Here is a 144,179-nt window from a genome sequence, read left to right on the forward strand (position 1 = left end):
AATTGAGGTGTAATGTGTCTTTATCTCTGTTATTGTAACTTGTGTCTTTAACTTTGTTACCGTAAGTCACCTGCACTTGTGACTTAAAACAAACAAAATGGGAGGACAAATTTGATAAACACTGTGTACATTAAAAAATAAAGCTAGATGTGAATTGCAAAGAGTATGTTAAAAAAAAAAATCCCCAAAACATAAAGTTACTAGTGGGAAAATGACTGTATGAGTATTTCTAAATAATAACTCAAAAATAATTTATATTTATTTTGGTAGCCTTTAAACAATTTTTTAACTTTTAGCAAACCAACTATCAAAGTTATCTTTAATTGTTAAAAATATTTAATCTGTTTTGCAAATTTACTTTGAATTCCTAATATCAAAGTAAATAGTATTTCAGAGAAAATTATGATGAAATAAAGGTGAATATACAGTATACTTATTAATATACACTGGATTCATATTAGAATCTGTTTCAGAGACTTGAGTTACTAATAGGAAAAGAACACACAATAGTCAGTCATTTCATAATAAACTTTTTATTAAAACTGAGTCTTTACAATATATTTAAAATGACATGTTCCACAGACAAATATTTAAGAAAAAAACTATTTTATGTATAATTATTGGCATACAAATTTAAGAACATAGTTAAAACTAAGCTAAATATTTATATGTATGTATATGTGTGTGTGTGTGTATATATATGTATATCCAAATTTATATCAATGATCTGGCACACCTGAGCTTTAAGTTGTTGGTTTTCCAGATAGTGTGAAATACCTTTCATCCACTTTAGAAAGGATCCAGCCCATTGAGAAAGAATAACTTTGGTTAACAGACATTATCTTCCAAAGATCACATAGAGGTCTTCAATGAGATTACAATTTATCTTCAGAGGCTTCTTCCAAGTGGAGATCTGTCTGTGATGTAAGGAAGGATTCCCATGTAGCAAGGCACTAAATAATGGAAACACACCATCAGGAGATCAACAGTAGTTCACTTTCACTGTTAGAAAAAGTAGTAAATCCTTATATAACTGTTCTGATAGCAACGTGTCCAACTCCTTTCTCCCATCGGCTTGCCAGGATCCCTGTCACTTTTTACATATTTTAACTCTTAATGAGGGAAATTATTGCTAAATAAGATGAAAAGATAAAGGTTAAAAAATTAGCATGGATTAGTTTGTTGAAAAAATCTACTATTTCCCCACTGTCAGGGCAGAAAACAGATCTAAATCACAGAGGAAAAGATGGACCATTTGGATATAAGGCAGCATTAAGCATCTAGACAGAGGAGTAGTGATACAAGCATGGTTAATCAGATCTGAATCCTACTATATCACATATGTTTCTGCAAGTTGATTAATCTGTTATAGTTTCTTCAGTTATAAATTAGGTTAATGATAATACCACAAAACCAATCGTGAAAATTAAATTTACATAGTCTGTATAAATTTTTATGCAGAATGCCTGGCTCAAAGTAAATATTCAAAAATCAGCAATTATTATATTATAATGGTCTACCAAGACTAAGTAGTGAATGAAAGTGAAGTGAAGTCACTCAGTTGTGTCTGACTCTTTGTGACCCAATGGGCTATAGCCTACCAGGTTCCATCGTCCATGGGATTTTCCAGGCAAGAATACTGGAGTGGGTTGCCATTTCCTTCTCCAGGAGATCTTCCTGACCCAGGGATTGAACCCGGGTCTCCTGCATTGTAGGCAGATGCTTTACCATCTGAGCCACCATTAACGTGCCCAGGAAATGAATCAAGGTGATCTAATTGAGAACTATAGAACAAAAGAGAATACATATTTTTTTTCTATGTGCACATAAAACATATACCAAAACTCACCATATTCCAGGATATACAATAAGTCTCAATACACTTAAAAAGAGTAAATCATATGAGGTTTGTTCTCTGTGCATAGTGAAATTAACTTGGGAATCAGCAATTGAAAAGTATCTGAAAAATCCCCAAATATTTGAAATCTAAAGAAGAAAAAACCAGGTAATCTAGAAAGTATTTTATTTTAAACTGAATGAAAATGAAAACATAATATATTATAAAATTTTGGGATGCCACTAAAGTAGTACATAAAGAGAAATTTATAGCACTAAACACCTATTTAAGAAAAGAAAAAGGTCTTAAATGACTTCAATTTCCATCTTAAAAACTAAAAAAGAACAAATTATACCAAAAGTAAGCAGTAGAAGGAAAAAAACAAAAAAGATAGCAGTGTGAATCAATGAAAGAAGAATCACTGGATCTTTGAGAAGATTAACAAAATTGATAAAACTTTTAGCTAGACTGTTCATAATAGAAGAGATGACATAAACTACCAACTGTTAGGATTAAGACAGGTGACACTAGTCTAAAAATTATTGAAGGAAAAGTAAATATTATTGAAAACTTTATACCTATACATTTGAGAACTTGAATAAAACCAGTGAAAAGATACACACTACCAAAATTACCAAAACTCACTCTAGAAAAAATAATCCAAATAAATCTGAATGTTTTGTTAAATATCTTCCCATAAAGAATACTCCAGGTATAAATGGCTTCCCAAGCGAACTGTATCAAAAATTTAATGAACAATCATATTAATTCTACACAAACTTTCAGAGAACTGAAGAGAAAGGGAAGGTGTCCATCATAACAAAGATATTACAAGGGAAGAAAACTATAGATTGCTACCCCTCATAAATACAGATGTAAAAATTCTAAACAAAATTTTAGCAAATCATATAGAAATCTATATACATACATACATATATACATACATATACATATATATATACATACATACAGAAATCTATAGAAAGAATTATACATCATGATCAAATGGAGTTTATCCCAAGAATGTAAGATTGGATTAATGTTCAAATCTATCAGTGTAACTAACTGTATTCAATGTAATATCATCTCAATTGACATGGAAAGACATTTGTCAAATTACAAACGTCCATCTCTTAGTTTAAAAAAAGTTCTCAGCAACCTAGAAACATATGGACAAATGTATTAACTATTAGCTATTATTAGTATTTTCTTTTGAATGCCAAGAAAAAAATTTAATTCAGCTTTATACTTAAAAATCTCTACCAAATTTTAAACATAAAAAAGGAAATAAGAAATACCTAAATATATATAATGTTTAAAAATCTTTATCCACAATGTATACAAAACTATGGAACTGAAGGGCTAATAGATAGCAGAATCATAGATCACCTTTGTAAAAAGTTCTGTTTCCTATGTGAAACTCATTTCTGGCCTCTTCTGCAAATTCATACATAATCTACTATCTGGTAACCCTGCAGGGTAGCCCAAAGCAATTACTGCGCTCAGGAGATATCATATCTTTTTGATAAGTCTGCCAAACTATTATTTAAATAAACTTCTGAACATTCTCAAGGCAAAATTCAATGAAAATGTGAGCAGTCTACTCTATTTAAAATTCCTGTCAAATAGATCCGAACTGCACCTAAAATGGTATTAATCCTAATGTGGAGAAGCTTCTATCATTGTCATATTCTTCAACTATCCTAGTTTAATAAATGTCTAAGGGAGATCAGCCCTCCATGCTGATTACTGCTGTGAATTAATGTTTCCATTTCTAAAGAAAATCCTCAGAAGGACAGTGAAATGTGGTAAAAGAAACAAACTAACTCCAACATATGAAAGGCAGAAAAACAATTTATGTATTTTGAAATATAGATTATAGAACAGTAGCATAGAAAAACAAGTGAAGTATCATGACAGCTGCTGAATATCTATATGAATACTCGAAGAGGCATCATTATGGTTGTTTATCACATATCGGGGCTTTCCTTGTGGCTCAGCTAGTAAAGAATCCACCTGCCATTCAGGAGACGTAGATTCAATCCCTGGGTTGGGAAGATCCCCTGGAGAAAGGAAAGGTTACCCATTCCAGTATTCTGGCCTGGAGAATTCCACGGACTGTATAGTCCATGGGGTCGCAAAGAGTCGGACACGACTGAGCAACTTTCACATTTGACTATCACATATTACCTTCTTTAAACTTCACAGTGATGATTATGAACCTTATTTTACAGATGAGAAAGCTAAGTATCAATGGTTAAATATGCGATATTACAAATCTAATAAGAGGTACAGCCATTTAATAGCAAATGGAAAATAATTAATATCTTGAATGATCACCAGCGTACATTTAATAAGTCACTGGGCCATCAAGATGAGATACCTTTCTTTTACACAATGTAAGAAGAACCATTTTGGAGGAGAAGAGGGTAAAAAAAATGCCTGATTGCAGGTGGATCAACTTTTACGAAAGAGTATAAATGCAGGTTGCGTGTAGAAACTGATTCTTTACATGTCTCTTGGAAGTTTTTCCAGGTGTATGTACACTCTTTGAAGATGACTGAGTTAATAACATGCCAGGCAGGAAGTAAGTGTTCAGTAAATGCCGAGAGCTTAGGGAAGGAATGTACTCAACTGCTGATGCAAATACACGGGTCATCAGAAACACTGCATTTTTCAATCTGAATATTAATCAACTGACATCCTGGCTTCTATTGATTACTAAATGTGTTAATGTTAAGTTTTGCCATAAAAACCTGATCCCCAGTCAGGGTGCTGACCAATCAGTTTTCTGGGTCTACAAAGCTGAGACATGCCCCTGAACTATAACTCCTGATGCTACCATTCATCTTTTGGAATTTTGATAGCAGATATTTTTACTAACTAAATATGCTAATTGCCCCCTCCTGCCAATGTTTAATATCAACCTGTTAATATTGATATGTTGCATATTTATCCAGTTAATGTATATAAGTCTAATTTTTAAATAATCAAAGATAATCTCTAATGTTCTTTAAATCTATCTTTTTTTTTTAGCATGAAAAATGAAGTGAAAACTCAAGAAATGGATTTTTTATACCATAAGCAATTGGGATAATTGAATGATACAAAGAATCATCAAAACAACAACAACAATCTCAAAACCCAGTGTGACACTTGCTCATAATTGTAAATTATATATATATTTTAAAGTATTTCTATTATTTGGCTTCTCACTGTTTTCTATCAAGGAACTGATATATTCCCATTTTTAAATCATTATATTTAGTAAAGCAAGCTAATATCTATTAAAATTAAAGTAACAACAAAAAATACCCAGTGTCACAGTTGACTTGACCTTTAATTGTACCCCTTAGCTCATCAATGGCAACCCACTCCAGTACTCTCGCCTGGAAAATCCCATGGACGGAGGAGCCTGGTAGGCTGCAGTCCACGGGGTCACTAGGAGTAGGACATGACTGAGCGACTTCACTTTCACTTTTCACTTTCATGCACTGGAGAAGGAAGTGGCAACTCACTCCGGTATTCTTGCCTGGAGAATCCCAGGGACAGGGGAGCCTGGTGGGCTGCCATCTATGGGGTCGCACAGAGTCAGACACAACTGAAGTGACTTGGCGGCAGCAGCAGCTTAGCTCATTCTAGTTTGATTATCATACTGTCATAGAGAATCAATAACAATTCCACATTTAGTTGAATAATGTGCATATTTTTTGTACATATTATTTTATTTGATACAACAATACTCTGACAAACTAGTAATTGCATCTTATAGATAAGAGAACTGATCTATTGAGTCCAGTATTCTTTTCTAATGCCCTATGCTTCTCACTGCAGTAAAAGAAAGCCCATAAACATGTTGACCATGCTTTTAGGCAAGATGTGGGGTGACTGGAAAGCAAGTTTATCACAGACCCTCATTAATTGAGAAGCCAGTGCACATTTTTTTTTTTTCCCCTAGGTGGCTCCAGTTTGTAGCCAAAGACCAAAAACTGTAGCTTCTCTTTGAAGGCATGACTGGGAAAGACTGTACAGTTAGCAAAGTGAGCCAGAACTAGGGCAAACAGACCCAAAAGGTAAATAAAAGCCCTTTGTTCTGAAACATGCTTAAAGACTTCTCAAATAAACAGAATATGTAGAAAGTAAGTTTTAATTACAAAACTAGTCTTGAAAGTAAATCTCTTGCTACCTCAGTAAAAGCAGTGATGACATTTTGCCCTAAGAAAAGGTAAATGTCTCTTTAGCTCTCAAAAGTGACAGTGATCCTCAAGTAGATGTGATTAAATTTTCTAAAGAATGAATGATAACAAAAATGGGGTTTCTGTTGGTATAACATAGCTTCCAATGAAAGCTTCCACATTTAAGAGTCACTATTTTCTCAAAATGGTAGGATATAAAGAGGTTCTGTCCCACAGTCTGAAAACATTCAAGCAAATGTTTTCACTTTTCTGGGCCGATTTACCCATTCACAGAAGAGGGGGCTTAAACCATGTGCATGCATCAACTTTCATCTGAGAACCTAAAATGGCCAACACAAAAATAAACAAATGCAACCTAGTTATTAACTTAAAAGCTTTTGCACAGCAGAGGAAACCATAAACAAAATGAAACGACAACTTACAGAATGGGAGAAAATATTTGCAAATGACGTGATCAACAAGCAACTACTCTCCAAAATACACAAACAGCTCATACAGCCTAAATATAAAGGAAAAAATCAAAAAATGAGCAGACGTTCTAAATAGACATTTGCCCAAAGAAGACATACAGATGGCTACATGAAAAGATACTCAACATTGCTAATTATCAGAGAAATGTAAATCGAAATTACAGTGAGGCGTGACTGAGCGCACACACATCACCTCACACAGGTCAGAATGGCCATCATCAAAAAATCTAAAGCAATAAATGCTGGGAAGGGTGTGGAGAAATGGGAACCCTCCTACACTGTACAGCCACCATGGAGAACAGTATGGAAGTTCCTTAAAAAACTAAAAATAGAAGTACCATGTGATCCTACAATCCCACTCCTGGGCATAGATCCAGAGAAAATCACAATTCAAAAAGATACATGCACTCCAATGTTCATTGCTGTACTACTTGGAAGAACCAAGGCATGGGAGCAACTGAAACGATCACTGATGAAAGAATAAATAAGAGGTGGGATATACACACAATGGAATATTACTCAGCCACTATTCAGCCAAAAATGAATGAAATAATGCCATATGCAGCAACATGGATGGACCTAGAGATTATCATACAAAGTGAAGTAATTCAGACAAAGACAAGTATCCTATGATATTGCTTACATGTGGAATCTAAAAAAAAAAAAAAAAATACAAGTAAACTTATATACAAAACAGAAAGAGACCCAAAGACATGGAATACCAATTTACGGTTACTGAAGGGGAAAGCAGTGGGAAGGGAGGGTAAATTAGGAGTTTGGGAATAACATATATACATTCTATATCATTACTATATATTTAACAGATAACCAGGAAGGACCTACTGTATAACCCAGGGAACTATACTCAATATTCTGTGATAACCTATAAGGAAAAAGAATCTGGAAAAAATAGATATATATGTAGGTACAAGTGAATCACATTGCTATACACCTGAAACTAACACAACACCGTAAATCAACTGTACATAAATCACATTTTTTTAAATTGGCAAATGAGATCACATATAATTGATAAATATGCCTTGCTCTATTTGGCTTAAGAGTGTGGAAAGGCATCAAATATAAAATTTCACCTCTTCCCTCAGTATTTGATATTTATAAGTTAATTGTCACTATAAATAATTTTTGAAGATTCAGAAATACATGAGAAATATTTTCAATTACTACTATTGCTATTAATAGTCTACATTTTTTGAAACCTTATTATGTGCTAGATTATTGTACTGAATTAAGAACTTAACATATATTTTACTTACTTATTTACTTATCCATCTATCTAGCAGCTTTGAAACATTTTCTAAACTGGCAATTTCAGGCTCAAGTGAAATAAGTAGTGGCTTAAGGGATAAGCTAGTTGAGACTCCTGAAAAGGTAATGAGTATGAAAGCTTCAAAATAATTTATTTTTAGTGACTTACTAGGAATATTAAATTTTGCCTCTAAGACTTTTCCTTCATCTTTATTTTATTATGTACATACATGTAAATATATATTTTAATATCAAATAAAATTTATGATGTGTATACTATTATTTTCAGCACTTTACAGAAGAAGATACTGAGACTCACTGAAATAATGAAAGTGTCTGAACTTAAAGTCACAAGTTACGCCTATCCAAGGCATGTTCTTAGTCACCAGGTGACAGAGCCAACATAAAGTCTGACATCTCCATAGGTAATGCTATGACCCTGTTCATGGAACAGCTGGTGGAAAACCTAGTCTCATGCAAATTACCATAAGAATCAAATTAATAAAATATTATCTATATATCTCTGCTAATGAAGTAAAATAACCATAAATTTGCCTAAAACAATAACAATGATATGTACTAATATAAAATATGATAAAAGCCAAACCTTACCATGTACTTTTTTTTAAACCAGAAATTTCCACATTAAGTCTAAAGTTGTGCTTCTAGTTTTCCTATTAACCCCAATGAAATAATAACTGTATCTCTCTTAAATTAGAGCTGAGAAATATGACTGAGCATCCTTTACTTATTTTAATGCTATCTCAACTATCTTGGGCACAGATGACATCATCTACATGTGAGGAAACACTGAAGCTCAAATATGTAAACATCTCCATACTAGGCCAATATCAATGCAAAATAAATTACATTGGGAAAATTTGTAGGCCAAACCTAAAATGAGGGCAATGGGGTGTGCAACATTTTAGTAACTGCTTTTTTAATCACCTAGACCTAAGAGCCAAATAGTAATGAAAACTTTTAGGAGCTGCATATTTAAACATTTTCCTGAAATATAACCAATGTAGAAAAAAATTAGAGATGATGTTATAAAAGGAAATCAACTTCTATTATTTTGCAATGGCTCAAAATTATTCAATAAATTTCATTTTTGGAAAAGTCTAAATTCAGAATGAACTGCTAATTTATAATTTGAGAAATATCAGTAACTTCAAAATGACAAGATTTGCATTTTTTTCTAAAATTAGTTTTACATATCAAGACTATAAGTAATAAGTCTGCATTTGTAAATACTGCAAATACTTAAATGATTGCAACAGTTAACACAAAAAAACTCATTAGCTACAAACGCCATCTTGTGGTCCTTTTAAAAATTATTTTGTAGTTTGTAGATCTCTAAATCAAGATCTTCTAAAGATAGAAAGAGCCTTAGATACAACCAATTCCATTTCTCTCATTTTTACATGTGGAAAAGTTGGGGCTCCAAAGATCTAATACACTGGAAATCTTTATAGAGAGAATACAAGAGCCAAAATTTTCACATTTTCAACTCATACTTTTATATACGGTATCATCATTCTTTTTTTTTTTTTTTAACTAGTACCAAGCCAATTACATGAAGTTTGTCTGGTTTAGTACCAGAAACTTCAAACACTGAGCTGATCTTGTTCATCATACATGAAAATACAATAAGCTAAAAGAAGAGCACATTTACTTTTGGATTACTGCAAAATTATCAAGGCACAGCTATGATAAAGCACATTATTTTAAAGCATTTCACACACTTTCTAATTTTATTCTTCTAAAAACCTGTGAGGGATGTGTGTGGATAGTGGGCAGGGGCAGATGAAGACCACTGGTTTTCACCTTTTGACAGATTAGAAAGCTAGGCATAGAGAAGATATGACCAAGATTTTACATTTAGTGGCAGGCATCCTGATATCCAAGTTTAACTTGTGTCATTAGGCAATCCACCTTCTTTCTTCAAAGTGTTACAACATGCAGTGTGTGCATGTGTGTTTTAAGTCATTTCTTCCTTTTCTTTACAGGAACTATTATATCGGCCCATAGTACAGCAACTTACACAGTAAGTTGTAAGTTCTTGATTCAGAATCTAGATAATTTTAGAAATGATTTCATTATAAAATGTAATCACCTATTTAAATGTTTGACTAACTTAACTACAGAAAAACTACAGAAAAAACTCACCTCATTCAAAAGTTGGGAAAAGACAGACTGTCGATACTATGGTATAACTATCACTTATACGCCTAAATTCAACTTCACTTGTATAAATAATTGAGAAATAACTATATCTCAGAATATAAGAGATTAATGAAAATGTTTTTAATGTAAGTTTTTAAGAAAGAAGAAAACTACAAAACAACAAAAGCTTTAAAACTTACATGAACTATAATAAAAAATGTTCATAGTTGTTTGGAAACATGAACTATAGCTTTGAACCATGCAATTCAGCATAGAACTCATCACTTAATAAATAAAACAACACAGTTACATGATACTTTTGAATTCTAAAAATGATAAATATTTCATTTTTAAGGTTTCCTTAGAAGTATATAAGAGTCAGACCTTGTTGCCTTTAAACTGAATTCTATAATTAATCTTGCTTTATATACATTATAATACTTGAATATTAGCCAGATTATACATTTTAAATGAGAAAAAAACACTACCTATGTTAATTTGAAGAGATAAACAAACTTCTAGAAAACAGAAGGAACTTTAGAGCAGTGTTTCTCAAACTATCTGTGGTGAAGAAAACATCTTTTGTCGGCTAAGAACCATTAGTGATCCTACTGAGCTGACTAGTTCGCACTTCATGCCACAAAAGTCATCACAAAAGCTGGACAATACCCCAACTGGCCTATACTTGATTCAACAAAAGAAGTCTAATAATCACCTGGACATCATGACAATATCTAATTGCCCTAGAATATTTCAATTGGTTATATTCTATTTCTGAACTTATCATGTTGTAAATCTGTAATAAACAATTTATGAATTAGGCATTAGTCCACACCTTAAGTAACATAACTTTAGAGATCGATATAATTACCCAAGCTTTCCTAAATTGTGTTCCACGACAGGCTAATGCTATAAGAAGAAATGCTAACCTAGTCAAAGTTATGTCTTAGATTCATAAACCATTTAAGAACCTGTGCTAAATCACTTTAGTCGTGTCTGACTCTTTGTGACCCCACAGACTGAAGCCCTCCAGGTGTCTCTTTCCATGGAATTCTCCAAGCAAGAATACTGGAGTGGGTTGCTGTGCCTTCCTCCAGGGGATCTTCCCAACACAGGGACTGAACCCCAGTCTCTTACGTCTTCTGCATTGGCAACTGGGTTCTTTACCACTATCGCTACCCGGGAAGCCCATATAAGCACATAAAAGGTTCTAAGAACTTCTTTAGTAAATATGCCTATTTAATTCAAACTTATTTGACTACAGAATCTATCTTTTCGATCAAGATAAACACCCATTAACATTACAAAAACAAATTTCCTATAAAATGCATAGAGAAATTCTAGTTTAAACAGAACTTGCTGATGTACATTATTCAACAACTGCTTTAAAATTCCCAGTGGCAGAGAACTAATTTCTTTGCAATGCAATTTAATATAATTTAGAGAATTATAATACATAGGATATAATTCTCTTTTTGTGATTTCAAATTATTTAACTTCCAAAAGTTAGTTCTAGATATGCTTTCTTTTTTAAAAAAAATTTCATTGGAGTATAGTTGCTCAGAACTATGTAGTTTTTCCAGTAGTCATGTACAGATGTGAGAGTTGAACCATAAAGAAGGCTGAGTGCCAAAGAATTGATGTTTTTGAACTGTGATATTGAAGATGACTTTTCAGAGTCCCTTGGACTGCAAAGTCAAACCAATAAATCCTAAAGGAAATAAACCCTGAATACTCATTGGAAGGACTGATGCTGAAGATGAAGCTCCAATACTTTGGCCACCTGATGCAAAGAGCCAACTCACTGGAAAAGACCCTGATGCTATGAAAGACTGAGGACAAGCAGAGAAGGGAGTGACAGAGGATGAGATGGTTGGATGCCATCACCAATTCAATGGACATGAGTCTGAGCAAACTCTGGGAGATGGTGAAGGATAGGGAAGCCTGGCGAGTTGCAGTCCATGGGGTTGAAAAGAATTGGACACGACTGAGTAACTGAAAAAAAAAACATAGTTGCTCAGCAGGTAAAGAATATGCCTGCGATGCAGGAGATGCAGGAGACAGGAGATGCGGTTTCAATTCCTGCGTCAGGAAGACCCCTTGGAGAATGTCATGGCGACCTGGTCTAGCATTCTTGCTTGGAAAATCCCATGAACAGAGGAACCTGGCAGGCTACAGTCCAAAGGGTCACAAAGAGTAGGACACGCCTGAGTGACTAAGCACTAAAATCGCTCTACAATGTTGTGTTAGTCTCTAATGTACAGCAAGATGAATCAGCCATACATGCACATTTAGCCCCTCTATTTTTCTTTTGGATTTCCTCTCCATTTAGGTCACCACAGAGCACTGAGTCGAGTTCCCTGTGCTATGCAGTAAGTTTTCATTAGTAATCTATTTTATGCACAATATTAATAGTGTATAGATACCAATCCCAATCACCCAATTCATCCCACCTAGATAAGGTCTCTGAAGCAACAACAAAACATGAACTCCCTCCATGACTGCCCTCCAAATACCTTTCTTCTTTTCCAATTCCTTCAATAAACATGCATCTCAAAGACCACTATCATCATTACCACCTTATTCTGAATACATCACAGTTTGTCAGTATTACTCCCAAATGCATCATCTGGACTGAATTCAGTATTCAGAAAAGCTACTGAAGAATGGAGATCATTACTGTGTTATAATTTTTTTTTTAAAGTGTCTTCTAACATAACAAGACCTCATGAATCTTATAAAACTTCAATTTTGAAAGAAGCAAATTTCAATGTGGTGACCAAGACAAAGACCTAGTAAGTTAAATGACTTAAACTTGACAAAGTACACTATCATTCTACATGCTGAAAATAATCTTTTTGCAAAGTATTTCTGGCTTGAGTATAAAGATTCCTTGGTACTAGGGTGCGGGGTGGGGGAAACCAGTTAGAAGTAGATTTACAACTTGGAATATGAAAGGACTTTGTCATCAATATAGAGGATAACATTTACCTTATTTGCTATGAGAGAGAAGAATTCCTTTGAATCACTGAAAACCTGTATCAAATTATTGAGGTGAAACTTTAAAAGGTAGTTGGCTAAAACTGAGCAGTTTTTTTTTTTTTTTAAGACAAGTGGAACTGAAATTTACTCTGTCAAGAGTTCATAGCTACTAAACATCTTTAGATGGTTTTACAACAAAGGCTTTAATGAACATTAGAAGTCTTACATTTTAATCAGTTTCTTAAGTATTTTCTAGACAACAATTCCATAGATATTTCAGATATGATCCCATAAATGACTTCTGTGAACAAATAAATCTGAGATCTTAAACAAAGATGAACATAGTTTTTTTCCTAAGGAGTTTCTTAGGAATTTAATGTGCTAAGATGCATTGCAACCTTCTTCAATAAAATGAAACAGCATAACTTAGGAAGGCACTTGGCTATGAAGTTGTCACACCCAATAACAGCGAAAGTAAAATAAATGGGAGCAAATGATTGTGTGATCAAATATATCCTCAAATAAACAATTAGAGACTCAAAAACTATGCCCAGGGACTTCCTCCAGCATTTGTACTAGTTGATTTTAAAAACTTACAAAATGTCTTTAATGTAGCATTCCCTCAGCTCAGTTTATAATTTCACCTCTTCACTCATCCAAGATTCCTGGTACAATCTGAGAAGGCAGCTTCCCAGCCTCTGTGGTTGGTATTCTCCATGGATGCCTCTCCCATAACCAATCAACTAATAACAGAGGACCATAACAGCATCCCATGAACAGCCCAAGCAAGAGTTTATTGAAGATTTTGTTTCTATAAGCAGTGGTGAAGCCTCTCATCTGAGAGTAAGAATAAAAAGTTTTAAAGTCTTAGGATGCACAAAGTTATTTCTTCTCTGCTTCCCTTGTTTTAAGCATTATTATTATGTACCTTTAGATTCTATTTCAAATAGGAATTAATTGCTTATCAAAAAAAATAAAAGATTTCGATAGCATAAATGATAAAAAGGACAAGATTAATCATTAAATAATCAATAGTGTCGGTCTTTTTTATAAAAATACAAAGGGAAAAGCTCCTAGGCATTCAATGGAGCATTATGGCATTAAGAAGATGAAAACTTGGTGTTTTGATGAAGATGAATGTCCCTAAATGAACTGGATGGTCCCTAAACATGTGGTGTACTATAGCTTGAATTTGTTAATCTTGACATCAGGCTTCTGAGTACCTTTCAGTGAGTAAAAAAGTCAATAACGTGGACAAAAGAATGTAATGAATTGGAAATTCTAACTGGCACAAAAATGGTCAGGTTGAGTAAATATCTAAGCATCTTAACCTCTCAAGATGGTAGCAAGTTTACTTTTCAGGAAATCTATCCTACCCATTAATGGAAATCTACTGAATTCACTAGGGTGTATAATGTAGTTCTGAAACATTCTTCCAACAGTTCCAAATAGAGACTTGTATTTTCTGAAGGGTTGTTTTACCACCATCAGGAGATCTGTCTTCCTGAGTTCTAGAGATTAGGTAAGTTACCAGTTTAAGTAAATGTTATGAGGCATGATTGTAAAAAGAAAAGTACCCTGATATGGATTCCAAAATCCCTGTCCTAGATAACACTGAATTATTCTAGCTCTTTGTTCTTATGATTTTCACAGGGAGTTGAGACACACATTAACCTTAAAGAAAGTATCTATTTACTCCATTTTATCTTAAGAAACTGTCAATATAAAAATATAATTTAAATTGCTCGACATAGAGCAACTATTATGCCTCTCTCCCAACATTTAAAAGGAAAACTAAGAAACAACAGGTCCTTCTTTGTGACCAAAATGATACTAAAAACTATAGTTGAGTAAACCTTCAATCACTTCCATCCTTCTCTCTACAAGAGATACATAATACTGATGCTGAAATTAAACTTTTTTGTAAATTTTCAAATCACTTTATTAAATTCTAGGGAATATGGCTAGATAGCCAGGGTTTCCTTCCTTTCCTTTTCTTTGACTCCCAGAATTTCAAAATAGTACTTTGTCATCAAGTTTCTGTCTTGTTACATAACAGCTCCTCTTTGTTGGATGGAGTTAGATCTTGGGAAAGTTAGTCTCCCTCACTGCTCCTTTCATTTAATGTAGATGAACAGCAAGTCCATAATTTATCTGAGACCCAATTTTTAAGAAAATGATGAAATTTCAGACAGATACATAAATTCCACTCATCAGAATCTTCTTAGCTGGCAGTTTTATTACCATTATCAACATAGATTAACCTCTTAAAGTCACAATGTTTGGGAGATACTTTTACTTGGATCACGGTGTTTTCTTCACGAAAATTTTAAAAAATGTTCCAATGTATGTAGCACACCAATGAATGGAAAACAAAAAAAAATCCTTCGCCACAATTTATTTTACTCTTCCCCAATATAACAAGGAATATATTTCTAAATAAAAACAACTATACCTGAAAACTTCTAGGAGATTCAATGCTTATCTGTTACTTTGTAAAAGAACTTCTATGATGTGTATTTTTAAAATTTTCTCTGCTTTTTGAATGGTTTATATATAGCTGGACTTGGATTTCAGAGAAGCACTAGTTGTGTTATTGATTTGGCTAGATTGTGAACTCTTAAAATGATTTTTCTTTTCTTCTTTTATCTCAGAGAAAACATCCTATACTAGATGCTTTTCTGCTTCCTAGATACCCACATAGATATAAATATTTTTATTATTCAATCATGAGAGAACCCTTCTACTAAGTCAGTTTATTACGATTCAACTAAAAAAACTAATTCTAATACTCTTCCATTAAAAAAGTAATATATTATAAAGCTGTATCAATCAAATGAAAAATACGTATACTTATTATTCTTCCCTAAGGGGAAGATTTAAGTTTGAATTTGAATGCTGCTTAGCATAGGGGTTTGATGTTAATAGAATCTAAAAGAATGATTTACATGAGGCAACTAACATTCTTAAATAAGACTGATAGCATTTGAAATGAAGTGACCTCTATCTTGGCTATTTCTTGAATATCTTATCAAGAAACATCTTAAGTCTAATGTTCATAATTATTTTAAATAGTATTGTTTATGAGAGCAAAAAATTTACATAAATGTTCAATTATTAGTAGTTATCTTCACTAATAAAGATATATGAACATTATGTACTATATAAAGATCAAGTTATACAGAAAAATGTTTAAACAAATGAAAAATATAGAACTCAAAATAATACATATCCACTGTAGTCATCATAACACAAATAAGTAATCATGTTTTTATGTTGACATATTTGGAAATGCAGAAATTTTTAAATATTTTGATCTGCATAGAGCAAATTATTTTTCTATAAATGCATTTCAATATACCCCTCTCTAGGAGATAAGGTTATGGGTATTCTTTATTTCCTCTTTACACATTTGTGTACTTAACTTTTGTCATTTTTTGTTTGTTTTTCCTGTACATGTATTAATTCTAAAACCAGAAAATGAGGCCAAAAGACTTCCATATATTAACTCTAAAATAAATTATGCAAAGAAATAAGTTTTACTACTTCAAGTATTACATTCAGTTAACTACCAAATGATTTTATTTGGCATTAATATTATGTGATCTTTTCATGATTATAACATTAAAACTAAACTTTAAAGAGCATATTACTTCAGTTTCTGATATTTACCAAGGAGTCCCTCCTTTTAAATTTCTTCACCATCATCATACTTATCAGCGTCAGCATCATCAACAATAAAAACACTATTTTGTACCTTGTGTTGCTGTTTATTCACTAAGTTATGCCTGACCCTTGCAACCCCATGGACTGTAGCCTGCCAGGATTCTCTGTCCATGGGATTTCCCAGGCAAGAATACTGGAGTGGATTGCCATTTCCTTCTCCACGGGATCTTCCCAACCCAGGAATTGAACCTGCATTTCCTGTACTGCAGGCGGATTTTTACCACTGAGCCACCTGGGCAGTCTTATTTTGTACCCACTAGAGAACAATTAGAAAATGTCTGTGCACTTTATCCAACATGTCATAGTTTACAGTTTTAGCATCCCTTCATGTTTTAGCAAGAAATAACTTTCTTTGGTTATCTGGATACTAATATACTTTGAAATTATTCACTTTGAAATTTTTCACCGACGTTTAATGGGATTTTTGGTTTTATTGCTTTGTTCTTCTTATTTTTTCAAAAAAGATTCAAGTTTATTCTTAGCTACTGGTCATATAGAACACAATTGGGAATAGCTTCATTTTACCTAATCAGAGTTTATTTCAGATCCTTGTTTAATATTTGAGGTCAACTGTCTCTAAGTAAATTCACACATCTAAGTACAATATTTCAGTTAGACAATAATTGGCCTTTGATACAGACATATCTCATATCTACAAACTGCTTTTCCTCTGTCATTTTAATAGTTAAATTTTAAGTTATAAACAAGTTGTGACCATTTCACTTCATCAAAGTCCAAAGACAAATGTTTATACCCTATTTTTTCTATCATACTAGAAGCAAACCCCTTTGGGGGTTTATTATTTTTTTTTACAAATGTTGATGAAAAAAGAAGTATTTCCATAATAATGTTATTAAATTAAAAAGGAAATGGAAAGATTCTGAAACATCTTACTTCCTTATATATTTGACATATTCTGAAGTTAACAGATAACAGCAGACTGTTGCTGTTTCAGGCCATACAGTCTATGTGTTAATTAGGAAGCCTTGATTATATAAGGGCTTCAACTTCCAATTATGTCTGGAATGATGTGCCAAATCAGTTAAAAGTTATTCACTCAGGAAAAAACTCAATCAATAACTTGAGCTGTAGAGACCTTATGAAGCTATTATAAAGAAAACCAATGATTCCTCCAAACATCTCCATCTAAAATGCCATACACTTGATATAATTTTAGTAAGATTTAGAAATACAATTCACCTGGAGGAAAGAGTTAAAAACATAGATATAAACTGCTATGAGGGACAAAATTTGCAATAGGGCAATATGGCACAGTGATGCTAATTTAACTATTTCTAAGAAGATAGTATTTTGTATAAACTGAGCGCAATCTATGAAAATAAAAAAAAAATGTGCATTTATGTGAGAGGTATAGTCAAAATCTGAACATTTCAGTTGAACTTCAATGGAACTACTATGAACATTTTCTCTTAAAAAAATTAAAAATCCAAACTTAGAACTAAGTTTTACAGACATTATCATTGGGAGGACAACATAGTATGAGTGTTTGTCACATGATTTTTATAACCTAATATGTTTTATAATTGCAATCACATAGTATAATGTATATTCTAATTTTCTTAAAAATTATTTCAATTATTAATTGTCATAGCACTCCTATAATGTCAGTGTGGCCATGTTCTATCATAAAAGAGAAATGAAGTTATTTCTGTGGGTTTAAAACAGAGTTGTAAAAAAAAAAAAAAGCATATAGTGACATACGTGCTTTAACAGAAATATTTTAAATCATTTCAAAATCTGAGACTTATGGGGAGTTCCTTTTAGATATTTTAATTTACTTAAGGTTGTTAATATAGAATAAAAAGGGAATGTAGAAAACATCCTTTCCAACCCCACTTGCTAAAAAGAAAATCATTTAAATCTGTCCTCCAATCTCTAGCCTGCTGCCATGAAACCTCTATGTCAGTTCGCCTCTCTGTCTTTGTTGCCACACTTTCTAACCAGGCTCAATATGTTTCGTTTTGCTCCACTATGACCCATATACAGCCTGGTGACCATTCTAAAAGGCAAGTCCAAATTGTCTCTTCCCTGCTGAAAACTCTTTAATGGCATTTCCCATTTCCCTTAGAATGAGAAATAAAAGACAAAGCTTATTAAGGCCCTCTTCAGCCTAATTGGGTTCAGGACATACTAACACAAAATATGACACGCTGGCATATTAAGATGAATGAGTTTGAGAAATAGAAACGGAAAGGTCACTCTGACCTTCTTCCAACCCTTATCTCCTGAGGCAAGTCATAAAATCCTCAAGTAAGAGGTGGGATCCTCACCCCCAGAGGAAAGGTGCATCTTTGCCTCTGAAGCCAAAGGACATGAGAAGACTCCTAACAAAAAGGCCTTGCTAAGTCTCCCTCAGTTTACTGTGCTTACGTTATACTCCTTAACCTACCCCTCTCTACCTAACAACCTAATCTTCATCAAACCTGGCATAAAAATACTCAGATCTGTTTCTTCTGATCTTGACTTGTTGATGAAGGCTCCTGTGCCACAAAGAACTTACATTCATTCAACTTGTGTGCTTTTCCTCCTGTGAATTTATCTTTGTCAGTTTCACTTTCAGACCCAGCCAGGGATCCTATGAGGGTCGAGGGACACATTTCCCTCCTCTACAAGCCTCATTTTTCAATTCAACGCTATCTCCACTCCACCATTCTCCCAAAGGAACCTCGGTAATTTGAACATGTTCTCTCACCTCTCTGCTTTTGTGCATGTCTTCTCTGCCTGGAACTCCTCACATCTAAACCTCGCTACCTCTCATTCATTACTCAGGACTCAGCTTAAATATATCCTCTGAGGAATCTTCCTCTTTCCTTCTAGATTAGGTTAGATGCCCCTGCAAAGTCTTCCTGTCCTGGATCTCATTATACTTTTTACTATAATGTTTTGTGTTAATTGTAACATGAGGAAGAGATTGTGTTTGTCTTGCATACTGTGGTCTCTCCAGGACCCAGCACAGAGGCTGGAGGTTGTAGGGGCTCAGGTATTTCTTGCTGAATGAAAATATCAGTATCAGTTAGATAATCTTGCAAAATATAAAGTATTTTACAGTACCTTTAACCTGGCAAGCACTACGGAGTACAAAATATAGTTTTCTTAATGTATCAATTTCAAATAGTCATATATTCAGACAGAAATAAGGTTAAAGATGTATTTTAATATATACCTTCTAAGAAAAGTATGTTCAGAATATGCTAGGTAAAGCAAGCAATAGCATAAAATTCACTGAAAATAAATACTACTGTGTTCAAAAAAGACAATCATTTGAAAAGCAAAATGTTGATTAGGCACTTTTCCTAAGGTAAACAAAGAAAGAAAGAAACAAAACCAACAGAGCTAAACTAAAGTGAACTAATGCTCTTTTTTGACCTTTTGAATAGCTACAGAGGAAAGGTGCGGATGGAAGGGACATAAGGTATAAGCTCTGAACTAATTTCCTGCTCATTCAAACTTCTCTTTCTTTCCTGACTTTGCAAACAATACAAGAAAAGGAGCATGCATGCTCAGTGGCTAAGTCATATCCAACTCTTTGAGACCCCATGGACTGTAACCAGTCAGGCTCCTCTGTCCATGGAATTTTCTAGGCAAGAATACTGGAGTGGGTTGCCATTTCCTTCTCCACGGAATCTTCCTGACCCAGGGATAGAACCCGTGTTTCCAGTGTCTCCTGAATTGGCAGGAGGGTTCTTTACCACTGAACCACCTGGGAAGCCCGGGTAAGAAAAGAAGAGGAAATGAAATTTTAATCAGATAGGAGAATCGTTAGGAAGCCTGATCAAATGATTTTTGAAGATGTCAGATCCTGCCAAAGCAAGAAACTGAAGGGAAGACAAACAAAACAAAATGGTAGCACTTAATTTTTTTTTTCATATATCAGATTCTGTTCAGTTTATTTGTATTGTTTAAAATTAGGGAAATAATAGACAAGAAACTGAAGGGAAGACAAACAAAACAAAACGGTAGCATTTAATTTTTTTTTCTTATATAAGAGTCTGTTCAGTTTATTGGTATTGTTTAAAATTAGGGAAATAATAGGAAAATAAGAAAATAAAAAAATCAGTGTTTAAATAAGCTCAGTTGTAACATTTAAAATATTTGTAGCTTTTTATGTAATATATTATGAAACCATTTCAACTTGGCACTGGTTGAAACAACTTCAGTATAACTGCTAAAAGTCATGAATACAACTCATGGTGGTTTTTATATTTCTTGTCTGCTTCATTAATAAATATTACATTTGGGTTTTTCTTATGGCTACTTCTTAAACTTAAATCGCTTCCTTTCATCCTGAGTCTTAATCTTGAAAGTGAAAGAAAGTGAAGTCGCTCAGTCGTGTTCAACTCTTTGCGACCCCATGGACTGTAGCCTACTAGGCTTCTCCATTCATGGGATTCTCCAGGCAAGAATACTGGAGTGGGTTACCATTTCCTTCTCCAGGAGATCTTCCCAACCCAGGGATTGAACCCAGGTCTCCCGCATTGTAAGCGGATGCTTTACTGTCTGAGCCACCAGTGCAAAATGGCATTTACTTCTTTTCCTTTCTCCTATATTCTGAGTTTTACATAAAGATAGCAAAATTCTCTCTCACATCAAGCTCAGCTCAAATTAGGCACATGGGCATGCTGTGGAGGAAGGAAAGCTCATCACCTTCTTACAGGTAAACACAGTAGTGTTGGTGCGTGGGTTTAGTGATGCTCTATTAACTGGCAGCTCCACTGGCACTGAGCCACCAAAGAGGATTTTGAACGTGACACTTGGTTCCTGAACAGACTCTTTCAATACAAGACAAACAGAAAGTGAGAGAGAGGATAACTTTTTAAAAAGAAAGCAATACCGCATATCACTAATTACCTGTTCATAATAGAGGATGTTTTCCTCAGCCATATTTGTAAATGCTGACTTGATATCATTTTGCATGTTTTGTCTCCATCTTTCCCAATCTGCTTTCAGGGCATTATTAGCACACTCCACTTTATCTTCCAGTTTTCCAATCTCTTCCGTAAGCTGTGTTAGATCACAAAGAGAGATCAGCTGATCTATGCATTCCTGCCACTAAGTGAATTCTTTGAATCTAAGATGAATATTATATTTTTTTAAAAAAGCACAAGAATATTTTTTTTGAAGAGTCGCCAGTATAGTCAGAGATATCATGTAGAGGTCTAAGGTCTGCAACCAAAGCACTTGACTTTGGATAAATCTCTCAAACCTTGGGCCTCAGTTTCACTATTTATAAATCAAAGGAAAATGAACTACAAGTAATCTCAAAATTCTTTTGCAATAACTCTCTCTTTACCACTGTTTGTGGTGATAATATTTATGTTAAAAGATACAGTTTCACATCTTCAGCTTTTCTTTCCTGCTTCTCACTTTTCAACTGTTTTGAGCAGAATGCTCAATTAACTGACATGTTATAACATCCATATAGATTATTCAGTCCAGCCTGGAGGCCCAGGGGATTAACTGGCTACATTCCATTCAGCTGGTAACAGAGGCAGGTTTATATCTCAAGACACGTGACACCTAGTCCACACTCCATTAGACAAGCTGTATGTGACAGTCACACCTCCTCCCAAGTCACCCACCAACATTTGAGCATGGAACCCATCAATGTATTGCTTTAAATTTAACACATTATCTTTATACAAATTTTAATATATTTATCCATATTTTATTTATTTTTATATTCAGCATACATGTATTTACTAAGTGACTTCTCTGTATCAGGCATTCTTCAAGGGCCTGGAGATTCAATAATGAAGACAACAGACAAAAATTCCTGCTTTTACCAGAACTTATATTCTATTGGGAAAGACAAACCATAAGCAAGACAAATGAAATATCTATCATTTGATAATAAGTGCCAAAAAGAAAAATGAAGTAGAAAGGTAGATAAGGAGTATAAGAATAATGCAATTTTAGATAAGATGGCTGGGGAAAATCTAAGTAAGAAAGTGTCATATATAAAGTTGATGTTAGAGTGAATCATGCAGTTCTTAGCAGGAAAAGCATTCCTGGCAGAGGAAAAAAACAGGGCAATGGTCTAGAGGCAGAAGCATGTTTGGATGGTCCGAGAAGAGCAAGGAGACCAGTATGACTGTAGCAGATGGCAGAGTTAAAAAAGAGGGAAGATCCTAGGAGATGTAGTCAGAGGAGCAGCTGGGTGACCAGATCTTACTAAGCCATGCAGTCCATGGTAAAAGCCCTAGGTTTTGCTGAGTGAGACCAAAGGCAGGGACAATTAAGCAGAAATAACACCATTTCTCCCATGATTTATTAATAAAAGGGGCATTATACATTACCTTGACTCCAAGTATTCAAAACAGGCTGTCATTAAGAAGGTCCCCATTACAGACATGTTAAAAGCTAAAATGTATGTCTTAGAATAAAAAAAAAATGTTGTTTTACTTTCAATGCTTGCTTAAAATATCACTTTTTATTCATTCATTTTGCTATGAAATTTCACTCTGACTTTATTTCATTGCAGCCATATTTGCTTTTATTTCCCTCAGACTAGATGTTTGGTATTATATAAATCTTTTATTATCTGCAAAATGTAAAATGTTCATCGCTCAGTCGTGTCCAACTCTTTATTATCTATGGGAGATCTATTTCATATGTAGGGTTGGTTTTCATGGTTTGTGTGTGGTGGGAATGTGTAGTTTGTTTTTTTTTTTTCCCTTAACTTTCTTGTTTTGTTTGTAAACTATCTCAGGGAGGCCATTTATTACTTTTACGGGTACCTGTGACTCTATGGGGTAATTATTTTGCTAAATCATAGAGGATGTCTAAAAGGGTGTTGTGTTGGTATGCATGCTCAGTTGTTTAGTCATGTCTGACTCTTTACAACCTCATGGACTGTAGCCCACTAGGCTATTCTGTCTACAGAATTTTCCAGGTAAGAATACTGGAGCAGGTTGCCATTTCCTACTCCAGGGGATCTTCCCAACCCAGAGATCAAACCCATGTCTCTTACAGTTCCTGCATTGGCAGATGGATTCTTTACCACTGTGCCACCTGGGAAGCCCAATAGGGCATTAATGGGATTCTAATGGTAGATTTTGGGAATAAGCTAAGGTAAAATTACTGACAGGCCAAACTCAAACAGGATCCATAGAAAGCTCATGTGCTGGTTACAAAACCTCATTTCCATGGGTTGTTTGATCAAACCTTCCCATTTTCACAGCCAGATGGAAATGATTAGAAAAGTGTCTTTTTTATATCTAGGATCAAGAAGTAACTACACCAACAGTATCTACACTTTTTCCCCTCTGCTTAGGTTCTGCAGTCTAAAATGGCCCTGCACTGGAGCGGGATGACCTGCAAAATTCTTTATTGAAAGTAGCTTCAGGAAACAGTATCTAAATCATATGTTCTAAATCTTGCTTCCCCTCCTGATAGAGCTTAAAATGGTGTCACTGCCATGAAGGCTTTACAACAAAGTCATCTCTTTACCAACCTGCAACCCCCCATCTTGCTAGCCCTTGTTAGTGGTGATTAGGCTGGTTGGTGCTTCTGCTCTGGCCCAGGGCTACTGCACTCCTAAAGAAGTCCTGTCCTGTTCTCTGACATCACTCCAATCCACAGAAAGGTTTGTAGCCTCATCAGCATGGCACTGAGATTATGTGACTAATGATAGGTTGAACTGATCTCAGCCTCTGTATTGGTCTTTCACAAGCTGTATGACATTGGGTAGACTACTTTTTGAAGGCTTAGATTCTTCATCTACAAAATGAACATAAAAATAATGATACCTATCTCGTAGGAATTTTTATTTAAAATTGCCTGAGATAATGAACACATTAACTGATGTTCACAGTGTCTGACAATTTATCTACTAAATGTTATCTATCACAACCATTACCAGCTGGTGAAATGGGAGCTGACTGCCTCTCCTCTTCCATTATTTTAGTCTCTGGAAATATGCTATTCCTCTGCCAGGATCTAGGTATGAATTTCCAGTGCAATTTCTTGATTTATTCTTACCAATGTAGATGATAATATATCCAATTCTATATAATTCATGCTAAATATATATTACCAATGCTTATTTTTGCTGGCTATATATTGACCATTTTTATTGATGACTCCATCATGACTCTAGTTTGAAAAAAAGGAAAGTGATATTAGGTATTTCCTCATACTGAATCATCTTCCCATAATTTTAATTTTTAGGAAACTCAACTGATAATAAGCACAAAACACTTAATTTCTTTCCTACCAATTTATAAAGACATATTATTAGATCTCCCTTCTTTTAGTTGACTGCAATTTTAGCAAGTTCTTGCTAAACTATGGACAGTACAAGAAACCGTCCATAAAGATGGCACAGTCAAGGTTATGAACATAAACACTCAATATAATTTCACCAAAGTGGGAAAATAACATGTTAGGTGCCTGGCAGACCAAAGAAGCTCCTCTAACCACGTGGCAAACTTTCAATAACTCTAAAAGTAGGAAATTCAATTCATAATTTCTACTGCAAAACAACATAAAGACTGAGTTTAAAAGGATTCAAGTTTGAATCATTCATTTCACAAATACTGGAAACTTGGCCCTCTGTTGGTGGAAAAACTAAAGAAGTAAACAGTCCTTTTTGCCAGGAAAATGTTGAAATATCAGAATAAGCAATAAAAGAATGTAACATAGTAAAAATAATGGTTTTGATTTAACCACAGGCTAATGTGGTAATCTCTAGCTTCAGTTATATTCGGCTAAAAAGGAGTCACACGATTAAATGAAAACCATTAATACTAAGAGCTCAGGAAAACAAAACAATATCCTTCTTCAATACTTTAATACTAGGAACAGCAACAATAATAATGAGCATTTATTGTATTTCTGCCACAGGCCACCGTATTAAGCTATATGCTTTACATACATTATTTCATTTAATCTGCATTATAATGTTGCACATTTTGTAATATTGTCTAGCTTCTGGGAGACATATACAAAGGAAAAACTGGGAGAAATATACAAAGGAGATCACATAACTTTCTGTGGCATCACAGAGATTCAAACCAAGTCAAAACACCTGTTCTTTCCAGAGTGACTATATAGCCCCAAGTTACCTTGCCTGTAGCTACCTGTAGCTGAATAGCCCCAAGTCACTTTACCTGTATGCCAAAGCCTTTGACTGTGTGGATCACAACAAACTGAAAAATTCTCTAAAGAGATGGGAATACCAGACCACCTGACCTGCCTCCTAGGAAATCTGCATCCAGGTCAAGAAGCAATAGTTAGAACTGGACATGGAATAACAGACTGGTTCTAAATCAGGAAAGGAGTATGTCAAGGCTGCATATTGTCACCCCGCTTATTTAACTTATATGCAGAGTACATCATGAGAAACGCTGGGCTGGATGAAGCACAAGCTGGATGAATCAAGATTGCCGGGAGAAATAGCAATAACCTCAGATAGGCAGATGACACCACCCTTATGGCAGAAAGCAAAGAAGAACTAAAGAGCCTCTTGATGAAAGTGAAAGAGGAGAGTGAAAAAGTCGGCTTAAAATTCAACATTCAGAAAACTAAGATCATGGCATCTGGTCCCATCACTTCATGGCAAATAGATGGGAAAACAGTAACAGAAGTTATTTTTGGGGGCTCCAAAATCATTACAGATGGTGACTGCAGCCATGAAATTAAAAGATGCTTGCTCCTTGGAAGACAAGCTATGAACAACCTAGACAGCATATTAAAAAGCAGAGACATTATTTTAACCAAAAAATGTCCATCTAGTCAAAGCTATGGTTTTTCCAGTAGTTATGTATGGATGTGAAGGTTGGACCATAAAGAAAGCTGAGCACCAAAGAATTGATTCTTTTGAACTGTGGTGTTGGAGAAGACTCTTGAGAGTCCCTTGGGCTGCAAGGAGATCCAATCAGGCAATCCTAAAGGAAATCAGTCCTGAATATTCATTGGAAAGACTGATGCTGAAGCTGAAACTCCAATATTTTGGCCACCTGATGCACATCTCCTGCACTGGCAAGTGGATTCTCTACCACTGAGCCACCAGGGAAGCCAAATCTAACAGAAAATAGATATGCAAAAACAAAACAAAAACCAACGACAGTCATTCAAAGCAGAATGTGATATATATAATAATGGAGGAAAAAAATTAAATTAGAATATAGAAAGATACAGAATGGAGGATTAATTCTAACAGGGGTAGGGGACATTCCAAGTGTGAAACTGCTAGGCAATGAATGGGTGAGGGTGTGGCATGATTAAAACCACAGGGATGTTATGGTATAGAGCATGATAAAAGAATGGATAAGAGATAGGTTTGGAAGTAGTCAGGAAGAAACATGGGCTTCCCTGGTGGCACAGATGATAAAGAAGCTGCCTGCAATGTGGGAGACCCAGGTTTGATCCCTGGATTGGGAAGCTCCCCTGGAGAATGGAATGGCTACCCACTCCAGTATTCTTGCCTGGAGAATTCCATGGACAGAGATGCCTGGTGGGCTACAGACCATGGTGTCGCAAAGAGCTGGACATGACTGTGAGACTAATACACGCATAAGATGAAACATGGGAAGTACAGCTGGACAGGCCAACTGAAGACTGACGACTAGAGGGTATAAGTGATAATGAGCATAGAATGCATTCTGTAGGAAAAGGCAAGCCACTGAGAGATTTTGGCCAGTAGGAAAGGAAGGGACAGGAAGAAAGAAACCAATTAATCTGCACAGGAACTCTGGAAACAGCAAGCAAAATTATAAGGATTTGGCTCACTCCCTCTCACTCATCCAGCAGCACTCACTCAGCATCCATCCTTACTTCCTGTGTTAAGAACCAAGATGAAGGGTGAAAAAACTGACTCTGCCCCAAGAACTCATGCCTAAGGGGAAAAATAAAAACAACTAGATAAAATGTGATATACATCTCATGTAAAGCAAATAGGGTGTACAGTCCTAGAAGCAAGTTTACTTTGAAGTTTCTAAAAAATGCAAGTGGTTTGTCAAGGTTTGTACCTGGAGTGTGAGTGGGAGAAGAGCAAAAGAGGAAAAAAGAGATATTACTTTGCCTACACAGGTCCATATAGTCAAAGCTATAGTTTTTCCAGTAGCCATGTATGGATGTGAGAGTTGGACCATAAAGAAAGCTGAGCGCCAAAGAACTGATGCTTTTGAACTGTGGTGTTGGAGAAGACTCTTGAGAGTCCCTTGGATGGCAAGAGTCCCTTGGATGGCAAGGAGATACAACCAGTTCATCCTAAAGGAAATCAGTCCTGAATATTCATTGGAAGAACTGATGCTGAAGCTGAAACTCTAATACTTTGGCTACCTGATTCGAAGAACTGACTCATTTGCTGAGAAAGACTGAAGGCAGGAGGAGAGGGGGACAACAGAGGATGAGATGGTTGGATGGCATCGCTGACCCGATGGACATAAGTCTGAGCAAGCTCTGGGAGTTAATGATGGACAGGAAAGCCTAGAGTACTGCAATCCATGGGGTCACAAAGAGTCAGACACCACTGAGCATCTGAACTGAACTGAACTGAACTAAAAAGAGGAAAAAGACACATGCAACTGCCAGATACTAAAGGAATTTCCCGGGGGGGAGGGGGAATCTGGATTTTTAATTAAAAAAAAAAGAAAAAAACAAGTGGAATCACTGAAGAATTTTAGAGAAGAGGACCAGGAAGGGAGTGTAACAATCAGGTTCCAGATACAAGGGGATGCTGAGAGGAGGAGACCCTGAGAGACAGAATCAGTAGTGGGTTGACAAGTAATTAAGTGTGGGCATTGAAAGAAAAGATCATGTGATCTTTTAAACTGGATAACATTCACTGGAAGAACCGGTCAGGTAGGGTAAGAGGAAATGAAGGCCTAAAGACAACAGTAATAGTCATGCACAGTGAGGTCACTCCAAAACAACTTTTGGAGGTCAACCCTGTGACATATTTCGCTAAAAATTTACTCCAACTCTTACAAAGTGGAAAAAAAAATACTGATCCCTGAGAAGGGACAGGGTCACAGAGGAAAAAATAATGAAGTAACAATGGGAAAAAAAAGATCGTGCTAAAAATAATCCACCATTAATATCAAGGCTTCAACAAGGGCTTCCCAGGTGGTGCTAGTGGTAAAGAACCTGCCTGCCAGTGTAGGAGATGTTTAAGAGACACAGGTTCAATCCCTGAGCCTGAAAGATCCCCTGGAGGAGGAAACAGCAACCCACTCCAGTATTCATGCCTGGAGAATCCCATGGATGGAGGAGCCTGCCAGACTACAGTCCGTTGCAAAGAGGGGTTGCAAAGAGTCAGATACGACTGAAGCAACTTAGCACGCACACAGTATAAACATATTACATAATTACTATACTTCATTATTTCTCATCCAGAAAAGTACAATCTAAGAGGTGGGTGTCAAATCAAAGAATAAAAGATACATGAGGTTCATGTCATAGCCCATCAACTTGGAGGTATCCTAGATTCAGGTGAAGGGTGTTGCTTCTTGTTTTGTTTCTTTGATTCAGTTCAAAGATATCTAGAGAAAGACCTGATGGCTAAAGAGCCAAGAACAGATGTACTGGTTCCATTCACATCACTTATAGCTCTGAACCGTGGTTATATCACATTATGCATGTTTGTCACAGGTCAAGTGGGAAAGTGGCTAAAATGATTTGCACGAATCCACCCAAATCATTCATTATTGCTAGGAAATAAAAGCTACCTTCTAAGGGATAGCCCTGGGAACCATTAAACAGGTATAAACCATTCCACTATTTTTAATAGTTACTCAGTGTTTGAAGTACATGCCTGCTAAGGCATGCATCTGCTAAGGCAACCACAGGTGCAAAGTCCCTCAATCCCGATTAACCACCTTGGAGATTTTCCTCCTTATTCCCTCAAAGCTGACTTTAGAAAGTGAAACCAAGAAACCTTATAGAATTTTCATAATTTTTTTAAAAATAGGCCTTTTGTATATTTTATTGTTCTATTACATTCAAATTTGTAAGAACATACTTTCTTATAAGTACAATCATCAGAAATAGATCTAATTTTATAGAAAAGTTATATAAATCCATGCAAATATAGTTTATTACCTTTCTTCAACAAATGATTACAATTTTTCACAGAAATTTAGTATTTTATTAACTTAATAAAAAAGATACATGATAGAACATTTTAGAATCCCACAATAAAGATATTTAAATTTTTTTGTGACAAAATGTGGTCCTGAAAATTATATCAGAAATATCTATTTATAAATAAAATAATATAGATGAGAACTGTATGATCAGTTAGGCTAATGAATGAAATAGGATATAATCAAAGTTAGGGAAGTGAATAAAACAGGATTGCAAATAAAATATGAAAAAATATTTTAAAATATTGCTGAAAAGAACATATTCCACACAAATAAGTTGCCAAAAATATTTTATAATAAAGCTTGGACACAAATTTTATAAAATGGGATCACCCATGCAGTCATGAAATTAAAAGGCGCTTACTCCTTGGAAGGAAAGTTATGACCAACCTAGACAGCATATTAAAAAGCAGAGACATTACTTTGTCCACAAAGGTCCATCTAGTTAAGGATATGGTTTTTCCAGTGATCATGTATGGATGTGAGAGTTGGACTATAAAGAAAGCCAAGCGCAGAAGAATTGATGCTTTTGAACTGTGGTGTTGGAGAAGACTCTTGAGAGTCCCTTGGACTGCAAGGAGATCCAACCAGTCCATCCTAAAGGAGATCAGTCCTGGGTGTTCATTGGTAGGTCTGATGTTGAAGCTGAAACTCCAATACTTTGGCCACCTGATGCGAAGAGCTGAGTCATTTCAAAAGACCCTGATGCTGGGAAGGATTGAGGGCAGGAGGAGAAGGGGACGACAGAGGGTGAGATGGTTGGATGGCATCACCGACTCAATGGACATGGGTTTGGGTGGACTCCAGGAGTTGGTGATGGACAGGGAGGCCTGGCATGCTGCGGTTCATGGGGTTGCAAACAGAGAGACAGAGCTGAACTGAACTGAACTGATGTGCTCATAAGCTATATGAGAGGTATTTACAGTGTATCCAGTGAGTATGTGCTCAGTCGTTTCAGTCATGTCTGACTCTTCAAGATCCCATGGACTACAGCCCGTCAGGCTCCTCTGTCCATGGGATTTCCCAGGCAAGAAAACCGGCATGGGTTGCCATTTCCTCCTCCAGGAGATTTTCCTTACCCAGGTATCAAATTTGCATCTCCTGCCTGTGTCTCTTGCACTGGCTGGGGGATTCTTTACCACCTCAGCCACCTGGTAAGGCCCCATGTATCCAGAGTGTATATATTTGATCTAATACTAAACATTTGAAAATAATTAGGCTTTTCTTCTTAGAGATTAAAATGTGCTTAAAGATGATTAAGTGGGACTTTTGCTCTTAAGATTTAAGGTGATATTTTGATGCTATTTCTTTCAAAGTTTTTCCAACACAGAGGCAAGAACTTTTATATTTATCAATAGAGACAAGAATTATTTCACTGGATTTGCTTGGCTATACCATGGTCCAACATTTTGCCAATAAAGGTCCATCTAGTCAAAGCTATGGGTTTTCCAGTAGTCATGTATGGTTGTGAGAGTTGGACTATAAAGAAAACTGAGCGCGCTGAAGAATTGATGCTTCTGAACTGTGGTGTTGGAGAAGACTCTTGAGAGCCCCTTGGATTGCAAGGAGATCCAACCAGTCCATCCTAAAGGAAATCGGTCCTGAATATTCATTGGAAGGACTGATGCTGAAGCTGAAACTTCAATACTTTGGCCACCTGATGTGAAGAACCAACTCATTAGAAAAGACCCATATGCTGAGAAGATTGAAGGCAGGAGGGGAAAGGGATGACAAGAGGATGAGATGGTTGGATGACATCACCAGCTCAATGGATATGAGTTTGAATAAGCTCTGGGAGTTGGTGATGGACAGGGAGGCCTGGCGTGCTGCAGTCCATGGGGTTGCAAAGAGTTGGACACAACTGAGTGACTGAACTGAACTGAAACATGCAAATGGACTTTTTCCTCCTACATTTGAACCATTTCCTCCTACAAATGGACTCTGAGATCTCATTAGGACTTTCTGGTAGGGGAATGCAGGTGTTAAGGAATTACTTCTGGGCTTCCCTGGTGGCTCAGATGGTAAAGAATCTGCCTACAATTCAGAAGACCCAAGTTCAAACCTTGAATCTGGAAGACTGTCTGGAGAACGGAATGGCAACCCACCCCAATATGCTTGCTGGGAAAATCACATGGACAGAGAAGCCTGGCGGGCTACTGTCCCTGGGGTCGCAAAGAGTTGGACACCACTGAGCACCTTTCACTTCACTTAGAAAGGCTTTAGATTCCACAAGGACTATGAAAGAAAGCAATTAACTTTTGGAGGGATGGCACAAAATATGTGTGACCACCTAGCCAGTCAGATGAGTGAAGTCACTGTTGTTATTAAGGAGATGACAAACAGCCCTGATCTCCTTTATATTTTTGCTGGAAAACATTTGGTTATCTTAGTTTTCTTTGTCTCTAACACTATCAAGAATGGTCTGATCGCAAGAAAAGGAGGGATTTACAAGAAGTGGCTTGCAGCTATGGAGGGGAGAGAGTTCGGGAAAGGAACTGTGTTTGTGTGTTTATGTTGCACATTCGCAATACCTGCCTGCTCACTTAACAATGCTGAGTTCCTTCTGTGATCAAGTCTGAAGCTGCATGTCACATATAGCATCTCATTTAACTTTCTCTATAACTCTTAGAGGTAGGTTTCTTCCCCTCAGTCTAGCTGGTTCAAGTTTTCAATAATGTTAACAAACTCTGCAGACGATGAATCTGAAAAGCTTTAACATCCTTCGGCCAGTTCTCAGTTATGTATTTCTTCTTCTGAATTGTTTGGCAAACTCAATCCAAGTTTTTCTTTTCTTTTATTTTTTTAATGTTTCCTGGCCCCTTCCATTTTAATTTTATTTATTTGTACTCCTTAAACCTCTCTTCTCCTCCAATAGACAAATATAGTACAAAATATAAAATAAGAGTATAAAAATAAAATATAAAATACAAGTAGAATACAAATAAAATACAAATAGAGTATCAAAGTAAACATTTATTTAACAAATCTTTAAGTTCTTACTACGTGCCAGGCGCTGGCGTAGGCACATGAGCAAGGACATAGGGATGAATACGAGAGGGGAGGTTACTATAGCTGGGGGCTACAATCTAGGAAGGGTTTCAGATCCACACTGCATTGGGCATTCCCTCTGTGTCATCTGACCAACTGCCTTAGAATCTATCAGTGAGTCTGTGTTTTGCTCTGTTTCATAAAATAAGGAAGTACCTTCCAAACAAAATCTGAAGAAATCAAGGCCATCTAGACTCAAAGTTTTCCCTAAAAGAGGAAATCTAGCTTTATATCCAACAAATAACCTTATTTCATCTTTTTTAGTTGTCTTAGAGTATGGATAAGTTGTATTTGGCTCCTCTCCTTTTTTTCCTGAAATTTAATAAATTCATAATCACACACACTCTAAGCGATCTAGAGGTTGGGCTCTGAAGTCCATGGATGGGAATCCTGTGTCATCTTAGCTAAATTTAGTTCCTTGATAGGTTGCAGTTTCCTCGTCTATAAAATGAGGAGAAAGAAAGTACCCACTTCATAAGACTGTGTTGAATAACGTGTTAGCAAAGCGCCTGGGACTTAAGCACTGAATACATGTCAGGGTTAGAGTGGCACTCTGATGTGATTATGAAAGGATTATTGCAGGGTTCAGAAATGTCCTGACTGAATCTGCCAGTTTACTTCTACTAAGTTAGGGATTCCTTACTGAGGGCAGGCATGTAAAAAGAACAACTTTGGAGAAACAAAGAGATGGTAATAGGTCAGAAAGCTCCCCAAATGTCCCCAAGATGTCCAGGAGTGTTGGTGACTGAAACGGACAATGTAGTCAGGCATATATAGTCTATGTAAGGCCATTCCATCAGGCCCTTCTCCAAATCAGATGAGCAAGACCAAAAAGACCAGAAATTACCTCCATTTTGAGGAACTACGTTATCACATCACATCAATACATTATTCCACTCTAATACAAGATATATTAGTATCTTGCTAATTATGGAATGATAAATCCTAAGATAAAAAATGCAGGTGTGGACCTTAGTCTAACTGACCTTTAAAGTATACTACCTCGTAACTAAAAAAACCTGTCCAGCAACTTAAGAAGACCCCCTGTACTTCGAAACATTCTCTTAAGCTTTTAGTTTTTCTTATTTACCAGAGATTAGTTTTTAGAAACTATATTAGTTCATTCAAGAACTATTCGTTGAACATCAGCTGTGTGTCAAGAGTACCTGCTAGGCACAGTGCCCCTATGTGAATGATTTCTTTTTTCTCACTCAATTTTTGGCATACTGATGTCACAAGGGTAAATCTTCACTTAAAGTGGAAAATCCTCCCAATTCGGATAGTTTCATGATGAGACAAGTTACAGAATGCCTTGATGGGTGTTTCTTAAATTGGGATTTCTATATCCACATCAATACTCAGTGATAATCTAGAGGATCATCAATGTCATAAATAAACATGGCATAATCTTGATATAGATATTTTATGGAGATCAGAGAAAAATACTTAACACAAACATAAATATATTATGGAATAGTGATACTTATATGAAACTTCAATAAAACAGGAGATCGTAAAGAAATTTTAAGCTTGCATTGGTCATAGATGTGTCTCTAAGACTACTGGGGTATACATTCCAACTTCCCTGTACCAAAGAAAATAAACACTTTTGATAAGAATGTTTGAACTACACACTGCATTACAATGTGTTAGAAGTAAATCTGCTTGGTTGCTGAACTACATACTTACAAGGAATTAATACACGTTGGCATGGTAATTCTAGGTGAGTTAACTGCGAAGATTACCAAGTTTTATCAAAATATCATTAATAAAAATTACAGATTGAGAAAGAAGTTTCCTCACAGTCTATTTCTTCAGGAATAGTGGCCAGGATGATAGAAGAAAAGCCAAACTTTTTTCAACTACTTTGATCTATTACTGCTAAACAGCAATCTAGGGAAAATTCCACTTACCTCTCTAAGAAAAAACCAACTTCTCTATTTAGTCACTCACCCTTCATCACTTATCCCTGATATTACTAGGATAGCAAGTAAGCATCCCTTTTCCTCACCCTGTGACTGTCTCTATCCAATACTATGACTGAGCTCCTAATATCTGAACACTTAAAAGGCTCTGCTCCTAATGCATTATTGGAAGAGTTCTCTTCCTAATGAATAATCACAACGTCACACAAATTACTCTAGCATGTTGAAATTAAGGAGGATAGCATGACCTTGATACAAAAACTCACATTTCTAATAGAAACAATGGTAATTACAAATCATTCTTTCCCCTGTTCCCCAGCTTTATTATGGGGCGGAACCGGGGTACAACTGACCCCAGAAAATGTATAAGTTTGAAATACACAACATGATGACCAATCATTCTTATTCAGAAATGTAAACACAAAAGTCCTAAATTTTAAGTTGAGCTAGCCAAATTGAACAAGGGCCAATTTGAATTTATCTCAGTGATACAAGGATGGTTAAAATGAGAAAATGTCTTAGTGTAAATCACCAAATTAAGTGAATAATGGTGAAAATCATACTACACTAGCTGGTACAGGAAACCATTCAATAAATTTCAACACCCACTTATGAATCAACCTGTTATCACATAGGAGTAAATAAAAACTGCCTCAGCCCGATTAAAAATATGTAATTTTCAAAGTTTAGCAAGCATCATTACCAATGGAAAAAATCCCAAAAAAATTTACTTTAGCCTCAGTAAACCAGTCAATTCTAAAGGAAATCAACCCTGAATATTCATTAGAAGGACTGATGCTGAAACTGAAGCTTCAATATTTTGGCCACCTGATGTGAAGGGCCAACTCACTGGAAAAGACCCTGATGCTGGGAAAGATGGAAGCCAAAAGGAGAAAGGGGCAGAAGAGGATGAAATGGTTAGATAGCATCACTGACTCAATGGACATGAATATGTGCAGCTCCACGAGACAGTGAAGGACAGAAGGGCCTGGCATGCTGCAGTCCATGGAGGTCGCAAAGAGTCAGACATGACTTAGCAACCGAACAACAGAAACAACAACATAGATAATAAAAGGGTGTCCCATCACTAATAGCTTTATAATGCATCTTTTAGCCAGATCAATAAGAATGAAGAATAAATACAAGGTATAAAGATTGAATAAATAGGACAAAACTATTAATATACACCCATAAGATTTTCTACATAAAAAATTTCAAATATTATATAAAGAAATTATCAAAAATTATTATAAAAATAATTTAGATATTGCTGATAAAAGATAAATTGAAAAAGTAAATTATATTTCTATACTCTAGCACAACCAAAGTTAGAAAAATTTTAAATACGTAGTAATAATTTATGACAAATACAAACAAAATATAAAATACTCTGGAATAAACTTATGAAAACTGTAGAAGACCTTCTTGAAAAAACATTCTAAAACTTTATTGAGAGATATCAAAGAAGACAAAAAAAAGCATGTTTTATAAAAATTATTCTACCTTAAATCTTCTATTGAGTCCCTCCTTTAATTTCAGATTAAGTACCAGTTCCTCAGGTAGTTCTTATCAGAATAGCATTTATGTACAATGTAGGTATTTTTTCACTACTCTTTCCATCTCAGTCCACTGTTCCTCTCCTTAACATTGATTAGGACAATCATTTTATGTATGTTTATGCACTTTCCTGTTACAATATAAGTTGTAAATGAGCCATGTGTCTATCTTTTGACCATTCTATCCTTAGTACTCACTACTTAGAAATGTGATAAATATTTGTAGAATAAATTAATGATTTCAGAAAGGTGAAATATTAGTAACAAATCTAGTCTTGTTTCACCATTCCTTTCCAAGGACTGTTTCATTACACTGTGAAATACCTCAGAAACTTACAAGCTGCCTGTACCTTATCCTAAAGGTATGTATCACCAAAATTTCTGAGCAAAACAATACAACTTGAGGATAACAGCTATTCTTACTTAAGAGTATCTTCACTTTTTTCTTTTTAAGTAGCTTCTCTATTATTGCCTTTTATGGGGAAAAAACCATTCAATCTATTTATTCAAATGCTAAAAATTTCTCTTCATAATCAGAAAAGCTGAGGAATTATCATTTTGAAAGTACTTGAAAATAATATACCTAAATAAAAAGATTTAGATTGCCACTCCATCAGAAGACAATAGAAAATTCTAAAATTCAGTTCTAATCTGACAGCTACCTCTTCTTAACAAGTATTAATTAAATTGCAGGGGAGGGAGAAGAGGGCTCTTAACAATAAAATTACATTATTTTCTGATTTGTGAGAGAGGTAAGATGTGTCTGAAAAATTAGATGCTTGATTACACAATGCTGCTCAAGCATACATGTGATTACTACACGTGCGTACCTTTTTTATATACTTTATAATACACACTTTTCTTAAAAAGTAGAAACCTCTCTTCCTGAAATTCACTGCCACTTTTATTATCCAAATGTAACTTGTTCAGTAAAACACAATGCATTCTCTTAAAATGACAAATTAAGTCATAAAACACCCACTAACGCAGTTGACACATCACCTTTCAAGTCAGTACCTCCAGCACCATTAACATCCTTCAAATAAGGAATAATCATGACACTGGGGGCAACAGAAAGCCGATTATTTAAACAGCCCCATTTTAGGAAGTATAGTGATCTCTTCTGCACAACAGAAGCACAGTAAAAACATACAAGACAGAAGAGGACTAATCTTTTTTCCTACTGCTTCCCTGAGCCCTATTAATATAAATCTTTAAAAAAGAAATGATATGGCTCCTGAAAAAAAAATTTTTAATCAAGTCTTTTAATTCTTTAGGTATAATTTCCTATATTTGTTTCCAAAGAACATAATTGAAGCCTAGAAAGATGATATGCCATACTATCATTAGGTTTCAATAAAGTTAATAATTGTTTCAAAGCCAAATCTAAGCATGTATTTGATAGACCTTCACAGGTCATCCAATTTTCTGCCATTAAATATTTTTATTCACTACTTAACCAAACAATATCTCACATATTATCTCATTCAATTCTCACTATACATCCATAATATGAATATTATTTTCCCCATTTTACTAACAAGAAAAAGGAATGCTTATTGAAGTTTAAGTTACTTTTTTGTAACTTTCTCCCAGAGTTTCCAGGTTCCCTAATTTGTTATCCAACTCTACTATATTACAAAATTCCATAAGGGGTCCATAAATTTCAGGGCATATATCAGATAGCTCATAGGCTACATGAAGGAACTTCCATTTATATTTAACTCTTTTTTATTGGGGGCTTCCAGGTGGCTCAGTGGTAAAGAATCTGCCTGCCAATGCAGGAGACACAGGAGATGCAGGTTTGATCCCTGAGTCGGGAAGATCTCCTAAAGAAGGAAATGGGAATCCACTCCAGTATTCTTCATGGAAATCCCATGAACAGCGGAGCCAGTTGACAAAAAACATTACATTAGTTTCAAGTGTTCAACAAAATTATTTGATATATGTACATATTGAGAAATGACTACCACAATATGGATGTCTAGCTAACATCCATCACCACACATATTTACCATACTTCTTTCTTGTGATGAGATCTATTGAACTTTTAAGATTTACTCTCTTAGCAATTCAAATATACAATAGAGTATTATTAATTATAGTCACCACCCTACACATTACATCCCCATCACTTATTTGATAACTGGAAGTTTGTACCTTTTGACCACCTTCTATTTAACTCATGTAATGTTTTTAACTTACATGCATAGTTTATGATAAAGATAAAATATATAAGTATAGTAGTATAAGTAGAGATAATTAGTAAATTTAAAATATATACATGTGGGGAAATGTGCTCAAAAATATTTAGGTGATAGATCAAAAAGTCTAGTGACCGAAATGTTATCTTTGCTGATGTAGTGTGTACATTAGACTTTTAATCAAGTGAATTCTTGAGGTTTTTTCAGACATTAATTTCTTTTCCATCAGAATCCCTATCAAAGATAAGAAACAAAGTTGACAAGAAATTAGCCAACTTGTTCAAGACTGAACAATTAATAATGAACTATCAAAACTGAATAGTCTCTGGTTCAGCAATTTCATTTTTAGGTATTTATTCCACAGATCTACTGGCACATTCACAAATAATGCATGCACAAGGTATTCACTGAAGCGTTGCTTAGAGTAGCAAAAGGTTAAAAATAAATTTTCACCAGTAGGAATCAGATTAAATAAATTTTGGTACATGCATATATCAGAAGATCATGTAGCTATAAAAGACTAACAACTGGAATGATATAAGATGTGTTATATTAATAAAGCAAAGTACAGAAATCTTTATAGCATATTATTACATTCATTAAAAAGTAAAATCAGAATGCATATTCTATTTGTTGCACATCCATAAAGTAAACTGGAAGGCTACAAAAGTAACAGACGGCAGCATGCATACAAGTGGGGAGTGGGAATTGGGGAGATAGAATATAAGACAGGAAGGAGACTTCATTAAATGTGTGTTCTAAAATTTATGAATATTGAACCATGTGAATTTATTACAAGCTTTCCAGGTGGCTCAGTGGTAAAGAATCTGCCTGCCAAAGCAGGAGACGCAGATTCGATCCCTGGGTCAGGAAGATTCCCTGGAGTAGGAGATGGCAACCCACTCCAGTATTCTTGCCTGGAAAATTCCATGGACCGAGTTGCAGGGTAGGCTATAGTCCATGGGGACGCAAAGAGATGGACATGACTGAGCACACACACACACACACACACACACACACACACACACACTATATGATATGTTCAAATCAATCATTTTGGTGGGTTTTAAGCAACATGCTAATTGCTTATGTTAGAGATCAAGAAATACATTTTTGGGAACAATGAAATGTTGACATTCCTAATGTTCTACAAATGAGAACTGGTGGTTGGAGACAACATTTGAAGGACACATACAGGGACTAAAAATGAGACAGAGACACAGAGACTCAGCTCCTTCTTTCTGGTTGTTGAAATGTATAACCATATCACTTCTTCCACTGAAAAGAGAATGTTAGATGACTCAAAGGGGTGTTGAAGATGCATGTGGAAGTGCAAAAGGTGATATTTCTACATTAATAAGTCATTTAATGTGTAAACTGAATTACACATTCATATATGTATGTGATCTTAAATGTGTATAAGTAAGTTAATCTAAACATCACAGCTAAAAATTTGACATTGGATGAAAGTCTTGTCTACTGGTGTGGAATCATCTTTGGGAAATTTCTGCCAAGGTAACCTTACATGTGGACTTCCCTGGTGGCTCAGAGGGTAAAGCATCTGCCTTCAATGCAGGAGACCTGGGTTCGATCCCTGGGTGGGGAAGATCCCCTAGAGAAGGAAATGGCAACCCACACCAGTATTCCTGCCTGGAAAACCCCATGGATGGAAAAGCCTGGTGGGCTACAGTCCATGGAGTCACAAAGAATCAGACATGACTGAGTGACTTCATGTCACAACCTAACGCGTGCATTTCTACATGTGATAGTGATGACCCTATGTGGTATACATGCATGCCCTGTTATATCCTCATTAATGGAATATGAAGAATGTGTCCAGCATTTTCCTGATGCGAGGGACTGTGAAAGGTCTTTTAATGCATTAGAGATTTGTTCTGAATGTATTTTTTTGTCCTTTCTCTTACTCATTTTAGATTAAAAGCTTCTCTGTCAAAGGGTTTCAGTAGCAACAGAACCTGCCTCCAGGAAGGACAGAACCTCTGCAAGTTTGCAGTTTATTTTGAAACTGCACCTGGGGATCCAAAACTCTTACCCTCCTGCCCAGCCACGCTGCTACTAGAACCACTGACATACACTATGCCTCCTTAACTCATTTCATATTCTCTTCTTTTTTTTTTTTTACTGAGAGATAAGCAAGGCAGGTCAATTTACTCTAAATTTCATACCATTAAAACTGCCAGCTCACTATCACAGAACATTTCAAATCACCAATAATGTCCTGTAGCAGGCATGGCAACAAGACTTTACATTGAAAACTCTAAATGATCCATATTCGTCATCTGAAGCATGTGATAAGGATCTTTTCAGAGGTTACCTCAGAATATAGTTTTCAAGTTATTGGCACAATTTCTGGAGTCCTGCTTCAACAACCTCTACACATGCAATACTGAGCCAGTAACTTTTCTCTGTACCTCAGTTTTCACATTTGTAAAATGAGGAAAGTTATACTATCTATCTCATTGCATTGTGTGAGACTTAAATAAGGCATTTAGAGTACTTAGAACCCTGCCTAGCAGATGGTAAGTGCTTAAAGAATATTAGCTCTTATTATCATCATCATCACCCATTAGTTTTAGTGTAACTAAAACTACTGACTGGTTAAAATAAAATTCTATATAATAATTCCTTGAAAGAAGGGAAAAAAAGAATTTCAGCTTTCTGAAATCACAGCTCTACATGCTCCAAATGTGCTTCCAAGTTGCAATTTCTGATTTATTGTGATTCTAAATATATATATTTTTTGAAGGGATTAAAAAAAATCACTAGATTCTTAAAATTCCTTTTTTGTTTTGATCTTTGTAGAATATAATTATTATCTGCCTTCATAGTCTTACACCCTAATAGATTTCAAACCCATCTATTAGGGGGGTAAAGGTATTTATAAGAGACCAGGGAGAACAGTGCCAGGTTATAGTTCTTGTTCTATTAATTAACAAACTGTACAACTGTGGACAAATCACTTAACTTTTCTGATCAAAATCTCCCTACTATCACCTTGGTTTATGCCATCCTCATCTCCTTCCTATCGCACTGGACTCAATCGTTTTTTTGCTTCCCACGCGGAAAACAAAGTGAGCACCTGAAAGCAACCATCAGTTCTTCCTCTCCCCTTTCACTTCCCGAACAATTCAGTCCTAAAGCTTATTTGGTAATGCAGAGCAAAGATGGTGTCCATGCTGGGGGAGGAAGGGAGGCAAAGGCATGGTGGCCCAGAGCAGGATGTGAAGGTGTTGGCAAGATGGTAAGGTCGTCCCTGCAAAGAGTGGTCCGGAATGGGACGTAACAGCCCAGTCAGGGGGAGAAAGTGCATACTCCATGTGGGCAGCATGGGGGAGCCGAGGCCAGCGTGGAACAAGATCCTAGAGTAGAAAAGAGGATGCCCCTCTCCCTCGTGGTTGTGGTCCAGTGGGGTGAGGTGAGGAGTACCTCCACTTAGGAAAGAAGATGACATGAGTTATGCAGGATTGCTTACAAACAGAAAATCAATCAAATAAGTTGATATGCAAAGGATAATGAGAGTCTGTTTATCATAGTCAGAAAAGGAACTACAAATATGGAAAGAAAGAAAACTAGAATGAAGTCTCATGCTACCGGGTTTAAGTTGGAGGTGCTGGTATGAAATTGCTGTTTTTAATACATATAAATAGACAATATAATATAGATATAAAAATGTATGATTATACAGAAATGTTTTGTATCTATGTCCACTCAGATCTCAGAATAATGATATCTAAAAAGCAATGAACATATCTAATGGCAAGATATTAATACTATGTCCTAAACATAATTTTTTCCAAATATACTAACCAGGGCTTGTTAGAGAAATGGCTGATTCCAGTGCTCAGGCAAGAAAAGTGCAAGAAGAGCCTAGAATGTCTTGTTATACCAGAAACAAGCAAAGAATGATGGGAATGTGTCAAAAGGTAATAAAAATGTTTGAAGATGGTTCCATTTGCCAAACTGGTCCTACTAGTCAAACACGCAATTAATATATCAAAATACATAGGGATAGTAATGGACTAAAATCCACTGACTGAAATAGAAAACCAACACACATACACTCACACAAACATATCAATTTAAAGTTTAAAGTAAGGTAAGGAATGAAATAATTATACAGCCTCAAAGGTGCACCCCACAAAATGTTTACTACTTATAAAAGGAAAGGAGTGATTTTACAATGGAGAAGCTAGGCACACATCACCTTAACCAAGTGGAACCAAAGAGTATATTGTTCAGTCATGTCCGACTCTGCGACCCCATGGAAGGCCTCCCTGTCCATTACCAACTCCTGGAGTTTACCCAAATTCATGTCCATTGAGTCGGTGATGCCATCCAACCATCTCATCCTCTGTCGTCCCCTTCTCCTCCTGCCCTCAATCCTTCCCAGCATCAGGGTCTTTTCAAATGAGTCAGCTCTTCCCATCAGGTGGCCAAATACAGGAGTTTTAGCTTCAACATCAGTCCTTCCAATGAACACCCAGGACTGATCTCCTTTAGGATGGACTGGTTGGATCTCCTTGCAGTCCAAGGGGCTCACAAGAGTCTTCTCCAACATCACAATTCAAAAGAATCAATTCTTCGGTGCTCAGCTTTCTTTATAGTCCAACTCTCACATCTATACATGACCATTGGAAAAACCATATCCTTGACTAGATAGACCTTTGTTGGTAAAGTAGTATCTCTGCTTTTTAATATGCTGTCTAGGTTGGTCATAACATTCCTTCCAAGGAGTAAGCATCTTTTAATTTCACAGCTGCAATCCCCTTCTTGCAGTGGTTTTGGAGCCCAAAAAAATTAAGTCTGATACTGTTTCCACTGTTTCCCCATCTATTTGCCGTGACGTGATGGGACCGGATGTAATGATCTTAGTTTTCTGAATGTTGAGCTTTAAGCCAACTTTTGCACTCTCTTCTTTCACTTTCATCAAGAGGCTCTTTAGTTCTTCTTCACTTTCTGCCATAAGGGTGGTGTCGTCTGCATATCTGACGTTATTGATCTTTCTCCCGGCAGTCTTGATTCCAGCTTGTGCTTCATCCAGCCCAGTGTTCTTCATGATGTACTCTGCATGTAAGTTAAATGAGCAGGGTGACAATATACAGCCTTGATGGACTCCTTTTCCTATTTAGAACCAGTCTGTTGTTCTATGTCCAGTTCTATCTGTTGCTTCCTGACCTGCATACAGATTTCTCAAGAGGCAGGTCAGGTGGTCTGGTATTCCCATCTCTTTCAGAATTTTCCACAGTTTGCTGTGATCCACACAGTCAAAAGCTTTGGCATAGTCAATAAAGCGGAAATAGATGTTTTTCTAGAACTCTCTTGCTTTTTTGATGACCCAGCGGATGTTGGCAATTCAATCTCTGGTTGCTCTGCCTTTTCTAAAACCAGCTTGAACATCTGGAAGTTCACGGTTCACGTATTGCTGAAGCCTGGCTTGAAGAATTTTGAGCATTACTTTGCTAGCGTGTGAGATGAGTGCAATTGGGTGGTAGTTTGAGCATTCTTTGGCATTACCTTTCTTTGTTAATGGGACAAATAAATTTCATGTGCTACCAAACACATAGATCACAGCATCACTTGAATAATATTCCTGTCAAATATTGACAATTTAATACTAAGGAAGTATCAAACAAGTTACTATAACTGGCCTCAATCTTCAGCATAAAAGGTCACAAAAGCCAAGGGAGGGAATTCACAACTCTTGGCTGATTGACAATCTAGGCCTCTATTTTCTCATATATGAAAATGAGACTCAAGTATGAGACTCAAGACCTTATAGTATTATTCATTGTATGCATGTGTGCATGCTAATTTGCTTCAGTGTGTCTGACTCTTTGCAACCCTATGGACCAGGCTCCTCTGTCCATGGGATTCTCCAGGCAAGAATACTGGAGTTAGTTGTCATTTCCTATTCCAAGGGATAGTAAATGTAAACTACTGGCCAGTGCCTGTCATATAACAGGGACTGAACAAACGCTAAATATGCTTCAGAAAGGAAAGCAAGAGATAGAGTCTAGAACCTCTTTGAAAATTGAATGGAACTTTGATTGGGGCATTCCCCACTAAGTTCGCTTCCCTATTGACTAAGATTTAGTAAGAATAAAAAGTTTACTCTCCAAAACTGAGAAATATAATAAATCAAAATGCAGTTAATTTAGTCATATGGCACTGTACAGAAGAGGATTTCTAGTTCTTTGTAGAAATAGGCTTTTTTTAATTTTTAGAAGTATTATTTAGAAAAGATTCATACTTTATATAATGTTCTATGATATCATTAGATATTTTGTAATACATTAGTCTTTTATACTTTCTTCTTCTAACTTACCAAAATTTTTACTGACACAAGCTCTAGATTTATAAACATTAATTCATCTTCAAAAAAAGTTTCTTCAAAGTAAGCATTATTTCTGCATGTTCATGGGTAAAGAATACTAAACGTGTGATTAAAGTCACAAGTTAAGTAAAAGCAAATCAAAGCCCTCTGCAGGCTTCAGACTCCCAGTGTGTTCCTGCTCTAAGCATAATCAAATATTTATTGATGCCCAGGCAGGGCTGGGAGTGAAAGAGATATGTAAGATAGACCCTTAGGACACACTTCTTATTAACAAAAAGTCTAAATTAAAAGGAAATTGAATCTATTTTGAGTTTCTATATGGGACAGCTATTTAAACTATTATATCTATGGTAGGCAGAACTCCACAAACCAAACCACAATTCCACAAGGACACTATACATAGAATTTCTTAAATCCTGTGAAGAAATGACTGGAATTTTAAACTATTCCTTTTACTTATCCATCTGTTATTTTTCTGTTGCAGTCAAGACAGTGGAGAGGAAAAAAAAAATGTTCCTACAGAAAGACACAGAGCTTACAACCCTCCCTTAAAAGTCATTTACCATAATGTTCCACTGCCTCTCTTTCATTTTCTCCTCCACCAACTCCATCCACCCTCACCCACCACAAAGGTACACAGGCCTTATTCATCAAGACCATAAGTTTATATGTTCCATTTTCAAATCAGTAAACCTTAGTAATGCAATAACTTCCCTAAGCAAATGTTATGGGTAAAAATTTTGGAAGTAGTACAATTTTTTCACTTCACCATCAGACATCTCCTAATTTTCTGGGTTAATACTGTTAACACAAGTAGTTTGATGTTCAAGTTTGTGTTCACATCAGATATGCTGGGGTTGGAGGGTTCTTAAAAAAATAAGAACACATTTTGGAGGTGGGAGGTCATAAATATGTTTTTAAAAGTGTGATCTTTGAAATTATCTGGAACATTTTACTTCAGTCATTAAATTTATTATTTCTGCTCCATGTTAGATTTAAGATGCCCTCCACAACTAGATCCTACAACTAGTTTAAAGGAGTGGCGAGCTGCAGCTGAACAGCGCTGGAGCTGCTGGAGCAGCAGAGAGGAGATAACCCACGTCCAAGGTCGGGAGCAGCAGCCGAGAGGAGATAACCCACGTCTAAGGTCAGGAGCAGCAGCCATGAGGAGGTACCCCACGTCCAAGGTCGGGAGCAGCAGCCAAGAGGAGATACCCCACGTCCAAGGTTGGGAGCAGCAGCCATGAGGAGGTACCCCACGTCCAAAGTCAGGAGCAGCAGCCATGAGGAGGTACCCCACATCCAAAGTCAGGAGCAGCAGATGTGCTTTGATGGACTGGCTATGAAGAGATACTCCACATCCAAGGTCAGAGAAACCCCAGTAAGATGAGAGTAGGGGCAAATTTGCATTTAGCCTCAAACCCCATTCCCACCAGAGACACTGAGAGTACTCAAACAAACCTTGTGCTCACGAGGACCCAGGGACCCACAGAGACTGAGACAGAACTGTGTGTGAGCGTCTCCTATGGAGGTGCGGGTCAGCAGTGGACTGCCACAGGGACAGGGGCTCTGGGTGCAGCTGACTTGGGTATGGCATAAGCCCTCTTGAAGGATGCTGCCATTAACCCCACCACAGAGCTGCCAGAACTTACATAGGACTGGGAAATAGACTCTTGGAGGGCACAAACAGAACCTTGTGCACCAGGATCAGGAGAAAGGAGCAGTGACCCCACAACACACTGACCCAGACTTGCCTGTGAGTATCCAGGAGTCTCCAGTGGAGGCATGGGTTGGTGGTGTAACAGTACATGCATGAGATCTTTTGAAGGAGGTCACCATTATCTTAATTACCTCCACCATAGTTTGGCCCCAGGTAAATAGCAGGGAAGGAACACAGCTCCACCCAGTAACAGAAGTGAAGTGAAGTGAAGTGAAGTCACTCAGTCGTGGCTGACTCTTTGCAACCCCATGGACTATAGCCCACCAGGCTCCTCCGTCCATGGGATTCTCCAGGCAAGAATACTGGAGTGGACTGCCATTTCCTTCTCCAGGGGATCTTCTGGACCCAGGGATTGAACCCAGGTCTCCCGCATTGCAAGCAGGCACTTTAACCTCTGAGCCACCAGGGAAGCCCATCAACAGAAAATTGGAATAAAGATTTACTGAGCCCAGCCCTGCCCATCAGAACAAGACCCAGATTCCCCCTCAATCAGTCTCTCCCATCAGGAAGCTTCCATAAGCCTCTTATCCTTCTCAATCAGAGAGTAGACAGACTGAAAACTACAACCACAGAAAACTAACCAGTCTAATCACATGGACCACAGCCTTGTCTAACCCAATGAAACTATGAGACATGTCCTATAGGGCCACTTAAGACAGACAGGTCTTGGTGGAGAGTTCTGACAAAATGTGGTCCACTGGAGAAGGGAATGGCAAACCACTTCAGTATTCTTGCCTTGAGAACCCCATGAACAGTATGAAAAGACAAAAGGATAGGACACTGAAAGATGAACTCCCCAGGTCAGTAGGTGCCCAACATGCTACTGGAGATCAGTGGAGAAATAACTACAAAAAGAATGAAGAGATGGAGTCAAAGCAAAATCAACTGGATAGTTATGGATGTGACTGGTGATGGAAGCAAGGTCTGATGTTGTAAAGAGCAATATTCCACAGGAACCTGGAATGTTAGGTCCATGAATCAAGGCAAATTGGAAGTGGTCAAACAGGAGAATGCAAGAGTGAATGTCGACCTTTTAGGAATCAGCCAACTAAAATGGACTGGAATGGATGAATTTAATTCAGATGACCATTCTATCTACTACTGTGGGCAAGAATCCCTTAGAAGAAATGGAGTAGCCAGCACAGACACAAAAGAGTCTGAAATGCAGTAGTTTGATGCAATCTCAAAAACGACAGAATGATCTCTGTTCGTTTCTGAGGCAAACCATTCAATATCATAGAAATCCAAGTCTATGCCCTGACCAGTAATGCTGAAGAAGCTGAAGTTGAATGGTTCTATGAAGACCTACAAGATCTTTCAGAACTAACACCCAAAAAAGATGTCCTTCTCCTTATAGGGGACTGGGATGCAAAAGGAGGAAGTCAAGAAACACCTGGAGTAACAGGCAAATTTGGCCTTGGAGTACAGAATGGAGCAGGGCAAAGGTTAATAGAGTTTGGCCAAGAGAACGCACTGGTCATAGCAAATACCCTCTTCCAACAACACAAGAGAAGACTCTACACATGGACATCACAAGATGGCCAACACTGAAATCAGATTGATTATATTCTCTGTAGTCAAAGATGGATAAGCTCTATACAATCAGCAAAAACAAGACCAGGAGCTGACTGTGGCTCAGATCACGGAACTCCTTATTGCCAAATTCAGACTTAAATTGAAGAAAGCAGGGAAAACCACTAGACCATTCAGGTATGGACCTAAATCAAATCCCTTACAATTATACATTAGAAGTGAGAAATAGATTTAAGGGATTAAGATCTGATAGACAGAGTACCTGAAGAACTATGGACAGAGGTTCCTGACATTGTACATCCCCAAGAAAAAGAAATGCAAGAAAGCAAAATGGCTATCTGAGGAGGCCTTACAAATAGCTGTGAAAAGAAGAGAAGCCAAAAGCAAAGGAGAAAAGGAAAGATATACCCATTCGAATTCAGAGTTCCAAAGATAGCAAGGAGAGATAAGAAAGCCTTCCTCAGTAATCAGTGCAAAGCAATAAGAGGAAAACAATAGAATGGGAAAGACTAGAGATCTCTTCAAGAAAATTAGAGATAAGGGAACATTTCATGCAAATATGGGCACAATAAAGGACAGAAATGGCATGGACCTAACAGAAGTAGATGATATTAAGAGGTGGCAAGAATACACAGAAGAACTGTATGAAAAACATCTGCATGACTCAGATAATCAGGATGGTGTGATCACTCACCTAGAGCCAGACATCCTGGAATGTGAAGTCAAGTGGGTCTTAGGAAGCATCACTACGAACAAAGATAGTGGAGGTGATGGAATTCCAGTTGAGCTATTTCAAATCCTACAAGATGATGCTGTGAAAGTGCTGCACTCAATATGCCAGCAAATTTGGACAACTCACAGGACTGGAAAAGGTCAGTTTTCATTCCAATCCCAAAGAAAGGCAATGCCAAAGAATGCTCAAACCACCACACAATTGCACTCATCTCACACACTAGCAAAGTAATGCTTAAAATTCTCCAAGCCAGGCTTCAGCAATATGTGAACCGTGAACTTCCAGATGTTCAAGCTGGTTTTAGAAAAGGCAGAGCAACCAGAGATCAAATTGCCAACACCCGCTGGATCATCGAAAAAGCAAGAGAGTTCTAGAAAAACATCTATTTCTGCTTTATTGACTAAGCCAAAGCCATTGACTGTGTGGATAACAGCAAATCGTGGAAAATTCTGAAAGAAATGGGAATACAAGACCACCTGACCTGCCTCTTGAGAAGTATGCAGGTCAGGAAGCAACAGACAGAACTGGACATGGAACAATAGACTGGTTCTAAATAGGAAAAGGAGTCCATCAAGGCTGTATATTGTCACCCTGCTCATTTAACTTACATGCAGAGTACATCATGAGAAATGCTGGGCTGGAAGAAGCACAAGCTGGAATCAAGATTGCCGGGAGAAATAGCAATAACTTCAGATATGCAGATGACATCACCCTTATTGCAGAAAGTGAAGAAGAACTAAAGAGCCTCTTGATGAAAGTGAAAGAGGAGGGTGCAAAAGTTGGCTTAAAGCTCAACATTCAGAAAACTAAGATCATTACATCTGGTCCCATCACGTCACGGCAAATAGATGGGGAAACAATGGAAGCAGTGACAGAATTTATATTCTTGGGCTCCAAAATCACTGCAGATGGTGACTGCAGTCATGAAATTAAAACACACTTATTCCTTGGAAAAAAAACTATGACCAACCTAGAAGGCATATTAAAAAGTAGAGACATTACTTTGCCAACAAAGGTTCGTCTAGTCAAGACTATGGTTTTTCCAGTAATAATGTATGCATGGGAGAGTTGGACTATAAGGAAAGCTGAGCACTGAAGAATTGATGCTTTTGCACTGTGGTGTTGGAGAAGACTCTTGAGAGTCCCTTGGACTGCAAGGAGATCCAACCAGTCCATCCTAAAGGAGATCAGTCCTGAGTGTTCACTGGAAGGACTTATGTTGAAGCTGAAACTCCAGTATTTTGGCCACCTGATGTGAAGAGTTGACTCAGCTGAAAAGACCCTGATGCTGGGAAAGACTGAAGGTGGAAGAAGAAGGGGACGACAGAGGATGAGATGGTTGGATGGCATCACCAAGTCAAAGGACATGGGTTTGGATAAACTCCGGGAGTTGGTCATGGACAGGGAGGCCTGGCATGCTACAGTCCATGGGGTGGCAAAGAGGTGGACATGAGTGAGCAACCGAACTGAACTAAACAAAGTAGATAAAGACAATAGCACAAAGGGAAAACAAAAGTAGGGGAAAAACAAGGTAAATCCAGGAGTGAGTTAGAAACACAAAACACATTGGCCAGATAGAAGTAGATCAGAATTGGGGTTCTCAACATTCTAGAAACTAATGTAAAGAGTGGGATAAAGAATGGGCTAGGAATAGGTATAAAACCTAAGATGTGCACACACTGAAAACAAGTTAATGGCTCCAGAGAAATTAAATCCTATTGCTGGTGCTGATACATAAATGAATCTTTTCTCAGGGGTCCTCATAAAGGAAAACAATTAGAAAGTAGTCAGTGATGCTGATGCTTATAAGAAAGAGATTAATGGTTCTCTTTTTTAAAATGTCCTTTAATCAATGGTACAATGCTAAATGCTGTTTAGTAAAACAACTGTTTGGAGTAAAAATCACAAACTTTTTAAGGGTCAGTATATATTCATATACATTTTAAATTATATATTCAATTGCCTAGTGATCAGGTGGGGCAACGGGAGCAGTCACTATTTAACTCAAGATAATTACTACCTCATTTTTTTTTAAAGCAATGTAAAGATCTAACAAGCAGGATTACAGTTACCACTTTCCAAACTTTGAATGAGACATCCAATATATATTTCAAATACAAAATATTTACAATCTACCTAGCTAGATACTGCACTCATAGTATTCACAGGCTGACTTAACAATACTCTAAGGAAGGTATAACCCACAACTTTTATAGTTGAGGAAACTAAAGCAAGGAGAATGTAAGTAACTTGTCCTAAACTACAAAGGCACACAATGCTATGGCTAAAATCACATGCAATTCTACAACTGGGTTTAAGATCTTTTATTAAACACTTTTCAGATACTACTCTACTTGCAATGCCATGAGATAAATAACAGAGGAGAAAAGTAACCTGGTAAAATTTCAAATAAAGATCTAGGCTCAATAGGCTCTTATTCATAGAACTGACATGATTCTTTGCTTTTTAATCAAATACTTGTTATTACCCTCTACAAGATATATAAATAGCAGCAAACAGTTTTTCTCCAACCATTTGAACCAATGATGCCCTAAATGAGAGGCTTGCCAGTGATGGTTCAGAGGGAGAGGGATTCTAGGCACTGCCTGGTACTCTGTTCTGGGAGGACAGCTACTGAGGGCTTTCATCACTCACTCACCTGGATTCCCAACCAGTAGTGTGTCTACAACTCCAATGTACAGCTACACTGTGTATGTGAGGCACATATTTATTAACTATTTACTTCAAATCCATTCCCCATTCTCCCTCTTACTACAAAAAGCCCCAGTTTGTTCGTTTTTATTTTTTAGGTATTTGCATCAGAGGGCAGCTTCAAGCTGGTCTAATTCAGTACTGATGGTCACATTTCTACTCCAAAGTACTAGTTTGATCATGGACTCACCATGAGATGGGAGAAAAAGTCTGTTGGATATCTTCTAGGATAAACTGATAAAAGGAAACATACAAAAAGAAAGTCCTTTCTTCTTTCACTGTATAACATCATGTCTTTCACTGCTGTGTGAGTGTGTACATATGTACATATGCATATCATCTGTGTGCATGAGAAACCCAAGTAGAAGCAAACAGACACAAAAGAAGCAGAGAGAGAAAAATAGACACTAGAAAATGAGGCCTATAGAAAGGAATAAATCTGTTAAAAAATCAGAAGAGAGAAGTGAAGTAACAAATATGCAAGAAAAGGTAGAGCCAACCTCTGCCCTGACTCCAAAAAAAAAAAAAAAAAAAGCTATGTCAATGTTATATCTTTAAAGTTTAAAAAGCATTTAGTACAGTATCGAGAACATTTCAAGATTAATAACCACAATTTCAGTATAGGAGTAAAAAACCAGTTCAAAAATAGCAACTCACATGAAGCAAGGACCAGATTAAATAAATTTGGTGTCTGTTTGTATCTTCTGAATGTGGCTATATGCAAATCCAAACTGTAACGATCTTATGAAAATGCATTTTTTATTTTTGCTCACATAAATATACTGCTAAACGGCTATGGCATATATCTAGATCCAACTCTCAGATTCCATGCACATATTGCTAAATGTCAAATGTATTCATATTCATTTATATTTGAATGCTGCTTTGAGTGGCAAACTATAAATCATCCATTCAAAAATAAAAATAAAAATAAAATGGATATGCAGCATTATTTAGCAGCACAGATGAACCTTATTTATCTTACAGTTAAACAGTGAAATGAATAAGCATTTTCAAACAGAAGCTCTGACTCTGAAAACTTATAACTAAACTGCAAAAACCACAAGTTCCTCCAAATATTTGAGTTTTCCTCAAAATCTCAGTTACTGTTATACCTTCATCACAGGCAGAGATTTCCTTACTTTGACTGAATATCTGTTTTTTAATATCTTCTTTATCAGAGCATATAACTCTCAGTGTCTATTAAAATATCTTACTATCTACACTTACCTTATTCTGTATCAAATTGTTTTACAAATACCTCATAAACATGAAGTGATTAAAAAAGCTGAATGACCCTAAGTAAATCTGTTTGAAAGTGAAAATGCAAGTCGCTCAATCATGTCTGACTCTTTGCAACCCCATGGACTATATAGTCCATGGAATTCTCCAGGCCAGAATACTGGAGTGGGTAGCTTTTCCCTTCTCCAGGGGATCTTCCCAACCCAGGGATCGAACCACAGTCTCCCACATTGCAGGTGGATTCTTTACCAGCTGAGCCACAAGGGAAGCCCAAGTAAATCTGTTTAGTTCATCTTATTGGTCAAATTATCTACCCCCAGCCAAAGCTATATAAATTCCCTTTCTTTCTCATAACTAGCCATCTCATCTCTGATTTTTTTTTTTTTGCTGGAATATATCACGGCTCAGTCCTATGAAGTCCTGGGGCCTCTTTTTCTCATCCCTTAGTGATCTGAACAAATGTCATGGCTTTAACTACAACTTATCTGCTAGTAATTTCCAGCTGGGTCCCTCCCTGACCTCTGGATTTTTATACAGATTTCCATATGTCCCTGCTCAACACGTCACTTGGATTATCTCCAGGTACACCAACTTCATACACTCAGATCTGATTTACTCACCTTCTCCATGTTCTTCCCAAAGTCTTTGCCATTTCAGTGCCAACACTTAACTCCCACTTGCTTGGTTTGAAAACCGTGGTATAATCCTTGTTCACTCACAATTCATAGCACAGCAAATAGCAACAGCTGTATCTGCAAAATATCCTCAGCACCTGACCACTCCACACTGCTTCTGCCCGGGTCCAAGCTAGGGTGTGCCCTGGGATTGGAAGAGCTAGTCTGCAGCTCTGGCCTCCCGTTCCATGCACACCCCACATTTGCACTACCTTTTGTCTTTCCCAAGCACGGTAGTCATTTTAGAACAAGTCTCACCAGGTCACTCCTCTGTTCCACTGTGGTCTTCCTAACTTGTTGAGACCAAATCTTACAATCTTACATGATCTGACCCCTGCTTACCTCTCCAACCTCATTTCCCACAGCTCTTCTGCATCCTCATTCCACTCCAGCAACACTGGTCTCCTTGCTTTGCAGGAAACACACAGGCATAACTCCACTTTGCATGTACTGTCCCCACTGCCTGACATGTTCTGCTAGGTATTCATGAAGCTCAAGACCTCAACTTTCTGGGGTTTTACATAAACAGCTTCTTAGTAAGACCTTTCCTGACCCCTAATTTTAAATCACACTGCTCCCCAACACTGCCTCTTCTCCACACTTATCATATATGACAATACACTATAAATTTTATTTGTTGCTTTTGTCTCTGTCTCTAGAATTTAGGACTCACGAGGGTCTTTCTTCACTATTTTCTCCCTAGTGCTTGGATTAGTATCTCTTATATGTTAGGTATCCAACAACATTTGATAAAATGTTTCGTTGAATATTCTGCCTTAAATGTTGTCTCATCATGACATAAAGTTCCACATCTCCAATTTTCTTCTTCCCTTATATGCTACAGTTCAGTTTATTGAGCCACAATCTGCTTTCCTTGCGAACTAGAAATGTTAAGGGTCACTGAGAACTTGAAACAAGGGCCACCCTCATTCTTTAAGTGTTTCAGATTCTATCTCCCACCTACGTCTCTCTCAAATTTCTCTTCTCAGCAACTCTGGAACCACCACTTCAGGCCCTTGCTGGAACCACACAGTCCAAAGTATAAAGCCCATATGCTTCATCCTGACAAATCAGGCTCCTCTCTGATCTGACTGCAATCCACCTTTAGAGCGACATCCTGCAAAGGATTCTTCTGCTCCACATTCTCTGGCACCCTGCTCACTACATGTCAACAGGGTTGCTCACACTTGTTTCAGCTTTTACTACTCTTCATAATTGCCACTCACTAGTCTTCAAGGAACAATTCCTTACTCGTTTTACAGGACCCAACTCAAGTGTTAAATTGCTGTAAAGCCATCAAAATAACTACAGCTAACAATCACTGTGCGCTTTCTATTCACATGACCCAAGTAACTGACTTGCATTTTATCACTGAATCCTTAACAAGGCTATTAGAAAAGCACTAATAATCTCCCCCTTTATACAAAGATAAAATGAGGCTTTAAAATGTTAGCAAGTGTGTCTTAAGATTTAATAAGCAAATAAGACAGGATTTGATATTAGGTTTATCTAACCCCAAAGTCTAAGTGACAAAACACTAAATGAACAGCTGAACTGACCTTCACATGACTATTCTAGTCTTTATTAAGTTGAGGTCATTTTGAAACCATTAATTTTATTGTTGTGAGACAAGAAGTACAAACCGCAACTCTAAGAAGCAGCCACTTTACAACTACTCAGGTAATAAATCAAGGAATTCACTCTAAAACATTATTTTGGTTTGCAGGAAAGCATATAATTTTTGTGGGCATATTTATGTGATGAGAAAAACTAATAATAATGCCATAATTGCCAGTTTACAGCACATACAAAGTTACAGGCAAGATAAAAGACAAGAGCCTTGCATTCACATGGCACATAGGCCACATAAAGATCATCTGATATGTCTAACATGACCTCTGAAATGTCAGTTGCATCAGGGCTCTATTTCCACCCAATAATTATAATTCCCCTAGTCTTTGCCCTCCTTGGCAGAGGTTCATTTCACTATCCTTTGCATTACAAGCTGCTTCGTCGGGTTTGCACATAGCATCCCACCCAAAGGTGACTTTGATGGAGCCTCTGAAGGCATCCCCAGCAGGTCTCCATAGAAATGGCCCCAGGGTTGTCTCCAAAGTGGCCCTGCTTGAGTTGCCATGGTAAACAACCAGGATAGATTGCTCTATTCAGTTCTCTGCCAGGGTCGCCATGGTGACTGCAAAGGAGGGATCCTTAGAAGGACCTCACAAGGGCACGTTTCCATGGTGACCCTATCCTGCATATTTCTAAGCAACTTCCCTTTGGTTGTTCCATGACCAATCACAGCAGGTTCATTTTGAGAGTAACCCTGGAAGGTTGCTTCCAAAGATATCATCATAACACAGGTATTTCAAAGTGAGGTATATAAACAAACGACATGAAAATGTAAGTGGAACCATTCACAAATCATCAAATTAGTGCCTGTGCATTTTAGGATCTGTTTTTGATAGGTAACAAAAAAATACTTGTAATGTCTTTGATAAACATCTCTTTTTCAGATCTTAATAAAAATTATCTTACAGAATAATGCAGATAATTAAAGCTTCAAATTTCTCCAATCTCACAGCATAGAATCTAAGTAGGTAAAAAATACTTTATAGTGGACACGTCTCTCTCTCACACACACACAATGAAAGCAAAAACACAGATGGCTCATCAGGTTATAACGGGATATCAAGGAAATTTTTATAGAGCAAAAAGACAAAATATTTGCAAGTCAAATGAAAAGAAAAAATGTGTTTTTTAGTTGAGTTGGGAAAGCCTAGCCATATTTGGGCCTAAGCTATTTTTTCCTGTATTTCTGTGGTTGGAACAATCCCAACTACTCTTCCTTTCAATTTAAAATACGAATATAAGCCATTCTGAACAGATGCTTGGTTTTTAAGCCATTTTACTATTCTCCTGAAACTTTAAAATACTGTACTTTTTTCTAGTATCTAGTCAAGGGCAAATTTTTATCTAATCACAAACTTCAACATCTCATGAATTTAAATATCTTCAAAAACTATCTAACAAATTAAAAAATTCTACAGTTCCAATGATACAATTATAATTTTGTATTACATGTGCTCACCCATTTTTGTTCCTTCCAGTTGATCCTTTAAGTTAAAAAATATATATGCACATATATACATATATATATTGCTTATTGTAGAGTTTCCCAACTGGTACAGTGGTAAAGAATCACCCTACCAATGCAGGATGTGCAAGAGATGAGTGGGTTGCAGGGTTCCATCCCTGGGTTGGGAAAATCCCCTGGAGCAGGAAATGGCAACCCACTCCAGTATTCTTGCCGGGAAAACTTCAAGGACAGAGGAGCCTTGTGGGCTGCAGTCCATGGGGTTGCAAAAGGTCAGACATGACTGAGCAGCTGAGCACATCCCTTATTGTATTGAAAAGGTTAATCTTGGTTTTCCTCTTTTTTTTCCTTTTTGTTCTCCTCTGTTGAGGTTAAAGCAAATGATTTTCCCCTCAAGCACTGGTTTCATTTGTTCTACATTTTGTTTCTCTCTTTCACAGATTCCATTCTCCTACTCTGTCCATAACAGCGTACCACTCCCCACTCAGGTTCTATTCAGGAGAATAAACTTGAGTTTGAAAAATAAAGATAGTTAAGAAAGATGAGGGTAATTCACAATCATTATTTAGTGAAATCTCAACATTTAACAGAAAGCCTGACTTTGTAGAGACATTGTCTCAAGCCTTCAACACGTTTTATCAATTAGAGCAATCACTGCAATTCTTATTCGTTCACAATTATTTATTCATTGTCCACCATGTACCAGACATTGTTCTTTTGGCTGAGAATGCTTCAGGAAACAATTAAAAAATTCCTACCCTTTAAGTATTTAGATTATGGACAGGGGAAAACAGGAAGAAAGAGAAGATAAAAGGAAAATCAGTAAGACTATCATCTTTTGTGTCAGAAAATTATTAAAGCTAGAGAGAAAATTAGAGCAGGGAGGAGAGAGGTTAAGCCCCAAGCCAAGTTGGGATGGGCAGTAATAGTACTATGGATTAACAGGGAGGGTTTCAAGGATTCACCCACTCAGATGACAGAAGTGTGTTCTAATTTCTTAAATTAAAAATAAAATTAGGGAAAGCTCTTCCATAGAGAATTCAATGAAAGTTAACAGGGTAATGAGCAATTTTTCCTATATTTATACTTGCTCTCCAAGAGGCAGCATGGTCTGAGGCAGGCAAGTGATCCCATCACCTCCAGTGCCACCACTGTTTCAAGAACTGTACAAATTTGGACAAGTTACTCTACCTTTCAAGCCTCTATCTCAATTTTAAAATGATAATAACAATTCTGATTGGATAGTATTACTGTGAAAATACACAAAGACAATAAAATATAAATACTAACCTATTCTGGGTGAAAATATAATGTCTGAAAATTGCTTTTGAATATTTCAAAAAAAAATGAGAAAAGAGGTTAAAAAAATAAACAGGCAAAATGTTGGGAATTAATGAAACCCAGTGATAGATATATGAGTTTATTATGTTATTAGATCTTTTTCTATGTTTAAAAATTTCCATAAAAAAGTATTTTATGGAAAGAATTAAACTTGAAAACAAATATACTTCCTTTGTAAAGATGTTTATAATAACTAAAAAATATATATAAGAACACCAATTTAGTTTATAAAATTTTCTTATAAAGCTAGTAAAAAATAGATTTATTTACTGAGTACTTACTAACCATCTGGAACAATGTTAAGTTCTTTTTTCCATAGCTTATTCAAACATTCTAATTTTACAAAATTAACTTCATACTTTACTCACTGTAAGAAAAAAATGTAAGACAGAAAGGCAGAAAAGCATCTTAAGTTTACAGACTCACATGGTATGCAATGTATAATCAATTTTCGGAAGGAATTTTAGCATCAGTTACTGAATGCTTAAAACAAGCATGTAATGGAGCTAATAAAATCTTAGACAATGAATTCTACACGATTATAACAGGAAAATTAAAAACTTACCAGATCAGTATCTGCCTTTTTGGACGTCAAAGCTTCAACTTTGGAATCCAGTTCTGCCTGTATTTGGTCTCTTCTTTTCATGACAGCCTTTGTATTAAAACACAGGAAGGAAATAGGCTGTACTTTGTTGTAATAATCTTTGTATAGCAAAAATATACATTTGCGAATAGAAGTAGCATCTCTTCCCCAGGCCATCAGTCATCTGGGGGTATAATGCCTTAAAATGTTTTTAATCTCTAAAAGCTAAACAGATAGCAAGTACTTAAAAGAAACTTGTTCATAAATCTTCTATTCGTTTTCGCAGTGTACATCTTACTAATTTAAGTATTTCATGTACAAAATACAAATGCTTTGGTGGTGTACTCAAGGCACATATAGTTCTTCAAAGAGACCAAAGAATAAAACAAATTAACAACAACAACAACAAAAAAATCAGTAGAAGCATTGAGAATACATGCTATGGTGTAAACTAGTTGCAGTTGTGAAGGCATATGCACCACGCATCTGAAAGTATCTACAATCAGCCTTCTTACTGGACTCCAAAAGCTAATAACTAAACAAAGTCAATTACAGTGGGGAATCAAAATGGAAGTGTGCATTCACATCTTAAGATTTTATTTTAGCTTAAAATATATAAGTGTTAACCAATTAGCCAAGCTTTTAAGGAAGAAATATGGCCTCTACTCTGACTGATAGGAGTTCCACCTTATTTACTCGAATAATCATGATTATATGTTTCAGTTAAAACACCCCTGTGAGGGCTTTTAAGTACAGAATTCATCTACATCTTTTACAATGTTTTCCAGCATTTTACAATGTCTTTCCCTTGGTGACTCACTTTTCTTCTAGACAGTCTACCTGGACTTTGCAGATGCAAAGACTGTACCCATCTTTCACTGGTTTTCATAGTATTAATTAAATAGCGAAATTATAATAATGAACACAAGTGGCCTAAACAGTTCAAGGCAAAAATAAACTAACTCTGGGTAAGCAAACAGTTCAACCAGAAGAGTGGAGTTGTAGGAAGTATAAGAGAAGAACCTTAATGCGGTACAGGTCTTTTGAGTGTTTTCAGAGGAAGAGAAGAACCTAAACCGCAAATCAGTTAAATGGAACCAAACAAGCTCTATAGAAATTGTATGAAAATTGAGTCATTAAGGATAGAAAGCTGACTTTGCAGGTGGCGCTGGGGGTAAAGAATTTGCCTGCCAATGCAGGAGATGTAGAGATGAGGGTTTGATCCCTAGGTCAGGAAGATCCCCTGGAGGAGAACATGGCAACCCACTCCAGTATTCGCGCCTGGAGAAGCCCTTGCACAGAGGAGCTTGGTGGGCTACAGTCCAAGGGGTCGCAGAGAGCTGGACAAGGCTGAAGTGACTGAGCACAGCACAGCACACAAGGATAAAAAGCATCCTGAGAATAACTCACCCTAGTTTTGTGCCTGGTGGAGTCACTCTTAAAATGTTCAAAAGAGATTAACATCTCTCTTGTGTTCAAAGAAATGAATAGAAAATTCAACTAATTGTGACAAATTCTCTTATATTTACTTAAATGTTTAATTGCCATTAATGTCAGGAACTCCTTCCTTTTTCTAACCCAAATGGCACATACAATAATTTAGACCCATTAAGATCTGTTTCCATCAATATGAAATACTGTGCTTCATATAAATAGAAATATTTTAAGTAAGAGGTGGCTTCCGAAGACAACTAGTGAAAACAGCAAAAATGTAATCCTTTTGTCAGAGCATATACTTTTCATTATTTTAGCTCACACTGAAGAAAATATTCCAATATAAAACAGAAACAGATCTGCAATGTAAGTCCTACTGATTATACCCTAGGAACCTACAAAATAATACTATCAAATGAGGACTTATAAAATAATTCAATTCTGGTTGCTATTATCATTTTTCCACGCCTTTAATGATACATGATTTAAACTGCATAATTTCCATCTTGACATAATAAACAGCAAAACACATCTAATTAAGGGAAAATAATACTATATTTTTAATGATAAAAATCGATCTCTTTTGAATAGCCACACAAGAGGGAGATCAATAATGAAGTAAACCAATGGAATGTAGCCAAGGGAAATGAAGGCAAAGAGGAGGTGCCTCAACAGTGAAACACTAGAGGGCTTTGGGAAGCAGGGAGGATGTGCTTATAGGAGGACCCCAAAAGAGTCAAATAACAGCAGAAGCCTGAAATACCTTCAAAATATTTAATGATTCTGTGAAGGAAAATCTAAACATAATAAACATGAAAGAGGCAGATATTATGCTGAAAGGTTGGGAGAGTTTTTCTTACTGAGACAGAAACAAAAAAAATTTTTAAATCCTCCTAAATCAAGAGTACATGAAAACAGAAACCAGACATAGATTCAAGCATAAATGGCAAAAAAAAAAAAAAAAAAAATGGATTACCAGTGAATGCAAACTGACTTCTTCCACCACTGTCACCTACAACACCAGAAAGCTGAGGGTGTCAGTTCAACTGTGTGAGGTATTAGGCAGAGAATACAGGATGAAAAACATTAGCTTTGCAGATAACATCACAAAATCCCAAATATCTAGAGACCTAAACTTGAACTTAGGAGGCTACATGTAAAACTTTGATATAAAAGGAATAAAAGCCTTTTCAAGTCATGAAAGAAAAACATGGTAATTTGGAGGATTTCTTTTTAGAAGCATCCAGAAGACAGAACAAACATCAAGATCCTTCTCAAGTACTTTCTACATAACCATACAAACAAAACAAAACATACAAAATCCCTATATTATAGGGATTTTCACACAAATATGAAAACAAAACGTAAAAAATATGTATATTCATATAAATCCCTATGTTATAGACAATAAGAAAAGACCTTATTTTTATCATTGTGCACATGCTTCTGTACATGAACATTAAGAATGTGGATATCATCCTTCAAATGTACTAGAAGCAAGAAAGCAACTTGTCCATGAAAATAAATTTCTAAAGTGCTGAAAATTCTTAAAGGAAAATTTTAAAATGCTGGAAAAACTAATCAGACTCTCTATGTAAATCTTGACTGAGGATGCTTCAAACCTATGTTATAAACTGCTGTTACTACTGTTGAATATGCCTGTCTTTTATTAACATATTCTTCCACTCATCAATTCATTCATGCAGTAAACAAATATTTATGAGCATCTACATGCAAAGTATCTTTCTATGAGAGGAAGATAGTGGTGAACAAACAGAAACAGCAGCTGCCTTTATAAAGCTTATAAGCAAGTCAGGGACTCAGGTGGAAGTATAGTTAGGAGTCCTTACCATTAACATTTCACTATAAAGCACATACTCATGTACAACGGGAAGCAGAGCCTCTGAGAGTCCAGACATCCGTTTTTCAGTGGCCTTACTGCATTTGTCAATGCAGCTGGCAACACTTTTTAGAGTATCAGCCAGATCTTCTTCCGATGCCGACCACAGAATATGAATTGGGCCATATTCTTTCATTTCATCTAAATACTCTAAAAAATAATAAGTTCTTCAATTTATAATATGCTCTTTCAATATATACGTCAACATAATTTCAATCATATACTTAAAATATATTAAAATTCATAAATTTATAAGTTTCAAAATCCCTATATTATAGACAATAGGAAAAGACCTCATTTTTCTCATTGTGCACATGTTCCTGTACATGAACATTAACAATGCAGATATCCTCCCAGTCTGCTCAGACCAGTCCCTGAATAAAAGCTTTCCAGGCATAATCAATAACATGCTTTTCCATTGTCAAAAGTATCCTGGCTTGGGCAATAAATTATATGATCACTGTATCTATTGTATCATGGACTACTGCCTATAGTTTGTTTGCCTACCAAACAAACTATACCTGAGTATCTCATTGGCAACATGATGTAAACAAAACATGTCTTCTTTTCTTCTTCTCCTGTTTACATATCCTACTTACTGGTAATTGCTTCCAGAGATCTAAGCAAAAAATGTGGAGTCATCCTAGACCCTAAACTTACACCTACAAAGAGACAGTCAATCACTAATTCCAATCTTTCTAAATCTGTATCTATTTATCTACCCACCCATCCATCCATCTACCCACCCATCCACCTATCCTCATTTGTAGTCATCAGCATCTCTAACCTGCACTACTGCAAGAGACTTCTAACAATTCTCCCTCTCAATTTTTGACACAGTATATGAACATTAAAGCCTCTTAGCTGAATTAGAAAGTCCTTTAAGTCCTTCAGTCCCTACCTCGCCTTTCCAGGTCTAACTCCTGAAAATCTCCCTCACAGGTATTTTAATTCAAGGCAAAATAACAGCTCATTCATGAATATCATGATTTCTCCTAAGTTAAACACTGCATATGTCTTTTAGTTGCCCTCTACCATTTCTATCGTCTGACAAACTACTTCTAACACTTTAAGTCGTAACACAAGTAAATCTCTTCTGTTTCTGTTCCAAAGGATTCATAGATGCTTTGTCCTCAATAAGTGTCATAATTTTATAGTTCTATTAAAGCCTATCATAATTTAATACTATTATCTCACTCTATTATAACTGCTTGCATAACTCACATACTCTGAGGCCATACGCTCATTACAATAGGGCAAAGTCATTATTTTTTTAATCTCAAAGTCTAATACATAATATATTCAATAAATATTTTCATATCAATGAAAGAATGAACAAAAGACTATTCAGTGCTTGATAAGCCATTTATCCAAAAATTTGGATTTCATTTTAAAATCTGAATATTTTTATACGTTTGCTTTCACACTATCAATGTTTAATGACAGATGGCTTTTATGGTAGAGGATGCATGAATAGTGAGAATTTTTGGTCTAATATCCACATAAGTATAATTAAATTCTCTATATTTAATCATCTTACTAGTCATTGGGGTTAGTTGAAATATGTCATATTGCTCTAAATTAAACTTTTTTACTAAACTATTAAATTTTTCAAAAGTTTATATGATCAGGTAAAGTAAAAAAGACTTAAAAAATTTAAAAACAATAGAAATACTAGTTATCACCTAAGGAAGATACTAGGTTTGACAACCACTAGGATCCTTCCACAGAGGAGGCAGTGGCACCCACTCCAGTACTCTTGCCTGGAAAATCCCATGGACGGAGGAGCCTGGTAGGCTGCAGTCATGGGGTCGCGAAGAGTTAGACATGACTGACCAACTTTACTTTCACTTTTCACTTTCATGCACTGGAGAAGGAAATGGCAACCCACTCCAGTGTTCTTGCCTGGAGAATCCCAGGGACGGGAGAGCCTGGTGGGCTGCCGTCTATGGGGCGGCACAGAGTCGGACACGACTGAAGTGACTTAGCAGCAGCAGCAGCAGCAGAATCCTTACAAATCACCTCCTGATCTAGGCCTATCTTTTATTTTAGATAATGGCCATGTGACACTATCCCTTCTCCAGGGGATCTTCCCTTTGGACCGAACCTGGGTCTCCCGCATTGCAGGTAGATTCTTTATTGTCTGAGCCACGAGGGAGGCCCTGATATTTCTAGAAAAGAAAACATTCTCCTTTATTTCTTTTCTTAATTTCTGCATATATCAAAGTGTGTTGTTTACCATGTGAAGTATTTATTTTAATATAAAGAGCTTCCTTGAAATTCTAAACTGTGGTTATATAGCACTCAAATTGCATCTGTATGGAAACACTTAATGAGCTGCACTGTAATTTGTCTGTTAATATATCTGTTTCCCCAACTAGACTGTGAACTCAGGGACAGCTACTATTTTAACCCTCCTTCAATTTTTAGCACAAAACATTAGCACATGATGTGGTCAATACAAATTTGCCTGATTAGGGAACACAAAACAAAGTCACAGAACAAAAAAAATAGAATAAAAAGCAAGTCAAAAGAGAAATGACTCATTATGATAACCAAATTCTTCATGATTTAAATATGAAAGAAATGCCTTATATATCTTAGACTCCCAGAACTCAAAAAGAAAAAAAAAACCATCATTTTAAATGAAATCTTGATAAATGAGCTTTACATTTGAAATACCAAGAAATCCCTTAAATTTGTGCCAGTGTGCCTCCACTCCTTGAAACTGAGAGCTCAAATTTATAAAGTCCACCACAAAAACCCAGTTTTCCTTTTGAGAATTTCACAAATACTAGAGCAGATCAGAGATTTGAAAACTAGTCCCTTGCACCAGTAAATATAACACATAATGATGATATTTGATATTCTACAAAACTCATAAATGTCAAGAGTTTCCAGAGGTCTCTTTGAATTGCCATACCACTTAACTATCCATCAAGAATTCACTGAATAGAATTGGAATCACTGAACCTAGTTAAAACAATTATCTTCTAGATTTTTTTAAAATTACAAATGGTAAATACAAAGACAGACCAAAAAGGCATAAATCAAATTATTGTCAGACTTCGCCATCTATTTTAAAGGTAGGTGAATGCAATTTTAAAAAATTAGCAAAAACTCATCATAGAATTTACAGAATTCAGAGAATCACGAAATAAAATCTAACTTGAAATAGGAAAAGAGATCTATTTTAAATCTCTCTGCCATTGCTTGGACAGGTCTAATATAGTGTTCCTGAACCTCCTCCCCCGCCCCCCGCCCAAGTAAATGTGGAAACCCTATTTCCTGAAACATCACTTCTTTGATTAAAATGATGGTCCATGTTGAATATTTGAGACCGACTGCACCCAAAATATTAAGCTCTTTATCCCTATTATTTATAAATGGAAATAAGAATGTGCGTGTGTGCTCAGTCATGTCCTACTCAATGCAACTCCATGGACTGTAGCCTGCCAGGTTCCTCTGTCCATGGGATTCTCCAGATAAGAAGGCAAGAATAGTGGGGCAGGGTGCCATTTCCTCCTCCAGGGGATTGTCCCAACCCAGGGATCAGACCTGGGTCAGGTCTCTTACATCTCCTGCATTGGCAGGCAGGTTCTTCACCACTAATGCCACCTAGGAAGCCCCTGTGTACTATGTCATGCCAGTCACGTCTGACTCTACAGCCCCAGGGTCCGTAGCTTTCCAAGCTCCTCTGTCCATCAGATTCTCCAGGCAAGAATACTGGAATGGGTTGCCATTTTCTCCTCCAGGGGATCTTCCCAACCCAGGGATTGAAACTGCATCTCTTACGTCTCCTGCATTGGCAGGTGGGTTCTTTACCACTGGCATACCTGGGTATACTCCAATAAAAATTTTTAAAAAGAAGAAAGAGAGAGGAATGCCCAGCCAATGCCCAGGTTGGGAAACTGAAACTGTCAATGATGAACTGCTGGAGTCTTAGTATGGACAATTCAAGGAGTTAAAAACTCCAGAGAAACCCAGCCATGGGTGAAATCCCACAATATTGTGAGATTTACCTCCAAAAGCCTGCACAGTAAATATTAGGTAAAATTATTTATGCTTCCTGCAGGAGGTGAGAAAATAAGCCATTTTGTAATAACCAGGGTACTCTACCTAATGGCCAGGGTTCTTCTTTTTTTTTTTTTTTTTTCAGGGTTCTTCTTAACAAGGCCTTCCCTCGTGGGAAACTGGTTACCCAGAGCATAACCTGCTGGGGTATTATCAGAGAGCCTAACTGACCTGGTAGCTTCCCTGGATGACCCAGTGGGCAAAGAACCTGCCTGCAATGTGGGAGACCTGGGGTCGATCCCTGGTTGGGAAGATCCCCTGGAGGAGAGCAAGGCAACGCACTCCAGTATTCTTGCCTGGAGAATCCCCATGGACAGAGGAGCCTGGTGGGCGACAGTCCATGGAGTCACAAAGAGTCAGACACGACTGAGCGCCTAAGCACAGCTGAGCTGGAGGAAGGGAAACACCTAACTTGAGCCCACCCTGGTCATCCTGTCTCAACTAAGAGGGGGAAGCAGAAACCCTGAACTTCTGTGAGGCTCACAGTGGTCCAGAGGCACAGACTCACGAAAGGACTGAGACCTAACCACAGGTCTCCAGAAAGCTTCTCCTCCCCACACCTCACCACCACATTACTAAAGGCCTGTTCACTTTTATGAGTACATCATGTCTGGCTACCAGGGGGGGAAAAAATTACAAGACATACTAAAAGGCAAAAAACACAATTTAAAGAGAGAGCAAGCATCAGAACCAGATGTGGCAGAGATGCTGGAATGAGAGCATGATTTTAAAACAACTATGATGAATATGCTAAGGGCCCTAATTAGATACAGTAAACAGCATGCAATAACAGATGGGCACTGTAAGCAGAGACAGAAATCCTAAGAGTGACCAAAAGAAATGCTAAGTTGATGCTGCCTTACCACACCAGCAAATGGAAAAGATTCATCAGAAATGCAACAACTTTGAGATCACAGTTCAGCAGTTCTACATACCCCGTTCTTCCTTGTAGATTCTCTGAGATATTTTATCTATCAAATTTATTTTCTGGCTAAATATTTCAATGAAGTTATTCATTTCCATGAACTCCTCAGGGCGACTTTTAACTCCTCTCATTGACAATGCAACCGCTCTGACTGACTGTCCCATCCTGCTGAGTAATCCAGGCCCTTGCTTCTTGTGAGAAGAGAATTCCTAGGAACAAAAAAAAAAAAAAAAAAAACATCAGTGATGAAGCAAACAATGATATTCTAAGATCCAACAACAAAAAAGAAATCTAATCGGAAGAATAAAGATGATAAAAAGGTTCCATATACATCTTTTTTATTTCATGTTAATTTGAAGCAGATGAGTTAGGGCACACAGTCTTTTCTCTAAGTCTCAGTCTCCTCGATAACATTCCTTTCCAAAGTGCTCCTGTAAAACATGTAATCATGTTTTCTCAGATCCTTCAATCAGCAAGGTATAACAGAGGGAACTGCACTTACAAAGATACTGGAGAAGATACGAAGAATGATATGAGATGAAACCTGTATTTTATTAACAGGAATTTAGAAAAATGATTGAGAAAAATACCTCTCAGGGTCTAAGCTACTCCCTAGGAAGAAAAATTGGGAAACTTTGTTAATCCTTTAGTTATAATAATGGCTAGCATTTATGAAGAGCTTAATGTTATTGGCACTATACCTGCATGTTTACATACATCACTCACAATAACACAATGAAACAGGTTCTATTATTATCCTCATTGTACAGAAGAAAACAGAAGCAAAGGAAGGTTAAAGAAGCTTGCTCAAGGTCCAAGAGCAATGAATTGGTGGGTAGGGATTGAAGTCCTGGCAGTCTGACCCCAAGGGCTTCATTGCTAAGCACTAACTGGCTCTGCTTTCTTAAAGTCACTGGAATAGTTGGGAAATAAACTCCCTGACCATAGCTCTGCAACCAACTTAACTGGATAAACTGTTATACTTTCTCAACTGACTGGCTGTCTTTGGAGAAAGATTTTTAATAAAATATGTAATAGATGGTTCACAGTTAATTTAGGAGAGTCAGCTACAGATTTGCAAAGTAGAAATGTTATAAAAGGATACACCGCACAGAGTATCCCTTCAGAAGTATGGCCTACTAAAAAAGAACACCAAGAAGGACAAGGGATTCTGACAATAGGTACAGCACTTACTGAAACATAGGTTTGAGATCAAAGACGATCTGGAAAAGATAATGTGTTATTTAATATCTGGATAAATAATACATAATAATATTTTTATCTGTGGATTTGGCAGTCAGCATTGTTACTGAAGAGTAACAATGTCAAAGTGTAACATAAACATTCACACAGGTACAAAAATCTATAAATAATAATGCTGACTACCAGATCTATAGATAAAAACAATATTATGTAATAGTCACCCAAATATTAAATAATATATTATCTTTACAAGATCTTCTTTCTTGAAGGTCTTACCCAAAATAACATATAAACTTGCTAATTTCCAAGTCAGTATGATTTTGTGTGCAAAGAATATAATAACAAATGCCACCCTTGACCAGGCACTACGTCTATTCAGGAGGGCTACTGCATCATTTGATAGAGTAAATATTATCAGAAAGAGCACAAGTCACAACTAGCAAGCTGTTACTGCAACTGCTGACTGTAGAGAATGTTTCTAACAGCTTCTAAGGGTCTGGAGTCAGGCCACAAATTCTTCTCACATAAGTCACACAGGGCTTCCAGACACCAAGTACTGTCAAAATTGAGATGAATCACTTCTTTAGCTTCAACACTTTGGCAACAACTGAGAGAAAACTCAACATTGGTCATTAAGTATTTGATATTGACCGTCTGTCCTACCTATCATCTTTCGTGGTGAATTATATCTTAATAGAAGGAAAGGAAAAAAATAAAAGGAATATAAAAGGAATCTGTATTAGAAATTAGATCCTCTAAAATTAGGTAATTGAAGGAAAAGTAAGAAAATTATATTCATCCATCCATCTATTAATAAAAAACTTTTAACTTGAAAAAAACTGACTCATTACTACTCAAAGCAGTGTCAATTTTAAAATGTTTTTATATTTTCAGTGTTAGCTATATGCAAGGAGTACCCAGGCAGTTTAAAAAATATATCAGCTACCAAGAGAAATATGAGGATGTATATGTGAGAAAGGTATATTATTTTCATAATGTTCGTATGTAGGCCTGATACAGGGTTGTATCTGAAGGATATTTCTTAAATGTTTAAAACTCCATCTTAATTCAAGGTTACTACTACCTGATTTAAAAAGGTAAATAGAGGAAGTATACAACCTACTACATGTACAAATACTGAAGGATTATATGAGTATAAATTAAAATTTTTTACCCAAGCTTCTGCAGTAAGAAAAATTTTAAAGTCTTCATTAAATGTCAGAGTCGGATGATCAGCAATTCGGTTCAAAAATTTGTGCAATGCCTTCCTGCGAGTCTCAATGAAGTCATCATTAAAGCGTTCCACCATTCCTTTCACTATAAACTTTTCTGGCAATGGCTAGGGCAAAAAAAAAATTAAAAGGTATCTGAGCATTTTGTGGCACAGGATTATAAGGAATTCTACACTTTTTCTTTTTGGAAGACTATTTGAACATGTGATCATTTCCTATAAAAATAATTTTTCAAAATTCACAATGCTAGAGCCAAATACCAGAAAAACTTAACACATTACAATAGTTAAAAAAAACAAATCTGTACATAGATTGAAAAGTTTAAAAACAAATGTTTCCCAGATAAACGAATTGCACTGAATCAAAGGTCTGAAATTGGGTGTTAAGATATTCTAATGATTCACAAGACAAAATGGCAGCTATTCCGTGAAAAAAAAAAAAAAAAAAAAGTAAACGTACTGGAATAATCAGAGTTGGGTGTGCTTCTTCAAGTTTTTCTTTCAACCAAAGGAAATCTTGATAACGTCTCCTAACTTCAAATTCACTGGAGTCAAATTCCCCACGAGATGTCTGAAGAAAGTAGGAAAAAATAACAGCACATGCAATATAAGACAGAAGACATTTGCCTAATGTTATTTTAGACATTCTGAAATAAATGGGTCTCTAAGAAAAACTAACAAATTCTAATTATTCAGTGTTTGTCAGCCTGTACATTTTTTTTTTCTTTTGCAGTCATCAATTCATGTAGCAGAAGCAACAAAGCAAACTTTCCAGTATTCCCAGAAAGAAAGCAAACATCACGCTCAAATTTAAAATCCAAACTGAAAAATCTGTCTCAGAGCCACCATCTGTCTTCCACAAGATTTTAACTACTATTATCTTTGGCATGACTTTCTTGCTAACAAGAAAGTGTGTTCTGACTTTAGGTTTCCAATATATTTCATTTCTCAAGATGATCAAAATTCAGAATTTGAGGAAAGTCCTATTTTTGCAACTTGGAAAAATAACCTGAACATAACTGAGAAAAAAAATGTTTCCTTGGAATATGCTCAAATGAATTGCTTTGCTAAAATTTGCTTTTAGTATTTGAAAATTCTAACATTAACCAGAGTGATTTTACCACTGTTTAAAAATGTTATTAATGGAAATTTAATGTGAAAAGCAAATCTTTCTGTCATTTCTCAAGGAATTTTGAACTATATGCCTAAACTCCTAAAAGTTAAGCAAACACATTAAATATCTGTTCTCAACAAACCAGAATCTATTCCAACACATATGACAAGAAGAACATGGGCACAATATCAACCTCACCTCTATTACCTGAATTACAAGCCAAACACAAAAATAGCTTAGACAATGCACACTCACCTCTTATAAGAAAAAAGTCACTTAAATCGTTTTTAAGAAAATTACACAGAAATATTGTTTGAGATTTTCCTGGAGGAGTAAATATGGAATAAATAACACATTACATTATTTCACACTCACCAGAAATATCAATCACCCACACAGATGAACACAATTGTAAAATTAAGCAGTTCAAGTCAAAATAAGATGCAATCTTAATTGTCATAAAATAAAGTTCACAAAAGCTACACTTGCCAAGGTTTATTCTCATAAAGTGAATGTTTAGAATATCATAAAATATATCTTAGCAAAACACTCCCTTTTTAGTGGGAAAAAGTAGAGGTAAATGAGATGCAGAAGTCTAAGGAACTACATGTTCAAAAAAAACTACAAAATCTATTATGCAAAATGGTACAAATTGTGGAAGTGGTAAAAATAGGCCAACTAAATCTAGTGGAAACACAGTTTAACAATATATATACAAGTTGGTATGTGTACATATATATGCAAATACACACACATGCATACATACCCATATACACAAAACATGGTTAAAGTAACTCGTTAAACAATACTCACTGACACCTATTCAAACCAGGTACATGTGTACAGGTTTACTACCAATTTCCAAGAAAAAATAAGTTGCCATAATTAACAATAAAAACACTTAAACACTGTGAAGTTAAAATAAGACTGAACATTACATGTCCTTAAGAATTCCCAAAACTTCAAGTTGACACAAAAGAAACTTGTATAAATTCCAGCAACAGGAAGATATAAAATCATGTCAAATAATTGGTTGCTTCTGTCCTCATCACCCTGCCAGTGACTTAAGAGTTCTCTAACATACCACAATAAAGAGAAGAAAGAAGAGAATAAGTACAAACCTTAAGGACAGTGCATTCGTTCTTCCTACTGTAAGACTTCATTGGACTTCTAAAGGGTTATAAGTTACATATTATTTGTCCTCCAAAACAACTTTTTAGAACACAAATCCTTTCTAAGTTGGAAATTTGTCATCAAATTTTCCTGTTGTTTGGAAGCTTTATCTCTTTTCTAGTCTAGAATACATTTTCCCATGGAAGGTAAACCGTAAATGGTGTTAAATTTTTCATGTCTGACCATAAGAGCCTGAGTACTTGAAGTTTAGGACTAAAAGACTATACCTCAAAATGCATTTATTTAGCCAATACTGACCTTCAGTCATGGGCAAATAGTTACTCTAAAATCTGAGGATTTCGAAAACTATTTTTCTGAGGGAAATGAATTTAGAATCAAGAATATACTTTAATCACCAACTACTGACACAAGCCGGCAGGCATTTATGAGTTTGTCTTCATGATGAGGATGTGAGAGGGCAAACCTTTATTAAACCTCTTGAGTTCTTACTCCCACATGTCCTAACGCAAGGCACATCTCTAGATCTCTGAAACTGAAAGTATTTCTTCAGAGCAGTTACTTTGGATATTTCAACCTGGAGAATCAGGGTCATTTCTCATAAGGGGATGCCAGGAACGTGGGCTTCCTGATACAATTATTTACAGTCATGGTACTCTTAAGTATTCCTAAGTAGGGACTGCCAGTGTACATGTAGGCACAAGAGTATGTGCATTTATCCTTATGATCTTAGTGTCCATGAATATAAATGTTCATAAAATGAAAACTTTCCCAGGGTAGCCATCCTTCAGTCTAATTAGATGGAGTACCTGCTGTGAAAGCCAACAACAACCATGCTCATAAAATTCTGTATTTTTCTGTCACAATATTTATAACTATAATTAACTAATAAGAGATACAGTTGTTTAATATCCATTGTCAACGCCATGCCCCCTCATACTGAAAACTCCCACAAAGGCAGAGGGTCTGTCTCAATCGCTGGCATAGTCTCAACATACAACATGGTGCCTGAAACATAACTGGCACTCAATAGAATTTTAGTAAATATATCAGTAAATAAGTGATACTAAGTAAACAACAAAGAAAAGACTACTTGCTAATGCAATATACATCTACCAAAAGTTTATATTCTTGTATCTGTAATACATATTTTAGTATATATAGGTACAGTTTATAAACTCAGTTCAGTTCAGTCGCTCAGTCGTATCCAACTCTTTGCGACCCCATCAACTGCAGCACACCACGCCTCCCTGTCCATCACCAACTCCCGGAATTTACGCAAACCCATGTCCATTGAGTCAGTGATGCCATCCAATCATCTCATCCTCTGTCATCCCCTTCTCCCCCTGCCCTCAATCTTTTCCAACATCAGAGTCTCTTCAAATGAGTCAGCTCTTCGCATCAGGTGGCCACAATACTGGAGTTTGACTTTTAACATCCGTCATTCCAATGAACAGCCTGGACCGATTTCCCTTAGGATGGACTGGTTGGATCTCCTTGCAGTCCAAGGGACTCTCAAGAATCTTCTCCAACACCACAGTTCAAAAGCATCAATTCTTCTGCGCTCAGCTTTCTTCATAGTCCAACTCTCCCATCCATACGTGATTACTGGAAAAACCATAGCCTTGACTAGACGGACCTTTCTTGGCAAAGTAATGTCTCTGCTTTTTAATATGCTGTCTAGGTTGGTCATAACTTTCTTGCCAAGGAGTAAGCATTTTTTAATTTCATGGCTGCAGTCACCATCTGCAGTGATTTTGAAGACCAAAAAAATAAAGTCTGCCACTGTTTCCCATCTATTTGCCATGAAGTGATGGGAACAGATGCCATGATCTTAGTTTTCTGAATTCTGAGCTTTAAGCCAACGTTTTCACTCTCCTCTTTCACTTTCATCAAGAGGCTCTTTAGTTCTTCTTCACTTTTTGCCATAAGGGTGGTATCATCGGCATATCTGAGGATATTGATATTTCTCCCGGCAATCTTGATTCCAGCTTGTGCTTCATCCAGCTCAGCGTTTCTCATGATGTACTCTGCATATAAGTTAAATAAGTAGGGTGACAATATACAGCCTTGACGGACTCCTTTTCCTATTTGGAACCAGTCTGTTGTTCCATGTCCAGTTCTATCTGTTGCTTCCTGACCTGCATATAGGTCTCTCAAGAGGCAGGTCAGGTGGTCTTGTATTCCCATCTCTTTCAGAATTTTCCAGTTTATTGTGATCCACACAGTCAAAGGCTTTGGCATAGTCAATAAAGCAGTAATAGATGTTTTTCTGGAACTCTCTTGCTTTTTCAATGATCCAGTGGATGTTGGCAATTTGATCTCTGGTTCTCTTTTCTAAAACCAGCTTGAACATCTGGAAGTTCACGGTTCACATATTGTTGAAGCCTGGCTTGGAGAATTTTGAGCATTACTTTACTAGCGTGTGAGATGAGTGCAATTGTGCGGCAGTTTGAGCATAATTTGAGCATTATCTTTCTTTGGGATTGGAATGAAAACTGACCTTTTCAAGTCCCGTGGCCACTGGATGCAGTAAAATTAACCAAGTGTATAACAAAGGGACACACTTTATAACAGTTAAGCCGAAAGATAGTCTGCCACAATCACATACAGATGCACAAAAGTATAATGAAAATCTATATAGTTTTGTTGTTATTGTTGTTATTAAGTCATGTCTAACTATTCGCAACCCCGTGGACTGGAGCCTGTCAGGCCCCTCTGTCCATGGGATTTCCCAGGCAAGGATACTGGAGTGGGCTGCCATTTCCTTCTCCAGGGGATCTTCCTGCCCCAGGGATCGAGCCTGCATCACCTGCCCCGCAGTCGGATTCTTTACTGTTGAGCCACCAGGGAAGCTCTCTATATAGCATAAAAATAAACTGTCTAGATTTAAATCTCAGCTCAGCTAACGACTATGTTGTGTAACCTTTGGCAAGTTTTAAGTTTCAATGTCCTCACCCACAAAATGGGGGTAAATCATAAGATCTAGGATTGTTGTAAGCTTCAGATGAGTTAATATTAATATGTATCAAGTGGTTAGAACATTGCCTGGCACAAAGAAGTCCCACAATAAAAGTCAGTTTAACACACTATAATCTTCTCACTATCACTACTACTACTATAAAAGCAGCACATTTAAAGCATGATGCAATACAGATAACTCCTAAGAATAGTATGTCTGATCAGAATGAAATCCATAGGATGGCTTATAAAGTGTCTTGCTGCAAGAAATAAATGAGGGGGAAATCATTCAGTCACAAAATCTTTGCTAGAAAGGATAATGAAAATGGATGATTACAATTATAATAGCAGTAACAGGAGAAATATGGCTCTGCTCTTAGCAGTGTGTCTGTAGTAACACACGGAATATTCACAAAGATCCTGTTAGGTTAGTGTTATTGTCTTATTTCCAAACCAGTTAACCAGCACACAGAGCTTAATTAAACAGCAAGAAAAGGTGACAAGAAGGTTCTACTTCATGCTGTCCTGCTCTGTACCCTTTCGACAGGGCTCTGACACCATAAATGTCTTCACTCATCCACTCACCAAAAGGTTAAATGACTTAGGTGCTACATCCCAAGGACTGTGTTCACAATTATGGATAATTTAAGATACGATTACCTGCCTTGAGAAGCTCACAGACTCAGTGGGAATAAATAAAAACCACACGTGTTACTGACATACACACAGGCAGGTAGCAAATACTGAATACTTATCATGTGTCAGGCACCCTGTTAAGGGTTTCACATTGAGTACCCATCCTAAATGAATTCTTACAGCAACTGTACAAAACCAGGTCCTATTTTCAGTTCAGTTTTAAAGATTAAAAAAAAAAAAACCTGAGGCTTAGAAGGATTAGGCCTAGGCTTTTCATTTCTTTGCTGCACTGTCATATCTTATTTTCTTTAGGAGTTCAGTTAGAACAGTGTGAGCAAACAGTAGAAAGAGGATTTTTAGCTTGTGGGAGCAGAGGGGGTGAGCATCGTTTCGAATTGCATCTTGAAAAATAAACAGTAGTTCTTCTGTCTGAAAGTGGGAAGGGCATATCAGACAGAAGAAGCAGCATATGCAAAGTTATGACAGCAAGAAATACCCTAGAATATTCAGATAAAAGAGGTAGTTGTATGCGAGTGAAGAGCAGGGGTATTAAAAGTAGGCAGTAAGAGGTGAGTCGTATATAGTAGGCTGACTCCAGACTGACAGGGTCTCTGAATGTCATACAAAGGAGTCTGCACCTTATTCTGTAGGAAATGAGGAGTCAAGGGAAGATTTTAAGAATCTGAGTGAAGAGCTGAGATACACACATCTTAGTGCAACATAATTAGCAGGCCGTACTGAAGGAAGTGATTGTATGTGGAGGGTCCAAAAGATTTTCAGCTACAAAAGGCATGCACTTCCAGAGTCAGAGAGTGAGAATTCACAAACAAAATGTTATAACGTATAAACAGAATTCTTAAAGGCTGCTGTTACACAAAGATTATAATCGCAAAAAAGATTATACTATTTGGCTGTTTTGTTAGTGTAAGCTGCCATTTCACAGAGCCTTGTCTGAGGATTAAGGAGACTTGGGTTCCAGATCTGTTCTGCCTTTGCATCACTAAACACCTAAAAACATCTCATATATAAGAGAAAGAAATAAAGTAACCATTTGCTTTTTTTTTTTTTTCTTTTTGGCTTTGCTGGGTCTTTGCTGCGGTACATGGGCTCTCTAGTTGCAGCACATGGGCGTCGGTGCCCCACAGCATGTGGGATCCTCGTTCCCTGACCAGGGATTGAATCCATGTCCCTCTGCACTGGAAGGCGGTTTCTTAACCACTGGACCACCAGGGAAATCCCACCATGTGCTCTTATTTGGAAAACAAATGAAAAAAATTTTTGTAATCTTCAGAAGAAATGTGAATACAGAATACTGAGTTACGTTTTGAACCAGTTGTTTTCTTTATTAGCAAGTTATTTCCCAGATATGTTTCTTTATAATCTTTAAACTAAAACATTAAGATGTTCCTATTTTAAGAAGCACAACTGCTAAAATACAAGTGACTGGTACCCAAGTTAATCCAAATTCATATAGGACAAGTGACGGATAGATAAGATGCAATGTCTTATTCAAAATGGCTGAAAGACCAGCACTTAATTCTGCTAAAATTCTCTAACTTGAGTGTCAAAGTGAACAAAAAGTAGTTCTAAACATTCAAAGAAGCAAGTATGGTCAAGAAAATGTTCGTTAAATATTTACCTTAGTAATAATCCTATAAGTAATAAAAGTTTCAATTGTAGTAACATGGCTTTCAGGTTCATCAACTGTAATAAAAAGATCTTTCAAATCTGGCTCATCTTCAAACTTGACTTGGTTTATCATTGATAAAGGGGATGTCGGCATCAGAGGGCTGAAGGAATTCATGTCCATCAGTGAGGCATCCTATGAATAAAACATTCAAAAATTAATGTTTAGGCGGAAAAGAGTTGAAATCCTCTTTTTCTTAGACACCACAAATACTAATCAAATATGTCAAGAACAAAAAGGATAGCTGGACTCCTGCTTAAATAAAGTATGTGGAAATATATGTTTATTTGTTTCCTCACAAAATCCCACTTTAAAAATGACAGTAAAGAAACAAACAAAAAACAAGACAAAAATCATAAAAAGGTACTAACCCTCAAAGTAAAAAAATAAGCTAAGCATGAAGTAAACTATCTTTTGGAGACTGGAACTCTGATGGTTGAGTGGTAACTGAAAAGCTACCACTAAAAAAAAAAAAAAAAACAGCTAAAGTAAACCTAGGATAGGATGGTTAACTGGGAGGAAGGAGGCATACTGATGACAGAGGATCACATATAGACTCCAGAAGCAGAGGCACCAGAAACCTGTGGACACAGAACGCTGGGAGAGCTAAATGAGAGGATTGGCTGAAAAGCTCACAAAAGAAAAGAGAGTTGGCACCTCAGATTCCCTCACATACCCCATGCAATCAGGTGACTTTTCGTTCCCAGTTTTGCAGAAAACTGGAAATTTACCGGAGTGCCTCTGATTTCAAGGACACCAGGTAGGGTGGAGGGAGAGACAGGCCCATGGGAGTGTCTTACATACTAGATGGAAAGATATCCAGTCCTTTCCCGTCATTTGGCCCCAAGAAAGGGGCAGCAAGATGGAAAACTGCACATAATAGTTGGAGATTTCCTCTCTTAGCTGACCATTCCAAGAAAAAACTGACAGCCGCAGTGCCCTGGGGAATCAGCCAAGCCTCTGCATGCTAATCCCACAGGGAAGCCCCTTCCTGGCAACACGCTACTGTCTACTTGGCTTTTCGTTACCTGGTGCAGGAACCACCAAATATCTCAACATGTGGGCAGGCTCTGAGGCGAAAGATTCACAAAGAGAATACGAGAGGCAGACAGAACAGAGAATAGAATGCTTTACCAACAGAGGAAAGCATGAGAGGGAAGAATGATATCAAACTCATAAATGAAAACAGGTGTTATATTTTTTAAGAATTCAGAGAACAGCAGAGAAACCAAAAAAAGAGGAGGCTTATGAAAGCTGAAATATGACGAAAGGTTAAAAACTCAACAAAAAGTTCCAAAGATAGAACTCAGGAACTAAACTGGACCAAAAGAACATGAGAAGGAAAAGAAGATATTTTTAAAAATTAAAGGATCCAGGCAGATAGAACCTGAGTGAAAATAATTCCAGAAAATGAAGAAGGTAAGTCCAAACTGAAGTATTTCCAGATTGACAGGGTTTATCAGACCTCTTCAAAATGAACAACACAGTGGTGGGGTGGGGAATGCTCCCACAAGTTTCCATTACCATGACATTTCATAATTGTAGAGGTTTTTTAATTCCTAAAAGCTTAGGGAAAAAATTTAGGAAAGCCTAAATTCCAGAAAGAATATAAACAGGCAAAATACAACAGGAACATCAGGAATCAGAACGCCTTCAGATTTCTCAAAATGATAATAAATTAGTATCTTCAAAATTTTTAGAGGAAAATATTTTCTACATAGAGCTATTTATACCCAGAAAAAACAGTCATTCAAGTATACAGGAAAAATAAAGCCATTTCTGGTGTGAAAGATTTCAAAATCTGACTTCCCATGCATCCATTCTTTAGAAGACTTCGCTTTTCCAAAATAAGGGCATATACCAAGAAAGAAGAAATAGGATCTAAAAGTAGGAGATTCAACAAAGAGAATTAAAGGAAATTCCTTAGATGACAGTGGAAGAATGTCCCAGGTTGACAGCTTTGCAGCAGACTTAGAGAACAACCTATACAGACAGGAGCTGAAAGACTTCAAGAAAGCAAGGTTACAAAGAGGAAATAATAAGAGAGGGAGGAAGGAAAGAGAAAGAGGAAAAGAAGGAAAGAAGGAGACTGACAGAATATCTGCTACATCTAAGCAAAATGAAAGGAAGCATGCCATGTTAGACTTTGTAAATCAAATATGATTGATGTAAAAAAAGTGAAAAGGAAGAGAAAACAAGACAGGGAGAAAGGGAGGGCCTTAAAAACATGAATAAATGAATGAATGATGAACTCTAAGGAAAACAAAATGTAAAGAATGAAAATGTAAAATCACAAGTCATCACAACCCTTGACTGTGAATAAAAATAAATTGTTCTTAATCCTAAATTTAACTAAAAATGGTGATATAGTTAGATTAAGATAGTAGGAAGAAAAGCATTAATATGTTTGAGAAGAGGAGACTTGCTAATACCATGACAGAAAAGAAAGAAGACAAACCGTTCCAGACTGCTGATGACCATCTAAGAGACAACCACCATGCAACACATGATCTTAGACTGGATTCTGTACCAAAGGAGGAGAACCTTTGAGAACCTTTGTTTTTTTCCTCTCTAAGAGCTATCTTCGGTACAACTGGAAAGTTTTGAAAGGGTCTGAGGATTAGAATATATTAATAGTATTATGTCAATGTTAATTTCCTGATTAAGATACTTACACTGTAATTATGTAGGAGAGCGTCCCTGTTTTCAAAAATACACAGAGATTTAATTATGAGAAATAAAATATGTTTCCAATTTACTCAATTTACAGAGAGGCAGAAAGCAAATGTTGGGAAATGGTAAACAACCAACAGACCTAGATTCTTTGTGGCATTCTTGCAAGACTTCAAGTCTGAAATTATTTCAAAATTAAAAAATATATTCATAGTTTTCAAAAGTCAACTCATTCGACAAGGCTTAAAATAAAATGTAACAAATTAAAAATAAAAATGCAGTATACCATGTTGTGGTATTGCTATTACCAGTTCATACTCCTTAGAATTAAATTCAGAACTCTTGGCTATATTTGTTCCTTGCTACATTCTTTATTTCAAAATAACACATATACTCTTTTTCTAGTTTTTCAATTTTGATATTATCAGTAGATTTCCTACTAAGGAGGACGAAGAGTATTTATTTAGCCAATTAATTATGAGTATAGACTCAGAGACCTACTTTACTCAGTGGATTATAATTCATTAATATAATTCATTGTAATGCTCTAAGTGTCCAAAACTTGCCTAGTAGGAGTCCCTTAAAACTGGCATCTGTGTGTTTTTGATGTCTTCATTACTCCTTGAGCACTTTATTTTCAGGCATATTAAGATATTTCAGATTTACCTTATACTTATTTTCCCTGCCTTCAGTCATGGGATCAGACATTTATCCAAAGAGCTCTGGTTCCTTTAAGAGGAGACTGGTACTTAAAATACAAGATATAAATGCTAGAAAATATATGCATGTTAGACATGATTTAGACCAAGGAATAGAAAACAAATCACAGTTGGGTTGATCAGACACACAAAAAACACGGAGATAATAAATGTCTTGCAACAAAAGTTCAGTGAGATAAATTACAGTATATCCCTATGATAGAATACAATAAAGTCTATCCATGTAACAGAATACAGTAAAGTGATTAATGTATTAGAACAATATACAGAAACTTGGGAAAAGGTTCACAGTATGTTATTAAGAGAAAGCAGCAGCTTATAAAATTTGTATTTAACTAGATTCTAATGCATGCATGTGGGCTTATGTGTTTATGACAGAGGGGGGCCAGAGGGTATGAGAGGAAAAGTAACAAAGAGTGACTCATAATATGCATGTGCTCAGGAACTTGGAAGTTATACCAAAAAGTTAACAGAAGTTATTTCAAGTGTTGGGATTCCTCTTGAGCTTAATATTTTCCTGTCTGAGTTTCTATGTTTACAAATATTCTAAAATAAATGTGTATTATTTTGCAAAATGATTTTTAATTGTTGAGAGTCAACACTGTATCTAATGTGTTCATAAACAGTAAGAACTATTGTAATAAGTTAAAAGAGTATCTAGGGCCATTTTGGCAGAAGACCTTGAATTACACATTTAATTGTATGATTTTTTTTTCTGAACTCATCAAAATTGTATAGTTAAAAAGGAAATTTAAAAATATGCCCAGAATCACAAGAAAATGGGATTGTCAAAATTATGGGATGCTAACACAATGGAATACTAAGCAGCTATTACAACAGAATTTAGAGGTTCCAAATAAACATGCTATCAGCAAGTACAAAAATCTCTCTCAATATTCATTTCATATAAATAATAGTTTTCTAAGCTGACAAATTTTAATTTGATGGGCAAATGTGCTTTAAATTTCACTGACAGTGCATACAACCATGCGCTCTGGCATTCTTTGTAGTCACCCTCTTGACTTACCACAACCCACTTCTTTTACCTACTACATAATTTAGCATTCTATTTCTTCTGCTTAAAATGCATCCTTTTGTAGCGTGGGAAAGATCTGCATGAATTTACAAAGGCTCACAATTCCAATGAGTGTAGTGTGGTGTCATAAAAATATGCTTCAATATCTAGCAAAGGAAGAAAATTACAGGCTGAAATTTAGCAACCTCCAAGATTTCAGTAGAAAGATTTAAATTACTATGAATCACTCAGAAACATTCTTGAAACCTCAATAAAACTGACTGTTCAAAGAGTTTTCTATTCACTTCAAAGAAAAAGGAAAGAAAATACACTGACGATACTTAAAAGATTTACATTTGGACATGAATAAGGGAAGAAAATAAGTGTTTGAGAAGATCCAAAGAAGTAATTAACCAAAAAGAACTCCATTTAACCTTTTGTGGTTGATGCTTTTCAGGAGAAATGGATCGTTAAAATTTGTTCTTTCCAAACAAAGGTCTCACCTCCAGGATAATGCATGCCTCTTTCTCCTGCTAGTTCTCTCTCTTCCATCCCCGGCCCTCAACTTCATTTATACATTTGTTCATTCTTTGTATTTGGTTATATGTCCTTTATCTTATGATATTTCAGACAGTGAAAATACATCTTTTCATTTTTTTTTCCTTCAAGAGATTAAAGCAGAGCGGAAATTATTTGCATGCTTAAACTTCTTAAATAACACTGAATACTTATAGCTAGCATAGTGAACACACACACACAGGAATGCACCGAAACATCTAGGGATGGTTTCAGGCTAAAATCTGAATATGCATAATAGAGAAGTCAGTCACATTGTTGCAGAAAGTCATTGCCTGTTTTTCTCTCTTTTTTGATAGGTCCCACCCACCTTTGGAGGATAACTGCTTTACAGTATGTTGGTCTCTGCCATACATCAACACGAAATCAGCCCCAGGTATACTTACGTCCCCTCCCTCCTGAATCGCCCTCCCACCACCCACCTCTCTAGGTTGTCACAGAGCTCAAAAAATAGGTGGAAGACCTAAACAGACAATTCTCTAAAGAAGACATACTCATGGTTAGAGAAATGCAAATAAAAACTACAATGAGGTATCACCTCACATCAGTCAGAATGGCCATAATTAAAAAAATCTACAAACGGATGCGGAGAAAAGGGAACCCTCTTGCACCATTGGCAGGAATGTAAATTGATAGAGCTGCTATGGAGAACAGTATGGAGATTCCTTAAAAAACTGAAATAGAATTACCACATGACCCAGCAATCCCACTAACGGGCATATGCCCTGAGAAAACCATAATTCAAAGAGACACATGCACCCCAGTATTCGTGGCAGCACTGTTTACAATAGCTAAGACACGGAAACAGCCAAGATGGCACTGCCTTTTATCCTTATTCCAATTAGTACATTCATAATAAGAAAAACTATGTAAATAACTTTCCTAAAATAAACGGACATTAGCACTGTGCTAGCATCATGCTGCAATTTATTGACAAACTCACTTATGAAATAAGGGTAAGTTTTCCTTGTCGTTACTTTTGTTTTATTGTAAGTATCTGCTGTGAGTTGAACCATGTCCTCCCAAAATTCATATGCTGAACTCCGAACCCTGCCACCTCAAAATGTGACCTTATTTGGGGACAGGAGCTTCACAGAGGAAATAGAGTTAAAATGAGGTCATTGAAGTGGGTCCTGATGCCATATGACTGGGATCTTTACAAAAAGGGGGGGATTTGGACAAAGACATGCATGTTATAAGACACAGGGAGAAGACAGCCATCTATAAGCCAAGTGGAGAGGCAGGGAAGAGATCCTTCCCTCACACATTCAGAAGGAACCAACCCTGCTGACACCTTGATTTCAGACTTTTAGCTTCCAGAACTGTGAGAAAATTAATTTATCTTTGTTTCAGACACTTAGTCTGTGGTACTTCATCATGTCAGCCCTAGCAAATGAAGAGCACTTCTGTATACAGAATGGCACACAATAATTGTGTAAAGAAGAAAGGAAGGGTAGAAAGGAAGGAAGGAATTCTAATTAAAACATTACATCTTTGATCCATTCATTTTTTTTAACCAGTTAATAATCAACTTCAATAATTTCTGAGAAATGTTTTTGCCTCCCTCCTTTAATGCTATTTGATGGTTCCAAAGTTCTACTACGGAAATAAATAAAATACACAGCTGAAATTTAAAACAATGGCCTGCCAATATTTGAGTGCTCAGGAGATGAACTCCATAAGAAACAGGCTGAAAGGTGAGCTATGACCTCTCTGAGAGGTGTCCTTCCTTAATATCCCTCCCTAAGATTCAACTCCAGAACATCTCATAAATATAACATGAATTACTCTGATAATACTAAATTGCATCCACCATCTGTGCACAAACAGCTATTTTCTTTTTACAACAGAGGGGGGAAAAAATCAATGTGAGAAGTGTGATAAATCAGAATACTGGCATGAAAAGGCCATGCAAATAAAATTGCTGATGTACAAGAAACATGTACACCAAGAGACATCTGGTAAAATGCAACTTGCAAGGAAGGAGTTTGAGAAACCATGTTGTTATGAGGGACACTCATCTTGATGGGCCTAAATTTAGACTTACCAGCTGTGTTTTGGTTTACAACTCCTTCCAATCTGCCTGCTTATAATAATAATAAAAATTAGAAAGGCCTTCTGTGGAACACTGTTGAAAATGTGATTGGGGGAAAGCCAGCCTGTGTTGGGTTCTATAAAGGGGCATACAACACTCAATAATCTTGTTTGACATAATTTCCAGTGCGATGCAGTATATATACCCTTGTATGCATATATCATAATTTATTTATCCATTTTTTTTTCTATTTTCTAACAGTGTTGCCTTGAATATACTTGGGCTTTTTCAGTTTTTGCACTATAAAGTTAGAGATTAACCATAGAAATGTCACAAATAGTTTTATTTGATAAAATTTTCCCCTCTGGACAAAAAGAAAAGTGGTAATAGAAAAAGGCTAGGCAGTCAAGGTGTTAGTCGCTCAGCTGTGTCCGACTCTTTGTGACCGCACAGACTGTAGCCCACCAGGCTCCTCTGCCCATAGGATTCTTCAAGCAAGAAAACTGGAGTGGGTTGCCATTTCCTCTTCAGGGGATCTTCCCAACCCAGGGCTCGAACCTTGGTCTCCTGTATTGTAGGCAGATTCTTTATTCAAGTTTAGACATATACTAGCTGTGTGAACCTGGTCAAGTATTGTTACTTTTCTGAGATTCAGTTTTCTCCTTTGTAACCTCAGAGAGGTCATATCTCACCTTGGATTCCAGATGATCAAGAAGAGGATAAAAAGGGACAAATAAATGTGATGTATATAGACACTGTCTGCTTGAAGGCTTTATGTGAGTTATGCAAACATTACCACAATCCTGTAAGATATGTGCTATTTCTTCCCTTTTTTTAAACTAGGTAACAATACTACTGAGGAGCTGCTATTTTACCTCTTGTTTTCAAACGAGGAATCAGGTTAAATCACTTATTCAAACTCTAACTGCTATTTTAATAAGTAGAGGAGCCAGCATTTGACCACCCCCTAACTGCCAGTGGGCTGATCTTAAGGGAGATCAACCCTGAATGTTCACTGGAAGGACCGATGCTGATGCTGAAGCTGAAGCGCCAATAGTTTGGTCATCTGATGCAAACAGAGGACTCTGGAAAAGTCCCTGCTGCTGGGAAAGATTGAGGGCAGAAGGAGAGCAGGGCATCAGAGGATAACATGGCTGGATGGCATCACCGATGCAATGAACATGAACTTGGGCAAACTCTAGGAGATGGTGAAGGACAGGGAGGCCTGGCCAGCTGCAGTCCATGGGGTCACAAAGAGTCGGACACGACTGGGAGACTGAACAACAATAGCCAGTAAGTCAAATGTACTGGGCATCATCACTGAATTCACTTTTTCAGTTTCCCATGAAACTAAGTAGAAATCTAAAACAAGAATACAACAATCTCTATGGTTAAAACATTGTCATGTGGTACGTACAACCTAAGGCACTACAAACATTCAGGGCAGCCCAGAATAGATAGATAAATTGTGGTATGCACACAAGGTTACATATAATACACAGCAATGAAAATCAACCACAGGGACTTCCCTGGTACTCCAGGGGTTAAGAATCTGCCTCACAATTCAGGGTACATGGGTTCAATCCTTGGTTAGCAAACTAAGATCCCATGTACCACAACTACTGGAGCCCGGCACCACATCTAGAGAATCCTTGCTCCACAATGAAAGAACCTACATGACACAACAAAGATCCTGTTGCCACAATTGAGACTCAATCCAGCCAAATAAACAAATGCAATCTTTTAAAGAAAATAGGAAATCAACTACAACTTCATATAAGGCCATTGATAAATATAAGCTAAATTATAAGCTAAATATTAGGGAAAAAAGCAAATCAGAGAATTCATATAGGACAACATCATTTTTTAAAGTCCTAAACCATACAAGGTAAAAATTCAGAAAAATCTTTAACAGATGTTGCTTCAAATACATACAGATCTTCCTCAACTTACAGTGGGGTTACATCCCTATAAACCCACTGAAAATTGAAAATACTGTAATTCAAAAAGTATTTAATACACCTAACCTTCTGAACATGACAGCTTATCCTAGCCTATCTTAAATATGATCAGAACACTTACATGAGTCTACAGTTGGGCAAAATCATCTAATACAAAGCCAATCTTGATGAAAGTGAAAGAGGAGAGTGAAAAAGTTGGCTTAAAACTCAACAATCAGAAAACTAAGATCATGGCATCTGGTCCCATCACTTCACAGCAAATATATGGGGAAATAATGGAAACAGTGAGAGACTTTATCTTTTTGGGCTCCAAAATCACTGCAGATGGTGACTGCAGCCATGAAATTAAAAGATGCTTGCTCCTTGGAAGAAAAGTTATGACCAACCTAAACAGCATATTAAAGAGCAGAGACATTACTTTGCCAACAAGGGTCTGTCTAGTCAAAGCTATGGTTTTTCCAATAGTCATGTATGGATATGAGAGATAGTCATGTATGGATATGAGAGTTGGACTATAAAGAAAGCTGAGCACCAAAGAATTGATGCTTTTGAACTGTGGTGTTGGAGAAGACTCCTGAGAGCCCCTTGGACTGCAAGGAGATCCAACCAGTCAATCCTAAAGGAAATCAGTCCTGAATATTCATTGGAAGGACTGATGCTGAAGCTGAAACTCCAATACTTTGGCCACCTGATGCAAAGAACTGAATCACTGGAAAAGACCCTGATGCTGGGAAAGATTGAAGCCAGGAAGAGAACAGGACGACAGAGGATGAGAGGGCTGGATGGCATCACTGACTCAATGGACATGAGTTTGAGTAAGCTCCGGAAGTTGGTGATGGACAGGGAAGCCTGGCATGCTGTAGTCCATGGGGCCTCAAAGAGTCGGACGAGACTGAGCAACTGAACTGAGCTGAATCTTATAGTGTTGAGTAGCTCATGTACTTTATTGAATGTTGCCTGAAAGTGAAAAACAGAATGGCTGTACAGGCACAGAATGTTTGTAAGTGTATGGTTGCTACCCCCGTGATGGTGTGGCTGGCTGGCAGCTGTGGCTCGCTGCTACTACCCAGCTCCAGGAAAGCTTATCTCCTACTACCCAAGAATAGATCAAAATTCACAGTCTGGTTTTACTGAATGTGTAACACTTTTGCACTGTGAAGTCTAAATATCATACGTCAAACCATTTTGCATTCAGGACCATCACTTTTATGAAAACCAAATGAAAACCAAATGAATGAAAAAAACAAAACCCAAATTATTATTTTCTTTTAAGCAGGAGAGAGACAGGATCTTGGGAGGACCACACAGAGAATGCAGGTTTACCTCATTTTATCTTGCTTCACTTTACTGTGAAGCATGTTTTTCACAAATTGAAGGGTTTTGGCAAGTCTGCATTGAACAAGTCTATAGGTACCATTTTTTCCAACAGCATTTGCTCACTTCATGTCTCTGGGTCACATTTGGGTAATTCTTGCAATACTACTTCAAATGTTTTCATTATTACTATATGTTATGGTAATCCGTGATCAGTGATCTCTTATTGTAATTGTTTTGGGACACCACAAACCACGCCCATATAAGATATGAACTTGATAAAAGTTTCTGTTCTAACTGCTTTCCCCTTTGGTTGTCCCCCCATTTCTCTCCCTCATCTTGAGCCTCCCTATTCCCTGAGATACAATATTGAAACAGGTCAAATAATAATCCTACCATGGGCTTCCCTGATGGCTGAGTAGTAAAGAATCTCCCTACAAAGCAGGAAATATGGGTTCAATCCCACATTCGATACCAGAGTCAGGAAAATCTCCTGGAGAAGGAAATAGCAACCCAGTCCAGTATTCTTGCCTGGGATATGCCATGGACGGAGAAGTCTGGAGGGCTACAGTCCATGGGGTCACAAAGAGTCGGACACAACTCAGTGCAGGAAGCCATTAGTCCTTCTGAAGTGAAAGGAAGAGTGTCAAGACTCAATTTAAATAAAAAACCAGGAGTAATCAAGCTTAGTGAGGAAAGCAAGCTGAAAATCAAGATGGGCTGAAAGCTAGGTCTCCTGTGCCAGTTAGCCAAGTTGTGAATGCAAAGAAAAAGTTCTTGAAGGAAATTTAAAGTGCTACTCTAGTGAACACACAGATGATAAGAATGCGAAACAGCCTTATTACTGATACAGAGAAAGTATTAGCGATCTGGATAGAAGATTCAGCCACAACATTCCTTTCAGCCAAAAACTAATCCAGAGCAAGGCCTTAACTCTCTTTAATTCCATGAAGGCTGAAAGAGGTGAGGAAGCTGAAGAAGAAAATTATGAAGTTAGCAGAGGCTGGTTTATGAGCTTTAAGGAAAGAAGCCATCTCTGTAACATAAAAAAATACAGGGTGAAGCAGCAACTTGCTAATGTAAAAGTTGCAGCAAACTATCCAGAAGGCCTAGCTAAGTTCATTAATGAAGGTGGCAACACTAAACAACCGATTTTCAATGAAGATGAAACAGCCTTATATTGTAAGAAGATGCCATCTAAGACTTTCATAGCTAGAGCACAGAAGTCAATGTCTGGCTTTAAAGCACTTCTCAGTGGCTAATGCTGGTGGTAACTTTAAGTTGGGGGTCAATGCTCGTTTATTATTCTGAATAGCTTAGGGCCCTTAAAAATTATGCTAAATTGATTCTGCCTATGCTCTATAAAAGAGGTTTTCCCAGTAGCTCAGTGGTAAAGAATCTGCCTGCAATGCAAGAGACACAGGAGACAAGGGTTCAATTCCTGGGGTGAGGAAGAGCCCCTGGAGGAGGGCATGGCAACCCACTCCAATATTCTTGCCTGGAGAATCCCATGGGCAGAAGAGCCTGGTGGGCTACATATAGTCCATGGGGTCGCAAAGAGTCACGACTGAAGCAACTGAGTATGCAAATGCTCTATAAATGGAACCACAAAGCCTAAATGAGAGCCCGTCTGTTTACAACATGGTTGTAAAGCTCACTGTTGAGACCTACTGCTCAGGAAAAAACATTCTTTTCAAAAGATTACTGCTCATTGACAATGCACCTGGCCACCCAAGAGCTCTGGTGGAAACGTTCAATGAGATTAATGTTTTCATTCTTACCAATACAACGATTCTGCAGGTCATAGATTAAAGACTTCCAAGACTTCTCAGACTTACTACTGAAGTACATTACTGAAGCACATGTACTGAAGTACATTTACATTCAGTACTGAAGCCTACCTTTCACAAGGCTCTAGCTGCCATAGACAGTGATTTCTCTGATGGATCTGGGCAAGGGAAAGTGAAAGCCTTCTGGAAGGATTTCACCATTGTAGATGCCACTAGAACATCTGTGATTCATGAGAACAGGTGAAAACATAAACATTCACAGAATTTGGAAAAAGTTGATTCCAACCCTCTTGGATGACTTTGAGAGGTTCAAGACTTCAGTGGAGGAAATAATTGCAAATGTGGTATAAATAGACAGAAACCTGGAATTAGAAATGGAGCCTGAAGATGTAACAGAATTGCTACAATGTCATGATAAAACATGAGTGGATGAGAAGTTGTTTCTTATGGATGAGCAAAGAGGTGGTTTCCTGAGGTGGAATCTATCTCTGGTGAAAATGCAGTGAAGATTGTTGAAATGACAACAAAGGATTTAGAATATTACATAAATCGATACACTTAATGATAAACCAGAGGCAGGGTTTGAAAGGACTGACTCCAACATTGAAAGAAGTTCTTCTGTAGGTAAAATGCTACCAAACAGGATTGTATGCTACAGAGAAATCATTTGTGAAAGGAAGAGTCAACTGATGTGGCAAACCTCATTCTGTTGTCTTATTTTAAGAAACTGCCACAGCCACCCCAACTTTCAGCAACCACTACCCTGATCAGGAAGCAGCCACCAAAACTGAGGTAGGCTCCTCAAGCAGTAAAAGGATTATGGTTCATTGAAAACTTAGATTATGGTTAACATAATTTTTAGCAATAAAATATTTTTAAATTAAGGTATGTATATTTTTTTGCACACTTAACTGACTGCAGCATAAACATAACTATCATATGTACTGCAAAAAACCAAAAACTGGGTGGCTCATTTCATTACAATACTGGCTTTATTGTGATGGTCTGCAACTGAACCTGCAATATCTCTGAGGCATATCTGTACCAAAATTTGAGGTTACGCTTTATTTCCTAAGCTAGTGGTGGGTGCAATGTTATTATTCTATTACTAAGAGTCTGCAAATATTTTCCATAAAGGGCCAGATAGTAAATTTGGGCCTTGCAGGCCATCTGGTCTCTGTTACAATTACTTACCTTGGGCACTACAGTGTGAAAATAGTCACAGACAACACATAAATCAATGGGTGTGGTTATATGCCAATAACCTTTATTTGTGAACAAAATGCAGACTGGATTTGGCCACACAGGCTGCTTGCCCCTGTAGATATTGTATTGTTATAGATATTATATAAATAGTTATATTACCAATAGTGATGGATGTAATATGGATACATATGTATATACACATATTCTTTTGTATACATGAAAATATTCTATATTAAAAATAATTTTTAAAGTTTTATAAAAGGCAGTTCAAGTAGGATAAGGATATATTCTTGATTACTGAAAACTGTCCACTAATTTTCTTTTCACAATTTTCTCATCAAACTTAAAACTAAAAATTAAATCCTTTTCACCTTTAGTACATATATGCTAAGTCGCTTCAGTCATGTTTGACTCTTTGAGACCTCATGGACTGTAGACTGCCAGGCTCCTCTGTATATGGAATTCTCCAGGCAAGAATACTGGAATGGGTTGCCATTGTTTACTCCAAGGGGTCTTCCCGACCCAAGGATCATACCCGTGTCTTTTGCATCTCCTGCATTGGCAGGCAGATTTTTTACCACTGTGCCACCTGTGAAGCCTATTGTATAGCAGACACACAAAAAAATTTTAGTAAGATTTTTTTCTTGCAAACAGCCATACAACCCAGGGATTGAACCAGCATCTCTTAGGTCTCCTACACTGGCAAACAGGTTCTTTACCACTAGCACCACCTGGGAAGCCCTTTGGTAGGTAGGTAGAAGTCAAAAGAAGTTTCAGATTTTTAGCATCTTGATTACTACATATGAAACAAGGACAAGTAAAAAAGAAAGAAAAAAATAAGTAAAACATTAAGACTGAAAGACCCTTAAGAATCTGCCCCTGTGTCCTTCAAATCATAGGTGCATTTATATGTATGGCTTAGAGATATGTCACATCATTCCATGTAAAAGACATTTAAAGCCATGAATGTCAAATCCATAAATGATAAGAGTCTACTAAATTTGTTTTAAAATAAGTCTGTGGTAATGGATACATATATGAAAGAGTGTCAGCCAACTGCTGCTACTACTAACCTACTATTGTGCTACTATTGTAGATTCCTGTGATGGCTAACTGGAAGCAGAGCAAGCCAAGAAAAACCAATTATACTAATCGGAACTCCCAAAGAGGTTGAAAATATGTCCCACGGGGATATAACACTGCACACCCAACTCAGGGATATACTGAAAAATGGTTCCCAAGAAGTGCACTAGTTGGCTAAAATGGATTTTGCATCCTCAGTTGCTTCAGTAACTGAAGCAATGTATGACTCTGTGCAAACCCATGGACTGTAGCCCTCCAGGCTCCTTTGTCCATGGGGATTCTCCAGGCAAGAACACTGGAGTGGGTTGCCTTGCCCTCCTCCGGCAGATCTTCTCTACCCAGGGATCAAACCTGAGTCTCCAAGGTCTCCTGTATCGGCTGGCAGACTCTTTACCACTAGTGCCACCTGGGAATCCTGTAGTATAGGGATAATAATTATCTCCAAATCACTTATTTCTTAATTGGAAGGGCCAAGAATCGGCCGCCACCAGCCATATGCACACACAAAAAGCACCGAGCGCAGCAGTATTATTTCATTTAACAAAGATTCATAGAATGTCAACAACGTGTTAGGCACTGGGCTGGGGATTCTATAGTGGTCAAGACTGGCTGCCATGATGCCTTCTCTCATGAAGCTTACACTGTAATTAGCAGGGTGGGTAACAGATAATAAACAAATAAAACTACAGAAAAATAAATAAGTCCAGATACAAAGAAAGAGCGTAAATTCCAGAGAAAGCAGAGTGATATGCTGGAGTGTTTAAGGCAAGGAGCGAGAGGAATGCTTTTGAGAGAGCTATTAGGGAGGGTGTCTTTAAGGAGGTGAAGTGAGAAGGAGCCAGCCATGAAAGACAAGGAGGCAAGTGGATTCCAGTCCAGGAATCCAATAATGCCTACGGCAGGAAAGCACTTACAATGCTGAGGGACCAGAAAGGAGGCAAACAGGTAGAAGAGAGGATTTGATGAAGGTATAACCAACAAAACTTAAATTGACATTTACTGTGGCAGAATTTGAAGTATTCACATTTTCATCTGATAGGTCTTGAAAAAAAAGGGAATGGAGAACTCCAGGATAAATGAATGCTGCACCTGAAATCCAAAGTAAGGCGCCAGCTGCACGGCTAGCGGTTGTTAAGGATCTGTATGATCTTCCCCAGATTATTCATGAGCATTAACCAATTGCAGGATATTAATCATGACTAATGCCTTTCCATTTATCTCAATTATGTTGAGTAATTTCTTATCTAGTGGAAAATTGTCTTGCTTGTATTTAATATGCTATAGAAAAAAATTCGCTTTCCTTATTCAGAAAGGTTCAACACACCATTTACATAGGATTTGCCACAAAACCTTTGTGGAAGATGGCATCACTTCTTCAGTCTTGATCCCCAGATGAAGTAGATCCAAAGCCTGGACCAGACTCACAGTCAGTCACAGTTGACATATACACGAGGAAAAAAAGAAGTCTTTCTTGCAGATAAGCCACTAAGAACTTGAGGCTGTTTGTACTACAGCATTATCTAGTGGAGCCTGACCAAAAATACCATTCAAACTTCATTCAGGTTAAATACAGATGTATTCATGTACATATGTGTTATGTATGTATGCACACAGATGCACACACTTAACCTTTTCAGAGTTAGTACAAAAGAATGAATGAGGGACTTTTTTCCCCCAATTTTGAAAACCAATATAACAAGAGTTTACCTTTTGTTTTTGGTCATGCATAATAAGGTTTTCATTTTAATTCTTAACAGGATTTCTATTCCTAATGTTTCATTTTAAACGAACAAGCTCTGATTCTCATTTTAGAATAAAACTTCTATTTCTTATAGCAAAAAAATTTAAATGATTAGAAAAATAAAATATTATGCTAAATAAAAGAAACCAGACACACAAAAAAATGTATGATTCCTTTTATGTGAAATGTCCTAAAAAGGCAAATTTACAGAGACAGAAAATAGGAGATTAGTAGTTGTCTATGGCTGGGAGTAAAAATGGGTACTAACTGAAAATGGAATGACAGATTTTGGGTAGAAAATGAAATTGTTCTAAAACTAGTTGACAGTGATGGTTGTACAACTCAGTAAATTTACTGTAAAAAAAAATCATCTACCCAAAATGGATGAATTTTGTGGTATATAATTACATCTCAATAAAGTCAGTTAAAAACAATTTTCAAAGGGTATGTCATACCAAAGAATTTCTCAAAGTCAAAAAGAATTATTTCAGTATCAGTTTTAACAACTGCCAATTTAACCTTCTGTTCTATTTTATCATAGGTGTGTTTTATTGATTTTTATATCAGTATTTGCTAATAATTTTGGTTGTCTGACATCCTTTTTTATTAATAGTACAAGCAACACTGCATTATCCAGGGTGACTAGATATATGTAGTGTCAGAGTTAATCAAATATTTTGTTTAAAACAGACAAAACCATTCAAGCCTATAAATTTTTATTTGTTCATTGAGACAACTTTAAAGTATCTTCTTAAAGTAACTGTAAATGTTTAACTTTTAGTCTAATATCCTCTTTGAAAAGTGTTTGATACAATTTTAAAATGCATAAAAAAATAAATTTTGAACACTACAACTACATAACTATTGAGTCTGTGTTTTATTTTGATCATACTCAGTTCAGTTCAGTTCAATCGCTCAGTCGTATCCGACTCTCTGCAACCCCATGAATCACAGCATGCCAGGCCTCCCTGTCCATCACCAACTCCCGGAGTTTACTCAAACTCATGCCCATCGAGTCAGTGATGCCGTCCAGCCATCTCATCCTCTGTCGTCTCCTTCTCCTCCTGCCCCTAATCCCTCCCAGCATCAGGGTCTTTTCCAATGAATCAACTCTTCGCATGAGGTGGCCAAAGTACTGGAGTTTCAGCTTCAGCATCAGTCCTTCCAATGAACACCCAGGACTGATCTCCTTTAGGATGGACTGGTTGGATCTCCTGGCAGTCCAAGGGACTCTCAAGAGTCTTCTCCAGCACCATAGTTCAAAAGCATCAATTTTTCGGCACTCAGCTTTCTTCACAGTCCAACTCTCACATCCATACATGACCACTGGAAAAACCATAGCCTTGACCAGACGGACCTTTGTTACACTAGCCACTTGTAAAAACTAGCAGGCTATCAGGGTTACACTAGAACATCCTATCAGAGCCCCCAAACTGCAAAAATAAAACGCCATCTTCAAAACTCAATGGAATAAAGTATATTAAATTCAAATCTGGTCTTCTAATATTATTTTCCTGAAATGCTTGTAATAATTTTCTCCAGTGCCACTGACCAATAAACAAAATAATGTTATCTGCACAAAAGAAATATATAGTTCTTCTCCCTAAAGGTTTTCATGGATTTTATTTTCTTTTAGCTACACAACATCCAATCTTATTTCCAAATATAAAACTGGGTATAGATTCTGCTGTTTCCCTGGTTGGTCAGCAATAAAGAAGTTACCTGCAATGCAGAAAATGCAGGTTCAGTCTCTGAGTCGAGAAGATCACCTGGAGAAAGAAATGGTAACCCACTCTGTTACTCTTGCCTGGGAAATTCCATGGACAGTGAAGCCTGGCAGGCTACAGTCCATGGAGTTGCAAAAGAGTTGGACACGACTTAGCAACTCAACAACATAGATACTTCTAGAGCCTGCCCTTTCCTGTATCTGCATTTCCAGCCTTCAAATCTACTCTGCGAGCTACTATTTCATTCTTCCTGCCAGAGCTGATTTCCATTGCTTGCAACTAAGCCCCCTGATTGAGACAGGTGTTATTGGCTTAACAGGATTTATTTTTCCAAATAAAAGGTTTCTAAATGATTTCCTTGGGTTTTTAAATTCTTTGTGTTTATCTCTCCTAATGAAATCTAAATAGGAGATTTTGTTAGGACTGATGCTCAACACAGCTTTGTGTCATCCATCAATAACATTTACTCACCATTTATCAAGACAAATTTATTTTAAATTCTATTTGGTCTAGTAACCTGACTGGAAAGACCAATACAATACAAACCAAATTTACTGAAAACAGATCAGTGGCAAATTACTGTGATAACTGTGTCAGTCTGTATGAAAAAAAAATGCACAGGCCATATAATTCATTAATGTATTTATTCCATTAATATTTAGAGTTCCTATTCTTCTACCTTCAAGGAGTTTAATTTATTGGAGCTAGACAGGCAATCAAGATTTTAGAGAGGAGAAATAAACATACCTTTTTATAAGGCAAAACATATTAGGTATTATGAGATTCAGAACACTATTACGGGAAGACCAGAATGGGAAGAAATTAATTCTAGCTGGAGAATGAAAATGTCCTTAGGAAAGAGGTCGCTTTACAATGGGCCATAAAACAAAAAGGATTTTGGTTTGTTGAGACCCAACAGTAAATTGTAAGGTGCAAACAAATCACTGAGGAATCCTGTTAAAATACTGATTCTGATTCATTTGGTCTGGAGTGGGTTCTGAAACTGCAATCCTAACAAGCTCCCAAGTAACCCAACAGACTCATGGAACATATTTTGAGTGCTAAGGAGAGACAGAAAGGTAGGTGGGTGAGGGAAGAGGCAAGGAAAGCCAGGGTGTAGCCTAATCACCCAGAGCCTGGATGACACAATGTGACAATATATTCAGTATGTTCAGAGCTGTGTGCTCTGGAAACATCAGTTCTCTGTGAGGATGTAGGTTAGCCTACAGGCAAAACATCAGAAGAATGAGGACCTTCTGAGGCTATATTAATGGTTCTCAAAGTGAAGTGAAGTGAAGTGAACTCGCTCAGTCGTGTCCAACTCTTCGCGACCCCTGGACTGTAGCCTACCAGGCTCCTCCATCCAAGGAATTTTCCAAGCAAGAGTACTGGACTGTGTTGCCATTTCCTTCTCCAGAGGATCTTCCCAACCCAGGGATCGAACCCAGGTCTCCGGAATTGCAGGCCAATGCTTTAACCTCTGAGCCACCAGGGAAGCCCAATGGTTCTCAAAGGTAACCACAATTCTACTTAGGGTTGGAGCACCGGGAGTAAGAAGAAGGCACTAATTCCAGAGATACCAAGAAGATAAAACCAAGCGGGATTTCTCAGATATGTAAAGAACAGAGAGAGTGAGTGAAAGGCATAATTAGAAGATAAGACATAGCACTGATATTTTATCCTAGATAGCTAAGAAATTGCCACACCATTAACAGAGAACTAAATGAAAAAGATAACAGGTGTGGGAAGAGAAATATTAGAATTAGGGAATTGTAAAACACAGGCGCAGAGTTGACTCATTGGAAAAGACCCTGATGCTGGGAGGGATTTGGGGGCAGGAGGAGAAGGGGATGACGGAGGATGAGATGGCTGGATGGCATCACCGACTCGATGGGCATGAGTTTGAGTAAACTCCAGGAGTTGGTGATGGACAGGGAGGCCAGGCGTGCTGCAATTCATGGGGTCGCAAAGAGTCGGACATGACTGAGCGACTGAACTGAACTGAAAACATAATTTAGTTTGGAAATTAAGCTGCACTGATTAGTTGAAGGGATGAGTAGGACCACCTATGTAAGGTTTCCTGTTGCTCTCATAGTTAAGTCTGGCAAGTTTAAATTCCATTTGCAACAGCCTCTTAATAGTGGGAAGGGATTGTGCAACTGTCACGTGCTCGTCTCCTCTGAGACAGTTAATCATTCAGTCTGTCCTAGAGCAATTACAGTGACAGAATTTATGGCCTAGCTGAGTATGACTTTTATTCTGGAACCTTCAATTAGAAAACTATTCCATCAACTGACCTAAAACTGATCTCCATATACTTTGACCTAAGTTCTAGCTGTGCCCTTCAAACCTATAAACATTTAATCCACTAGAAGAACTCTTCATAAAGTTTGTTTAAAAAATCAGCCCAAGTCTTTTTCCAAGCTAAACTACATTTTGCTCCTCCCAGCCTTTCTTCAGGGGCCATGGTTGCCAGAACATATCCCCAGTGAAAGCCCTTAGTTTATTCTCCTTGGCGATGGCAAATGTACAGTGAGACTGTCACTACTGCAGCCGCCCGCCCCACTCCTTCTGCCAGTGACAGTGCTGGTGGATCCAAACCCTTTTCTGCCAAGCCCAGACTCAGTCTAAGACTCTCTTGCAAAACAGTATTCCAAACAATCAGGTCACTGGTAACCACAGAAGACATAATATCCCTTTGCTGTTTTCTGACACAGACTATCAACTCTCCTTTAAAATGCAGAAGGTGGAATGGAACTTCAGCTGCATAGACAGTTCAAATTACAGTACAATTAATACTCCACATGACCTTGAAAATATGTTATTTGTTCAGAAACTGTGTCATCTGGGTATATTATCATTCAGTCACTGGAAACCACTAGGAAAGCTTGAACATAAAATGATCCTCTACACAATCTATCCAAATTTACCCTGCAAGTTCCTCATTTGTTTTAATTCTATTGTTGACCATATATGCTCACTCATAAGGAGAACTTGAGGATTTTTCATCTTTCTACTTCATTCACCTACTCTTCCTCCTCTGGAAGGCATATAAGAGTACTTAACATATAAGAAGGCTGAGCTGGTAGACAGTGGAGTGTCTACAGGGAGGAACAGAAATAGTTCTGGATCAGCCCTATTTTCCTTTATCGGTTCCTCTTTATTTAACCATCAAAATGCTAAGGCTCATGGAGGCAGGATCAAGATGAGGGTCAGAGAAAGGGGAACACGTGACTTGCCTGTTGTGATCCTGTATTTATCAAAAGATCCGAAAGACCAATTATGTTTTACAGACTATTAGCTTTTATTATAGTTTCTACTGCTGAATAACAAAACAACCCAAGATATTTTGTTTTTATATTTCATTATGCTCAGTGGTTTATTGGGTCAAGAATTCTGACAGGATACAGCAGAAATGGGATGTCTCACCTGCATTATGTGCGGGGCCTCCGCTGAGAAGATAACATGCCTCAATGCTAAGGACTGACATCATGCTAGACATCTTTACTCACAAGCTAGTCATTTAATGCTGGATGTTGCCTGGAACTTTAGCTGAGGCTAAAGTGATTTTACACACACACACACATCAGAGCTGGATGTCTCAACAACTATAGCTTTTGGAAAGCTAATTCTTTCCAAAATAACCTTTCCAACCAAAATGTGAGTGATTTCTTCGTTTGTTCAAATAAACATATACACTGCTACACTTCCTCCCTGCTTTGGGACCACACTTCAGGCACTGGAACATTTCTAGCTTCATCTCTGTGTCAACACAGCTCATGTGGAAGTGGCCCCTTCTACACAGCTTGGGTTCCAGCAACACTATTTCCATTTCTCTTCCCTTTAGAACTAGGGGTTCTAATGGCTTTTTATTACTGCAAGTCTGTAAATGCCTCAGTATCCTTTCTTTGTTCCTGAAACTTGCCCAAAATGCTATAAATAGTCCTTGCATTAAACTCTTCATTTAAATCAATGGAGAGAATTCTGATTCTTATCATGATCATGACTAATAGAGGCAAACAATAGGAGCTAAATAAAGATGGTTCCGAGAACATATGTGAAAAATTAATAACCAGACTTCCAATATCTTCTAAGTATTTGATAGAATTGTTAAATAGTATAATTGTCCCTCCATTGATAAAGATTATACACACACACACACACACACACACACACATATACACATACAAACAGACACACATATCAGAGCTGGAAGTCTCAACAACAGAGCTAATGATTCTTTCAAAAATAACCTTTTCCAGGGAACTCCCTGGTGGTCCAGTGGCTAAGACTCTGCCCTCCTGATATAGGGGGCCTGGGTTCAATCCCTGGTCAGGGAACTAGATCCCACATGCCACAACTAAGACTCTATGCAGTCAAATAAATAAAAATAAATGTTTCTAAAAAAAAAAAATAACCTTTTCCACAAAAATATGAGTATTTCTTTCAAGCTTTTGAAATAATATATACATTGTTATATATATAATATATACACTGTTATATACATAACATATAATATATACAGTGTTATATATATAATATATACAATATATATAACAAACAATATATACATTGTTATATTTCTAATTTACTATAAAAATAATCTTAGTTATCCACCATTCTCATTAAAAATGATCTCCTCCTTCTTTTCAAAGTGTTTATACTAAATATACTAGATAGTTCTGTTGCTTTTAAAGCTTTGTCAGAACTTGAAATTAATTCTGTTTGTCTGTACCTTCCAGATGGAGAAGGAAATGGAAACCCAATCCAGTATTCTTGCCTGGAAAATCCCATGAACAGAGGAGCCTGACAGGCTACAGTCCATGTGGTTGCAAAGAGTGGGACGTGACAGAGGACACACGCGCACACCTTCCAGAACCTTTTTTCTGCCCCATTATTTTTAAGAAGAATTTTTACCTCAGAAGCTCCAGCTTCTGAGCACTAAGCCTACATACCATGACTTCTCGAGGTCTACTAGTGGTGATGACAATAATTACATCTGTAAATTCCCTGATTATCCTAAATAATATAGATCTTCACTGTATTAGCTATTATATACTGAACTATTATTTACTGAGTAACACATAAATATCTCAGTGTTTCACTGTGACATATTCACCTATGCTCTGTTTCAACTCCTATTTCTTCTACACATTACAGTATTTAATAAAAATAAAGGCAATTTATTTTAATATATTCTTTTCCCCCAAAAGAACTTTTTCTTTTATACATGGACAAGTTTGTCCCTATTCTCTAGGTAAATTGTTTGCAAGTCTCATCTTATTTTGGCCCAGTTCTAAAACTATTGCTATACTTTTTATCCTTTTCTTATCTTTTTTTTTTTTTTTACAAATTATCATTTATGTTCTCCTACCTTCCACATCTATTCTTGTCCTTTTAAGTCAATATCCTCTGCATTCTCTATGTTCTATTGAGAGCTGATATCATTTTCTCCTAACTGGATTATTTGAAAACTTAGAACAATACTTTGTTTTACTTTCCTATCTCTCTTGATGTATACTGTCATTTAGAGTTTCTGTCACATCTTCCAGCTGAACTCCAAGACTGTGATAACAAGATATGAATCTTGCATTTCTTTGTTCCAAAGAATCCTTAGCATAGCATCTTACACAAAAATATTTAACAGGTATTAAACAGGTACTTACTTGTAATGCACTGAGAGAAAAAAATAAATGATTATAAGCCAAAGAACTTACTCTTTAAAAAGCTTCTGATCTGCAAATGTATCCCAATAAACCACATTAAAGACTTCCTCAGTGACTCAGCAGTAAACATTCTGCCTGCAATGTAGAAGCCTCAGGAGACAAGGGTTCAATCCCAGGGTTGTGAAGTTCCCTTGGAGAAGGGCATGGCAACCCACTCCAGTATTCTTGCCTGGAGAATCCCATGAACAGAGGAGCCTGGTGGGTTACATCCCTGAGATCACAAAAAGTCAGACATGACTGAATCAACTGAGCACAGACACGAACCACATTAACAAAATGAAGAATGAAAATCATATGATCATCCCAGTAGATAAAGAAAAAGCATTTGACAAAATTCAACATCGATTTATAAGAAAAATTCTCAAAGTGGGAATAAGGGAACATACCTCAACATAATAAAGGCCATATATGACAAACCCACAGCTAACATATACAGTGGTGAAAAACTGAAAGCTTTTCCTCTACGATCAATAACAAAATAAGGTTGTCCACAGCAACACAAGAGAACACTCTACACAGACATCACCAGATGGTCGACACCAAAATCAGACTGATTATATTCTTTGCAGCCAAAGATGGAGAAGTTCTATACAGTCAACAAAAACAAGACCAGGAGCTGACTGTGGCTCATATCATGAACTCCTTATTGCCAAATTCAGACTGAAATTAAAGAAAGTGGAAAAAACCACTAGACCATTCAGGTATGACCTAAATCAAATCCCTTATGACTATACAGTGAAAGTGAGAAATAGATTCAAGGGACTAGATCTGATAGACAGAGAGCCTGATGAACTATGGATGGAGGTTCGTGACACTGCACAGGAGACAGGAATCAAGACCACCCCCAAGAAAAAGAAATGCTAAAAAGCAAAATGGCTGCCTGAGGAGGACTTACAAATAGCTGTGAAAAGAAGGAAAGGGAAAAGCAAAGGAGAAAAGGAAAGATATTCCCATTTGAATGCAGATTTCCAAAGAATAGCAAGGAGAGATAAGAAAGCCTTCCTCAGTGATTGATGCAAAGAAATAGAGGAAAACAATAGAATGGGAAAGACTAGAGACCTCTTCAACAAAATTAGAGATACCAAGGGAACATTTTATGCAAAGATGGACTCCATAAAGGACAGAAATGGTAGGTACCTAACAGAAGCAAAAGATATTAAGAAGAGGTGGCAAGATACACAGAAGAACTGTACAAAAAAGATCTTCATGACCCAGATAATCACGAAGGTGTGATCACTCACCTAGAGCCAGACATCCTGGAATGTGAAGTCAAGTGGGCCTTAGGAAGCATCACTATGAACAAAGCTAGTGGAGGTGATGGAATTCCAGTTGAGCTATTTCAAATCATGAAAGATGATGCTGTGAAAGTGCTGCACTCAATATGCCAACAAATTTGGAAAACTCAGCAGTGGCCACAGGACAGGAAAAGGTCAGTTTTCATTCTAATCCCAAAGAAAGGCAATGCCAAAGAATGCTCAAACTACCGCACAATTGCACTCATCTCACATCTAGTAAAGTGATGCTTAAAATTCTCCAAGCCAGGCTTCAGCAATACGTGAACGGTGAACTTCCAGATGTTCAAGCTGGTTTTAGAAAAGGCAGAGGAACCAGAGATCAATTTGCCAACATCTGCTAGATCATCGAAAAAGCAAGAGAGTTTCAGAAAAACATTTATTTCTGCTTTATTGACTATGCCAAAGCCTTTGACTGTGTGGATCACAATAAACTGTGGAACAGTCTGAAAGATGGGAATACCAGACCACCTAACCTGCCTCTTGAGAAACCTGTATGCAGGTCAGGAAGCAACAGTTAGAAGTGGACATGGAACAACAGACTGGTTCCAAATAGGAAAATGAGTGCGTCAAGGCTGTATATTGTCACCCTGCTTATTTAACTTATATGCAGAGTACATCATGAGAAACGCTGGGCTGGAGGAAGCACAAGCTGGAATCACGATTGCCAGGAGAAATAGTAATAACCTCAGATATGCAGATGACACCACCCTTATGGCAAAAAGTGAAGAAGAACTAAAGAGCCTCTTGATGAAAGTGAAAGAGGAGAGTGAAAAAGTTGGCTTAAAGCTCCTCTTTAACGAAGATCATGGCATCTGGTCCCATCACCTCATGGGAAATAGATGGGGAAACAGTGGAAACAGTGGCTGACTTTATTTTCTGGGCTCCAAAAACACTGCAGATGGTGATTGCAACCATGAAATTAAAAGACACTTACTCCTTGGAAGGACAGTTATGACCAACCTAGACAGCATATTAAAAAGCAGAGACATTACTTTGCCAACAATGGTCCATCTAGTCAAGGCTATGGTTTTTCCAGTGGTCATGTGTGGATGTGAGAGTTGGACTATAAAGAAAGCTGAGCACAGAAAAATTGATGCTTTTGAACTGTGGTGTTGGAGAAGACTCTTGAGAGTCCCTTGGACTGCCAGGAGATCCAACCAGTCCATCCTAAAGGAGATCAGTCCTGGCTGTTCATTGGAAGGACTGATGTTGAAGCTGAAACTCCAATACTTTGGCCACCTGATGTGAAGAGCTGACTCATTGGAAAAGACCCTGATGCTGAGAAAGACTGAGGGCAAGAGGAGAAGGGGATGACAGAGGATGAGATGGTTGGATGGCATCACTGATTCGATGGAGATTGAGTCTGAGTAAACTTCAGGAGTTGGTGATGGACAGGGAGGCCTGGCATGCTGTGATTCATGGGGTCACAAAGAGTCGGACACAACTGAGCAACTGAACTGACTCTCATCACTTTTATTCAACACAGTATTGAGAGTCTAAGCCACAGCAGTCCGACAAAAAGAGGTAAAAAGAATTATAAATTGAAAAGGAAGAAGTAAAAACTATCACTGTTTGCAGATGACATGACACTATAAAAAGAGAAAAAAAAAACTCCACCAAAAAACTACTACAATAAATGGATTCATTAAAGCTGCAGGATACAAAAATCAACATACAGAAATTCGTTGTTTTTATACACTAATATGAACTATCAGAGAAATAAGAACATAATTCCACTTACAGTAACTTCAAAAAAAAAAAATACCAAGGAATAAATTTAACTAACAAGGTAAAAGAGCTATACTTTGAAAACTATAAGACACTGATAAAAGAAATTGAAGACAATATAAATAAATGGAAAGATATACCATGTTCATGGACTGAAAGAATTAATATTGTTAAAATGTCCATATTACTCAAAGCAATCTACAGATTCAATACAAGCCCTATCAAAATATGAATGGCATTTTTCACAGAAGTGAAACAAATAATCCTAAAATTTGTATGGAATCACAAAAGACCTTGAATAATCAATGCAGTCTTAAGAAAGAAGAACAATGTGAGCAGTATCGTGTTCCCTGGTTTCAAACTATGCTAAAAAAACTATAGTAAACAAACAGTATGGTACTGGCACAAAAACAGATACATAGATCAGTGAAACTGAACAGAAGTCCAGAAATAAACCCATGCTTACATGGTCAATTAATTTATTAAAAGTGGTACAAGAATATATAGTAGGGAAAAGACAGTCTGTTCGATAGATGGTGATGGGAAACCTGGACAGCGACATGCAAAAGACTGAAACTGAGCCATTTTCTTATACTAAAAAAAGAAGTAAACTCAAAATGGATTAAAGAATGTAAAAAAAAAAAAAAAAAGACTTAAATGTAACACCTGAAACCATAAACTCCTAAAAGAAAACAAAGGCAGCTGCTCTTTAACCTTGGTCTCAGCAATCTAAGAATTTGTCTCTTCAGGCAAGGGTACCAAAAGCAAAATTAAACAAATGGGACTATATCAGCTAAGAAGCTTTTGCATAGCAAAGAAAGCCATCAACAAAATGAAAAGGCAACCTACTGAATGGGAGAAGTTATCTGCAAGTGATATACCTGATAAGGGCGTTATATCCAAAATATATAAAGAATTCCTTCAACTCAATATAAAATGAATAATCATGAAAAAGAAAATAAGCAAAGCAAAAGAAACAACCCAATTTAAAAATGAGTAGAAGACCTGAATAGACAGTTATCCAAGGAAGACATAAAGGTGGTCAGAAGACAGAGGAAAAGAATGTTCAATGTCACTAATCACTAGGGCAATGCAAATCCAAACCATAATATGGCAGACATCACCTCATACCTGTCTGAATGGTTTTTATAAAATGAACAACAAAAAACAAGTGTTGGTAAAAATTTGGAGAAAAGGAAACCCTTGTGGACTATTGGTGGGAATGTAAATTGGTGCAGTCACCATGGAAAACAGTATGAAGGTTTCTCAAAAAATTAAGAATGATCATATGATCCAGCAATCCCACTTCTGAAGAAATGAAAACACTAATTTGAAAAGATATACACACCTGTACATATCTTCGGGCTTCCCAGGTTGTGCTAGTGATAAAGATTATGCCTGCCAATGCAGGAGACATAAGAGATGTGGGTTTGATCCCTGGGTTAGGAAGATCCCCTGGAGAAGGGAATGGCAAACCACTTCAGAATTCTTGCCTGGAGAATCCCAATGACAGAGGAGCCTGGTGGGCTATGGTCCGCAGGGTCACAAACAGTTGGACACAACTAAAGCAACTTAACATGCATGCATGCACGCCAGTGCTCACTTGCTTCCCTAGTGGCTCAGACAGTAAAGAATCTGTCAGTTCAGTGTCAGAATCTGCTGCAGTGCAGGAGACCGGAGTTTGAACCCTGGGTCAGGAAGATCCTCTGGAGCAGGGAATGGCTATCCACGCCAATGTTCTTACCTGGAAAATTCCATGGACAGAGGAGCTTGGCAGGTACAGTCCATGGGTTTGCAGAGAGTGGCACAGAACTGAGCAACTAACACTTTCACTACTTTTTTTCATTCTCACAGTAGCATCATTTGCAACAACCAGGTTATGGAAGCAGTCTAAGTGTCCATCAATAGATGAACAGACAAAGATGCTGTGTATATATGTACACAACTGAATATTACTCAGCCATAAAAAAGAATAAAAATTTGCCACCTGCAACAACAGGGATGGACCTAGAGGGTATTATGTTAAGTGAAATAAGTCAGACAAATGTTTTATTATTTCATTTATACACAGAATATTAAAAAAAATAGAACAAATGAACAAATAAAACAGAAACAAGATCCATAGATACAAACTAGCAGTTTGGAAGAGGGAGGGAGAAATAGGTAAAAGGGATTAAAAAGTGCAAACTTTCAGTTATAAAACAACTAAGTCACAGGTATGTAATATACATGTAGAGAATATAGTCAATAATATTGCGGTAACATTATGATGGTTACTAGACTAGAGAAGGAAATGGCAACCCACTCCAGTGTTCTTGCCTGGAGAATCCCAGGGACGGAGGAGCCTGGTGGGCTGCCGTCTATGGGGTCACACAGAGTCGGACACGACTGAAGCGACTTAGCAGCAGTAACAGCAGACTTATTATGGTGATCAATTCATAATGCATATAAATGTCAAATCATTACATCATACAGCAGAAACTACTATACTATTGTGTATCAACTCTACTTCCATTATAAAATGATTAAAAGAAAAAGCACCTGGACAGGGGTACGGTATATATACTCATAAATAATATAAGAAAATAACAGATACAATTATAAATATAAACTGAATATGAAAATTGTCAATCTCAAAGTTCTGAAGGGTAAAGTTAGTACACTTCAAAAGCAATAGCTGACACCACCTTAGGGTATGCTGGACAGTGGCAGTACAGAGGAGCAGGCTAAAAAGGCAGCAGTAGAGATAGCAGGACAAATGAAGACGAGTTTCTTAACTTTGCTTGTCGAACTGCAGTTAATGGTTGCAAAATTCAACTTACTAAAATATAATCAAGCAGGACTCACACATGTGGATCCATCCTGCTTGCTAGTGTTGTACTGGACCCATAGAAAAGTTAAGGCCCTCTTCTATAGAAGCCAGACACATAGGTTAAGGTAAAGATACAATATTGCATATTATTATACGCACTGCTGAATAATGCAGTGGTTAAGTATATTGCTGAAACTTACATTCTTTTAAAACAGAATACACAATTACAAAACAAAATTAGCTGGAAAAACAATTGTTTTATTTAGAATGAGAAAAGAAAGCTCAACAGCTGCTTGGAGTTAGAGTTCTAGATTCCTTTCTTCTGAGATGGCTTTAAGCAATTCACCAGAAATGCTTCCTTAGATATGCTTCTGGCTACAATCTGTCATTCCTGTCCCACCTAGAACCTGTACTACTCCCAGTATCTTACATTTTCCAGAGACCTAGGCAAAAAAACAGCCCAAACTCAAATTTCATTAGCTTCATCTAAGAATGGCCTCAGACTAAAAGAGGCTCATTAAAACAGTGATTCTTGGTGGAGGTCAGGACACTTAGAATCTGGGGAAAGAGAAACCACAGGACAAATGTAAACCATTCCAGATGATCCCACTTGCCACTCTCTACACACTCCCTGTACTCATCCTCCCCACCCCAAGCTTCACAGTGCAGAGCCCCAAAGGCTAACGCTCCAGTGGTAAACAATCCTCCTTCAAAGCAAGAGACACAGGTTCGATCCCTGGGTCAGGAAGGTCCCCTGGAGAAGGAAACAGCAACCCACTCCAGTTTTCTTCCCTGGGAAACCCCATGGACAAAGAAGCCTGGTGGGCTATAACCCACCAGGTCCCAAAGAGTCAGACATGACTTAGCAACTAAACAACAATGGTATCTTAGAAGGCAATATAAATAAGAACTGATCAACTGTCCTTGATCTGAACATAAAGTATGTGTGGAACAACAACAACAGCAAAAAAAGTCAGTGTAAACTTTTTACAAGTAAACAAAAAATAATTCCACTGTTTTACAATTTAAACACACTGAAAGGTCACGTGATTTCATCAAGGGTATAAAGCAGATACTCCATCTGAACTTCCCCAATACACCTGTGCCTACCACTTCACTTAATCCTAAAGGGAAAAAGGGAGCGAGTTTTGCATATTCCTCTTTGGGGTCTGAGTATGTTTGTTCACTTTATAACTTTTCTCCCAGAATAAAGCAGTGGTGAAGTCTGTTGCTTTGCTTAACACCTCAAGGTAACACTTAACCTACTGCGCAGGCTTCTTAGTCATGAATACAATGTTCCCATCTCAACTCTTCTACCAGCAGCAACTCAGAGAAGCTGCAGTGGCACTGAACGGCCGGCCTCGCAAGAATGGTATTTTTCTTTTCCAAAACAAAATTACAGCCATCAGCTTACGGGCACCACAAGTCTGCCAGTCGATTTCTCTCCAAATATCCTGCAAGTTCAGAGGGCCCTTTGGTCTCTGGGTTGGCCCCGGGTTAGGTTTAAAAATGAAAGCGCCGGCGGTGAGTTGGGTGGCAGGAGCTAAAAAATCCTGAGCTCCGCAGCGCAGGAGCTTCCTAGTTGGACACACGAACTGTTTTCTCCTGAAGAGGGATTCCCTCACGCCTCTTCCCACTAGACTTAAGACTCACCTCCGGCGCCACCCAAGTCTCCAATCCAAAACCAGCAACAACACTAAATCAAGAATAATTTCCCTAGACTCGGGTGATTTCGCTCCCAGGGTTCAGGGCTGGCTGCGCCCTAAAAGAAGCTGCCAGGGGCGGGGGCACTTTCGGGCCACCGCCTCCCCGGTTCCAGCACTGTCCCTGGAAATATCCGCGTCAGAGAAGGAAAGAGGAGAAAAGTGGGCAATGGCACAACTTTGCAGACTCCACGAAGCTATGGCCCTGCCGAACGCAAGGTCAAAGTGCAGAAGAGTGAACTGCTGCAATTCGGGACCTGCTGGGAGTCAGTCCCGGGGGCGGCGAGCAGCCAGGCAGGATCAGGCGGCCTGGGCAGACCCACCCACCCGCCGCTCCGAGCCTCCAGCGGGGCCGGAGGAGCGCGCTAGGGCGGCCGCCGTACGGCGGGGCCAGCTCCGGGAGTTGACTTGGAACTTTCCCGGGACGCGCCGCCCTCACCTTACTGAACACCTCCAGGTCGTCCTCGTCCTCGTCCAGATCCAGCACCTCGGCCTGCAGCAGGGCGGAGGAGCCGATGCTGCCGGGGAGGGGGGCGTCACCCCCCGGGCTGTCCCCGCCGGCGCCCCCAGCCGGGAGGCCCCAGGAGCGCGCCTGAGACGCCCGGCACTCGCCCTCCATCCCCAGAGTGCGAGCCGGTCCGGCCGTCGCCGCCAGCCCGGCTTCCCCGAGCTTGCCCATTGGCTCCCGCGCATCCTGCGCCTCCCCGGCCGGCCCCGCTCCAGCCCCACGTCCGCTGCGCAGACGCGGAACTGCTGGAGCGAACGCCCGGCCTGGGCTCGTCCCCACCTGGCTTGGGGCCTGCGGGAGGCGAAGGGGTGGGACTCGGGGGCTCTGGCTAGGGTGGGACCTGGGACGCGACCCCCTGAAGGTAGGGAGTGGGACCTGGCTGCTGAGCTACGCTGCGAGGGCTTCTGCCGGGGCGCAGGTCTGGGCAGAAGCGACAGAGCGAACCGCGAACTTCAGAGGATCCACAGCGGGGCTGGAAAGCAGTCGACCCATCTCGCCAAGAGAAAAAAACCATTACTGTATTTCCTGTAGTTTAATGGTTGCTTTTTTCCTCCCCGGTTGTGGTTTTCGAGTCCGTTTTTTACTAAGGCTAATGCAAAAACTCTTCTGTTTTGTAATTGATTTTTGACCCAGTGACCAGACTGTGTGGTCATTTCACTATCAAGCCAGGAAAGTTGGATTTTAAAACTATTTTCAGCCACTTTCAAATGTATCTTTACTCCTGGAAGTCTTCCTGAAGTCAGTGAGCAAGAATGTTACTAAGGGTCAAGGACAGCAAGCGTGACTGGACATTGCCATCGAGAAATAGTCTTCAGTCTTTACACTGCCAATGCAAAGCCATAACTGTTTAGTTGTTCGCTGCTTTTTATTAATATTAAAAATAATTTAAAAAAAGAAATTCCAAAAATAAAGGAAAATTGAATGTAAATCGATATATTTGGAACTATGTTCAGGTTTTATTACTTACTCACCTCCGCCCCAGCACTTTGCTCCCATCAGCCAGGAAAGAATAACTAAGAAGTTTGCACAGAGAGCAGAGGCTAATTCAAACTTGGTTTCTAAAATGTCTGTGGCAAAATGTTTAGCCTAATGTTTAACATGTTTAACTTCAGAAAAAAATTTAGACGTGTAAGAGAATTTCTCTGATTAGAAGACAAGGCCTTAGTAATATGTGCCTCTTAACCAATCATATTGGTTTCAGTTCATAAACACACTTCTTCAAGCAAGCATGTCTCCCTGCTGGTTGAATATCCAGGCTCCTTCCTATGCTTTATGGTTCCTGTACCCAAAATGCCATCTCCTGCCCATTCTTCAGGAATTAACTGTAATCCCATGTCTTTGAAGAAGATTTTCTGATTGACACTGTCTGTTGCCAGTTTAGCATTTACTTTTATTTCATGTAATAGATTGCATTTATTTTATGTAAATGCCTTACATTCTTTATTAGATTATAACATTTTAAGATTAGAGATCACATTATTTATTAATAAACCACAGTAGCAGATGTACTCACTCAAAAAGGCTCTCTGCTAAGAGAATAGGAAGGATACAAGTTATTAAAAGACGTTTTCCTCTCTAAGCTCACACTGGCTAGTGAGAAAGATTCAAGTTTTTCGAACTGCAGTCTGAACCAGGAAATTCTTAAGGGTACTGTGACTCAGAGGATTGCCAGAAAGCATAGAGATAGGCTCAGAAAATGGACAGAACATACCAAGCTTGTATCACGGCCAAACTCATACCACGGAATTAATACAGCAGACCTTGCCACCACCAATACTGAGCCCCAGATAGCACACCGCCTCCGCGCACTGCCACGGACAGTGACATCACTGAGTCCACGTGCTGATACCCACGACAGTACCGCAGCTGTCTCTGAGAACTTCTTTGCTGTTACACCACAGAAGTGCCCACAGCCCTGTTTCTCTGCTAATTATTCTACTTCCAAAACCCCAAAAGGGGGTTAAAAGACAAATTAGACATTTAAAAGACAAATTAGATTTCTAAGCATATTAAGTCCAGATTGATACTAGTCAGCCAAAGACAAAAAAACAGTCCCTACTATATAACTCACTCCTTTGGCCACCCAACATTAAAATCACAGTTCCTCACATACTTTTTATTTTTTTTCCCAATTTCTGCTACATACACTTCAGCTATGCTTCAAACTCCTGGGAATATAGTCCTCAGCTCCCCAAAGGAAGAAAATCCAAACCTGCTCACACCTGGGGTAGCTCTAAGTCTAAAGGGCTTCCCAGGTGGTGCAGTGGTAAAGAATACACCTGCCAATGAAGGAAACACAGGTTTGATCCCTGGGTAGGGAAGAGGTCCTGGAGAAGGAAATGCCAACCCACTCCAGTATTCTTGCCTGGAAAATCCCAAGGACAGAGGAGTCAAGTGGTCTAAAGTCCATGGGGTCACAAAGAGTTGGACCTCACTGAGCACACACATGTCTAACATATCTATTCTTCCTGTGGTTCTGCTGTAACTCTGTTAATATTTTATACCTGATGGACTACATTTTAGAGTTTAATTACCAACATGCCATGCCTATGTATTCAGTGGCATGGAAAATACTAAATTGCCACATAACAGTCCCAAATTCCCATTAAATAGGATGATCACTGGGTCCTTTAATGAAAGAGTTCTTAGTTGGGTACTAAACTCTCTGAATCATTATAGTACAAAACTTTAAATACAGATATAGTACTAAGAGAAGTCCTACCCAGTTTTGTCCCTTGGTTTTGGGACTCTTCTTCTGATTAATATCATATATTAATTTTTGGTTCTGAGAACATACATCTTGTCAAAAAGCTCCCTCTTTCTCATATTTTCCAGGTAGGATCTCCAGAGACCATAACTGCCTGTTAATATGCCATTCAACCGTTCATAAAGTCAGCTGTTTCTGGTAATGAGACCCATGATAAGACAGGTCACCCCATGAGCATTGCTTGTTTTACTGGAGGTGATTTAACTGATCAGGAAAAAATGTGTTGTGCAAAATCTAATGGGAAATAAACCAGTCAGTAAGTTCATGGATGATTGTGTTGGGAGAAAAGCAGGAGAAGCAAACCCAATGTATCTTTTCCACAAAGGACAAATCATGACTTCTGCCAGATCTTGGGGCTTCAGGAGGGAGGACCAGGAGTAGTAGCTGCCATGGCAAGTTGAGATTTAATAACTTACCCAAGGTAAATAATAACTGGTAAATAAGACTCACTGAAAGAAAGTGTTATGCATGTTGCCTTAGAAAATAGAGGAGAGGGCTTATAAGGATATTTGGGGACTATTGGTTCTTGGATTGTAGCAAAATATATAATTCTACAATCCTTCCGCTAAATATCCTGACAAACTATAACAAGAATCTTTTTAAATGCACGGATGAGCTTTCAAGGAAGTAATTGACTTCTAGCATTGAGAAACAAAGAATGCTTAAGTGAGAGAATGAGACTAAACATTTGAATGATACTCTGCCAGCTCCCAAGGGTGGGGTGGTAGGATTGGCCTAAATAATCTAAAAGTATGAGTTTGAATTGTCATGAGAGATTAATGGAAATGGAAATTTGTAAATTATTCTCTCGATAACCAAACTCTTCCGGATCAGCCTAGGCTCAAAGTGGGAGAGACCTCTCCCCCTGAAATCCTAACTATGGTTCAGGAAGCCACAATTCAAAAACTTCAAGAAACCCTGGTTGAGTAATATATCCCTGGGATCTCTGGCACAAACAAATGCAAAATCTCTTTTCAGTTCACTTCTGGCAGAGCCACTTCAGAAAAGCGATACTGCAGATTAGATCACAATCCAAATGAAATACATTGAAGGAAATGATCTACCATGTACCAGGGTTACTATACAAAACAGGATTAGAGCTTCCCAGGTGGCACAGTGGTGAAGAATCCAGTTGTCAGTGCAGGAGATACAAAAGACATGGGTTCGATTCCTGGGTCAGAAAGATCCCCTGGAGTAGGAAACAGCAACCTGCTCCAGTATTCTTGTCGGAAAATTCCATGGACAGAGGAGCCTGGAAGGTTACAGTCCATGGAGTCACAAAGAGTTAGATAGGACTGAGCACTGAGCACATACACCCATTAAAATCATTAAAGGATTAGAGCCCCAAAGAACTTTAAAGAATACACCAAAGATAAATATAATAAATAAAAAGAATAAAAATAACTACAGGATGCTACCAAAAAATACCAAAAATCCAAGAATGAATAACAGTTATCATGAACTGATGGTTGATTTTTTTGCCTGTTCACTTCAAATGAACTCTTGTTGCTTGCTTTGTAATAATGGTGTGTGCGTGCTAAGTTGCTTCAGTTATGTCTGACTTCTTGTGACCCCCAAGGACTATAGCCCACCAGACTCCTCTGTCCATAGGATTCTCCAGGCAAGAATGCTGGAATGGGGTGCCTTGCCCTCCTCCAGGGGATCTTCCAGAACCTGGGATTGAACTCGCATCTCTTACATCTCCTGTATTGGTGGGTGGGTTCTTGAAAGCTCAGTTGGTAAAGACTCCTCCTGCAATGCAGGAGACCTGGGTTCAATCCCTGGGGTGGGAAGATCTTCTGGATAAGGGAAAGGCTACCCACTCCAGTATTCTGGGCTGGAGAATTCCATGGACGGTGTAGTCCATGGGGTTACAAAGAGTTAATGACTGAGCAACTTTCACTTTTACTTTCTTTACCACTAGCACCACCTGAGAAGCCTGGTAATAATGGTGTTGGGCTTTACAAATATTTCTACTTTGCACCCTAGCATAATGTTAAGCTTTGTCAGTAGAGGGCTTGGAAGGACACTAGAGGAGAAAGCATTTTCCTTTTCCTGTTTTGGGTGTGTTCTCTTAGCTAGTGTCCTGCAGAAAGCTTTTTTCGTCCTTTGTTCAGCCCCTGCATAGTTTCTAGAATGTAAAGTTCCTGCAGGACACATGGTTTCTCTATGTTTGCTCAGACTCGTGCAGCTGCAGAGGCATAGTCTAGAAATCCAGACACTGTGGCAGTCTCAGCCCAGATTGCTACATCCCATATCCTCTCTGCAGTCCCAGTCATGGACACACACCAGGCGCACTGGAGGTCAGCCATTCCCTAACCTTTGTCCTGCACAGCCAGCCCAGAACTGACCCAGTCTGCTGGACATGGAAGTGCGCTTACCTTCAGGAGACCAGGACCTACAAGCCCCTGACTGACAGTGTCTAGTAGCTTTTCCTGGTGCCTAACAAGTTCTTCCTTGGTGGCTCAGAGGGTAAAGCCTTCAATGCAGAAGACCCAAGTTCGATCCCTGGGTCGGGAAGATCCCCTGGAGAAGGAAATGTCAATCTACTCCACCATTCTTGCCTGGAGAATCCCATGGATGGAGGAGCCTGGTAGGATACAGTCCATGGGGTCGCAAAGAGTCGGACACGACTGAGCGATTTCACTTTCTAACAAGTAATGAGGCTCAACACCTCCCAGAGGCTGGACTTCCAACAGGTTCCACTAATAAAGTGAATTCACTGACTTACCATTCAGGAAGCCAAGGTGGTGCTCTTTCTGATGACATCTGCATCTCAACCACAGCAAGAAGGCTTTTTCTTGGGTACTTATCTCAGCCATAGGTGTAGAGACTACATCTTTTATCTGCTATTCCTGGATTCTTTAGAATTCTTTTTAACTCTCAGTAGCCAATTCCTCCTTACTCCAGTCCCCTGTTAATAAAGCTTTATATTAAACTTTCCCTGTTCAAATGACTCTATAGTGTCATCTCCTTACTGGACACCGAACAATACAGGAATATTTCTGGGGTGGGGGGGGAAACCCTGCAAAATGGCATTCTAGATTTCTTCTTAGAACCAGTTGACTGAGGAAGAAAACCCTTGAGCCTGGTTTGCAGATGGGTCTGTATTAATTTATAGGTAGTTGCAAATGGCTTGGTTGGAATGGTCAGGGAGTTGAAAGGACCAATATTGGAAAATTGATTAAAAGTAAGCTTAGGGAAGAATAAGTATGTGGGTGGACTTTAGAATGGGCACAGACTGTGGAGGTATTAGTGAATGTGAAATGTCCACCAAAGGACCACTACCACAGAGGAGGCTCTTAGTGATCAGGTGAACAAAATGATCAACTCTGGGGATGTCAGTCATCCTTTCCTCCTAGCTGTCACATCCCTTGCTTAATGGGCCCATGAACTAAGTGATTGTAGTGGCAGAGATGGAATCAATGCACAGGCTCGATCGCTGTTTTTCTGAGAAGCAGGTCTATGGAGCTCCTCATGTAGGCGTTCTGGAAGTTGTTGCTAATGCTCACTTTCTGTAAATAAAAACCATCTAGAAAATTGCTCAGAGCTAGAGTAGTTTTTACTTCCTTTCATTATGATGCTGAGTTTGAAAGATACAATTTTTGTAATGTAACATGATCCCAGGGAAATCTTTCATTTCTTTTTCTTAAAATTGCATTTTTGTTTCAAAAAGAAACCTGTCAAGAAATTTCCTTAGTATCAGAACTTAGTATCAACACTTTGGCCTGGGGAAATATTTTTAAATGATCTACATTAGATACAGTTTCTGAAAATTAAAGTGTTTGTTTGAAAAATTAACTCTTTAATATACCTGGACTGTAAAAAATGATGATGTCAAATAAATATATAAAAGAGGGATAAATAAATAAGTACATTAAAACTCTCACATTTAATAGCTCTAGAAAAAAGAGAAAAATTACAGTGAATTATTAATATTCTTTGAGAACAAGAGCAACAGTATTGAATATTTATAAGTATTAAATAACAATTTTAACCTTAACCTTATCTTTTTGGAAAAAATTGCAGTTATTATCAAGAGACTGAATATTGCTTCAAATATGTTATGTAAATGTTTGATCTTGTATAGTAGAACTATTTTTTTTAAAGATAGGAAGAATTTTATGTGTAGAAGTCTCAAATAAGAATATTTCTCTCTCTTTGAATGGTTGTATCAAAAGAGTGATTTAATAGTGACAATACTGGTGAATGCTCTGACCACATACTCTTTGAAGGCAGAAACCTCGGCATATAGTCTTTCATAAGAATCTAGAGAGTATTTGTTAGCTGGGTGACCCTGCATATCAAAAGCCACTGAGACAAAGGGCATGGGGATAGAGCATACTCCTTCCATTCTTGGTAATGCCTTCCACTTACTTCTCTATCTCTTCCCTAAAGACATAACCATTTTGGCTTTAGGCCAACAGTTTTTCCTTATATTCAAAATCCTACAGTCATCCTGAGCGAATGTGTTCTTCAGGATTACTTCTAAGTTCTTTATCTTCTATAACACTGAAGATTTTCTGACCATTTCAACTCAATTATTTTGTCAGAAAGATGTATATACACACACACACACACACACACACACACACACACACACACATATATGTGAATGGACTTTAAGTATTTAAAAAGACACTCAAACATAATAATTTAAAAAATAGATAAAATTCACAAATTCCAATTTTTTATCTATGTAATTATCTAAGATCTTGAAGTTTTTTAAAATTTTTCAAATTTTGTTGTTTAGAGAATTTGATATATTTGGCTCAATTTGATAGTAATTAGAAAAAAGAAGCCTAAAAATAATTAGCAAGTAAAAATTTTACATACATAATATGCGCTGAATTGCCTCGTTCCAAAAATCCATGCATTGAAGCCCAAATCCCCAATATGACAATATTTGGAAATAGAGCCTATCAAGAAGTAATAAAGGTTAAATGAGGTCACAAGGGTAGGGCCCTAATCCTATAAGACTGATGTCCTTATAATAAAAGCCCTTATAATAAAGAGACCCCAAATGATTGTCTGTGTCCTCCTGTGCACAGAGGAAAGACCTTGTTTGAATACAATGAGAGGATGACTGTCTGTAATCTGGGCACAGAGATCTCATAAGAAGCTTGCCTTGACAACACCTTGACCTTGGACTTCTGGACTCAAGAACCACGAGAAAATACATTTCTGATATTTAAGTCATTCAGTCTGTGGTATTTTGCTATAGCAGGCTGAGCTGATTAATGTGATAACTTTGACCCACAAATTCCAGTTAAGTCTTTTCTCTAGATTAAAAACACAGAGACACATACAGGGATGCTCATTATAGAATTTTTGTAATTAAAAAGAACTGGAAGTAATCTGTGTACCCTTCTTCTGTGCTGTACATTATGGATCAGCTCACTTAAATCTTGTTTTACCGCCTATTCTTTGAAATCAGAAAGCTAACTAGACACTACTGCAGCTAGAGCTTTGAGTGCAAATTGGGTTCATTACTTAGATGTGTTCACATGGGGTTTGGAAGTGAGGTGGACACCATCTTTCTGCTTTTACTTGGTAATTTCTAAAAGGAAGCGAGGCAGTGAAAGTGTACAGGTTTTGGCTATTGCTATTGTTGTTTGACTGACTGTCCCTACAGTAGTATTATTCCAGGATCCTTTCCCTGGCTTCCTGGGTGTTAAGCTGGGGTGGAAGCAGTAGAAGCAGTGTTGGCAAGCTGATTTTGGCACAGCTTCAGAAGTGGTTTCAAGGTGGTATCTGCCTTAGTTGGTCAATTTCGTATTGTTTTGGAAGATATTTCTGAAATACCTGATGAGAACTTTCTCTCTTTAGCTTTTCTAATAGTTTTGTAAGCCCTGATTCCCTGTATGTTATTTGTACATGCTTAATATACATATGGCTATTTGTTTCCTGTACTGAACCCTGACTGATGCATATCCAATAAGGAAATGATTCAATAAATTATGATATATTCATGTAATGAAATGATGTATGGTGGTTAAAGGAATGAAAAACAGCTCCATTTATCAACAAAGTCAGATATGATGGTTGAATAAAACATCAAATGAAAATAGCAAGTAGCAGACTATGTATAAACAACAGTTCAGTTCAGTCGTGTCTGACTCTTTGCAACCCCTTGAACCGCAGCACACCAGGCCTCCCTGTCCATCACCAACTCCTGGAGTTTACCCAAACTCATGTTCATTGAATAGGTGATGCCATCCAACCATCTTATCCTCTGTCATCCCCTTCTTCTCCTGCGCTCAATCTTGCCTAGCATCAGGGTCTTTTCCAATAAGTCAGCTCTTCACATCAGGTGGCCAAAGTATTGGAGTTTCAGCTTCAACATCAGTCCTTCCAATGAACACCCAGGACTGATCTCCTTTAGGATGGACTGGTTGGATCTCCTTGCAGTCCAAGGGACTCTCAAGAGTCTTCTCTAACATCACAGCTCAAAGGCATCAATTCTTCTGTGCTCAGCTTTATAGTCCAACTCTCACATCCATAGATGACTACTGGAAAAACCATAGCCTTGACTAGACAGAACTTTGTTGGCAAAGTAATGGCTCTGCTTTTTAATATGTTGTCTAGGTTGGTCATAACTTTCCTTCCAAGGAGTAAGCATTTTTAATTTCATGGCTGCAGTCACCATCTGCAGTGATTTTGGAGCCCCCCAAAAATAAAGTCTGCCACTGTTTCCACTGTTTCCCCATCTATTTGACATGAAGTGGTGGGACCAGATGCCATGATCTTAGTTTTCTGAATGTTGAGCTTTAAGCCAATTTTTCCACTCTCCTCCTTCACTTTCATCAAGAGGCTCTTTAGTTCTTCACTTTCTGCCATAAGGGTGGTGTCATCTGCATATATGAGGTTATTGCTATTTCTCCCGGCAATCTTGATTCCAGCTTGTGCTTCCTCCAGCCCAGCGTTTCTCATGATGTACTCTGCATATAAGTTAAATAAGCAGGGTGACAATATACAGTCTTGACTTACTCCTTTTCCTATTTGGAACCAGTCTGTTGGTCCATGTCCAGTTCTAACCGTTGCTTCCTGGCCTGCATACAAGTTTCTCAAGAGGCAGGTCAAATGGTCTGGTATTCCCGTCTCTTTCAGATTGTTCCACAGTTCATTGTGATCCACAGAGTCAAAGGCTTTGGCGTAGTCAATAAAGCAGAAATAGATGTTTTTCTGGAACTCTCTTGGTTTTTAGTAATAAATCTATATACATATACACAAACCAATAATATATTGTGTGGGTACTTGGGTATGTATGTGAAATAAATATCAAATCAAGATCATGATTCTCCTTTCTGGAGAGGAGGAGAGGATGTGAGTGACCAAAGGTGATTTAGCCTTTATTTAATGCATGTAAGCATTTAGGCTTTTCTCCAAAATTTAAAGAATGCCTTCATGTTTTCATGCTTTATAAAGAATTAATTTTTTCAAAACAAGTAACATATGATTGAAGTATAGTTGATTCACAATGCTGTGTTAGTTTCAGGTATACAACAAAATGATTTAGATATATATATAGATAGCTTCCCTTGTTGCTCAGTCGGTAAAGAATCTGCCTGCAGCGCAGGAGACCCAGGTTCGATCCCTGGGTTGGGAAGATCCCCTGGAGAAGGAAATGGCAACCCACTCCAGTATCCTTGCCTGGAAAATCTCATGGACAGAAGAGCCTGGTGGGCTGCAGTCCATGGTGTCGCAGAGTCAGGCACAACTGAGCGACTAACACATATGTACATATAAAATCTTTTCCAGATTCTTTTTTTCCATTATAGGTTATTACAAGATATTTAATGTAGTTCCCTGTGCTACACAATAAGTCCTTGTTGGTTACTTATTTTATATATAGAAATGTGTATCTCTTAATCCCAAACTCCCAATTTTTCCCTTTCCCCTTTCCCCTAAAATATTTAATTTTTTAAAAAGTTTCTCTACTACCAAAAACACTGTGCTTTAAGCATTGTGCTTCCTGAATACAACCTTCTATTATGCTGGCTTATTCTTTCTACTCTCTCATGACCATTATTGTGTCTCACTGGACCATCAGGATAGCCATCTCTTTACTTCTCTCTAATAGATCATCATTCAGCTTAGATTTCCTGATCCTTTATTTCTGTTATTCTAGTCATCTGTCCTCTTGTCCCTTTTTTCTTTTTGTATGTGCCTCTAATACAACCTGGAGTCCTGCAGTCCATGGGGTCATAGAGTAGGACACGACTGAGTGACTTAGCAACTAACACCTTCACCAGGTGACTCTAGTGACAAAGAACCTCCCTGCTGCTTCCCTGGTGGTTCAGATGGTCAAGAATCTGCTTGCAATGTGGGAGACCTGGGTTCCATCCCCAGGTTGGGAAGATCCCCTGGAGGAAGACACGGCAACCCCAACTACAGTATTCTTGCCTAGAGAATCCCCATGGACAGAGGATCCTGGTGGGCTACAGTCCGTGGAGTACACAGTTGGACCCGACTAAGTGACTAAGCATAGCACAGCACAGCCAAAGCAGGAGACACAGGAGAGAAGGGTTCCATCCTTGGGTTGGGAAGATCCCCTGGAGGAGGACATGGCAACCCACTCCAGTATTCTTCCCTGGAGAATTCCATGGATAGAGGAGCCTTACAGGCTACAGTCCAGAGGGTCGCAAAGAGTCAGACATGGCTGAAGTGACTTAGCACGCACAGGCACTAATACCCTCAATGTGACAATTACAGCTGGTTATTTTCTCAGTATTCACACCTGAGTACTGAGTACTATTGAAAGAGAGAATTACTGAACGTGTTTTTAGCAACTTCATAATTACCCATCTCAACTGTGTTCTCACCACTGCTGTTATTCTGCTGCTGCTGCTGCCAAGTCGCTTCAGTCGTGTCTGACTCTGCGATCCCATAGACGGCAGCCCACCAGGCTTCCCCGTCCCTGGGATTCTCCAGTTATTCTACTGTTTCTTTATTCAGTTTTCCTTCTTACTCACTGCAATGGTTATTTGAAAAGTCAGATGTCACTTAAAAGCTCAGAGAAGATTCTGAACCCAGCTTGCATAAACTCCTTCCTCACTTTCAACAGATGACTTATCTCTTAGTTTACAAATAAAGATAGAAACAAAAGCTTCTAGTTGTCGAACACAGACCCACTCACTTCTGCCTGCATGCAATTCTTCTTCCCTTTATTAGGAATCTTGGGCTTCCTTGGTGGCTCAGTGATAAAGAATCCACCTGCAATGCAGGACACCTGTGTACAACTCTTTGTGACCTATGGACTGTAGCCCACCACGCTCCTCTGTCCATGGAATTCTCCATGGACAAGAACACTGGAGTGGTTGCCATTTCCTTTTCCAGAGGATCTTCCTGACCCAGGGATTGAACCCACATCTCTTACGTTTCCTGCATTAGCAGGTGGATTCTTTACCACTAGTGCCACATGGGAAGCCTTACTGAGGAATAATTAATATTCAATAAATTTCACCAAATTTAAATATACAAATAGATGAATTTTTATAATTATATATGACTATATCCCAGGGACAGGGAAGCCTGGTGGGCTGCTGTCTATGGGGTCGCACACAGTCGGACACGACTGAAGCGACTTAGCAGCATCAGCAGCATATAATCCCAACCAAAATCATGACATAGAATATTTCCATCAGAATAGTTAGTTGGTAGCCGTTTGTCATATATAAAACCTGGACTCACAAATTTTGGCTTCAAACCATAGTACTTTCTTCTTATGTATATATTCTTTAAATTTATTACATCTGTGAATAGTTTTAAACAAAATTAGTTTTGTTTACTCTCTTTTACCCTCTTCTTTTCTATGTACTTTAAAAATTGTATTAATTTTGAGATTGGTTAAGTGAAGGAATGAAAAGGGCTCACACATAGAGGAGCATGTTGAATTCAGTATAAAGTTGAATCCTTTAAATGAATGTATGAGCAGATGCTTGTGTTAACTGAAGGAGAGGCTGCATGTTAGGAAAGGAAGAGGACTAAAATTCTTGAGAGTCTACTGTGGTAGACATTGCATATATCATCCCTTTTTGTACTCACAAATAACCCACAAGATAGTTTTAAATCATTACACTAATTAATATATAGAAGCTCAAAAGAAATAGGTAAATTCTCCCAAGTCACAGGGTTATGAATGATAAATCTGAAATGTAGACCCAGCTATAATTACAAAATATCTCCTTTACTATTTCACATATCTTTCAGTATATTTGAAATTTAAAACACAATAGTTCTTTAAAGACAGAAACTTCCCAAAGCACCATTTGTTGTTTGTATGTGAGTATGTATGTGTGTATATATTAATATTTTTATATATTTCCATTCATTCACTCCATAAACAGTGTTCAGTATATACTATGAGCCATATAATATACTTGGTTTGGGGGATACGAAGGTAAACAAAACTGACAGGAGGACTGCCCTTGAAGAGTTTGCTGTATAGACAGAGTGGCAGAAAAGTAAGCAGGTGATGACAACACAGTGTGATCAGGATTGTAGAGGATAGGTAGAAGGTACTCAGGGTTCACGTAAAGGAGGCATCCATCCTGGATATGTTAGTTCTGGGAAGGCTTCTTGGACAAAGTAGTATCTAAGTAGATATAACAGAAAGTTATATGAAAACAGAGATTACCTGGGTGAGGTAATTGGGATGTAGAGCTGAGGAGTGAGTTCTAGGAAGAGAAGATTGAATTTGCAAAGGCATGGAAATAAAGAGCAGCATTCTCCAGAAATTTTGGGAATAGAGATAATGAGAGAAGAAGCTAGAAAGTCATGTTAGTCAAGTTGGGGTCATGACAACAGATACCATTTCCATGGGAGTATCTTGAATATTTTGTCTGTTAAATTGTGTTTGGGGTATATATTGTCATATTGGTTGTATAGTGTCTAGAGTAACTTTAACAAGTAAGGAGTGACTATTATTATTAATAGTTTTAGACTCTAAGAAGTCCATGGAGGCATTCCAAATTTTAGGTGGCTAGATCAGAAGATTTTTCTGTCTGCTTGGCAGTCTTACCATGTAGCTTCTGTTTTCATCGTTTCATAATGGCAACTTTACTTCTGTGCATTGAGTCTACATTCCAGCTAGGAAGAAGTGATAAAGACAAAGAACAAACTGTGGATGTCATCAGTCTATCTTTTTTACTTTAATCAGGAAAAGACATAGTATTTTTGGAAGCCCCAACAAGCAGCCATCAACTTATACATCGTTAGCTAGATTAGTGTCACAAGGTCATCCCTAGCTGCAGAGTAGTCTGGAAATTTTAGCTTTTAATCTGGAAACATCTGGATTGGTTGGCAAGATAGTGAATGAACACTAGGAGTGTTCCCCATACCTACCATATGAATCCTCGAGCAAATGAACACTGCAAATAAGTTAGTTTTAGAAAAACAGGGGAGATGTGATATCCAGAGAAAGGATGGAGTGCACCTTACTCATTTGTTAGGGCTGGTATTTGGGGGCTCCCTTGGCATAGACTATGTTATAGCAAACATAGTGTTATAACAAACTGATCCTAAGATAATTTGTATTACTGAGTGGTAAGAAATAATCATCCATAAAAAGCAAGTCAACCAAAAAGATGAACCTTCTAGTTCACTCAAGTTTAAAATTCCTGGTAGACAGTGTCTGATCCATCCTGTGTCACATTTTGCAGATAGTGTAGGGGACCTACACTAGGGTGCAGGGTGACAGGGAATAAGGATGGGGGCAGCTCATTTATTAATTTATTAAATATTTACTAAGTAGATGGCATGATCACAGCTGGTAGATGGGATCATGGCTGGTAACTAGGATCATGGCTGGTTGATCACAGCTATAGTCATTCTCCCCTTTGTTGTATTCCAGTTCATAGCAGTATTTTGTTTGTTTTCTTTGCTTTAGAAAAATATTTGGTTTATTCACACATATCCATGATCTGCACTGCAGTTTTATTCAACCTTCTTATCCCACCGAAAAACTGATGCTTTTGAACTGTGGTGTTGGAGAAGACTCTTGAGAGTCCCTTGGACTGCAAGGAGATCCAACCAGTCCATCCTAAAGGAAATCAGTCCTGAATATTCATTGGAAGGATTGATGCTGAAGCTGAAGCTCCAATATTTTGGCCATCTGATGCGAAGAACTGACTCATTGGAAAAGACCCTGATGCTAAGAAAGATTGAAGGCAAGAGGAGAAGGGAACGACAGAGGATGAGATGGTTGGATGGCATCACTGACTCGATAGACAGGAGTCTGAGGAAGCTCCAGGTGTTGGTGATGGACAGGGAGGCCTGGCATGCTGCAGTCCATGGGGTCGCAAAGAGTTGGACGTGATCGAGTGAGAGAACTGATCTCACAAGTTTCCATCTCTGTTTCCTTCATGAAAGGGCCTGTTTGCCTGGATTTTGTGGACTGTGCTCCTGATTTTCCCTTCACTTTCTGGGTGATCTTTTCTATTCTCTGTGAGGCACTTCCTCAACTCATTCTTAAGTGTCAGTACTACTCAGAATTTTACCTTTACTCTGTTTATACACTCTTCCTAGGTCACATTATTCAGTCAAAGTGCTTCAATTTCTTTTATATACCAGTAATTATTAAACCTTATACTTTCAGATTTCTTTCTTCTAAGCTTCAGATGAATAAATCTAAGTGGTTTGTAGGACACCTTTCTGTTTTAAAACCTTGAAAATTTCCTGGGTAAAACCTAAATGGGCCCTAAATACAGAGAGGAAGGAGAGACCCAAGAAAGAGGCAGATCACTCCAGATTTGTAATGGCAGGTTTAATATGTAAGAGAATTTACATAGGAGGTTGGTCTTGGGCAGCTGCAAAATGAGTAGATCTCTGTACCCACCCACCACAATCTTAAAAGTGTATATAGAGGTCTTAACTGGGTTCAGTACCATGTACTGTCCAGATTGTCTCAACAACACATTGTTTTCTCAAGGCTACATCCTTAAAAACAGTTCCCACTGTGAGAATGGTGGGCAGTATGTACCTTCCAAGTACAGGAGATGGGTAAAGAGTCTCTGATTGTCCAGGTCCAGTTCTAGGGTCAACAGGAAGTCATGTCCTCTTGATGACTTCCTCTAATGCCTTCTCTTTCAGAATCCTTAAAGGTAGCATAAATAAAGTTGAATTTAGACATACTTACAGATCTGTAGTCAAAGAATTCTCCCTATTACAAAAGTCTCCTTCCCTGTATGCAGTAGTCATTTTCTCTGCCTTGTAATAATCCTTTTAAATAAATCTCTCTTTACTAAAGAGTTGTATGTCATTTGGCAGTTAATGGTGCCATGCTTCGGATGTAGTGTTGATTGCCCCTTGGATCCTCTTGTCTTCATCCTGTATTCCTAGTGGCTTCTCAGGCCCTCTGTGTCCTTTTCTAATTAGAGAAATCAGGATCCATGGTGAAGAATCACAACTCCTAATCCAATCCAGTGCTCAGGAAATTTGTGTGTTGTAGCATGGTATTGAAGAGTTACTTTTATTCTTTCTGGCAAACAGATTTTTTCTTTGCCCCTTTTTGGGAGCTTCTTTTATTTTCCCTCAGATCCTCTAAACTGAGATTGGAATGTAGGAATTTCCTCAGCTCTTAGAACCAAGAAGATTGTGTGTGTGTGTGTGTGTGTGTGTGTGTGTGTGTGTGTGTGTGTGTGTGTGTGTGTGTGTGTGTGTGTGAACTGGGGGTGGCGGTTCCCTCAAACTCTGTTTCTCTGCTAATACCATGTAACTCTCATTCCATAAGGCCCGTTTTTTCCTCTTATTCTCTGTTGACAGCATGAGACTACATGCTTTCTACTCCGGCAGTGATTCAGTTTAATATCTTAAGAAAGAGCCAAATTTCCCAAAAGGCTATTTAGAACTTCAGTTGCCTCTTGGGAGATCTTGACAATCTTCAAACTGGCTTATCTAAGTGATCATCCCTGTTCCTCATTCTTCCTTCTAAACACCTTTTAATATTTCTGATTTTTCTCAGAAATTAATGAAACTGAATTTATTCTGGAAAAACTTTATTTCAACAGTAATTAGTTTCTATATGTAGTGTGTCAACTTGAAGGTAGTTTCTAAGGTCTTTGGTAACTTAAAACCCTAGGTTTATGCTAAATTAATTATGCAAAATATGTAGGTTGTGTTTCTGTTAAAAAAAAGGGTAATTTTATACTAAAGTAAAATTATTAGTTGCTTCAGAATGAGGAATAAGAGAGGGTAGGATAAAGTCTGAATGAATATGGAAGTTAGAAAGCTTATGGGAAAGGAATTTTATTTCTATGGCTAAGATAATGGCTAAGATTATGGGCTTATTTATAAGATTTTAAAAAGAAATTTTAGTATCAGTTATTACATTGACATAAAATTAGAATTTGGTTTTCTCTCTGTGAAAATGACAAAATTTTCTTAGATGATTGTTGTGCTCTTAATAATAGGTAATAAAGGAATTTTCTTTACCTTCTGAATATCTGCCCAGAAATAAAGATTGTATCTTACTAAAATATTTTTCCATGCTTTATGTTAACTTTGAAATTTAATTTATCATCTTTTCCACTATATTTTCTTCTAGTTTCCTTATCACAGCAAATGACATGACTATCAAACTATTTACCCAAATCAGAAATCCAGATGCAATGCCCTTTCTTTCCTCCCATCCCATCATCCAACATATCAAAAGATTCAATTGATTCTATCCTTAAATATATTTGGAGACTGCCCTAAAATACACGTTTTACCATGGTCAGCACATTGTATCCCTAAAGTGAAGCAACAAAAGATTCCAAATTACAATAAGACGCAACTGTATTGATTTACTATAAGATCTGTCTCTCATAGCAGTGGAGTCTCTCCATGTTAGCAGACCAATACAGATATCAGAAAGTGTGTTTTGATTTTGAAATTGGATTAAAGGAAGTTAGAAATAATTTGTTTAATAGCATTAGGCTAAGAAAGACACTCTCATATATCCAGTTTATAATAAGGTGGTGTTTCCCAGGCAACTGAAAAGTTTGAAGTCATTAACTATAATTTGACACATTTGTCTCAACAAGGTTAGCTCACCATTGAAATTTAACATACTCAAAGCTTGATGGCTGAGACTCTCTATTCCCTATAAAGTACTTGGATAGTCATAACTAATATTTGTTTCTCTCACTCAGATTTTTTTTTTTAATACAGCTGACCCATCTCTTCAACCAACATGTAGCATTGCTGACAAGGAGGATGTTTACAATGATTGCAATTGACCATGAATTGTGAAATGAACGATTCCATTCTTAAAGGAATATCTGTTTTCCTCATCACCAAAAGATTAGAATTTTTTAACTTTTAAAAGTTTTTTTTAAAAAAATTTCATTTTAAATCCTGACATTATATTTATCTAAATACCAACACTTAATAAACTGTGGCTGCTTGTGACGGATTTGAGCTTTTTCCTTTTCCTATTTTTCAATTAAAAATTTTAAAAAGCATATATTATGCAAGAACTAAAGTGAGACATGGCTACTTTCCAAAAAAAAGTATTCAGTTAAATTGACAGGTAGTGACCCTTCTTGATTTTTCACTCATCGAAGCAATTATTTCATGTTTTCCCTTTTCTTTTGAAACCTCTAATGCTGACAGCCTACCCTCAACAGAAACAACAACAAAAACCTAATTGGTACCATATTTCATTAAAAAAAAATGGAAACTATCTGATGGAAATTTAACCATCCTCCACTAGCAGGTGCGTGATGCCATATGTTGTGAAGAAGCAGCCTTCCTCTTATAAAGAGTTAGTTCCTCCTCATATGCTTCTGTCCCCCAGCCTTCTCACTGTCCCACTGGCTTTGATTTAACATTATATTAGCTTATGAGGGCTGTCATAATAAATACCACAGACTAGGTGGCTTAAACAATAGAAACTTGTTTTCTCACAGTTCTGGAGGTAAGACATCTTAGACAGGGTGTGAGCAGGTTTGAGACCTCTCTCTCTTATAGATGGTCCTCTTCTCCCTCTGTCTTTACATGGTCTTCCCTCTGTACCTGTGTCATAATCTCTTCTTCTTATAAGGACATCAGTCATATTAGATTAGGGCCCATCCTAATTATCTCATTATAACTTAATGACCTCTCTAAAGACCTTGGAGGACTTCCCTGGTGGCTCAGACGGTAAAGCGTCTGCCTACAATGTGGGAGACCCAGGTTCAGTCCCTGGGTTGGGAAGATCCCCTGGAGAAGGGAATGGCAACCCACTCCAGTATTCTTGCCTGGAAAATCCCGTGGACGAAGGAGCCTGGTAGGCTACAGTCCATGGGGTTGCAAAGAGTCAGACATGATTGAGCGACTTCACTTTCATTTTCTAAAGACCTTAACCCCAAGGATGGTTATGTTCTGAGGCTCTGGGGTTAAGACTTCAATATATGAATTTGGACCATAACAATCAGTTATGGTCTTTTCTTTCAGCTTTATCAAGTGTTTTTCTCTTTTTCTCTCATAACTAGATTATTCCCCAAAGTGTAAAATGTGTGTAAACTTTCCTATTCTAAACAAAATCATCCATTGACCCCATACCCTGTTACAACTACAGTTGCATTGCTGTGCTCCCATCCAAGCCATGTTAGTATAATCACCTGTACACACCATCCTTTTTCTGTATCACACTTCACACCTCTGTCCTCTCCAGTATGATTTCTGCCCATCCAACTCCATAAGATTAAATATAGTGGATAACTGCTTCATTCTTGATACAGTTACCTACCCTGATACCCATAACAACTGCAAAAGACATTTTGGTTGTATGGTATCCACTCCATCCCTCTCTCATCATATAGCATAGGTGAAGTTTAGGTAGGACTAAACCAACCCAGTTTTAGGAGTGGGTTTGTATTAGTCTCCTTGTTCTTGCCACAGTAATTTATTCAATACTGGCTAGGGATCTGAGGCCTATGCCCATAGTGACATCCACATGATCACACTGAAGAGTGATCCCTGTAAGTGGTCTTCTCTCTCCCTCAGAATAATGGAGGACACAGCCTGTGTTCTGCTGAACTTCATTTAGCATAACAGTGAAACAACCCTGTGGAAACACTACCATGAGAGACTCTCCAAGAAACAGAATGAGAATCCTGAAGCTTTCTGTATATCTGGACTTCTAACTCAAGAGGGTCAGTCAGACTAACCACTGCCTGTTAGTTTGAGCTAGGTTTCCCCCTTCTAATGGAAAGCGTAACTGAATCACACCAGACTTGCCTGGTCCTCACATTCATCTGTTTCTTTGTTTCTCATTCTCTGTCACAGTCTTCATCCCCTCAAGTGAAATATTTCAGTGTTAGTTCTCAAGGACCTGGTTCTGGGCCTTGGTTACTTCTTTACAAACACTCTTCCTGCAGAGTGTAGGTTGAGAAACAGATTATGCCTGTAGTGGGCCCCTGGGGGGATCTGGTGGGATGACAGGACAAAACAAAAAGAGCTGCCGTAGTCTCTCAGGGATGGGCTGTCTCTCAGGAATCAATATAATTTTTGCTTGTCTGTGTTGAAGGAACAAAAAAATGGGAAGTTAGCTAAAGAACAAATGATTTGAGTATAGTTAATTATTTAAAAGAATTTCCTTACTATAATTATATTATTTATTGAATCAAAAGTAATTTCTATTCAAGTTTTGAATTTCAAATCTGGAGTTGAATAACCAAGGCATATTCGATTTTCGTCTGTGCTTAATCTGTTTTCATGTACACTTATGAGAATTCCTAGAATTACTTAATTGAATTACTGATGATTAACAATTCTGAACAGAATTCTAATGTTCTAATATTGAAATTTTATTAAATTAAAATTTGGGAAGTTATTAAAAAATTGATTTTTTTCCCTTGATAAGAAGGCAAATTTAAAATGTAGAAATACTATTTTAGGCTTTGTTTAAGGTGGTATCAAGGAAAGAAAACATTTCAAAATATCTCTATGGTAACACTTGGTGTGTTTTCAGTTGAAAATAAGAGAAAACCCAACAAATATTGATGAATAAAAAAGGGGATTTATTAGTTCTCTTAACTGAAAAGTATAGTAGTTCTTACTGTAGATAAAAGTTAACAATTTTTGCTTGTTTGATGGCTGTGGAACACAGTGAGTAAAAAATATGCCAAATTGTTAACTCTAAAATATGAACCATATTAAAATGTTTCTGAGGAAGACTCCAAAACTGTATAGCCCCAAAGGTTATTTACCTTAGGTTAGCACTGTCCACTGTATTCCACAGAGCATGAGTTTCTTGCAAGGTCTTCAGGGAAAGAAATTCATAGTCAAATGCATTCTTGAGAGTATGGAGTGGTTAGCCACATGGGTGTCAGAGAACACTTGGGTTGAAATTCTAGCTCAAACAGAGACATACTGCTCACTATCTCCAAGTTTCATTTTCTCCTACACAAACAGAATGGATGTCATGGAATTATAAGCATTGCATGAGGTAATATCTCACAGTATCTAGTACTCATGGTACACAACTCTGTGCCAGACACATCTCTAAAAAGTTCATGCATATTAACTTATTTAATTCTAGCAACAGCCCTAGGAGGTAAGTAATTTTATTATCTCCATTTTACAGACTAGTAACTTGAGGAATATAAAAATTGATTAACTCCCCAAGATTACCCAGCTAGTAAGCAGCAGGGTCGGGATCATTCCAGGGCAGAATGCATCAAAAATCCCTGCTTTTAACTAATGTGTTATACTTCTTATTTGACAGTAAAGAAATGTATTTTATAATTCTCATTTGATGGTAAAAAAAATTCTAGAAAAGCCTAGAATTTTCCTCAATAAATTTGGTCACTGAACAGTTTGTGATGCTTGTTAACATGTTTAATTTGAAAATATTACTGTTATAAATGCACTTGGAGAGATGAATAAACAAAGAAGACCATCTCAGTATGTAGGTCCCAATGCTTCCAGGTCAGAATATAGAGGCAGCCTCAAGAAGAGTTGTATCAAGTGTCCATAATCATCCTGGAGATGATAGGAGCTTTATTAGCTCAATACCTCTGACCATTATCTTCTTCTGAAGAAGTGTGCACACTTCTTTTGAGGTGTGCATGTTTGTTACTTACTGTTCACTCAAAGTGAATCTCAATTTCAGAACTTCCAAAAGAGATCTGTTTGGGATGATTTGCCAGTTTCTAAGTATCAAGACATAGTTTCCTGATAACCTTCTTAATGTCGACCCTGTTTCTCCTCATTCACTGTTTACCTTCAGCAGAATCCCCAACCCTATTAGTTGTGGCCCCGGGAGAGAAAGTCCCGTGACCGAAGGCTCGGCACATTTGTTTGGAAGGAGTGGCTTCTGGTTGTTTCCTTCAGAAGATAATTCTAGGCTTAGGAGACACTTATGATTCATGATGTATTTAATACTAAGCCTAAGAATAGTTTTCTTGTTAATACTGTAACTATCATATACATACATTTTGAAGTTTTCATCATTGATGTATATGTGTGTGGTAGTCACATCTGACTTTTTGTGACCCCCATGGACTGTAGTTCACTAGGCTCCTCTATCCATGGAATTCTCCAGGCAAGAATACTGGAGTTGGATTGCCATTCCCTTCTCCAGGGGAGCTTTCCAACTCAGGGATCAAGTCTGGGTCTCCTGCATATAGGCAGATTCTTTATGGTCTGAGCCACACTGGGAAGCAGCTGGTAGCATTCATTATATTAACATATATTAAAAATAAAATCAATATTACTTACTTTTAAATTATTGCAATTTTAACAATTACTTGCTGAGCATCTATAACTTGACAGACTGAAGTTTTAGTGCTGGGATTACTGCAGCAAACATAACAGAGACATAAAAACTCTACCTTTTTGCAGCTTCCATTTCAGTAGATGGAATCAGACAATTAAAAAAGAATAAATGTAAAGTATATCAAGTGGTTGTATGCACAAGAAGAAAAATGAAGCTTGATAAGGGAATTAATATTGAGGAATTCACTGTTTTATAGGATAATCAGGGAAGGCCTTTCTGATAAAGTAATATTTGAGCAGAGACCTTAAAGATAGGAGTAATGACACACTTGGAGAATAACATTCCTGGTAGAAGGAACAGTAATATGAAGCCCTGTGGCAGCTTAGCTCTAGGCAAAGTCATGAAGGTAAGTAAGGGAAAGACTGATAAATATGAGATTAGAAAAGTGGCCAGGGATCAGGTCACCTAGGCTTTTGGTTTTTAATCTGGGGAGGATGGAAAAATAGCAAGAGACTGATTTGAGCAAAAGAATCTGTTATATTTTGAAGAATCACTGTGACTATTGTGTGAAGAGAAGACTTTAGGAGGGTGAAGGTGGAAGCTGAAACACCAGTAAGGAGACTTTTGCAGTGGTAAAGAGTCCACCTGCCAATGCAGGAGACACAGGAGACCCTGTTCGATCCCTGGGTAAGGAAGATTCCCTGAAATAGGAAATGGAAACCCATGTCAGTATTCTTGCCTGGAGAATTCCATAGACAGAGGAGCCTGGAGTGCTACAGTCCATGGGGTCACAAAGAATCAAACAAGACTGAGCACACGCACACTCACACACACACACACACACACACACACACACACACACACAAGCAAAAGATGATGGTTGCCGAGAACAGTGAGGAAGTGGTGGATTGCTGAATAAATCCTGAAGATTTAACCAACTGGATTTCCCATCCAATTAGATCTTGAGACTTGGGTCATGTGGTCCTTCTTCCCAGAATACAATTGACTGGGCCAGGGATTCATGCCCGAGAAAAAGCTGGTTGTAAAGGTTTTGGGGATAAGTAGTTGGAGGAATGGTGTTGCTATTTACTGAGATGAGAAAAATATGTAATAAGTATGTTTGAGGAAGGGTGGAAATCAGGAGTTCAAATTTTGGCATGTTAAATTTGATAGAATTATTAGATATTACAGAGGGAATGTTGAGTAGGCAGTTAGATATTGTGGCTAAAATTTCAAGGAAAGTCTAGGCAGGAGATAAAAAAATGTGAGTCACAAGTATAGGGATGGCATTTAAAGCTCTAAGATTTAATGAGCTTGCCAAATGTGTAAAATAAAAGAAATCTGAAGATTGAATCTGTGGTACTCCAATGTTTAGTTTGGGGAGATGAAGGCGAACTAACAAAAAGAGAAAGAGCAACCGGTGAATTAAAAGGTAATAGTTTTTAAAGGTTTACAATTTTCAAACACAGATATGCACTGTGAGGATAACTAATCTCTATGTTAAAATTATTCAATATTCAATATTACGGTAAGTAGAATAACAAGTATTTTAGATTCATAAAAGGAAAAATCTATCCTATATCTGTATATTTGCTTCTGTAAAAGCAAAAATAAGCTGATTGCTTTGGATAAGTTAATAAAACATGTGAAGTAGTTTTAAGGCAAATTTGAATGTCTTTCAAACTAACACTAAAAGTCTCAAAGTCTAAAATGAAGTCCAAAATAAAATAAATATAAAAGTCAGACAACCCAATATTAAATAAATCTTAACAAGGGCTTCCACATTTCCCTTTCCTGAAAGAAACTTGATTTTCTTTAACTTTTATGCTCAATATATTCACCAAGGAGACATTTATGAGCAATTCCAGCTTCTCAGGTTTTTCAATTCTGATTTCACCTAGAAGTATTATCAGAATGATAGTGGAAACAACAAAGAAACCATAATTGCAATCTTGTACAAAACCAATTTGGTTTGGATTGTCACTTACAAAGATGTCTTTCATTCAAAGATAAAACATTAGAAACATTTCATCCCAGAAAATGAAAGTAGACGTGGGATGTTTTGATGTCAGAGCTAGAAAAAGGTTTTTCTGAGTGCTGGGCAGAATTCTCATCTTCTCTTAAGTTTTAGAGTTAATGTAATATACACCCAGATGTGAACACACTGCCATCCACTCTATTCAAATTCCTTCAAAGTATTATTTCCTTTGTTTTTTCAGTTTCAAAGTTAATACACACAGCCAAATATATACATAGCAGATTGAAATACTCTAAGTATCCCAATACACTTATTGAACTGTATTAGCCTGTATTCGCCTTTGTCAAAAATGTTTTATATTTATTATCTATTGTGTGAGTGCATTCTGTGCTACAGTAGACACAAAAATAGGTAAATTACAGAAAGTCAAGGAAATCACTATTATTGAGAAAGACATTTGGATCTGTAGCATGATGCAAACACATGTTAGTAATAAAATTACAGCACTTATAACTTCTGTGGGTAAAGCAACTTTGATGCTTTGAGACTTCAAATAAGTCTCATCTCCTAGTGTGCTACCTGGCATTCAGAACATTTTTGTTGAATTCTTTAACTAAGAAATAATCCTGACTAGTGGAAATTGAGAAAGTTCTAGTGGAGGTATTATCAAATGGGGCTTCCCTGGTGGCTCAAGTTAGTTCTTAAACACAAGGGGCCTTCCCTGGTGGCTCAGTGGTAAAGAATTTGCCTGCAATGCAAGATGCAGGTTCAATCCTGGGTAAGGAAGATCCCCTTGAGAAGGAAATGGCAACCCATTCCAGTATTCTTGCCTGGAAAATCCCATGGACAGAGGAGTCTCGTGGGCTACAGTCCATGGGGTTGCAAAAGAGTTGGACATGATTTAGTGGCTAAACAATAACAACTAAACTTGAGGGACATTTCTAAGTGAAGAAATGGGGCTCTAGCATCTAGGCAGAGAAAACAAGCTCTTAGAGGGATTTGAAAGTGCAGAGATCTCTTGGGAGCTTTGGGTCTGATATAGGGTCCTTCTTCAAAGATATAAAGAAATGAGGATAAATACGGGTGCTAAGATGAATGCAAGTGCTTTAGGGTATTGCACCCTGCCCCTTTTTCTAACATGTGTATCCACTTACCCTGACCTCAGGCCAAATCCCAGCCTACTTGTCATAATGTGAATGTTAACAGCCCAGCTTACAGAGTTCTGAAGCAGACACCATATTCACAGCAGAGAATGTGTGGTAAAGAATTAACTTAGAAGGCCTGGGACTATCATTATTAGAAAGCCTCATAGCAAGGGTGGCCCTTTACTGGCATCTGGGAAATTGGCTCTCATAGTGTTTTCAGTCACTAGTTGCCTGATAAGGTGGTTCACTGTGCCTAGACTTTATGAACAATGCAGTTTATGCTGTCTATCTTTTCCCCTGAGAGTCTGGAGTTGTGGAACAGTTAGCAGAGTATGCTATGTGACCATATTCCAATAAAAATTTACGGTGCTAGTCTCTATTGAGCTTTCCTGAGAGACTTTGAAAATGTTGTCTCAAATCATTTTTGGGAAAATTAACTGTCATGTGACTTTCCTCTTGCAAGTTTGTGCCTGGTTTCCTCTAGACATCTCCCCATGTGCCTTTTCCCTTTTCTGATTTTGCTCTGTATCCTTTTACCAAAGTAAGCTGTAACTGTGAATATGGCCATATGCTACATTCTGTGATTAACTCTATTGAATTACCAAACCTGAATGTATTACTTTGTCAACAAAGGTCCGTCTAGTCAAGGCTATGGTTTTTCCAGTAGTCATGTATGGATGTGAGAGTTGGACTATAAAGAAAGCTGAGCACCAAAGAGTTGATGCTTTTGAACTGTGATGTTAGAGAAGACTCTTGAGAGTCCCTTGGATTGCAAGGAGATCCAACCAGTCCATCCTAAAGGAGATCAGTCCTGCTGTTCATTGGAAGGACTGATGTTGAAGCTGAAACTCCAGTACTTTGGCCACCTGATGTGAAGAGCTGACTCATTGGAAAAGACCCTGATGCTGGGAAAGATTGAGGGCAGGAGGAGAAGGGGACGACAGAGGATGAGATGGTTGGATGGCATCACCAATTCAATGGACATGGGTTTGAGTAAACTCTGAGAGTGAGTAATGGACAGGGAGGCCTGGTGTGCTATGGTTCATGGGGTTGCAAAGAGTCAGACACAACTGAGCGACTGAACTGAACTGAACTGAATGTGTCTTTAGGGACCCCTCAACACAGGGACCTGAGAGAAAAGGACAAGCCTACAAATATAACCCATATCAGCTATTCAGAAATGTCAACTGAGTTTTGCCAAATATATAAATAATGAATTATAATATTGTACACTTGAAACTAATATAATGTTGTATGCCAATTATTTTGTTGTTGTTGTTGTTTAGTCACTAATTGTGTCCGACTCTCTTGAACCCCATGGACTGTAGCCTACCAGGCTCCTCTCTCCATGGGATTTCCCAGGCAAGAATACTGGAGTGGGTTGACATTTCCTTTTCCACAGGATCTTCCCTACCCAAGGATCAAACATGCATCTTCTTCATTGGCAGGTGGGTTCTTTACCACTGAGCCACCTTGGAAGTTCTATGTAAATTATACATCAAAAAAAGAAAAAGAAAAACCAAGTCCTCCATTTAAAAATATACATTGAAGTGATATAATGGCTTTGAAGAATGAAGTATTATAATAGCTTAAAAGAGAATACATACTAGCAAAGCAAATCACTTAAGAAAAATATCCAGATAACTCAGAGAAAAATAAGAAAAAATATAAAATAAAAACAAAACTACTCTAACTGACTTGAAAATATTTGAGAAGGTATTTTATCAAAAAATCTTCAAAATAGGTTAATCAGAGAAAAATAAAAAGCTCTCAGAAAGTAAAACGTAATTGAATAATTTTAAAAATGCTTATTTTGAAAGTATGTTAAAAATGCCTTAGGTTAAGTCATTATTTCTTAACATAGAGAAAATAACAAAGAAATTTGGAGGAAGTAATCAGACATAGATAATAAATGCAGGTGGTTCTAAGTCTTGTAAATTCCAAAATGAGAGAGAGGAAAAATAGAGAGGAATAAATTTTCAGGGAAAATGGAAGCAAAGTTTCCAGGGTAGAAAAGAATCATTGATCTTCAAATTAAGATGTTCATAGTGAACATAATAAAAAAAGAAAGATCCAGAGACAGACATATTATGAAATTTCAGAGCACCAAGGATGGAGAAATAGTGTTAAAAGGTAGCAGAGAGGAAGAAAAAGTGCCAGCTATACAAGAATGTGATTTAGACTGGCATCTGATATCTCATCAGCAAAATTAAATTCTAGAAGGCAAAAAGGCAGATCTCCCAAATTTTTAATTACAATTATTTTTAACCTTTAATTCTATACCCAAACTATTAATAAAATAGGTAGACAAATTATGTCTTCCCTGAAATGCAAGAATCAATTAACTACTTGGGGATTAGTCTGAACAAAAGGAGGCAGAAAAACTAGAAAAGGAAAATATTCACTGAAATGAATGATGAAACTAACCCAAGAATCCAGTAAAAAGGATCCCAGAGATGGCACTTTTATAAGAGTACTTGCCATAATTAGATTAGAAAATCAATGGATTAAAAAAAATTTTTTTTAAAGGTGATCTGGAAGAACAGTGAAGTAGATGGCAAGAAACATAGAGCGTAAGTAAAACTTTCAGTACACATGTTATGAGCAGTAAGGCATATACTTTTTCTCCCAATAAGAAGAAACACAAGAAAAAATGTAAAACTGTATAAGGTACTTACGATACAGATAGGCAGAAAAGTAAAATATAGTAAAGTATTTGAAAATGAATAATGTATCAGGAAAGAACATCCTTTTGGTCTGGAGTGTCTTCTTATATTGGAATTTTGATGGTTTCAGCATACGAGCTTGCTTTGAGGTGAATCACATTTCTATGGACCTAGTATGTAAATATCATATATTGCTCTTCAAATTTTGAAATAGACCTAGAAACAAAGCATGAGAGATTTCAAAATGATCATAGTAAAACATATAATATAGAAAACAGTAGTGGGATTGCATAGTGAATCTATTCACTGATGAATTTCAGGCATCACAATTTTTTCTGGTCATATAGTAGCTACACAGTGAGCATTTTTGATTGAATGAATAAAACTAGATATAAAAGAAGTATGCAAAAACCATAATTTGCTTACAAATTAGAAATAACACTCTACAATATTTTGATAAATGAAATTTAAAAGAAAACAGCAAACTCTCTAGAAAGCAATTGCTACGGATTGAATGTTTGTGTACTCCGCAAATTTGTATGTTGAAATTCTAAACTCCAATTTGATGGTAATGGTAGATGGGCCATTAGGAGGTGATAAGGTAGTGGAAGCGAAACCTTCATAAGTGGGATTTTTGTCTTGTAAGAAGAGACATGAAGAGCTTCCCAGCATCAGAACTATGAGGATAAATGTTTGCTGTTTAAGCCATCCAGTCTATGGTATGGGCTTCCGTGGTGGCTCATCGGTAAAGAATCCACCTGCAACACAGAGATGTGGCTTCATTTCCTGGGTCAGGAAGATCCCCTGGAGAAGGAAATGGCAACCCACATCAGTATTCTTGCCTGGGGTATCCCATGGACAGAGGATCCTGGCATGCTGCAGTCCCAGGGGTCACAAAAGAGTTGGACACAACTTAGCAACTAAGCAGCAGTCTATGGTATATTTGTTATATTGTCTCAAACTGACTAAGGCAGCAATGAAAGAAGACATTACACCAAAATCTGCAGACCCAGGGAAGTCTGTATTCATGAGGAAATGTTTGGCTTTGTTTACCTTTATCAGTAAAGAAGAGAGGAAAACTAGAGAACAGAACAAAATAATTGTATACACACATTAAGATAGTTGGATGACATGGGGGTAGGGTGGGAGGAGGCTCAAGGAGGGAATGCATGTATATTACAGTTGATTCATGTTCTTTGGCAGAAAGGAACACAACATTGTAAAGCAATTATCCTCCAATTAAATATTTTTAAAAAGTTTAGTACACAATAAAAAGATAATAATATTAAGAAAGTATATAATAAAATCTAAAATAGCTAAAAGCAAAACAATAAGATAAAGTCAAAGTAAATACAAAGGCTACTTTTGTGAAAGACTAAGGAAAACAGATACTCTCCTCATTGGAATGGTAAAAAAGAGAGAAAACCAAATACACAAGATTAAGAATGACAGGAATAACCACGAGGTTATATCTTAACACAGGAGGTTAAGATAATTATAAAAGAATATTGCATGAATTTTATGGCTACACATTCGAAAAACTGCAGAAAATAGATAGCTCCTAGCAAAATATAAATGATCAATGTTTACAGGAGAATGCCAAAGAAAACCAAAAAGGCAAAAATATACACAACTAGCATAGACACTACGACCTAAAAAGTTGACTAAATAGCTACCAATGAAAAAAGCAGTATAAGAAGACATTGCTAAGTGTATCAGTTGCTGAATACAGATTGTAAGTGTATCAGATACAGAACTGGAGATGTCATTCTAGAAATTCTGTCCCCACAGAAGACTAAGAAAAGAAGCAGCAAGGTTTAGCATGCAGAACATGAATTCAGAGAACTGGAGGCTGAGGAAGAGCTTCTCCTATAATCCTGGTGAAGAAGCGAAAGTTGTTAGTCACTCAGTTGTGTCCGACTTCAAGCTCAGCAGGCTCCTCTGTCCATGGGATTCTCCAGGCAAGAATACTGGAGTGGGTTGTCATTCCCTTCTCCAGGGGATCTTTCCAACCCAGTGGTCAAACTTGGGTCTCCTACATTGCAGGCAGATTCTTTACTGCCTGAGTCACCAGGGAAACCCTATATTCCTGATAAAGATGGCAAAATGAAACATCTAAGAACCCTGGGCAAAAAACCCCAGCTGTCCTATAGGAGTTTGGGAAGAAGCTGCCAGATTTAGCTGCTTAGCTTTAGACTCTTGCTCAGGAACAGTGATGACAATTTCCCGAACCTGCTGGTTTATGGGGCTAATTCAATAAGGCTGAGCAGCTTCACTCAGTGCCACTGAGCCTAGGAGAAAAAGAGGTAGCTGATAGCACTGAGTATGGTTTGATCTAAAAGTCAGCATACCGGGCCTCCCTGGGGGCTCAATGGTGAAGGACCCACCCATTATTGCAGGAGACGTGGGTTTGATCCCTGGTCTGGGAAGATCCCATATGCCGCAGAGCAACTACACCTGTGCTTTAGCGGCTGGGAACCGCAACTACTGAGGCCCGGGCACCCTAAAACCCGTGCCCCCTAAAACCCATGCCCCTTAACAAGAGAACCACCACAATGAGCAGCCCAAGCACCACCACTACAGAGTAGCCCCTACTCATCAAAAAAGCCCTGTCTAGCAACAAAAGACCCAGCACAGCCAAAAAAATAAATACAATTATTTTAAAAATAAATAAAAGTCAACATACTGGACAGATAAAATGAACGCCTTTTATTATCATGCTCTGTAAGACTAATTGTTAAAGTTTTTCACATCAACATACTCTAAATATGACAATTTCCATTTGTGACTACTAAAAAAAACTTTTATCAAAAACATTTTCCTAAAAAAAAAACATTTTCATGACTTACATTGTTATTTGATGCAATTACTGGGTATTCATTTGTATTTCAAAAAGAAATTTTCTATAAAGGTTTTCTTTATTAGTGTTTTAAAAAAAATCAATTTAGACTACAAAAGCAGTGACTCATATTTTATTTTGATATTATTTGTCAGTTCAGTTGACAATTGAGTAGCTTTTAAAAAGTAATTGATGTTAGTGATTTAGGAATTGAAATATTATGGACAGATCATATGAGAGAAAGTGAAGTGGCATTTGCCTTTCATTAGTATCTATAAATGGAAAAAGAAAAGCAGAATCTGAAGGTGGTACAAACTCTAGTATATGAATATATAATAAAGTCAAAATCTTTTGAAAAATAATAGCAATCTTTTCAACAGAATTAACTTTTTCACATGGTATCACATTTTAAATTCACAAAAGAAAAATAATCATTCAGAATAATTATGAACATTTATGCATTCACTTAAGTAATTAATATGTAGGTAATTCCAGTTTTCCAGTGTTATCAAGTCAGTAAAACTTTAGAAAAATGAAGCAATTTCAGTTTAGTGTAAGAATTCAATTGTTTCTTGCAACTTTAAAAATGTTCTATTATAACCAATTTGTTTCAAACTTAAACAATGACATGGAAATGACTATATCAATTCTTTTTAACCGTAACATATAAATATTTTTATTCATTTGGACCCTTAGGATGAAAATACCCTTCGTCACAATAATGCTTAAAAATACCTCCTTATAGGGGATATTAGAGGCTTCCCTGGTGGCTCAGCAGTAAAGACTCTGCCTGCAATGCAGGAGACCTGGGTTCGATCCCTGTGTTGGGAAGATCCTCCGGAAGGGGCATGGCAACTCACTCCAGCAACTCTTCCCATAGATAGGGGAGCCTGACAGGCTACAGTCCATAGGGTCATACAGAGTCAGACACAGCTGAAGTGCCTAAGCAGTAGCAGCAGGGGATATTAGAGTGTCATGATTAAGTATGTGGGCTCTGGATTCAGCATGCCTGCTATAAAATTCTGACTTTGTCCCTTCCCAACTCTCTGCTAATTACTTAACATCTTCAAGCTCTAGTTTTCTCATCTCTAAGGTGGAAATAATAATAGTTGGAAGAATTGAACGAAATGATCTATGAGAAACACTTAGGAAAATGCCTTGCAAATAATAAGTACCAAATGAATACTACTTATTACTATAGAAAGAATGCCATGCCTATGTTTAGAAGACCCCATGGGAACATGCTATGACCTGACAGGATTACAAAACTCTCTGCCTCCAAACAGCTTTTGTTTGCAATTAAAGGTCACATGTTAGAGTGAACAATATACTGGATTTTATAATACACTGGAATCTGTCTCTTACAAACCATGTGACTTTAGAAAACCTATATAAAATAGCTACACAGTTTACTTCACTGAAAAGATCAAAGTGGATCATATACATGAACCACATAGGTTCACATATACATCAACAGGATTGAATATAATTGTTCCCATTCAGGTTTACATCTTTGGATTAGGGCAATATTTCTCAAACTTTATTTTTTTTTTTAAGCTGAGGAATTCCCCATTCAAATGAATTCTTACAAAGCTCCAGATTGATTTAGATCACCATAAGTCATTAGTAACTTGATTGAAGTGGACTGATTTAGCTCATTTTTTGCTTTTTGAGGTCTCTAAAGTTTTCTCTAGCTTTCTGACATATTCTTTATAAATCAGCTCTAGCACCATATTTTCTGTAAGAAGAAAGCATCTAGACAAAATATATTAGTCTCAGGGTCCAGTGGAGTAAAACAAACCAAAACCCCAACCAAGCAATTTCATAAAGGGAATGTAATAGAAAGAAATAGTCACCTAGGTATTATAAGGCCAACACATGAAAACACAGAATATGGGTTACCAAGAAATAGTATCTTCAGAAAGAAGCTACCACACAAAAACTGGGAAAACAGAGACAAGATAAGAGTATTCAGAAACTAAAAGCATAGATGTACAGATCTATGGAACTGAGTTTGAGTCCGCCTGGCTGCTGATGGCTCTTATGAAGGACCAAGATGAATATGGTGTGGGAGTCTTGAAAGTAGCTAGAAGCCAAAACCAATTCCTGCTGCTGTGGCAACACTCCATTGCTAAGAAACACTGCCAAGCTCAGCAAGAAACCCACAAAGAGGAAGTCTCTTGTCTCCTCCTCCTGCCTCTCCTCTTGTCTTCTTCTTCAGATGAAATACAGTCCCAGGCTGAGTTAGAAAGTGTGAAAGAGTGAATCTGGAGCTGAGAGATAACAGCTAAACAAAGTGCACACAGAATTAGTTAACTTTTCCTTCTTTACAGTCTGGTTTTGCAATACTTTGTTTGTATTTGCTACTTTGACAGATAATGTTTCTGTTATATTTGGAGATGTCACTCATCCACGAGACTCAGTTCAGTAGAGTTGATATGAGTACAATGAACACTCACAGAGTGACTGTTATTTCTAACCAGTCAGATGTTGATGTTATAAAGGTGACTATGATGCAATTTGAGGAAAGCTGAGTGCCGAAGAATTGATGCTTTTGAGCTGTGGTGTTGGAGAAGACTCTTGATGTCCCTTGGACTGCAAGGAATTCCAACCAGTCCATCCTAAAGGAGATCAGTCCTGGGTGTTCATTGGAAGGACTGAGGCTGAAGCTGAAGCTCCAATACTTTGGCCACCTCATGCGAAGAGCTGACTCATTGGAAAAGACCCTGATGCTGGGAGGAATTGGGGGCAGGAGGAGAAGGGGACGACAGAGGATGAGATGGCTGGATGGTATCACCAACTCGATGGGCATGAGTTTGAGTAAACTCCGGGAGTTGGTGATGGACAGGGAGGCCTGGCATGCTGAGATTCATGGGGTTGCAAAGAGTTGGACACGACTGAGCGATTGAACTGAACTGAACTGATGATGCAATTTTGTTCTTGTAAACTGGGCCTGTAACCTGATGTTTTCAATACAACGAAATACAAACACAATGATTACCTGGCTACTAATAGGCCCAGAGGAGGAACAATTTGTCAAGTCTCCAGCAGGAAAGAATAATTTTTAAAAAAGACATGAGAAAAGGATGCTTGAATGCAAGTTGAGTTTAATTTTGACAGATGAGGACAGGTGCAGAGGTGATGGCCTGGACAATTAGTTTTATTAGAGCATAAATTGTAACCTAAGGAACGAGAAGACTGGAGATATAGATGGGGATTGTGCCTTATTTCTACATATAACTCCAATCATTTGTGCGATGTCAGATACATATTTAAACACTCAATAAATACTTGTACAGACAACATGGGGAGTAGTGGGTGGATGTGGAATACATCTCTCTCCACGTATACATCAGGAATACACCTTCAGACACAGAAGTGCATGTACAACACCCACTGAGAATGGACAGGAGTACCTGACCAGTAGGAGAGAATACATAGAACCATGCAAAACTCTGTAGGACGAAGGAACTAGGGGGAAAAACAGGAGTGTTGGAAGGACTGGACCTGCTGTCAGTAGGTGGGGGAACTGAAGCAGGGTTCCAATCCCTACATCAGGGCAATTGTCTGAGTCAGAGGAGAAACATTTGAGGCTGAGAGTGAAACAGCAGATCTGTAGCAGCCAAATGGAATGAGCATCAGATAGTCCTTGCCACAGTGATATACACCCCAGACAGGGATGTAGGTCCTCTAGAAGGCATAGCAGCTGGGAGCTGGAGTCTAGGGATTGTGAGCAATCCCAGGGTGAGGGCAACTGTTGACTGCAGAGAGACGAAGCAAGTGGACACAAAGGAGAAGATTGTGGTGGGAAATGCCTTTGGAGGAAAGCCAGGCAGCCATGGAAGCAAGGTGATACTGCTGAGTCACACATAGGGGTGGAGCCATCACCATAGCCTCTCTCTCCCCACATGCCAGCATTGGCACCTGAACAGCAGAGAGGCTGGCCCATCAAATGCCTGTCGCACTAATCTACAGAGTAGGACCCCAGGCAAGGGAGCTCTCTAAGTGCCTGAATGGGTGGAATTATGGAGAAAGACTGGCCAAAGAGGTCTTCTGATTGCCAGCTACAAGAGGCTTGAAAAAAGACTCTAATAAGGTCATAACTCCTGCAGCTGAGGCAGTCTGTGTCCCTGAACACTTGGCACCACCAGGGTCCCTGAAATCCAAGCAGCTGTGCCACCTTTATGTTCAGCCCTCACTGGGGCAGAGCTGCCACAGGCAAAAAAAAGTCTTGCATCTAAGCATGCAGGGTCAATTTGGTCGTGTCCAACTCTGTGGAACCCTGTGAACTGTGGCCTGCCAGGCTTCTCTGTCAGGGGTTTCTCCAGGCAAGAATACTGGAGTGTATTGGCCAATGCTGGTTGTCATACTCTCCTGCTGCTGCTGCTGCTAAGTCGCTTCAGTCGTGTCCGACCCTGTGCGACCCCATAGACGGCAGCCCACCAGGCTCCACCGTCTCTGGGATTCTCCAGGCAAGAACACTGGAGTGGGTTGCCATTTCCCTCTCCAGTGCGTGAGAGTGAAAAGTGAAAGTGAAGTCGCTCAGTCATGTCCGACTCAGCGACGCCATGGACTGTAGCCTACCAGGCTTCCCCGCCCATGGGAGTTTCCAGGCAAGAGTACTGGAGTGGGTGCCATTGCCTTCTCGGGTCATACTCTCCTAAAGCACTGTATTTCCTCTGCCTTAGCCACCAACTCCCCTGAGTACCTG

General features: G+C 37.7%; 1 protein-coding gene across 4 annotated transcripts; it reads right to left on the reverse strand.

Moving 5' to 3' along the window:
* Positions 1 to 517: 517 nt before the first annotated feature.
* Positions 518 to 108,588, reverse strand: SNX7 (sorting nexin 7). 4 transcript variants are annotated; one of them, XM_043876151.1, is made up of 9 exons: positions 108,318 to 108,580; positions 76,727 to 76,909; positions 69,706 to 69,816; positions 69,189 to 69,353; positions 66,822 to 67,020; positions 61,763 to 61,962; positions 58,461 to 58,547; positions 21,516 to 21,668; positions 518 to 953 (listed from the first exon to the last, which is right to left on the reverse strand). In XM_043876151.1, exons 1-9 carry the CDS (start codon positions 108,555 to 108,557, stop codon positions 876 to 878), a joined length of 1,416 nt encoding a protein of 471 aa, XP_043732086.1. In that variant the 5' UTR covers positions 108,558 to 108,580; the 3' UTR covers positions 518 to 875. The 4 variants fall into 4 exon arrangements, with proteins under 4 accessions (XP_043732086.1, XP_043732091.1, XP_043732088.1 ...); XM_043876156.1 differs by lacking the exon at positions 108,318 to 108,580 and adding an exon at positions 81,685 to 81,840; XM_043876152.1 differs by lacking the exon at positions 518 to 953 and adding an exon at positions 1,749 to 1,784 and having other exon boundaries at positions 108,318 to 108,587.
* Between the last annotated feature and the right edge of the window lie 35,591 nt (positions 108,589 to 144,179).

This window comes from Cervus elaphus, chromosome 20 (assembly GCF_910594005.1).
Source record: "Cervus elaphus chromosome 20, mCerEla1.1, whole genome shotgun sequence".
NCBI lineage: Eukaryota > Metazoa > Chordata > Mammalia > Artiodactyla > Cervidae > Cervus > Cervus elaphus.

Excerpts from the sequence above, each read along its gene's own strand:
- SNX7 (XM_043876151.1), bottom strand. The coding sequence starts at position 108,557 with ATGGGCAAGCTCGGGGAAGCCGGGCTGGCGGCGACGGCCGGACCGGCT. Across the intron at positions 76,910-108,317 it reads ACCTGGAGGTGTTCAGTAAG|GATGCCTCACTGATGGACAT; the intron begins GTGAGGGCGGCG and ends TTTTATTCATAG. Across the intron at positions 69,354-69,705 it reads ACCCAACTCTGATTATTCCA|CCATTGCCAGAAAAGTTTAT; the intron begins GTACGTTTACTT and ends TTTTTGCCCTAG.